This window comes from Ursus maritimus, unplaced genomic scaffold (assembly GCF_017311325.1).
Source record: "Ursus maritimus isolate PB19 unplaced genomic scaffold, ASM1731132v1 scaffold_4, whole genome shotgun sequence".
NCBI lineage: Eukaryota > Metazoa > Chordata > Mammalia > Carnivora > Ursidae > Ursus > Ursus maritimus.
In genome coordinates, this window is record NW_024426552.1 from 34,720,716 (window position 1) to 34,864,894 (window position 144,179).

At 34.1% G+C, this 144,179-nt stretch overlaps 1 pseudogene; it reads left to right on the plus strand.

The window, feature by feature from the left end:
• The first annotated feature begins 58,803 nt into the window (after positions 1 to 58,803).
• LOC121100477 lies at positions 58,804 to 59,231 on the plus strand (annotated as a pseudogene).
• The last annotated feature ends 84,948 nt before the right edge of the window (positions 59,232 to 144,179 follow it).

Genomic DNA, 144,179 nt, shown 5'->3' on the forward strand with positions numbered 1-144,179 from the left:
AATTAAGTTTAAATTTAAATCTAAATATCTGTGTTACCAGCTAGACCCCAAGCCCTAACCTTTACTGCTCACCTGCTTGCACCCACCAACCTGTCCCACATTTTTCCTTCAGCTCTTCTTTTCAGCTTATCTCCTTACTCAGGCAAAAGACTCAACAGATATAGCATCCTGTGATGGAAACCAAAACTACCCCTCAAATAATAAGGACTGCCCAAATTAAGAACTCTGGTGACCCAGACCACTCAAACCAGTTTGAGCTTAACCCGACTAACCCTTGCACAGATGGACCATGGAACAACTGACAGTTACCTTTACCTCATTATAATACTAAAATCTCTGCCCAAGAAGGAGCACAAGCCTCATTTACATAACATACAGAGTATGTACAGGCATGTTTCCTTAAGGCACATGTGCAACCTTATGCCCACCTCTATATATGATGAGAAGGCTCCCCTTCCTAACTATTCATCTTATAACCCTAAGTAAAAGGTGCTCATTCACCCTTGCTCAGGGAATCAGAGCTTTGGAAGTTATTCCCTGTGATTTCCTTATTTTCTACAAATAAAGTTTCCTTTGTGTGAAGACTCCATCTGGTGTAGTTTCTATCTATAACTCACCAAGGAGCAAATTCACATTAGTTCAGTTACATCTGCACTTTTCCCTTCTTATGTTGGGAGCAGCTAACCTTGGTGAATGAATATTGCTTTAGAAAAATTTTAAAATATATAAAAATTCTACAAGTTGACATGCAAATGGAAAAATATTGTATTAACAATACCTTATCATCATTACATTTAATATGACCAGAGAAAATGCCATACATCATCAGTCCAGTTTTCTAATGTAATCTCTCTTTGACAGTAGTCAAAGTGACATTTTGTGGAAAAGCATGATAGTCATCCTCCATGACTCCATGAAAATAACAAAAGATTTTAGATGTGACACTGGTAGTAAACTCCAACTCCATAAATGCCAATCTTCTTTTCTTTCTTTTTTTTTTTTCAAAGATTTTATTTATTTATTTGACAGAGATAGAGACAGCCAGCGAGAGAGGGAACACAAGCAGGGGGAGTGGGAGAGGAAGAAGCAGGCTCCTAGTGGAGGAGCCTGATGTGGGGCTCGATCCCAGAATGCCGGGATCACGCCCTGAGCCGAAGGCAGATGCTTAACCGCTGTGCCACCCAGGCGCCCCTCTTCTTTTCTTTCTTAAACTACTTTGTGCAGAGACATTAATGATACATATTTTCTCAATATAGTTAATGTATCTTACAGATCTACTTTAACTTTGCATGAAAAATGTCCTGAAATATGAGGGAAATTATAGACCATCAGAGAAAAATGAAAATCTATTTATTTTTAGTTAAAAGGTTACCAATTTTATTTTTGTGGTATCAGGGAAGAAGAGATTTTCCTCTATCCAAGGTTCCTCTAGCTGGACTAAGAATTAAACTGACATGAGACAGAAAAAAACCAAATTTAGTTTCCCATTGTAGGGGTTAAGGGCAGGCCATCTCAAGATAGACCCTTGGCATGAGCATTATTTTGAATTAAAAATAATCCAAACCCAGAAATCCGAAAAAGTGCCCTAATTGACTGCTTGTATAGGAAGAGAGCTATTAACAGAGAGTCCTCTTTATAGAAGGAACTTACCAGCATAATAGGGACACCTTTGTTTTCCAAACATCTCCTTTCATCTTCCTGCTAATGGCTTTTCTCCCTTTTGTATCCTCTGGCCCCTGCCCCCCTCCTTAGCTCATATAAGCATCGTGCTGTTTCACTGTGGAATTTCCATCTCTGTGTATTTCCCACATATATACTATTAAATCTGATTTTCTTCTGTTAATCTGTCTCATGTCAATTTGATTCTTCATCCAGCTAGAAGGACTTTGAAGGGCAGAAGAAATTCTTCTTCCCAACACTACATATGAAGAATCCACACAGACATGAAATTCCAAAGACAGTCAGGCAATAAGAGGCTTATATGACATCCTGAGCAAAGGAGAGAGGCAGGATCTGGGGATACCAACAGGAGGAAGACCATTATCCGGAAGGTGAGAGATACTTGGAAAGCAAAGGTTGCCCTGTTATTGAAGTTAAGTTTCCTAGGTAAAAAGGAATCTCTTATTAATAGCTCTCTTTGGTACAGGTTCTCCTTTCCAATGTAAATTTAGGTAATTGAGGGGGAACTAAAGAGTTTTTCCTGAAAATCCTGGGTTTTGATTGCTCTTACTCAAAAAAATATTCATGCCAAGTGGCCCATCTTGAGGTGCCTGCCCTTGGCCCCTACAGTGAGTTGGGTAGAGTGAGAAAAAACCTTTTTAATTAAACAGACAATACCTAGGGGCGCCTGGGTGGCTCAGTCAGTTGAGAGTCTGACTTGATTTCAGCTCAGGTCATGATCTCAGGGTTGTGGGACTGAGCCCCATGTTGGGTTTCATGTGTAGCAGGGAGTCTGCTCCAGATTCTCTCTCCCTCTCCTTTGTTCCCCCTCCGCTCTCTCTCTCTCTCTAAAATAAATAAATCTTTAAACAGATAATATATATTTTCATGAAAAATTAAAATACAATGTTTCATCTGTGATTGTCTATTGATTATTTGTAATTTTTTGAGAAATTGCATTTGTCTGCTAAAATCCCTGTATTATCATTAACAGCTATTTCTTAGGATACAGTTTTATTTTTGCCCTTAAATTATAGTGAAGGTGATCAAGAAATGCTCTCTACTATAGTTCATAATATAAAGATTTGAATATAAAATATGCAGTAGTAGAGAGTTAAACAAATTTAAACTTAAAAATATGAAGCAGAAATAAGCATTTTTAACAGTAATTTGGAAGAAGAATTAATACAATAGTCACATAGTTTAGCTTGATATCTTAGGTTTAAGGCATTATCACTATTTTTCAATTAAAAACTAAAATAAAATGGACTCTTCTCATGATATATCTATTCAAATATGAACATATACCTACATGTGTAAAATGTAACTACGAAAAACTATAATTTTAGGGACAGTAAAACCTGCTTTCACTGTTTCTGCATTGGTAAATAAATTGCCTTATTTCTCATTTTCTCTGACTTTGACTTTGTAGTCATGCCCTCATTACCATATTCAATTAATTAGTGCACAAAGGTAATATTCTAGTGCTCACAACTCATGGAGTTGCATTATTGACTCCAAACAAATAGGGCAGATTCTTAATGCAAGGTGAGCATTCAGAGATCAGAAGAAACAAAGCAAAGAACTTCATACCTTTGTGAAAATACTAATACTAAAAATTCATTACTTGACCAAGAGACCTCCTACAAGGACAAAGAAACAGAGAAAAGAAAAAAAAAATAGAAGAGTACACTGAAATTGAATGTAAAAATGAGGGTTGCATTCATTTTTATCTCACCTTGACCTGACCTGACTGAATGGAAGTAGAAAAAAAATATTTCTTTAGGAACTTGCCATCTCACATTCTGAGAGAAACCACAGCATTATTTTTACTTTTGTAATTTTTTTGTATTTATTATGTATTTGTACACCAGGGGCAAAAGCATTTCAATCTGTGGTATTTTCTGCATGTTCAAAATTTTCTTAATTCCTTGCTGAGTTAATGCAGGAGTATTTCACAGAGTGTTTTACATAGCTTTGTTGGGGAAAAAAATGCAAATACCAATGTGATGTAAGATTTTTGAATCATATTATCTGTTTTGCCTTGCCAATAGAGTCATGTTAGCCTGCAACCTGGGAATAAAGTCCTTCCTGACAAGTCTTAAAGCAATACCCTATGTTTGGTCTTCAAATATAGCCAAATGCCACTGCCTATAGCAGTACCCATAGTCCCTACAACACAGACAGCAGAATGTGATCAGCCACAGCCTTAGATTCAGTCATGCCCATTTCCTCCTTTTCCTCCAATGATGAACTCTTCAACACCTTTCCCACATAGCTACTAACTTAAGTGAACCTCTCAATTTTGAGTAAAATAACAGCAATATAGTAATACTGTAATATAGATACTTCAAAATGTCCCTTCACTGTACCCAATCACAGAATTTCTGGTTCACTCCTGATATTTTTACTCTAAAATGGAAAGCAAACTGGGAAGATTATGCAAATACCTCTCCTCTTTGTGTCTGCTGAGTTTTGTACTCTCCCTCTCAGTCCTCCCAGCCTCTCCTTTTGACTCCAGGGATGATATTACCAAAAGAACTTTTCTGCTTTCAAGTCCCTTACTTTCTCACAGGAAAGCCCCCCACCTTTTTTCATCTTTGGAAATTTATTGGTAAAATGGCCGAGAAGGCAGCACTTAAATTTGAGAGATTAATTATCAGGGAGAAAATTGTGGAGATTATATGCAAGTTTTAGAAGGCATCAATACCTGTCTCTTTTCCTTAAGAATTTGACTTTTTTTGCTATCTTATTCTCCCAAGCTTCAATCTTCAATCTCTGAGAACTTTGCCTAAAGTTTACTGTTAATACTTAAAAACAAAACAAAGCAAAACACCAAAACAGTAGGAGAGTCTTTAATTAACATGCAGATTTAGATGATTCATTATTCAATTACTATAAAAGTGTCCTACCTTTTCAACAGGTTGTTCTAAATATATAATTTTACATGAAAACAGTTTATGGCACAAAAATAAATTTCAATATATTCAAATTAGAATAAAATAAAGCAGATTAGGGTAGAATAATTCTTTAGTCAGAGATGATTATTGTCTAGACAATTTAATACTGAGAAAGCTATGAGTTTTAAATAGAAATTTAAATGTCAATAAATGAGCAATGCATATTTTAATTATTTAGTACTTAAAAGCTCAAAGGCATATAAGAAATCCTAGCATGTAAGTATAAGAATGCCACCTTGTATAGTAGCAATACTTATATTTCCAAGTACTTATTCTTATGGGCATGAGAAGAAATACGGTGGGTAGGTGGAATCATCCACTCACTGCTACTCTTTAATTTAAATATCTGGAGAAAAGCTTAAAAAGATTAGTTACAATTTTCCTTTTTTCCCCCTTTGAATATAAACTCGTGAAAGTGACATTGTGTTGTACTCAAGAACAGAACTTGTTTAAGAAATGTTTCACTGTTCTGTTCCCTCAGGCTGAGCGATCTCTTTCTCTCCTTGATTGGGCTGCATAAACAGAGCTTTCTAGCACACACATCCAACCAAAACAAATTAATAACTGCCCTCAATTGCACAGTAACATTGTTTTCGCACCATTCATTACTACATTAGTCCTTCAGTCATTTAGGATATCCCTCATGTGTAAGGATTTGAAAAAGTGGCCAAATGTTTCTTCCAGAGCTTCATTCTGTTGACAAAGGCAGTAGCTTTTATATTAGAAAACTGTCAACTGTTGCAAAAACTTCAATAGTATGATTTTGGCTAGAAAACACATATACACATACAGCATTCAGGCAAGTTTATTCTTTAATGATAGGATTATCTGGTTGAAAGTCCTAATAGGCATTTCTTTATGACACACTTTCTATCTGTGCTCATTCTATTCACATATATCATCTTTCAATTCAGTTCAATACCATTTTGGCTTTCCTTTCATGAAAGAAAAAGAAAGAAAGAAAGAAAAAGAAAGAAAAAAGAAAGAAAGAAAGAAAGAAAGAAAGAAAGAAAGAAAGAAAGAAAGAAAGAAAGAGAGAGAGAGACTAGGAGCGGAAAGGAAAGAAAGAAAGAGGGAAGGAGAGAGAAGTTCTTTTTCTTTCTGGCAAAGAAAATTTTGTGTTCCTTCACCTCATCTACAAGTCTAATATGAGATGTTTGAGCAAAATTGTTAGTGAAATTTCTGGGTAAGAAAAAATTATCTTAAAATCAACATATCATTTAAAAAAGGATACAATATCATAAGTCTCTCTTCCAGATAGCTTGAACAAAAATCTCTGAAAAATTCATCCTTTTCTTCTTACATTGAGCAGAGTCATAAGTCATATGGTTTTATAACCAGTGCCAGCCATAGGAAAAAAACTTCGAAAGAGCTACAGGTCTCCATGAGAGTTCCATAAATTTCAATGCCATCTTTCTGATTCTTGTTTCCATGCCACTTTCTCCCTGTTTCTCTTCCTGTTCTTTCCTTTCAAAGAAAACATGTCCCTCAACTTGGCTGAAGTCCTTTGTGTGGTACTGGTTCTGCTTGGCAGGTTTCTTGATTCTTACTCCTTGGTTTTCTTTAATATGATCATGATTGAATGTGATTTGATGTTAGTCAAATTCAATCAAGATTTTTCTAGAAGGTGACTAAGTTATGCACCCAAAGTGACATAAATGTTCTAAATTTCAAAACAGGCAAAATAAAGATATATTCTATTTCAACCTATGCTTATCATCTCCTGCTTCTGTTTTTACTAACTGCTCACAGCTGGGTCCAAAAAGGACATGGGAACCCTATGATTTTAACTCCCAGTCAGTGTGGAGCAAATTCAATTGAGGCAGAAAAAATATATTAAGTATTCTTGCCCTTCCCCTCCCATTCATTTAATGGGTTTCAAACACATGTTCATATCTCAAAACAAATTTGACATCTGAGAGGTCCTGTTTCACCAGCTAAAACTTTTGACAAAGAGAACCAGTAAACGGATAAAAGGACATAACATGATGAGGACAGTGTGATGCAAAGGGGTCTTTCAGGAGACTGTAGTAATGATCACAGCCTTATCCCAATTCAGCATTCCCAACCATCTGTGCATCTGTGTCCCCCGTCCTGCTTCCCTTTCTCTGTTTCTCTCTCTCCTCCACCTCTAATACGATGTACAAGATCAGTGATGATTGTATAGTTTGATCTTCTCCCTCTCTTCCCTTTGTTCTTTAAGCTCTCGCAGCATTCAATTAACTTGCTACTTCTTAAATGATTCTATGAATTTTATACCTTGTGGGTGCTTAACTAAATAACAGATCTTCAGAATAGGATACTATTCCTGGAACATGAAGCAGGGAGGGTGGTCTAAAATACAGATGTTAATTTGTGTGTGTGTGCTGTGGCAGGGTGACGTTGGGGGAAGGGAAGGAGGAGATTTTGGGATCAAGGGAGAGAAGACATGAAGTAAAAGAAGATGGAAAAGTTGTTATATACATGAAAACAGTCTTGGAAATCACAGTCAGGCTTATGATCCTGGGCATGATCAGAATTAAGAAAGACTAGAAATAATTCCTTGACCATTTATTCTGCTATTCATTCAATAAATATTTATTGAGTGTATATTAAGAAGGGGTAAATCAAGAAACAAAACAGCCACAAAAAAAAAAAATCCTTCCCCTTTTAGGGTTTATTTTCTAGGTGGCAGGAGACAGACAATCAACAAGAACAACAAAAATAGTGGTAACATCTTTAGCAATGAATGTTCTGAGGAATTTTGAAGTGACAATATGTGTTTTGAATACAAGATCATTTTGGAAACAGAGGAGCAGGTAAAGAATCATGAGACTAAACCAGAGACCATATGAAAATGAATTGCACTTAACTAAATGAGAGTCCATAATAAACTATATTAATGGACACAGAGATAGCTAAGAGAGAATGAGTATGGCAACAATCTGAAAGATATAATCAGTAGAAAGTGGACCGATCGATTGATTCATTGGGTAACCAAATGGTAAATCAAATGCCATCTCTTTTTAGAATCCCACCACCTGTCAGAAGCACAGCTCTGCATCTAGGCCACTTCCCCAGCATCTGTCTTGTTCCAAGGGTGTGAGAATAATCTCCCTCTCCCTGACTTGTTTTGTGTCTTTTACGTGCTAAGCTCTGCGCCTCAATGCCAAGTGCAGATTGTGACCAAAGTGTACTTTCAGTATTCCGAACATAAATTTCTATCAGAAGGAAGTCCTTAGAACACTATGAAGGTGAGAATTAGTTATAAATTTTGTCACTACACTGTAACTATAATGGTGATTTTTGTATTTTATCAAATGCTTACTTCTATACAAAGAATTTTTAATATCCATATTAATGTATTTATTCACACGTGTTTTGGGTTATGTTTTCAATTTCCTGTGTCTTGTTATTCAATAGTCTATGAATATTGTTGAGTGCATAATTGTGGCAAGTGTTGGGAGAGAAGAGTTAACAAAACCAAAGCCTCTGACTTCATAGATTTACATTCTTGTGAGAGAAATTGATAATAAGCAAACATACAACATCATCATCAACCAACAACAAAGCACATATTATGTCAGTTGATATAAGAATTACAACAAAAAATAAAACATGACTAGGGGAGAGAAACTGAAGGGGGACTAATCTGAACAGAGTATTCACAAAAAGTTTATCTGATAATGTTCCATTGAAGAACAGACTTGCATGAAGTGAGCCATACAGGTATCTGGGAGGAGTGCATTTCAGGACAAAAATTTGGTCAGTAATCTCTAGCAGCATGCTCCTGGTTCAATACATCATTAATGCGTCTAGAATGGGTGTATACTGGCCAAAATGCATGACTCGATGCATTCCGAATACTCTTATTTGCTTTCTCCTTTAGTTTGTACTAAATCTAGGACACCATATAAGTTATTTTTCTTAAAAATAAAATCCAGAAATTTTCATTTACAATGTGAGTTCATCAAAGACAAATATATTTTTACTGTTGCATAACTTTTAACCTTATACAACTCCTGCAAAGTGTATCTCCATCTCTAAGTACTTTGTATGGAATGCAGACACCATATAAAGAAAATGAATAAAACGTAGCATTAATAATGAGAGTAATTGGGATACTCTTACTTACCTTATAACTGTACACCTCCCCCCCACACAAGCTAAAAAATGAAAACCTGCTTTAAGATACATGAGTGTAAAATACTGAACAAATACTTATAATCTAAAAGCCTTTATTTTATTCTATGACTCTGGCCAATGATCTCTTTGCTCAGCATGTAGTTCTTCATTATCTAGCTTAATTAACTGATGACTCCAAAAGTTAATTAACTTAATTTTTATCTTATCAAATCTAACTGTGGAGAAGTATTTATAAGGTATGGATATAGCAGAGCATGAAATTTATAATAGCACAGTTTTTATTGTTAATTCTCATTAATGGATATAAAATAGGAAGCCAGTGTGACTTGTTTTATAATACCTAGTGCCATGTTATTATACATTATTATACATAAGCATCAATTTTTTATTAAGTATCAGATTTAGAAATTCAACTATTTCACACAAATGACTTTAAATCACTAGTGTCAACTCTATATTATCTTAGTTATTGTAGTATTAGTTGTATTTTCAGTAATTTATGTGCCTTGGGCATTATTCAGATTGCCATTTGTCATAAAAGCAGTTTTAAATGTGATTTGTGTATATTTCTGGCACAAATTTGGTAAAGTGATTAACAGCATATGAAAAAAAAAACAGTCTTGGACAAAGTTATATAGATCGTTTTGCCAGTAAACAATTACAGCACCAAATTAATTAACACTAATAGAATTAATCCCTCCTATAATAATGATATTAGAAAAATGACAACTATTGACTTACTTTAAAGAAGCTAATGTGACTACAAATTAATCATATCATACCTGATAAGATCTTGGAGTAAAATTTCCCACAATACAGACGTCTTAACATAACTCTGAATCCAAACACAATGTGACATCAGAGGCAGCCTTTCAATGGCACACCCAAGGGCTCTGGACACAGAGAGGTCTAGGTTTAAATGTTGGGTCAACTATTTTCTGAGTATAAAAATTGAACAGGACATCTAATCTTGGACCTTATGGGTTCCCATCTGTAAAATGGTCACCATTTTGATGACCTACTATGTACACAATGCCTAACACTGGATATGTGTGGAGCAGATAATTCATTAGTACCAGTTTCATTTCACAAAACTTTTTTCATTATAACACCCAGATCATTATCAGTTCCCTATGCACCAAATATAATAAACAGGATGCTCACTGAAGACTTCAGCCTACCCTTAATGATAAAAACAGAAACAACAACTTGTGCAAACATAGACCCAATTTGTTAAGCACTCTGATGAAGACTTTAAGTTATGTTCTGAAATATCGACAAAAATCTCATGATATTTCGCGCCTTAACTGAAGACCTTTTTCAAAGAACATACAGCCATGCATGTGTGAAGTGGCAGAAGCAGAATTCAAATCTACTTTTCTCTGATATCAAACCTGTGTCTGATGAAATACTAAATTTAGTTGTATTGTTTTTACTATTACGGTATGATACAATTTTTTAAAAGTTACAAGAACGCATAGTTTTAAATAAAATAATGAAAATAATTAAACATCTTTCAAATAAAAAAGGAAGTATAAATTATGTAGTGAGAAATAACTTTTGTTCATTGAGAACTGGTGATAGAACTCGTTTCCGACAAGCATCATCTTGCTATCTTTAATAAGGAAAGAATTCTGTCAAAACCAGCCAAGCTGTTCTAACAGACTTGATACCATTTTGACAAACAAAGCACAGCGCACCCAGAGGCATTAGGGAGCAAGACTTTCCAAAGATCATGTGTACTTTGGCCATCTGTGTATTTTAAATTTTTGAGAACAATAAATCTCACAAAATTGGATATTTTGCACAGACTTTTACGTGTTTGCACATTTTTGATAGAGTTGAACATTATTTTATGAAACTGATACATCTTTAAAATATTTTTGTAAAATCAATTTCAAAATATAGAATCTTGTTTTTCCTCTAGTTTTACTGTATCACTTGATATGTTTTGCTTGATATATATCTGAAATATTTTTGCAAAACCAATTTCTGAATACAGGATCTTATATCCCACTATGTTTTTCTGTCACTTGATCTGCATTTCCCTGAAAAACTAGTTAGAAATTTAAAAAATATAAAAACTCACATTTAAGAAATATGTTGGGTGTCAAAACAATAGTAGTGCTCAAAAGAATTCACAAATAGAAATATAAATGATGTGGAAGTGTTTTAACTTTTGTATCAATGGTAGTTTAACATTCTAATGGGATAGCAACAATTATGAGAATTAAAAATAATGCAATGGCCTCAAATTTGCATATATGAAAATCTTTTCTTCCACATGATGTTATAGCAAATAATATACTAAACCTAATATTAATAAGCATTAATTAGGTTCTAGTCACTGCTTTAAATTAATTATATCTTTTAATCTCCATAATAGGATTTTAGGTTCTTTAATCATTTTTTAACCAAAAAGCATTTTTGAAGAATTGAATTGAAATTGATTAGTCAGGTTAACTAACTTGTCCATGGTTATTCTGTTAATGCACTGCAAAAATCACATCATACCTAATCTACTTGAATTTAAAAATCATGGTATTCATGAGGTTTCTGGGTGGCACAGTCCACTGAGCATCCGGCTCTCAGTTTCCACTCAGGTCATGTGTGATCTCAGGGTATTGGGGCAGACCCCCTGTGGGGATCCCCACTGAACTTGGGATTCTCTTTCCTTTCTCAGTGCCCCTCCTTCTTGTGCTCTCTCTCAAATAAATAAATAAATCTTAAAAAAAAAAAACTCATGGTAATCATCACTTTGCACTAATAACTCAATATAATTCTTTGAGTTTGCTACATTCTGATTCCTGGAAAATTGGAGAGCTTCCTGGCTTTTAGAAATGAAATTTCAGAGTTGAGTAAGAAAAATTAAACTTTTAAGAAAATTTGAAAGGATAGGAAACAGAACTTCATAGTGCAACTAAACAAAAATAAAAGTCTTATTTGAACACAATTTTGTCAGGCGGATGATATGATAATTTAAAAAATATTATTTATGAAGTTTCAACCTCTTCAGATGTCATATAAGATGCTGTCTTCCAAGGATTCATTAACTCAGGTTCTTATGAACTTGCATAAAGAATGTGTAAGGAATAACTAAACTTTACATGTTCATTAACCTAAAAATATATATCTCAGAAGCACTTTTTCATTGTACAAATAGTCAATAATTAGGAGATTCTGATATAAAATTTCAGTTCTCACCAATAAGGTAGTAGGACAATTTATTTTAAAATAGATAAAGGAATGGAATCTTCCTGCCTTAAATAGTCTTTTCTCCAAGTTCTGAGCCAGAAGATACAGTTTATTTCAAAACAAAAACAAGGGGCACCTGAGTGGCTCAGTTAGTAAGCACCGAATTCTTGATTTCAGCTCAGGTCATGATCTCAGGGTAGTGAGATGGAGCCCTGTGTCAGACTCTAAGCTGGGTGTGCAGCCTATTTAAGATTCTCTCTCTCTCTCTCTCTCCCTTTGTCCTCCCCCCTCCCCCACACTCTCTATTATTCCCTCTCTTAAAATATATATATAGAGAGAGATAGACAGATAGACAGATATAACATAAAAAAAAACAGAAACAAGAAACAAAATATTTAAAAAATGAAACTTGTTTGTTGAAGCGCATCTTGGCTCCTTCCACAATTTAACTATTGTGGACAATGCTGCTATGAACATTTGGGTGCATATGGCCCTTCTCTTCACTATATCCATATCTTTGGGGTAAATACCCAGTAGTGCAATTGCTGGGTCATAGGGTAGCTCTATTTTTAACTTTTTGAGGGACCGCCATACTGTTTTCCAAAGTGGCTGTACCAGCTTGCAGATGAACGGATAAAGAAGATGTGATTCCTATATACAATGGAATATTACTCAGCCATCAGAAAGAACGATTACCCAACATTTGCAGCAACAGGGACGGGACTGGAGGAGATTATGCTAAGTGAAATAAGTCAAGCAGAGAAAGATAATTATCATATGGTTTCACTCATTGATGGAACATAAGAAATAGGGAGATCGGTAGGAGAAGGAAGGGAAGAATGAGGGAGGTAAACAGAAGGGGGAATGAACCCTGAGAAACTATGGACTCTGGGAAACAACCTGAGGGCTTCAGAGGGGAGGGGGGTGGGGGACTGGGATAGGCTGGTGATGGGTATTAAGGAGGGCACATATTGCATGGTGCACTGGGTGTCATACACAAATAATGAATCATGGAATACTATATCAAAAACTAAGGATGTACTGGTGACTAACATAACATAATACAAAATTTAAAAAAAATGAAACTTGTCTATGTCTTTCCTAGGATTTGATGAAGATGAACTTCTAAGTGAAAAAAAGGCTTTTTTTAAAAACACATACCATGTGCTATTTATTCATAATCCATCAGCATTTGGGCTGCCTCCTCAATTAGGTTTGTTTTATGATCTTTAGAAATAAGACACTAAAAATATAGTACAAGTTTTGCAAAAGTTATTAACACTTACAAGAACACTGGAATGATATAAACATAATAACACTTTCATAACACATTACCCATTCTTCCCATACCAGATGTGTATCGGGTTTGAGGAATTCAATAAGGAACAAAACAATTTCCATGCCCTCACCTTACTTACATTTTATAAAAATTAATTTTAAGGGCAATATAATTTCAGATAATAAATTCACTGTTTTTTTAAATTATTAATATTTTATGGAGCAAATAGGACATAAGAAAAACTTCGAAGTAGGGTCATGTTTGACTATTTGGAAGGATTATAGAGCATCCTGTTCACAAGCAAAGTTGGGAAAAGAGGAACAAGGCCATGGTATTATTGAGAGTGAGGAACTGGGTAACAAAAGAAGCCTCAACTTATTTTCTATATTTAAAGCATGACTCTTAACCTTAACTCACTTGTAGCATTGAGAATATTAAATTAATTGAAACAAATAAATATTCCTAAGAAACTACTTTGAAAAGGGTGGTATTTAACAGAAGCTGGTCTGTCTTCCATAGGATGACATACTGTGGAGAATGGTATAACAACAGGCTGACACTGTTAAGGGCATTTGGAAGACTGACCAAGAACTTCCTCTAAAAACAATATTGAAAAATAAATAAATAAAAGAAAATAAAATAAATTAAAAACAATATTAAAGCTGTGTAGGCTCTTGACATGTGATAATTTAGATGGTCTGACAGATGCCAAATGTGCTGAAGCAGAAAGTTCGGTTTATGAATATAGATCCTGGGATGATGGTAAAATATAGAGGGAGAGCTCTCTAGTAGAACTTGTAAATTACAAACAATTCAGACAGCAAGAGTTAACAATGCAAAAATATTTGAATTATATATTGAAATTGATTTACAGGTATGGATTGTATTTATTGTAATATATAACCTGTTTTAAAGATGTTGCAAAAACTTTGATATTTAAATATTTCTTTTTGACTAATGTCAGGTGAAGAGTGGGTACAATACATGCATGATAACTATATCCAGGCAGTTTTCTTAACCATCAAGCTCAAGGCAACTTCTTCCAGGATGGCTTTCCAACTTCAAAATATAAAATGAAAGCTGGAAAAGAAAATTTATTAAGAAATAGAATTTATAAGGCCAAAAATTATTTGAAGAAATTAGCAGTGACTCTGATCATTAGACATCACTACTGGCTTTTACAATTAGTGGTGACTCACAGTTATTCATGAACATTCATTTTCCTGGTTCCCTTTATGTGCCTTTGCAAGACTGTGTGCGAGTATTATGACTACAATCAGTGCTACTATAGAAAAGAAGCAAGCATAGAAATTTAGATTTGAATGTGGAACATTGTATTTGGTGTAAAAAAATACAGAGTTGGGTATTTATTACCTGTGTGAATTTTGGCAAACCACTTAAATTCTTTTAAGATGATTTAAAATGATCATGTGACACCTGTGAGAATGGCTAGAATCAAAATGGCAAAAAATAACAAGTGTTAGCAAGGATGTGGGAAAAAAGGAACCCTCGTGCACTGTTGGTAGGACTGTAAATTGGAGCAGACACTGTGGAAAACGGTACGGAGACTCCTCAAATAATTAAAAATAGAAATACCACATGATCCAGTAATTCTGCTACGTGGTCTCTACTCAAAGAAAACCAAAACACTAATTAGAAAAGATATATGCACCTCTGTGTTCATTGCAGCATTTTTTTTTTTTACACAACAGCCAAGATACTGAACCAACCCAAGTATCCATCCACAGATAAATGGAAAAAGATGTGGTTGTATACACAATGGAATATTACTCTGCCATAAAAAGAATGAGATCTTGCTATTTGCTACAACATCGATTGACCTAAAGGATATTAGTGCTAAATGAAATTAAGTCGGTCAGAAAAACAAATATCATATGATTTCACTTACATATGGTCTAAAAAACAAAACAAATGAGCAAACAGAGAAACAGACAAATAAAAAAACAGACTTTCAAATACAGAGAATAAACTGGTGGCTGCCAGAGTGCAAGCGGGTGGGTGATGAGTGAAATAAAGAGGATCAAGAGGTACAAACTTTCCGTTATAGAATAAGTCATAGAGATGAAAATATAGCATAGGGAACATAGTCAATAATACTGTAATATCATTGTATCATGACAGATGGTGACCACACTTAGCATGGTGAGCACTGAATAATGCATAGAATTGTTGAATCAATATGTTGTACACTTGAAACTAGTAAAATATCATATATTAATTATACTTTAATAAAAAGATAAATAAAATGATTTTCTAATTTTAAATTAGAATGAGATACCTCACAGTATTATTCATTAATGTCAATTGAAGCAATGGAATAATTTAAAACTTATTATTTGATAAAAAATATTGTTCTATTATCATTTCTATTTTAAGTAAGGTTACTTAACAGAGAAAACTGATATCCTTATAAATCCAATTACTGCTTAATGCATGATAGAAGCTAACCTGAACTTCTAACTATATACAGCTGAGGCACTGTGAACATAATCATTCCTTGATTTTAGACATTTCAGAGTTCAAATTTATCTTTCAATAAAAATTAAGCACCTTGAGAGTAAATACCACTTTCTCATGCTGATCTCAAAATTGTAGAAAGGTATACACATTGTTTATGCTAAAAAATAGAGAAAAATAAATGCATGGATGAGAGTTGTCTACAAAAGACAACTGCAAATATCTAATAACAATATTATATTAATTTTACATTGGAGCATATGGATGCCTAAAATATTTTTCCCAATATGTATATACAAACATAAAACTAAAAGTAATCTTTCACAAGTTTAATTTATTTATATCTTATTTTTCCAATTGTAGCATTATATTATTTAAGGCTAGCTTATTACATGGATGTTTATTCACTGTAACTTGGCTTATAGGGAGAACTACTTTATTTTTACTTACATTTTATATTTATATCTTTCCTAAAAAAGAATCCTTGGATCTGTTTGTGAGATTATTTCTAACAAGAGCAACTCTCAGCAAACAGTAAACCTAATCAGAAAAGAAACCCTTGCTATAGTTCCATAGCTATATTGAAACACTCTGGATCACTGCTTGCTATATAATCCTCTTTCACCTGCATATCAAGGATATATTCCTCACAGAAGTATACGGATTAATAAAAAAAAGTCATTAATAGTATCTTCTGTATGCTTCCTTGTTCCAAAAGACTTCAGTAAGAGATATTTTTTGTTATTACTTAGAACCTTTCCAAAAGGCATACAGGTAACAGCAATCTTAGAGATAAGAAAACTAATTCAAAAGGATTAAAACTTCACCAATATGATGTCAAATATTTGCTTGGAAAGTGAAAAGTCAAAATGTTCAATTGGTTGTTTTGTTGGGTCAGCAGTAAAAGTAGTGAACAAGCCAGTCTTCAATAAACTGTTATTGAGAAAAGAGCTTTTCTTGATGAACACTATTTTAAATCATGACATCACAGAAGGTCAACAGATCACAGAAACATAAAAGAATGAAGTGGCAGAGTCCTCCGAGGAGATCATCAGTCCTCAGAATAAATAAGAAGGCAACCATGGATGAGCAATGTCCACTTTGGATATACATTGTGATTTTTTTTTTATATTTTTTTTACATTGTGATTTCAATAACTTCACACCTAAAGAACTTTTAGCATTCATATATTCAAGTGAATGTTTCACTCAGCATGTGTTCTTTTACAACTGCTTAAAGTTTTGAATCAGTATGACAAATTTTTCTTAAAAGAAATTTTATTAATTCATTGTTGGCATTCTTAGACACAGGTTATTGTTTTCAGTGAAGCCATTTTTGGTCTTCTTTCCCCAGAGTTTAACTGCCTAGTTTATGATCCTGAGCTGAATCACCTAGCATCTTCTGGTCTTGCTTCACCAAGTTAGAACAGAGTCATAGACTTTTTTACTTTTTTAAGATTTATTTTTTTATTATTTGAGAGAGAGAGAGAGCGTGCACACAAGTGGGGAGGGGCAGAGGGAGAGGGAGACAGAATCTCAGACTCCATGCTAAGCTCGGAGCCAATGCAGGGCTGACCTGAGCTGAAACCAAGAGTCAGACGCTTAACTGACTGTACCACCTAGGTGCCCCAGAGTCATAGACTCTTTTTTTTTTTTTTTTTTGGTGGATCTGCAATATTTCATGCATTTAAAAAAATGATATTGAAGCAAATACAAAAGCTGTACCTTACTGGTGTGCCTTTTCCCATTACATTACTTCAATATGTTTATATCCTTGAAATATTTCACTTTGAAAAATCTAGTCATACTGCAGAAGAGCAGAGTCATAGACTCTTAAAACTAGAAGGGAAAAATGCAGATTATCTTCTCCCACAACCTTTCTATCTTCTCTAGTTAATGGCAGAATGGTTTTCCAAACTACTCTTGAATACCTTCCAAGTAGAAAATTCTCCAATTACACAACTGTATTAGAGAAATAATTTTTGATGCTGAGTTGAGATTTGTTTTTTAACTTCCTTTTATTGTTTCTATTCCTTATCCTTGTTAAAAAGGAGAAGTGTAACAATCTTGCTTGACATGCCTCAATATCTGAATATTGCTCTAATGGCTTTCCTTCCCAAAATCTTACCTTTAATCTATCTGTATTAATAAAGCATAATTTTGAGTTGCATCACCACCCTTGTTATTCGGTAAATAAGTTAGAATTTTCTACATTGTATTTAGAAATGCCCTGCCAAAAACTTAACATAATGATTCAGATAAGGTTTAATGGCATTCTAAGAAGGCAGACCTATCAGCTTCTTACTCTGGATATAACTGTCAGTGTCAAGAAAAAGTTTATTTAATGATTATATTTCACTTTTAGATCATATAAAATTTATGATTAATTAAAAGTTTAATAAACACTTTCCAGATAGCTCCTAGAGATGAACAACAGGATTTCCCCATCCATGAGGACTGAAAATGTAATTTCTCTTTGTGAAGTTTAATCTTGTTACATTTTGAACTTTGTTCCTAATAGTGATAAGCTTTTTGGCTAAGGCACTGATACATGTATTTCCTCCATTTTTTATTAATATAGTTAAAAAATGTATGAGTGTGCTTGGTGCCTTTAATGTGTTACTGGTAGAAATAGAATATGGTAGGGTTAAAGGCACAGATGTGAATGAAGTTATTAAAAATTTCCCTCCTAGTGGGAAGAGTTAAAACTATAGACCACTGTATCTGTCCCACACAGAAGGGTAGCGGTTAGAGTCCCCCTTTTTTTTTCTTCCTAAAGTCAGTTCTATGATTCCTTACTCCACCAGAATTTGGATTCTACCTCATGTTCAGTGTTTGGTCCCAAGAAAGCCCTATCATTTACTATGACACACTGGAACATTCGTGTGTCTTCAGTGGCTCATGGTCATTTTTTATTTGCTTTTTTCTCTGTCACAAACCTCAATTACCAATTTGCGGTTTTGATTCCCTTTGGCTATAGCCAACACTGATTTAAAGGATTTGAAATATTGCTGCATGCTTGTAATTATTGTAAAGCTTCAATATTTCATATTCTTTTTCTCTCTCTTTCTGATCTATAATGTACTCATAATTTCTCTAAAGATTTTATTTATTTGAGAGAGAGAGAGAGACAGCATGAGCAGGGGGAAGGTGCAGAGGAAGAGGGAGAGGGAGAAGCAGACTACCCGCTGAGGAGGGAGCCCGACATGGGGATTGATCCCAGGACCCTGAGATAATGACCTCAGCCAAAGGCAGATGCTTAACTGACTGAGCCACCCAGGTACCCCTATATTCATAATTTTTATAATTGTATATCTATTGATATATTACTCTTTGCAGTTAGATATCGTATGTTTTTTCATTCTATTTTGCAACATTTTAACTCTGGTAAAAGAGAGTTAAGAATGATGGGTCTCAAGCTTCCACTCATTCTGTGTGAACACAGAGGACACTTTAGTTTAGGCATCCATAATTTCTTATTTCTGTTTGGAGGACATGAATTACAAACACCATTTAGTCCCAAAGTGACCCCCATAGCTCATAGGTAGAGTACAGAAATGACATCAACAGCTGACTTCGTACTTCCCTTGACAACCTCCTCTTTTTAATAAATACCTCAGAAGCCATCCCAGATTTAGGTTGCTTTGATTCTAGAGAGATGCTATCAGGGTACCTTCTTCCCATTCCTAAGAATTATTTTTACTGTAGGTTGAGGCAAATTATATTACTTCTTATAAAATTTACCCAAGCCTCTGACTGCAAATAGCAAATGTGCAGAAGAACTCAAATATTTGAGAGGATCACTCATCTTTTCCAATTTTTTTGCTTTCTGGCCAAAGAGAGTCTTGAACACCTCTGCCTTCCTGTGAGCACAGAAAATTTTATATTGTTGACATTTTGCCACAACAAATTTTCTTTATGATAACTAATAAAATGTGTGCTTATCACGTGCTAGGCACTGTGCTAGGATTTTACCTCAACAATCTCATCTAAAATCCAGGTTAACTAATGACTTGATTTTATTTGTATTCTGATTTTACTGTTGAAACTTAGAGGTGTCAGGTAGTTATCCAATGGATACACAGCTATCAAGTTGTAGAGCTGGATTTTGGAGTTAGCCTTTCTCCTTCCAGTTTTCTAGCTTTTATTCACTTATTTCTGAGTGAAGTAATTTTCTAAATTATATTTATTCATTTATTTGCAAGAGAGAGAAAGAGCAGGAGAGGGGCAGAGGGATAAGGAGAGAGAGAGAATCTCAAGCAGACTCCCCACTGAGTGTAAAGCCCAACAGAGGACTCTCTCTCATGACCCTGAGGTCATGACCTGAGCCAAAATCGAGTCCAATGCTCAACTAACTGAGCCACCCAGGCGCCCCTGAATGAAGTACTTTTAAGAAGGTCACACATTTCCTGGGAATTGGGCATATTCATCTTTCTTACCTTCTAGAATAAGTGTTTGTGTCGATATTTGCAAATAAGTAATTTTGCTCTTTTTAGTATGTTTTGTTTTGTACTGTTCCATTTTCAATATCAGGCACTTTAGGAAAAGTGTTTTCATTCTTACAAAAGCAACGTATAAGTATTCATGTAAATTTCACAGTAGGTCTTGTCTCAAAGACCTTGTTGGACTTATTCCCTGGTATTTATTCAGTATTTTTAAAAATTAATTACCTATAAAGCCTGTAGACATACTTTGGTTTTGTGGGACATCCTAAGAAGGATTAAACACTGTCTCATATCAGCTTAGTAGATTAAAGATTTAAGAACATCATCATCTGGTTAAAAAGCAGAGCCCTATGTCCTTCTACTTCACTCCGGCAATATTTAGAGCAGCATGTTCCAAGGGGTGCTATGTACTTTAACAGGTATCTAAAAAGAAAGGTGGGAGGAATGTTGGAAAATAAATATGTTTAGTCAATTATGTACTAATCATGATTCAGTTTTTGCATTTTTATCATGACCTTTAACTTTGTTAACAGTGATCAAGAAAAAGAGTAAAAACACATGCAGTGTTTCCATAAGATATTTGACCATGGGGCTACTATTCTATTGAATACATTTGGGACATGCAGTTTTAAAGAAAAGGAGAGTCTAATTTCTTCTTTTCTAAAAGTGAATTTGGGATGAGACACCTTCAAAAGAAAACAGAAACAAATTAGAATTTGAAATGAAAAAAATCAGTCCTAGATTTACAAAAAGAATTTTAAAATTGAGAGCAAAAGTTTAAGACAGTATTGCCATAAAGGCCCATTTCTAGATTAGACTATGATACTTAATGGTTAGAAGTATACAATTTCTGTGCTTTGAGAAAGAAGACAGCTGACTCAACCATACTAACCAAACTGATAGGTTATTTGAAAAAATGCCTGTGTATTTTAAGCATTTAACATTGATTAAATTAGAAGAAACGAGAACACTGGTGATAAGCAAAGAGACATTCAACATAAAGGCAAATCTAAAATCTAAATGAAAGATCCCACACAACTGGTATAGACAAAATTTTGCCTCTCAGTTTTGTCAAAGGTTATCCTGATTTTCCAAATAAAATTAATATTGAATTAACTGTATACTGGTAAGTAAAAACTAATGTGATTTAAGAGAGTGTCATTTAAAAAATAGTTTTTATAATAATATTTTTTATTATATTATGTTAGTCACCATACAGTACATCCCTGGTTTTTGATGTAAAGCTCCATGATTCATTAGTTGCACATAACACCCAGTGCACCCTGCAACACGTGCCCTCCTTACTACCCATCACCAGCCTATCCCATTCCCCCACCCCCTCCCCTCTGAAGCCCTCAGTTTGTATTAATATCAAAAACTTCCTTTCATTGCTAACACCCTTGACTCTCAAATTTCACAATGGGCTCACCTAAAAGTAACCCTAAAGATTCTTTATGGTGTTAAATTTTGCAATATTTAATATTCTATTCTTACACACTTCTTCCTTGTTGAATGCCCATGGATTGTTTACTGAATATCATTTTGTAACTTAACTAGAATGTTCTTTACATACAAATCACAGGTCAAAGTTTTCTAGGAAAATATATGTTAGATTTCAATGTTTGAAAAGTAATGAGTGTCTCATACAGTTAGCTCATTTTTACTCAACAATTTTTTTTTTGTTATACAAAAGAAATGACAATTTTTCTCTTAGAATTTAAATAACAAGAAGGGGGAAATAGTGTGACCCAAATAGGTATAGTTTTCCAGCCAGCTGAACTAAAAAGGTACAGTAATTAAAAAGAAGTTTTATAACTAAAAATTTCCTATTATCTATAAAGGTATGCAGATTGAGCATAATTAACCATGAAGCTAAAATATTGGGAACTGGTAAGAAGAAAATGCATATCCATCAGTTTCCTTGTATCTACCCTGATCCAGACAGAGCCTGTATGCAAGACAAAAACAGAAATTCTATTCCAAATCGCCAAAGTAACTGTTTGCCAAACAGTTTCGATTAGTGTAAAATGACCCAATTAATGTACCCCACAAAGGACTAAGAACAGATACCAATATCAAATATAGCTACAGAAAGAAATCTTTGAAGTGGCTGTTTTGAACAGACTATTAACAACATGAAATTTAGCTGAAATGTAACCAGCCAGATGCTAGTGCTTGAATACAGCAAATAAAAAAGATTGCTTTGCTATTAGAAAGGTAGCATAAATATCCCCTCTATGTCACTTAGTGCTGCCTAAAGACTCAGGGAAGAAGATTTTCTTTGGGTCTTTTAAATTTTTCTTATTTTTTGTTAGATTAATTGGTTAATTAGTTAATTCTCATTTAATTTTAGTTAGTGGCACTCTGAGTGAATACTGGGAGATGAATAAAGTCCATATAACCCAGGCCTTTTAATTTTCGGAAAACAAAAAGGAAAAAAATTGCAAACACAAATGTACAACCATAGAAATTGCTTCTGTGGGAATAAGAATGAAAGATGTTTCTCTTCTTTTGTTCAAATAATTCCTTTTAGATATCTGCAGTAGAGATTTCACTTTGCAATCAATGAAAACATCTGGTTTAGAAATGAATCCTTTCTTCAGAAAGGAAAGACTGAAGAAAGAGAAATTAGGGAATCCATCCCATTTACAATAGCACCAAAAACCATACATTACCTTGGAATTAACTTAACCAGAGACGTAAAGGACCTATATTCTAGAAACTATAAATCACTCTTGAAAGACATTGAGGAAGACATAAAAAGATGGAAAAATATTCCATGCTCATGGATCGGTAGCATTAACATAGTTAAAATGTCCATGCTACCCAGAGCAATCTACACTTTCAATGCTATCCCGATCAAAATACCGATGACATTTTTCAAAGAACTGGAACAGAGAGTCCTTAAATTTGTATGGACCCAGAAAGGCCCGATTTTCCAAGGAACTGTTGAAAAGGAAAAACAATGCTGGGGGCATCACAATACCGGATTTTGAGCTGTAATACAAAGCTGTGATCACAAAGACAGCATGGTACTAGCACAAAAACAGACACATAGACCAATGGAACAGAATAGAGAGCCCAGAAATGGACCCTCGGCTCTTTGGGCATCTAATCTTTGATAAAGCAGGAGAAAACATCCGGTGGAAAAAAGACAGTCTCTTCAATAAATGGTGCTGGGAAAATTGGACAGCTACATGCAAAAGAATGAAACTTGACCACTCTCTCACACCATACACAAAAATAAACTCCAAAGGGATGAAAGACCTCGATGTGAGACAGGAATCCATCAAAATTTTAGAGGAGAACATAGGCAGCAACCTCTACGACATCGGCCAAAGCAACATTTTTCATGACACATCTCCAAAGGCAAGAGAAACAAAAGATAAAATGAACTTGTGGGACTTCATCAAGATAAAAAGCTTCTGCACAGCCAAGGAAACAATCATAAAAACTAAGAGACAGCCCACAGAATGGGAGAATATATTTGCAAAGGACACTACAGATAAAGGACTGGTATCCAAGATCTACAAAGAACTTCTCAAACTCAATACACGAGAAACAAATAAACAAATCAAAAAATGGGCAGAAGATATGAACAGACACTTTTCCAACGAACACATACAAATGGCTAACAGACACATGAAAAAATGTTCAAAATCATTAGCCATCAGGGAAATTCAAATCAAAACCACACTAAGATACCACCTTACGCCAGTTAGAATGGCAAAGATAGACAAGGCAAGAAACAACAATTGTTGGAGAGGATGTGGAGAAAGGGGATCCCTCCTACATTGTTGGTGGGAATGCAAGTTGGTACAGCCACTCTGGAAAACAGTGTGGAGGTCCCTTAAAAAGTTAAAAATTGACCTACCCTATGATCCAGCCATTGCACTACTGGGTGTTTACCCCAAAGATACAGACGTAGTGAAGAGAAGGGCCATATGCACCCCAATGTTCATAGCAGCAATGTCCACAATAGCTAAATCGTGGAAGGAGCCGAGATGCCCTGCAACAGATGACTGGATTAAGAAGTTGTGGTCCATATATACAATGGAATATTACTCAGCTATCAGAAAGAACGAATTCTCAACATTTGCTGCAACATGGACGGCACTGGAGGAGATAATGCTAAGTGAAATAAGTCAAGCAGAGAAAGACAATTATCATATGATTTCTCTCATCTATGGAACATAAGAACTAGGATGATCGGTAGGGGAAGAAAGGGATAAAGAAGGGGGGGTAATCAGAAGGGGGAATGAAACATGAGAGACTATGGACTATGAGAAACAAACTGAGGGCCTCAGAGGGGAGGGGGGTGGGGGACTGGGATAGACCGGTGATGGGTAGTAAGGAGGGCATGTATTGCATGGTGCACTGGGTGTTATACGCAACTAATGAAGCATCAAACTTTACATTGGAATCTGGGGATGTACTGTATGGTGACTAACACAATATAATAAAAAATCATTAAAAAAAAAAAGAAATGAATCCTTGAGCACAGGGGCGTTTAGAGCAATGAAGTTACTATGTGTGATACTGCAATAGTAGATATGTGGCATTACACATTTGCCAAAACCTACAGGATGTACAACACAAAGAGTTTTAGAGCAACATACAGATTAATAAAAGATGTTAATAATAAAAGAAATAGAAGATGAGTGAGGAGGTATATTGGAACTCTGTATTTTCTGCTAACCTAAAACTACTCAAAAGAATAAAGTCTATTACTTAAATAAAAATTGAATCCTTGCTAGTTAATATGCACTTTGGTGCATATTATACAATATGGGCACAATCAATACACACTCTGGATTATGTTGCTTCATGGACTGTTGCATTGCTTAGAACTTTATGAATTGGGTAGTTCAGACAAAAAACCCTTCAGAACTTTTCTCAGAAATACTAGACTTTATTAGGTATTTCAACATCTGTTTTCTTTGTATTAAATTTCAAAATATGTTTTTCAAGGCATTTTTTTAACATTTATTAGACATATAACCCTTGCTATGAACTGAATTGTGCCCCCCCAACTCATATGTTGAAGCCCTAACCCCAATGACATGGTATTTGAAGATGGGGTTTTTGGGAGATAATCAGGTATAGATGAGGTCACGAGGGACCCTAATGATGGGATTAGCACCCCTATAAGAAGAGACCTTAGAGAGCTGCTCTCCCTGCCTTATGAGAACACAGCAAGAAGGAGGCCTTCTGAAAGCCAGGAAGAAAGCTGTCACCAGAACAGGACTATGTTGGCACCCTGATCTCAGCTTTTCAGTCTCCAGAAATGTGCGAAAATAAATTTCTATTCTTTAAGCCACCTTCCCTAATGTATTTGGTAATGGCAGCACTAACAGACTAAGACAACATTCACTGAGTTCAGGGTATGTCAGGACGAAGTAGTAGAAAGAGCATGGGGCTAGAATTCAACATATTGGCACACAGACTATCTTTTGAAATAAATCAACTCTGGAACATGACCATTTATTCTATCTTCTTAAACCTGAGTATTTCTGTGTTTAAAATAAAAGGGTTACATTGACTAATCCATCTCTAGTCTTGTTCATTCAAGATGGAATTGCTAGATAGATAAAAGACACAATTAAATTTGAATTTCAGATAAACAACTAACAAACAATAACAAACAATGGACTATGTAAGGTATGATTATACTAAAAATTTGTTGCTGTTCTGAAAATCTAATTCAAGCGGTGATCCGGTTTTCATTGTTGTTATTGCTGTTAGTTTTGCTTATTTGGTTTCTTTCTGGCAATCCTAATTCAAGCATAATAGTAGTAGATTTGTGGTTCTGCAAATTTAGGTCCATAGAAGGACCTAGAGGGTTTGATAAAACATAGAGTGCTGAGATCCACCCCCAGAGTGTCTGATTCATTAAGTCTAAGAAGAGGCCCAAGAATTTTCATTTCTATTACGTTTCCAAGTGAGAAAACTTTCATTTCTATTACGTTTCCAAGCTGAGAAAACTTTGGATTAAGACTGGGCTCATGGGGCGCCTGGGTGGCACAGCGGTTAAGCGTCTGCCTTCAGCTCAGGGCGTGATCCCGGTGTTGTGGGATCGAGCCCCACATCAGGCTCCTCCGCTATGAGCCTGCTTCTTCCTCTCCCACTCCCCCTGCTTGTGTTCCCTCTCTCGCTGGCTGTCTCTATCTCTGTCGAATAAATAAATAAAATCTTTTAAAAAAAAAAAAAAAGACTGGGCTCATGAGCCTTAACATCCCTTTAAACTTTTAATCTCCATTAATCCATATTTTTCCACCTGCGAATAACAGTTTATTAAAATCATTAAATCACCATTTAAGATAATTTCAATTCTTTATCTGTAAAACTTTTTTCTCAAAACATTTCATAATGAAATAGAATATTTTAGAATATTTTAAAGTAATTATAATAACCCTTGCTTAAAAAGAGAACAATTAATATTCTGTACACATTTTTGCTAATATTTTCTCCAAGTTAGGCCCAGTATAATCTTAAATATGCTTTATAAATAAATACTGTGTTATCTGTAACCTTGACACAATCTTACTTTTTCTCCTTTCCTTTGAGAACAAACTCTCTAATGAACTTTGGAGTTATACACCTTCTGCAGTTCAAATAACTCCTGAAGAAACAAATAGCTTTGGTGATAAAATAGCCTTAAGCTATTTTGCCTTTTCAGTAGATTTGTATGTGGGAAACACTGTATCTCTATTGAAAAGTTTCTGTATTCCTTCCTGTTTCTCATGAAGCATATAATCTGGTTTTACCCCAACCGTTTACTTCACAGCCTTGTCTAGAATCTTCCACATGTCTTAGACATGCCCATAAGAAACACATCTTGTGCACTGTGGCTCCCTGTCAACTTCTAACCCATGATCTTTTGTCCCTGTAAAAATGTGAGTCAGAAAGAAGCTCCAATTTTATCCAGAAGGCGAACACACTAATATGCTTGTTTCTTTTCAGCTAAAATTAGTGTTTTTGTATCTGGAACTTCCCACCTTCGGTGGCCATCACAGATATAGGACATAGGCAAATACTTCAGTATTAGGATCTACGTTCTCAAACTTATGCAACAGCTATGTTTATGAACTTACTTTGTGTCTCTATTCAATATTTATATATGATTGGTATTTAAAATTCCCTCCATGAATCCTCAGATTTTGCTTATTAACCTTTCTGATTTTGATTTTGATTTTCAGTTCTCCTGACCCCATCTTCCTGTAGTTTCCAAATACATGTTTGTGCTTTTCCATGTTAATTTCCTCTCTAGTCATTTTTGAGCAGCGGCATCTGAACAGACTTCCCAGCCATAATTAGTCCCCCTACCTTGCAAGCTTTGCCTGGTTCTGTACTTTTCCAAATTCCCTGGTAATAGAAGTAGAGATCAATGATACCACCTATCATTGTCCTAGGATTCATAATGAAAAGTACTAACTTCCATTACTAAAATAAACAGTTCTTTTCAGAAAATTTACTTCTACCAATCCCTAAATGTAGCCATGGGTGTCCAATATGGGCTACTCAGAGTTGATTGTTTGAACTCTGAGTCTTGCCAGAACATTCATTCTACATTATTGTAGCATATAAATATATGCATATATGTGCATACATACATATATACACATACAAACTATGCATATACATGTATATGTGTTTATATATAGCTTTATCTAGTAGTCTTTGTAAGATATATGATTAAAATACATAATAGCTAATAATCCCATGTAAATGTTATGGCTGTGGTTTAACAATATTTGACCAATGAGAGGTAAGAATGTTTACATATCATTTCTCTGAAATTTCAGAGATTCCTAAGTTATACTATGTAGAAGCTACATTTCAAGAGCAAATAAACTAAACTACATAATGTGATGCTATACCTTATATAATGTTTCTTCTAAAATAGTTTCTATTTCTGAGTTTAAGCACAGAGTAAGGAGTCTCAATAGTACAACCATCCCAGGATGTCAGTAAAAAAGAAAAAAAATAGCAAAAATACTTCTTTGGGGATAAAGTGAGCTTCTAGAAACAAGGGAGAAATGGCAGGAATGATAGAAGTTTCTGAGAAGTTGCCTGCCCTCTGAACTGGAATGCAGAGATCAAGAGCTCAGCTTCTTATGAATAATCATGCTATGGGGGAAAAAAAGAAACCTATCAATAGGAGAACTGGGAAATCCATGTTGTTTGTAGCCATTAACTGAATTGTTTAATGGCAACGATTTTCAATATTATCGAAGTTATAACAGTTGTCTATAGTTGAGCATGAATCAGGCACCAAAATAATTGGCTTACAAACACTGTATTATTTTATACTCAACAAAACCCTCTAAGGAATGTGCAGTCTTGGTCTCATTTTCTAGATTAAAAAAGGAAGACTCAGAGAGGCTAATTAAAATTTCCAAGGCTACATGTTGGGAAAGAGGCCCATAGAGCCAAATGGGATGAGTTGAACCACTGCTCCTGAATATTGTACAACATAAATTTGTTATTGTGTCACTGGAAAATTCTTTCAATTTTTTGCTTAAATTAAGATGGGCATAGACAGAAAATTTTCTTCTGACCAGGTTTTCTTTTTCTTTTAATGCTATTTAACTATCACCATTTATTGGAACACAGAAGCATTTCTAAGGATATGTCAAGGAAAAAAAAAAAAAAAGTCCAACACCCAGCACCAGGATCAAACTACAATGAATCTAACAACAGACTTTACCACTTAGTTTTAAAGGTCATTTGTGTGCTCGCAAAATACAAGTTTAAAAGGTTAGATCCCATGAAGCTTTAAATAGCGAATCAAAGTTTTGTTTGCATTAGCTTTATTCAGTGTGACTTCTATTCATCCCTTTCACTATAAACCTCTTCAGGAAATTTCTGCTTAGTTTTCTTTCAGAAGAAAGCCCAGAGAAAAGTACCAGAGAAATATTTAAAAATTCATTCGTACTCCAAAAAAAAAAAAAAAATGTTATTTGTGTATAGCCTAACTTAACCCATTGAATGAAGTTTATTATAATCAACACTGCTTTAAAAACATGTTGGCTATCTAGAATAAATATTCAAAAGTTATCAATTCATGTTATTATTGTTTTTAGTCTAACGTTCCATGAAAACCAAGACATTTGCTAATTTAATTTTTTTTCTAATTGATAGCACTGATTTTTCTCTTTTCTTACAAAGTATTATTTGTTGAACTTATCAACACACAAGCCTACTGACTCCAAAGTGATTTTCCATTTCTTTGATTTGAAAATTATCCCATAATTAAGGCAAAATCTTCTTTAATTTCTATGATAGATCTGTGTGGTTTCAGAAAGCCAGAAGTATATCAGTTGTGAACCTGACAAGCCCAATTGTGTCTCAGTTGTCAAAATGTTGTCTATATTCATGGATTCATCCCAGTTAGGAAGGGGGTGAGATCCTCTAAAGAAAAAAGCTTAAAATATTGGTGGAAACCCAGACGATTTGCAGTTCAAGAGACAGAAGACTGGCAAGAACCATTTTTAATAATTCCATGGAATGTCTCTTTTTCCACTTTACCTGTTGCAAAAAATGTGATGAAAAATGGTCTGAAAGATCAAAGTAGGATTATAAGTCTTCAGGAAAGCAGAAACAACAGAAAATAATATGATATGTACCCAAGTGAATTTAAGAAAATCAGAGGGAATGGTTAGTTTCTTGTCATCTGCTGCACACTGGGAAAAATTAAAACTTTGCAATTTTTGATAAAGATCAGCATGAACAGCTCTACGAAGACATATGTGTGAACATCTCAGGGCTAGGCAACAGAAAATAGTCCTGGACATTTTCTTCAGTGAGTACATTTGAGAGTAAGTGCCTTTCTTTCACCTCTATAGATGTCAGAGAGATGATAATTTTAGTTTCTTTGTATCTTCAGGTCTTACAGCCATTAAACAAGATTAGCTCATAGGTACCCTTTTCTAAGATGTGATATAAACCAGGATTCAGTATGATGCAAAGTCTCACCGAATAAGGTAAATAAATTTAGTTTTAACAAGTACCCCCATCCCTTGAAACACCATGTAAAACTGGGTGGCACATATGAGGAGTGAAATTTCACAGTCCTTTCAGATTCAAAACTCTGAGCTGATGGTGACATGGGTAAACTATCCAGTATTGATTCCTATTGTTTTATTTTATTATCTGTGTAACTTCCTTTGGTAAAAGTGATTTGAAAAGCAAACTCAACGACAGTATCAGAGAACACAGTTAAATCAAAATGCATTTTATTCACTAATCTGCTCTTGAGTTATGTCTCATTTATAAGACAATAAAATACTACAAAGTAAATTACTAAATGAAAGTAAAATTGATTTGACCAAATCTGTGTAGTTTTTTCCAACAGATCTTTGGAGGAACAGGAAGTTGTAAACTAGGAAATCAGAGAACACACAGAAGGCTGCTTCTCTTGCAGACTTCTCTTACAGAATTACAAGAGTGCATTCTCTGCTTCCCTAAATCCTAAATTTAGCAAACTCTTTTGGTCCTGAGGAAAGCGTTTATAGTTTCTTCAACCAGGCGGATTTACCTTACTCCTGAGACAGGCTAGATCTGCCAGCTACTTTTTTTTTTTGTTTTTTAACTGTGAAAAGTAGTTTGAATTTTAAAAGTAACCATGCAAACTAATTTGAAATGTGATCATTTATATTAAAGGTCCGGCACATGTCACTTATACAACCATATATAGACAAGTAGAGGAGTGGCTGCTGCTAAAGTCAGAGTTACAGCAAAACTGAAGTAGAAATTTCTATTGTATTTTTCCACTTCATAAAACCTACACATTATATATCTTCTCCTTTCATATGTCACTCAACTATTCATTAAATTTCAAAGGAAATTAGCATCACTGAAATTATCAATGTCATTGTTTTATGTTTCTCCAAGATCAGTTAAAGAAGAATCTAGTGAACATTCTAGTTTAAATGACAACAATTTAAATTTGTAATATAATGAATATGTTAAAGGAACCAAAGAAAATGGAGACAATCTCAAAATATGTAAAACTGCAAATATACAGCAAACATATGAAACATGTAACAACCTAGTGACAGAATTGGGTCAGAATTCAGAGCGCCTTAAAATAAAAACTATCAAAGTCCACTGATGTTTTAAATAGCACCAGATATTCAGAATTGAAATAGATTTGCTTTCTTCAGGACTTCATTGCTCACAAGGCAAAAGGGATAGCTGAACTCTGCTATTAAATGCCATCAGATTCACTATAGGACAGAAAACATGCACAAAACCATAGGATTCATACTTATACATATAAAGCAGATACTAGCTCTTTTCCATACCTCCCTTTTGCCTATTGCTCTTTAGAATAAAAGGGCTCAACGATTTCTTATCTCTAGTCATTGTGCCCCTAACCCATCTTTGTGGGACAGGAATTTCTTGCTCACTAACTAGTCAGTCCCCAGGTTTTATATTTCACCTTTTGGGTGTAACAGATCACAGTGGTAGTTCCTAGGTGTACAGAGTGAGCAGCAGATGTCTGGACAACTGAAGACGTAGAAGCAGAACTGTGCGTGATGTCATGTAGAAGGGCTGTGTTGATAGTAACAAAAATTAGTCAAGAAAGGTGGTAGGCTAGAGTAAATCTAAATACTGAAAGAGTTTTAGGAGTGACACAGAGTAGAGGAAATGAATTAGTCTGCTTGCCACAAACTGGGTGGCTTAAACATATGAAATTTATTTTCTTACAGTTCTGGTATCTAGAAAGTGAAAGTTCAAGGTTCCAGCAGGGTTTGGATTCTGGTAAAGACTCTTTCTGGTTTGCAGATGGCTGATCTGTCCTCGCATTGTCTTTCCTAGGTGTGTAGGGACAGAGTTCTCTGTTGTTTCTCTATAAGGATGCTAATCCTATGAGATAGGTTCCCCCCATTATGCTCTTATTTAACCTAATTACTTCCTTAGAGATCCCATCTCCCAATACTGCCACAGTATTGGGCTTCAGCAGATAAATTTTGGGGAGGCACAAACCTTTAGTACCTAACATGGAGTGAAGCGGCATCAGCACATACTAGTGTAGGAAATACTCTGCCTACAAATACCCTGCAGCATGGCAAATACGGACCTTTATCTCATTATTATTTCCTGGAGATGGAGACTAAAGTAACAGTGTGATTCCAAGCTTCAGAATGAGTCTCAGAAGATTCTAAGTTTCAGAATGAGTCTTAGAATAATCCCTGAGAGGACGGATGTTACTTGCTTCTTGCTTATCTAATTTTTTTAAAAATTCTTTGGCTCTCTACACTGTTCAGTCACTTCTGTTGCTGATTTTATAAGAAAAACTGAGTTAGAGACTTCAGAGGAGAGAAGAACAAGAAGGAAAGCTGTCTGTTGAATTTACAATGCCTTTATGGGGAAATCAGGAAAATGACTATTAAGAAATATAAAAACAAAATACACTTTGTAACAAGGCACATTAGCAGTAATAAGAACTTGAGGCAGAAAACAAATCCCTCACCATTTTATCCAAAATTTTATTAACATTTTTATCTCCAGTCTTACGTTTACTGATGTTGTTAAAAGCCTTAATATATTTTGTGCCTCTTCTCTCACACGGTCACAAATGCAATAGGTTAGCAAGTATGCCATTCCTCTTGTACTCCCATCATGGACTGTGGTTCTAATTAACTAAGTTTTGGTTCTTGGATTGTCTGTGAGTATTCTCTGAAAGTATTCTGTCCTAGATTAAGGGATAGTCAAACCTTAATCGAACAATATGGATCATTTTAGAACGACATGAGCTCCTTGATGGTTTGGATCTCTATTTTATTAGAATATATTATACATTTTTCATGTTGCATATTCCTTGTATTCAATTTCTTTTGAAGATGTCTTGGCAAAGTTGTCTGTTAAGATTTAGTATTTCTCACTAAAAAAAGAATATCCATCTACAACATTAAATTCTTAGCATGACTCATCACTGTAATGCCTTGTGTCTTTGGGGTGTCTTAACAATTGATGATATTGGATAGAATTCATCTTGCCCTATAGTTGTGACATATTTTATTCAATCTGTCATAATTATATTTTTGTCTCATCAAGTAATATGATGAGAATATGGTGACCACCTTTGTATGTTTATTAAAAGTTACAAATTGGTCTACTTAAATTCTTCAAGAAAAGAAAAAGAAAGAAAAGAGGGGGAAAAAAGGAAGGAAGAAAAGGAGAGAGGGAGGAATAGCATTGTTTACTATTGAAGAGATTTGGTTTTATTCAAATCCTAGATTTCAAGAATTGGACTACAAGAGGTGCCACTGTCCTGTGTTGAAATGTTATATTCAATACCTGGAATGATTTAAATTACTACTGAGTCTTCTATATTTTCGTAGAAATTATGTAATTGTCAGCAATTTGCTGTCTCAAAACAAAACAAAACAAAAAACAAACAAAAAACATTCTCCAGAAAATCCAAGATGAATCAGTGAAAATTTTGAGGGGAACTTGACCTCTCCTAAAGAACAGAGTTAGGACTATGGACACTGGAAATGTCAGGGTGAATCTGAAGTATGTAAAAACTTTCACCAAATCAGAAAGAGTACTCAACTTGGCTAGATACCAAACTAGGGTGCCTTGTCTGAACATCAGTTCTTTCTTAAGCCCTGGAAAAAAAGGAAAAATATGCATCAAGACAAAACAAACTTTCTACATAACTTTAGGGAATTCAAATATTCTTGATGTTTATGTATGGGCCTCAACATGAGACTATTCTAGGTTTATCTAGAAATAGAAACTTTCAGAGAATAAAAAATGTATATCTCTCTTCACTATTTTTAAATTAAGATTTTTGTATTACCACAAATAAGTTTCTGCTGTTTCTGTTATTTTTATGCACTCAAACCCTAACATATACACATGCAAGTATGCCCACACATTTGCACATACACATACACACACACAGTCAATCTAAAGTATGAAACTATCAGAAAACATCCACATATTGGACCCACTAGATATATTCATAGCACCAATACAAAAAAAAATAGTAAAAGCTCTTTAAATAAGTCATTTTAATAAGCTCTCATGCCCTTCTCATTTTGTTTTTGTATGTTCCTATGTGTGTTTTGGATAACACCAATTTTTGCAGATTTAAACAATTTCTTGCTTCCAACTATCCATTCCCCATCTAAGATGCTGAAATGTAGAATAATATGTGTAGAGTTTAAAAAAAAGGAAAAAAGAAATGTCTTAGAGATTTATTAGCCAAAATTTCTGCTCTTTGTTACATGTGTGCACACTTCCCATTGAATGTAATGAGTTATGAAAATGCAATTGCCTTGTATTTGAAGCTTCTGTTGTGCTATTTTCTGTGTTTGGCTTACCAACATCAGCAATAACAGGGTAGATACTGCCTCAGTAAGAGCTAGCAATCGGAACTTTCATTATTTGTATGCTGTGCTACGAATAATAATGTCACAGCAATCAGAGCTATTTCTAACTAATAAACACTGAATACAAAGTTACTTGAACATTAAAACAATTGCTTTCATTCTTTAGATCATAAACATTTAGGATAAAATAAAATGCACTGCACATAAACTGTATCATGCCTCTGAAACAATTAAAAGTGCTTAAATATTTCACTCAGCTATGGATATAATAAAACCTTGTTAAAAGTAGGTACTAGATACTCTGCTCACATGTGTATAGGTGTAATGAAGGAAAAAGATCCTCATTTAAAATTTTGAACATCCTTTTTTAAGTTGCCTTTCTATATCTCTTTAAAATGAAAATGAATGCACAATGCTTGCAAAAGAAAAAGGAGACAGGAAGGAGAAAGGCAAGGATGGAAGAAGGGAAGAGGGAGGAAGGAAGGAGGAAAAAAAGCAGGGAAGGAAGGAAATAAGGGAGGAAATGAGGGAGGGAGGGAAAAGAAAGAAGAACATAGGGTATAAAAAAGAGTAGGCCTTAATTCTACCAGTTAGTAGATGTCCTAAGAAAGAACGATACACTTAAAGATTCAGAATGCTTGGACTTTTCCTTAAAATTAGTAGTTTATAGAAAAGACCTCAGTCTTTTCATGCAATAAGCTGAAAAGACTGAGGTCCCTTGAGGAAGAGGGAATTCTGCCTCCAAACAGCCTTTGGACTCAAGCTGCAAAATCAACTCTCTCCCAGGTCTCCAGTCTGTCAATTTATCCTGCAGATTTAGGGTTTGCCAGTCTCCATAATCACATGAGTCAATTCCTTAAAATAAATCTTTCTATGTACATACACACATTCTATTGATTCTGTTTCTCTAAAACTCCTGACTAATATACAAATACTTTTGCATCTTATGCCCAATAAATTCATCTGGTAAATTCATAACACAGCCAATTCTAAAATTCAAAAAATAGTAAAATAATAATCAGATGATTAAACAAGCATTTCAAATGATACATTCAAAATTTTTCCTATGATTATTCTTCATATCATTTATTTCTTAAATATCTTTTATTGTAGATTTTATTTTTTTCATTCATACCTTTGTATTTCTTAAATATTTTGAAACATTTTTCTGTATCAAATTGTGTATATTACTTACTTTGTTTTATGTGACAGAATACCCATATACTTCACTACATAAAATACACATAAAATGATGAATATTCAGCACAGGAATTCAGCAAAATAAATAACAAAGCTATTTTTTTCCCAGTTTTTTTCTTTTGAAGCAGAAAAATCTTAACAGATATATTCACAAATTCAGAACTAATAAAAAACTATATAAAGCTTTCCATCTTTATATTTCAAACAATATGAAATCATCGTTATTTATCTATGGTAAACTATAAAAACTGTAAGGCAGTATTAACTATCAATGAATGAAATTCATTTAATAAATATGAAAACTTTAAAAATTATATTTCACCTAGCCTCAATCACAATTTGATAGAGAGATGCATCTCTTTAATATTTAAGATGTTAAAATATTGGTATTAAAGAATAAACAAAAAATATTTTAAACATTGTATTTCTTAGCACTACTATGGAAATGAAACAGGAGTCACAATTTACATAAGCAAATACTTAAAGAGAAAAAATTTATTCCTTCAGAAGACATTCTTCAAAGAGCTGAATGAATGTACTTATAAACTTAGAGTGCTATAGCATTAATGGTGATTAATATAATAAGAATCATATTGTCTGAACAATATATCTGCTGTTTTTGAGATGCAATCATTTATAAAAGAAATTTGAAGATGTATTCTAGGTCCAGTAGAGAGAGAGACCAATAACTCCTGTAAGGAATTTCTTCTCTAATTTCCGTGTATTTTATAAATGTTCCCTTTTGCTCTAAGAAAGTTCAATTAAGATATTTAGTCATGTATTAAACCTTAAATTTAGAAACTAAATAAGTGATTGAATATTTTCAAAGCTACATTATCTCACTAACATCAATGGCCTCTAGCCAAAGACCACAAGGAACACACCTGCAGTTGCAATAATGAACTACCCACACACTAGAATGAACTGCCCAGCGTCCCAATTAGAGGGTATTCAAATAAACTTAAGTTTTGGACTTATGTTCTCTGACTTTCGGGAGAGTTTAGGAAGGGTTTCTCTGCGCTCTGATTGGATTGGTTTTACTGTCAGGAAGTGGGGGTAATTCTGTGATTGTGATCAAATCACAGAATTGTGTGACTCCAGTGAGGCTAAAACTGTCATCAGTAGAAGCAGGAGTCACTCATTTTAGTCAGGATAGGGAGAAGTCTGGTTATCTTCAGGGTGTGGACAATGTCCATTGTCTGTGTTGAGACAGGAGTACAGACTGGTCTTGTTTTTATCTTGAACCATTATGTTCAGAGTAACTTGACCAATGTTGATGTTCTGTGAAATTGTTTATGTGCCACAGATCACCGAGCCTAGTTATCATATCTCAGATATCAAGGGCTACTTTTCTATTTCTCACTAATCTGTGCAAGATTTCTCTTAATTTATATATCTCTATCCATTGTCAGGCTCTTGTTTTCTGCTTTTAATCTTACTCTTTTCTCATTCAGCCTTTACAGTGATTTTAAAAACACATTCAGGTCATTACCATTTCTCTTACAACCCTTCAATGGCATCTCTCTGCCTTCAGAACGTGGTCCAACCTCTTTAACAGGATTAGAAGGGTCCTCAGCATCTTGTCCCAGCCAATTTATCCCAAGGATTTGAGAAAACACAAGTTTGAGAGGTTTTACTGTATCAGCCTGACCTAGCCAACACTCTGATGGCATTTACTCATTTTATGAAAAAGGTGAAGCAAATAAATATATTCTTAAGCTGCTCTTTCTAAATAGATTGTTGCTCCTAAACCCTTCATGTGAGCCCTCCAGTACAAATGAGTGTGCATCGTGCATGTGTGTGTGTGCGTGTGTGTACACGCACACACAGGCACACAGACACACACACTATCACCCCATCCTCCTCCAACTGTTATAGAATTATTTTCTTTCTCCTAAAGTGACATTCTTTCTTTTGCCTCAGAGGATTAGCTCATGATTTACAATGGATTAGAATACTTCACTGCTGTTGCTCTTGTTCTATTGTCCCACCCCTCCTCCAAACTCTGGATAGTTTGACTCATCAGATATAGCTTAGTTTAGAAGTTACTTCCTTCTATTTGCGGAACGAACTACCATAACAGTTCTCTTTCCTCTATTAATTTGGAAGCTTACTGAGAGTCCATGACACCTATGTCTTTGTATTTTCAGTATCCAGAACTTCATTTGACCTGTAGGACAGGTGGTTAATAAAGTTAGCTTCATATTAGTAAGAATTTAGAACATTAAAAAAAAAATTTTTAAGATTTTATTTTTATTTATTTGCCAGAGAGAGAGAGAGAGAAGAGATCACAAGCAGGGGGAGCAGCAGGCAGAGGGAGAAGCAGGCTCCCTGCTGAGCAAGGAGCCAGATGGGGGACTCTATCCCAGGACCCTGGCAACATGACCTGAGCCGAAAGCAGATGCTTAACTGACTGAGCCACCCAGGCGTCCCTAGAGTCTTTTAAAGTGAAATTATTTTTACCTTTTTTCTAACCTATGGTTATTAACATACTTCATGGAGGGATGTACAATAACTATACTTTTAATTTCTTGATTTAACCTACCTGTTCAATATAACATTGAAATAGAAGATAATTAATGTATCCAAGTATTGTTCTGCCCTCGCACTCATCAATAATCATTAATCTTTGATATTTTCTGAGTTAATGATTATCAGGGATCATGGATATTTTATTTTGGCTAACATCAGTTTCCTTTCCTTTTGAAACATAAATACATAAGCCTGTATCATAAAAAAAAAAAAACAGGGAAATTTGAAATAAAAATATCAGAAAATTTCCCTACAAAGGTGTTGTCACTGGGGAGGGGGAAAACAAAGGTTGTCATGAAAATATAGGAGATTTTTTTTTTTAGGTCACTGCAAAAATCATCCAAAATCTGAAACATAAAAAAGATTTATTTTACAACCTTACTTTATCTGTTTTTTTAAAAAAAATTTTTTGCTAGTAAAATTAGTCTGCATTCCACAAAAGTAATCAATTGACAAAAGAAGTTATCTTCCTGACAAAAGTAGAGAACAATAGTATAATATTTAAGCCTCTGCTTTAGATTCCAGAAAAATGTATTAAAATTGTAATTATTAGAAGTATGACAGTAAATTTCAAAAACAATATAAGCTGTTAAAAAGATTATAGGAACTCCCTCCCCCAAGAAACAGCCAGGTTTTGTTCCAAACAATAAAAACATATTCTTTGCTATTTTAAATAAGTAAATAAACTGAAATAGAAATGAAGATAATATAGTCATTGATTACAAGTAAATATACTTTATGTGTGGAACAAAGGTCTTCAAGCAAAATCATAGTATGTACATATTTCAACAACTTTATTTCACTTTATGTATATGTATGTGCGTGTGTAATACTGAAATGTATATAACGATTTATATATATACATACGCACACACACATACATATGTGTGTAAATATATACATACACACATATGTGTATGTATGTGTGTGTACTCAAAAAGGCCCTTTTTAAGACAAGTTCTACACTGCCTAGTTTTCAATTATCTCATCCTAATGTATCATGCATATATTTTTGTCTGGGTACCTTGGAAGTGACAAAAGAGTTTAAAAAACTCCTTAAGAGTTTAAATGCAGAATCCTTCTAGGTTTGTATTATAATTTTCTTAATATTTCATAGTTAAAGTATTTACACCCACAACTTTTGTTAGTGACTCCCTTGGAGTCTCAGGTATTTCTATTAATATGGATCAACCATTTAACTTAATGCATACCACAGACTAGCAATTCCTTCTAAAGTTTGAAAATTTGCAAAAGTTTGGAAAGGAGAGATTAAGATCTATTTCCTTTGATAATGTTGCCATAATTATCTTCCTGTTTCAGATCAGACTTAGCAAACTGCTTGGCCTTCTCATTCAGTTTCTTTTATAAAATGATGTGTTGGACTAGATGATATTTACAAAAGTTTGTGTCTCCAACATACTATAATACAACATTTACAACACCTTTACCACAACATTCCCTACTTAGATTTAACTAATTTATGGAGGTTCATTTATTTATTGATTTTTACTGCAGTTTTGGTTTCCTCTTGTGACTATCTTCAGACATGGAATCCTCTCTGCTCTACTGGGTTTTCCCAGTCCTGCTGTTGAATGAACAATTCAGTAAGAAGAACCTACTTAAAAGCTAAAGGAATTGGATGTGCAATGTGGAATCTCAATATCCTAGGGAAAAAAAGAGAAGTTCTTAGCAGGAGAATCAATAAGGAGCAAAAAAGTGTAAAAAATTGTGAATACAGTCCCAGGGAGAGGAATCAAAGTGGCTCACACAAAGACACAGCACTGACCACATTAATCAACTGGAAAAGGTTCAGAGAAAAGACTTCACAATTCTCATAATAAAGGTAGAAGACGTTCAGAAAAGGCTTTAAGAAAATACTCTGAGGTTGGTTGATCTCCCAGAGGGCATAAGACAGCTAAATGTGGAAGTGTTCATAAAACAAAGAGATAAAAGAAAACACAGTCTGAAAGATCTCTCTACTGCACACTGACCCAACTTACCATCTCGGAAGTTTTGTTAGACCATTGATTTTAAATAGCTAAATAGAGGGAAAGGGACATTATATTAAGCTTAGTCTCCTAGAGAAACAAGACTACTGAGGCTGAAGAAAGCTATACCAAGATTTATTTTATACGTAAAGCTGTATGGTAATACTTCATAAAATTTTAAAATGTATACAACACTCTTGAAATTCCAAAATACTAAGAAGCTCTTTGTAAACTACTCTTTTCTCAAGCCTAACAATGCTTTGAAATTCATAGAACCTAAAAAAAAAAAAAAAAGGAAAACAAAAACAAAAAATCTGATTTAGCAATGCTAAAGGAACAAAAGCTAAAACATGATTGACATATCTAAATTGTATGATCCACTTATTTTAAAAATCCAGACTGGGAACCACCAGGGAATGTATAAACACAGACCTATTTTAATGTAGATGGTAAAGTCAGACATGCAGAGATAAGATTTGGTAAAACTCAAGGGAATGTTATTTCTGTCTCAACATTAAAAAATACACAAAATGTCCCTTTTCTAAATTTACAGAGTTTCCATTGTTTAAAGAGTTGAAAAAGATTCACACTTGGCATTGAAATGAATGTCCTATAACCTGACAGAAGAGGGTGAGGGAGAATGGGGAGAGGGAGGAGGAGAGCGAGGGGGAGAGGGAGGAGGAGAGCAAGGCGGAGAGAGAAAGAGAGACAGAGAGAGGGATATCTGAGATGAATATAGGTATCTAATGAGCAGAAAATAATGTGTCAGGATCCGCGATAAGTGAAAATCCATACTTCAGAAGGGATATTTACAGTTTAAAATTTAAAAGTGTTCTTATATTCTCCCAAAGTCGTCCTACAGGCATATTTTAATGTTTTAAGAGAGGCCAATTTAAGCCTCCAATTTATCCACTTCATAAATAACATTCATGAATATTCATTAAAATTTAAGGCATTATGTTTTTCAGGAAAAGTTAATGTTTATTTCGCAATGGAACCTTCAGTTTAGAGTGCTAACTTCTGTAAACCTTAAGAAACCACTTCAATTTTCCATAATAAAATAAATAATACAAAGATAAATGTTAAATAGCATTGAGTTCACCTTTTATACGGGATATGTTAGACAAAGTAAAATGGACTCAATCTTGATACATGACCCTAATTATAAACAGTTTGAACACTCTTTAAATTTGAAAAAGGTTAAAATTAAAGACATTTATTTACATTGTATACTGGATGAATAGCAGAATTAACTCATTGAGCTACAATTAAGTTGTCTTCAGAGAAAATGGCAGTAAGAATTATAAAAGGAATAATAAATTGGCCTATGGCTTTCACTCCACATGAATAGTTAGCTATGAGGTGTCATGAAGATGCCAAGAAATTCTCAAAATGCAATTCATTTTAATTGAAAGAAATAATACATTATTAAGCATTTTTTAGAAGGCTGTAAAGGACAGTTATCTAAACAAGAAAAGGATACTACAGTGTCTAATACTGAAAAAATAAGCAAACAATGTTTTAATTGAATTTGTACTTATTGCTTTAATTTGTTAAATAGGATCATATAAGTCTATAGTTATATACTTCATGGATATTTTTTTTAACTTGAAGCACATGCTAAGTAGCTTAAAAACGAAAATAGGAATAAAGAAAGGATTTATTCTTGAACCTTGTATCTTTTTTTGGAGCACATCACAATTCCTAAAAAAGAGTAATTTTTAATACAGCAAAGTAAGGCACACTCCTTTCGCTGTTGTTCATTAAATAATTTTCAGGTTTCATTTATTAAGTACCAATTTCTCTTGCATAATTCCTTTGCCAATAATTATATGATAACCAAGGCTAAATTTTCTGCCAGACTTAATATTTAGCTGTACAAAATGAACAAATAAATTATATCTTGCCTAAATCATTTGACTTAAGGAACTGTTTGAATTATGATGTTCCAAGGTAATGTAATACATATAATAAACCAAATACAGAATTAAATAATGATAATTCTAGTATATTTTTACACAGCAATGGAGTTAGGTTACCTCATTTAAAGATTCCAGAGAATCCCCTCAGAGCACATAACAGCTATGTTTTCTATAAATTAATTGCCTAGTCCTTATTGGTTTTGAATATATTTTATATAGGTAATATTATGCAACCATTCTTCATTATTCAATTATCAATATTCCATATAGAACAGGTTTTTTGGGGGATAGGCTGGTGATGGGTATTAAGGAGGGCGCATATTGCACGGTGCACTGAGTTATACGCAAATAATGAATCATGGAGCATTGCATCAAAAACTGGGGATGTACTGTATGGTGACTAATATAACAAAATAAAAATTATTAAAACAGTTTTTTAAATTTCTCTGTTAAATTGCATACAATTCATCTGTGTATGTTTTTCAACTTCAATAAAGATCATTCCCTTCGCCTATCAAGTACTTCAGTTAACTTTACACATAGTTACTTGATTATTTATAAGGCAACTGTGATCATTTAACCCAGATACTAATGCAAAACCAATTTTACTAAGAGATCGAAGTTTTTGCAATTTCCCCTTCGGCTTATATTCACAGAAATACTGGAAAGAAAGGGGTTGAGGGGAATTAAATCACTTAGTAAAATAGGAAAATACCTTGTGATGACAAACAAGTTCATGGAATGGTGTTTGTACCTTTGAATGCACATACATGCACAAGCTCTCTCCTTTCCCCACATTCCCTCCTCTCCTCTTCCTCTCTCTCCTCTTTCCTCCTTTACTTTCTCCTGCCCTACTCTCCTCCACCTTGTCGCTCTCTCTTTCCTAATCTATCCATCCATCACTATATTTATGAATGTATGTATGTATCCATCCATCCATCCTTCATCTAACTATCCATCTAGTCCATATACATATTTGAAAATCATTACTACAGTAAAGCACAATTCAAAATTTTGGTTAATAAACTTAAGCTGGAAATTTGCTTAAACATAAGGCTGACTCAGGAGGCCACTCGTATTATCCATCAGTTAGTGTTTATCTATATAGATCATTGCTTTTTTAAGACAGAAACTCTTTAATTAAAATATACACGTCCAAAACCATTGTTACACCTAAATTAACAATTATTCTAATAACAAATATCCTGTCAGTGTTTTCAATGCTCTTATATCTTATAATTGTTTTTACAATATGTTTTTATCAGGAACAATCACAACAAAAAGTCAATAAACTGCCATTTACATTGCTCTTGAATTTCTTTTAATTCATAATTTTCCCTACCTCTATACTGATTACTTCAGAAGTTTTTTTTTTTTTTAAGAAACTAGGCCATTTATCCTGCTGAGTTGTGATTTTGTTATTTTTGGTTTTTTTTAAGATTTTATTTATTCATTCGAGAGAAAGGACATGAGAAAGAACATGAGTTGGGGGGAAGAGGGCAGAAGGAGAGGGAGAAGCAGATTCCCTGCTGACAGGGGCTCTGATGATGATATGGGGCTCCATCCCAGGACACTGGGATCATGACCTGAGCTGAAGGCAGCCACTTAACTAACTGAGCCACCTAGGTGCCCCTGTTTTTTTACTTGTTAATATGAATCTTTTTTGGTGGTTTGAGCGACAGTCAATATTCATAAATACACCATTTGCAATTGAAATCCCAAACAAGAGAGAGAACACCATCGCCGCTACAGAAATTTCCTTCATGCTCCTTCTCTTTCAATTCCTGTACCCATTTACCCAGAGAAAACAATAAATCTGATTATTTTCTGGCACATACTCATCTGGCTTCTTCTAGAAACTCAGCTAGGTGGATCATACAATGAATAGTCTAACGTGAAATGCTATATATTTACTTCCAAATTTTTCCTAACATAAAATTTAAAACTATGAATTTAGCCAATTATTTTTATACCTGCATCCTACTGATTTTGTTATGTTATGCTTTCTAGTTCAAAATATTTTCATCTTGTGTATCTGTCTGTTTATGTGTGTGGATGAGAGATATTTGATCTCTGAATTATTTTTGTATATAGTTAAACTCAACAACATTTGTAGTTTTCAGAGATGTGTTGATTACTCTAATTGCATTTTATTCATAAAACTATGTAATGTTTAGCTTTTTAAATTATTTTACATTTATTTTCAGTTTCATCAAGTTATGTATCTTGCTGAATGTACCATGTCCAACTGAAATGACTGCATATTGTGAAATTGTTAGGTTCAATGTTCTATATATCACAATCAATTCCAGGTGATTGACTGAGAGTGTTTTTCAGATATTCTATGTTTCCCCTGCTTTTTTTTCCTAGTTGTTTTTATCAATTTCTGAAAGGCAAATTTAATATCACATAATCTGCTTATGATATACTGTATTTCTCTCTATCCAGCAATTCTTGTTTCATATACTTAGAAGCTCTATTATTTGAACATACATATTTTTAATTGTTTGAAATTTCTGAATAATTCATCTTTCATCATTATGAAATATAGCCCTTTATCTCTTGCAATTTATATTTGTGGTGAAATCTACTTTTGTCCCTTATTATTCTAGCACGCACAGTCTATTTAAACTTCTTATACTTTGGAGTAGTATATATTTTTCTACCCAATCACTTTCAACATATCTATATGACTTTATTTAAAATGTATCATTTGTAGAATTATTCTTCTCCATTCTGTCATCATTACATTTAATTGGTATGTTTCATTTATTACTACTTAGCACAATTATTGTTGAGGTTAGATTTAATTTTAGAATTTTATTTTAATTTATTGCTTATCATTCTCTTTTTTATTTCTGTCCCTCTTTTCTTGTCTTCTTTTGAACTACTGAAATACTTTTAGACTTTCATTTTAGTTTATCTAATGACATTTTAGATAAAACTATTTGCACAAATTTTTGGTGCCTGCTCTATGGATTAAAATATACCTCCATACATTTTCATAGTCCCCAAGACATAACATAATTACACCTAACAGAAAATGTGGAAACCTTGTGACCATATATAATAATTTACCTACCCTAAGTCCTTTATACTATAGTTCTTACATAGACATATGTTATGACTATGTATGTTTTAAATCCCACAAGACAATAATATAATTTTGCCTCAAAACAACTGTATATTGTTAAAAATATTAAGAGGAAAATATATTCTTTTATTCATTTTATCTGTCATTATTTCCTCCAGATTAAAGTTTCCATTGCATATCAGTATCTTTCATTCTTATTTTTTTTAATTACTATTTTTTTATCCTTCATTTTAAAAAACTTCTTTTAGCATTTCTTAAAAAGTACAGATTTTCTGGCAAAGAAATTCTCTTTGTTTTGTATACATGAAAACATCTTTATATCAATTTCATTTTTAAAAGACATTCTCAGTGGATGCAGAAATCAATTTCAATGGCACTTAAAAATACATTGTTCATTGTCTTCAGGCCTCCGTTGTTTCCGATAAGAAGTCAATGATTGTTCAAATCATAACCTTTTGTGCAAAACATGCTGTTTTTTTTCTGGCTACTCTTAAGAGTCATCTTGATTTTCTCTTTATCTTTGATTTTAGTGGTTTGACAATATGCCTAGGTCATTTTCTTTGTTTTTATTCTACTTGTGTTTTGCTCAACTTCTCAAATCTGTAAATTTATATCTATCAATACTTTTGCAAAAATTTCAGCCAGTATTCCTTCAAATATTATGTCTCTCTCTCTGAGACACTGCTTACAGATATATCAGAGTTTTTAATATTGTTCCACATGTCTCTAAAACACTGTTCACTTATTTTTCAATCTCTCCTCGTTGTTGAATTTGTACAGAAAAAATAAAAACAAAACAAAAACCAAAACACTTTATTAGTCTAGGTTTATATAATTGATATTAAAGAATCAAATGTTGTTTTTGATGGGATAACATTTTAGCATTAAAAATGCTATTACAGTGTGTTCTCACCCAGATAACTTCAATCTGTCTACTGATTTGTACATACATGTATATATTACTAATCTATAACAGAGGTTGGTAAACTATGGCCCATGGGCTGGCCATATGTTTTTTCTAAATAGAATTTTATTAGGTTACAGCCACATCCTTTTATTTTCATATCTTCCATGGCTACTTTTGTACTACAATGTCAGAATTAAGTAGTTGCAACAGAGACCATAAAAACCAGATGCCTATGGGGTGCCTGGGTGGCTCAGTAGGTTAAGCATCCAACTCTTCTTTTGGCTCAGATCATGATATCAGGGTCCTGGGATCAAGCCCCATGTTGGGCTCCAGTGCTCAGTGGGGAGTCTGCTTGAGATTCTTTCCCTCCCTCTCTGTTTCTCCCCCTGCACACATGCTCTCTCTCTCTAATAAATAAATAAATAAATCTTAAAAAAAAAAAAACAAAGGAAAAGTTTGACAACTCCTGATCTAGAATAAAGGTAACTGAAAAATATACCAAAATATTTATATAAATGAGCTTAAAAGATTCAGATTTATAGCTAGAAACAAACTACAATTTTTTGAGAATCATTTGCAGATAATTCATTAATAACACATCTAATGAATAAATACTTTCCCCCTAAGAAAACATTTCATCCATTATCTACCTTAGAATACAAAAGATATTAGAGACATTATTTTTTCAAATATGAAAAGAAAATTATCACCACTATTAAATGAAATAGTAATAATTGATAATTAGTCTAGTGAAATCCATTATGGCCTAATTGTTGTTTAAGGAAGAAAAAATACATTTTAAAATAACTTGGCAAGAAATCAGGAAACGTACTAATACTTGTCACTTGTCTAGTATCTGGATTAATTCACTTTAAAAATTGAAAATTAAAATTTTGGTGATGTGGTAAATATATATTAAGATTTATAAAAGCAATAAAAATATGTTTTCCTAAAGAAAAAGCTAATGAACATTATTAAAAGATAAAATTACGCAAATAATTTTTTTCAAAATAAATCAAAGTAAACAATGCATAAGACATTCCTATAAATAACAATCAGGAGGCATCATTAGATTTCTAAGTACTGAATTTAATCATCATGTAAAGATTATTAAGCATTTAAAGATATTAATAAATGGGACAGAAGATCCAGTGCACCCATTATACACAAACAGATTACAGATTAAATCAATATATCATTTTATATGAGTAAAAAATAAGTCTCTGAGAATGCTCAAAAGTTGGACAGAAAATAACTGTCCTAGTTGAAGAAACTAATGTTTGGCTCATTACCTCAGGAAGAGATCCAGAAAAGTAGATTAACTCAGATCTATGGCTGACAGGTTCTAGAATAGAAACTTTATCACATAAACAGGAAAGGAGATTCTAGAACAAACTACCTTGAACTGAAGATTCAATCCCTTCATTTAGAGTGAATGGAGGAGACTGATGAGTAGAGGCTCTATGGCAGTTGGCCAAACTCAATCAAAAATCACTTAAGATCTTAACAATGACTGACCGTATATACATTTTTTTAACTAGTACTTGCTACATTAAAGTCACACTTAAAGGATTTTATTTATGTTGAAGAATTAAGATAAGAGCTAACATTTATGTAGTGCTTAATCTGCTTTAAGAACTGTTCTAAGTGCGTTAAAACTTTGAATTATGTAACCTTCACAAGCTTTTGTCAGCTTCTCTATAAGCCCAGACCTACACTGTCCTAGAAACCTGTTCCTAACTCCTGCCCCACTCCAAAACCAAATTTTAAAGAGACAAATATTTAGTTCTGCAAAGTTGCAGAGTCTCCAAGCCATCTTCACTGCTCACACAAACTACAAGTCTGGGGGCCCCCGAAACCACCTTCCAGTTTGATAATTTACTCAGACTCACAGAACTCACTAAAAGCTGTTATATTCGCAGTTACTATTTAATAGAGTGAAAAGATACAGATTATAATCAGCTACAAGAAGAGGTTTATGAGATAGAGTCTATGAAATTTCCAAGTTTAAAATTTCAAGTAGTTACTTTTCCAGTAGAGTTGTGAATAACACTAACAGCTCCCAGGACTGAGGTGTAACAATATACATGGAGTATGACAACAAGGAAAGTCATCCAAGTCCTTGTATCCAGACTTTAATTGGGTTTTGGTCATATAGACATGCCTGGCTGCCCATGTGGCTGACCTAAGCCTCTAACCTCTCCAGAGGTCCAAAACTGCCACAATAAATGACTGTCAGCATACACTATCAGACATGTCCCAAGGCCCCACGCCAATAAAGACATTTTATCAAGAAAGATATCCCAAGCATTTAGAGATTACCTTCCACAAAATGAGGGCAAAGGCCAACCTCTCTTTGGGTAAGCTTAATTTTTTAACACTAGTCCACAGCTACAACTCATCTGAGTTGCGTTCCTTATCCTCCACATAAGATACAGAAGGAAAATATGTTTTCAGATTTTAATTAAAGGAAATAGTAGTAGAACTAAATGATAGACACACAAAAAATCATTTCAAGCTGCACATTCCACCTTAACCAAATAGGCTACTTCTTTAAGCTGCAAACTTAAAATCCCTTTCAAATTATTGTTATATGATTTCAAAAGTCTCCTGCGTATTTCTTGTGCTTGAAAATGGAAAATATCTTCAGTAAGGAAATACATGCTCAAAATGATTATTATAATTTGTTCCCCTCCTGTCATATATTCAAGAGACTTCTAAGAAAGATACAACCTAAAATATAATAACAAGTAAGTATGCTGCAATTTCATGTCTTGGGAAACTATCATTTCCCTTAATTATGAATAACACTCTTATTAACGAAACATTCAGTGAAGTTGTAAAGGACAAGTATACACCCTTGCTTTGTAGTCAACATAAGGTACAAGAATGACAAAGTAGAAAAAGCACAGTGCAAAGCAGCTAAATTATGTAGGCACAATTTGTAATACCTTGTACAAATATGTTACCTGGCTTTATGAGTTGAAATTAAAAAGTAAATATACCTTTAAATAAGATTACCATGCCAAACTAACCACAGTAAACTCCAGTGGAGAAATATGCTTATTGGATGGATTATATTATAAATGTGCATAAATCATGTATTTTGCTTGTTCTGGATACTGTACAGAATGTGGTTATGCGGAGTTTCCTTTCAATATTTGCAGTACAGCTATTAGGATATAGTAGCTGCTAGCATTCTGATGTCTAGCCTTAATGACTACTTGCGCTGAAAATAAACTGCATCATTTCGGACATTCATTTTCAATTTCATCTGCCAAGTGGAATGGTATCATGTATAAGATCAATAGAGTGATCTGACCAAACACACAAATCAGATTATACTCTTACCACCACTAAAATTTTAAACCATCAACAGCACATAATATATCATTCAAAGGCTTCCAATTTTTTGCAACATTTTTCTACTGAACACAAGAGAATTTCTTTTAGCAAGCTAATGAAATCCAACTAATTGGATATTTTATTTAATACTAGCTTCATTAAGGTCATGTTTATAATGTCATTAATCAACTTCCTCATTTTTTATGAACAGATTCATGATAAATAACACATTTTATAGTGTCTATTTTGTGCATTGAACCTCTACTAAAAATACATTATTTTTCAGAGGTGTCTCATATAAAGTCTCAAAAGGGCAATTATTACCTAGACTTCTTAATGTATCCCAATTCTTTGGCTAAATGCTAAAACTACAATTTCTGATTATGAAGCCCAAACCATATACTTTTAAAGATACTGTGTTGAAATTTATCTCTTAAACCACACTGGTTTGGGGGCGGGAAGAAGAGGATCACTCTTTTTCAAAGATATTTTCTGCTCCTGGTAAAAACTGGTCATACAAAAGGTGGTGAATGAATAGATTTTGAATAAAATTAATTTAGATATACGCCATAAGACTTCAATAAAAGATATCTATGAGCTGCCTCAGGCTTGTGCAAAGTGTTAAACATTTCTCATGATAACTAATCTAATAACTACCCAATAATAGAATGAAAGAAAAGAATGAAATCACAATCTATTAGTTCCCCTATTTTCACAACATTCATTCTGTTCACAGTTATCAAAGGGCAACTATCAGATATGTATATCGCTCAACATTTTCTTAAGATAACAGGAAGTACAATCTACAGGCCAAAGTAAAATGTAGGCCACAGTGGATGCTTCTAAATGTGTTTCACCGTAAATATCAGAAAAGTGCATAATTCTAAAACTATGAGAAGAAATTTGATTTCAGTGGAAATAGCATGTTTGTCACCTCAGAGATTGTTATTTTTATTTTTTAGATGGAAAGGTCACAGATGTATTCATTTGTGTAAAGTCTCTACAGGCAGAGTCAGGCAGACTTCAATAGCAGGGAAAATTCTTATTAGCAGCAAGTAATCGGTAAGACAGCCAGATGAAATGCTTTATTTTCTAATTTCAAATTCTAATTTTTATTTATTTTCCAATGTATTAATTTATCTGAATTATTATTTTTTACAAATGTGACTACTTACTACAGTAAATAGATTAAAATCTTTTTGTTTTTCTTGAAGACTGAAGGAATTCTCTTTTGTTGCAAGGTATTTTATTTTACTTTATTTTATTTTATTTTATTATTTTATTTTCCCCTCTCCACCAAAAAAAAAATATTTTTGGTAAAAGGCAGAAAAATTAGTTTTTCTACAAGGAAAATCTGTTTCTAAATGATAATATGACAGTCTTGATACATATTCCATATTTTAAAAAAAACAAAAATAATGGATAATTGGGAATAACAGATTAGATAACTGTAACTTTATGAAGGCATGATTAAATCAAGAAGCAGCACATACATACCTAAGTTATGCAAATTAAAAATGTATAATAAACAGCACAAATATTATGATACTGAATCATGATACATTACCTGTACACATAACTACTATTGCTACTAATAAACCTTTGGGACACTCAGTTTTATGCCCAAGACATCAGCAAGTCTTTAAAATCTTCTCTTCCTCCTGTATGGGAGGGTATTTCTAGAAACTAGTGTTCCCATTTAATATTCAAACACAGAAAACCTATTCTACAAGGTTCTTCAATTGATGAGACTTTAAGTGCTTTTTCCTTTGTAAGTTTTTGGACATAACACACATAACCCCATGGGGCTAAGACAAATACTACGACAAAAGAGTTACTACATTAAGCCTTTTTTTAAAACACTTCACATTTTCTTTTTTTTTTTTTTTTTTTTTAAGATTTTATTTATTTATTTGACAGAGATAGAGACAGCCAGCGAGAGAGGGAACACAAGCAGGGGGAGCAGGAGTGGAAGAAGCAGGCTCATAGTGGAAGAGCCTGATGTGGGGCTCGATCCCATAACACCGGGATCATGCCCTGAGCCGAAGGCAGATGCTTAACCGCTGTGCCACCCAGGCGCCCCTACATTAAGCCTTTTGATGGGGTTTGACTGATGAAACTTGATGACATGTTTGAGCAATACACAGAAGGGATCACATGTGAGCTAATACTTTGTCCAACCAGAATGTGGCAGTCCTTTTCAACGAGATACTTGAAGACAACCATCAAGAGACCTGGTTTGCTCAAAGAAGCTGTACAGGGCTGTCTTACCCCACTGATCTGTCATATTTGGTGTACTCAGACTCCAAATTTCAGAGCAGGTGCTTGGTATGGTAACACATTAAGTATTACAATTTTGAGTGGTGATGGCTTTCTCAAGCTCATCTAATTGACCTGTTTTCTTTAGTTGCTTCTCCAAACTTTTACCTGCTTTCTCATAACGCTTTTCTGCCTGTCCATTCTGCTCTCCTCAACCTGTTCTGTCAGGTCCACCAGATGATTTCTTCTACCCCAGCAGTATATTCACAACTGATGGAGTGAATGGCAAGATGGACAAGTTCTTACCAAAGGCAGCAATCCACACTAAGAAAACAGCCTCTTTATCTAACCTGAAGAACTGCTGACAACCTGTCCCTCAAGGCCTCAGCCGGGAGTCCCTTCTGTGGTCTCTCGTCTGCACCATAAGTTGAGGCCTGTTGAGGCCCACTGCCCTGGTCCACCTTCAGTAGTCAAGCCAGGAGTAGATACTTGCTCACCCCTTAGGGAGGCTTGGGGGCTGCCCCACGGAGTGCCCTGAGGACCAGGCAAACCCTGAGCAAAAGAAGGTTTCACCGAGGCCCTGGTGCAAAGTCTATTTTTAAAAATGTCGCACACCACACATTCATTTTTAAAGATTATAAAAAGCAGACTTTTTTTTAAAGTACACAATCAATAAGCCACCATTTAGTCACATAAGTCATAAGAACTTTTGTAAAATGTACTCTATAATACTTTGATTTGAATTCAGATTTTTTTTAAAAAATCTACTTTAATTAAAAATCTAATTATAGTATATTATTAATAGCAGAATTCAACTTGTCCCCATGCCATCACGTATACAAAATCTCCCACATTATGACTCAAAATGGTGTGTCCATATCTGAAGTCATTTATCCTCCAATCCAAATTTGCCAGTGCTGGTGCTTTTCACTTTTACTTTGTCTAAACTAATGATTATTGATAGCAACTACCCTAATGCCTAGCCCAGAAGCCCATGTGTCATTATTCAGTAGCCCTTTTCCTACCTCATGATGATATCTTACAAATCATATGTGGATTCTATTTTCTAAATGCTTCCTAATTTATCTCTTGCTACCTGCCACTAATTTCATCTTGCTATCATTAATTCTCCTCTGAATGTCTTCAAGTTATCACTGTTGCCTTACAAGCCATTCTCCACATTTTATTCAAATTCCCCTTCCTTGAAAATATTCAGCAATGCCATTCTTACCAAATTACCATGTCTCTTATTTGCTTCACTGACATCTCATGTAATTCACCACAAAACACCAAAAAACATTGTGATTGCATGTTTGTTGTCTCTGTGTTTAGGTATTTAAGAACACCATCCCTCAGGATAGACTACCTTCTTAAGGTAGATGACTTCAAAAGTATCCTGATATTTTCCTACGCTTAAAAATTGGAAAATATCTTTGGTAAAAATAAATAAATTACATTAACACTCCCTCTACATTTACTAATTGTGTAATCTTGGCCAAGTTATTTAAACACTGTACCTCAGTTTTCTCATTTATTAAACGGAGAGAGTAATACAATTTATCACATAGGATTGCTATGAAGATGTCATTATATTTATATGTTAAAGAACATAAACAGCGCTGGGAGCATGTGAAGCACTATATAAATACTAGCTCTATTTTCATAAGTAGTGTGTGAAAACACGAAATATTTCTTACTCATCATTATCTAGGAAAGCAGTTCTTAAAGTTTACACTAAATTACTATATGTTAACAGATATACACACAATAAGTGAATTCATAAATAAACTCAAAAGGATTATTAAATGAATCAACAGATGTTACTTTCTGTGCCGCAACCCCCCCAAGAAAAAAACAAGCTGGAGGATATGGTGAAATTCTACATGCAGAATCACTATCCAAAAAAATTAAATACTTAATGCAATGATATTTATATGCTATAAATATATTAAACTAAAGTTTTTATCTTTATCAATTTCATCATCTTGTTCAGAAAATAAACAGAAGCAGTTTTATTTCTACAATTTTTATAATTTGTTGTATTCTTATTCAAGATAACCAAACTACCATACTATTCTATAACTAAAGGCATTAGGTTTCAAGACATAAAGATTTTTATCAATTACCATTAAAATAATAGGGTTGAATTCTTTATTTTGCAAGGCATCACCTTATATTACTTTAGGATTAGAATGCCCCTTGTACATAACTAAGCTACATATATTAAAGGTACAATTTTTTTAGTGATTACTCACAAAAGTCCTTTTATAAGTATAAACTCCACCGTGAAATTATCATTCAGATACAGACTAAAGTGTGTGAAATACAAGATTATACTATTAGCCTTCAAATATTTTTGTGAATTTCTTTTACGACTCTCTTCTCAAAACATTATCCTAAAGCATCTTCTCTGGAAGAATGCCAGTTTTTATTATAGTAAATTGGAGTAAATATTTTGGAATGTGAGGCACTCTCTGTAAAAGGCTGACCCAACAGTGTGGTTCCAGGCAGCCAGAGAGCAGTAGGAGACGTCAATATAAAATAATATTTAAGAATTCTCATTTAGAGATTTTTTTTACAAGTATAACTAATAAATATGCTGTATAAACTTCCTATAACCCCAATACTCTGCTGTCCAATTTCTGTTCACCAAAAGATGTCACCTTGGGGAAGCTCATTCTGCAATCCTTTCCCTACTACCAAAGCAACCCAAGGAATTCCCATTCCCACTGCTTACTTGGGAAAAATAGACCTGCATTCTCTGATAGAATTCTGAATACACTTTCTATAGAAACCAGGTTATGAGCTGTGGTTAGTAACAATAGTAATGTTGCAGTCAATAATATTCTTCTATAACATCATAGTAAATAGTACTTGAGAACTTGCTTCAACAATTAATCACCTTTTATGGTGTTGTTTATAAGAGGAACTTAAAAAATCCGCATTTCAAAGTGCTGAACTTCTTTGCAGGCAGCTTTTAGAACATAACAAAAATGTAAGTGGGGGAATATTTCTAAATTAATATCCAACAAGAGAACCTTCTACTATAATGTTGACCACAATGTAATAAATTATTTGTTAGCTTTAACTTCACTGAATTCAACGACTGAGGAAATTATTGAGTCTGAGTGTTTACAGCTACTTTTAATTTCTGATTAGTCCCTGTTCTAAAAACACAGGAACAGTGAAATAACTCAAATATACTTGGCTAAAACCTTAAAGGGGGAAATGTGAAACATCGAAACAATTCAACTGCAAAAAATTTTAATTATGGATAGATTTAATTTACTGAAAATATCTCCAACAAATAACATAGATCATTAAAATTTAACTACTGGATGGTAGTAAGGGGGGAATGAGTCAATACTATTAAAGGATGAAGAAATTTAGCACTTTTCTTATCAGCAACATACACAAATTAAAAACACTATTTAAAAAATTTTGACAAGAAAACACACATATTAAAGGATGTTCACTAAAGCTCTTCCTGTCTTCCAAGAACCATACTACGATCACTTTACTACAACACCTCAGGTTTTGAAATTTTATTAACTGTGAAAGAAATATATTGGACTTATTGGCCAGAACTTGCCACAGTTATTTCTACATCACCAACTCCTCATCAATCAAGAAATTGTCATTTTTTTTCCCCATGGAGTATATTGAAGTTCAGACTGCCTAAATGTCAGTGTGAAAGAGACTGACTCTCTTTGAGATGGTGATCATGTACTTTCACTCTTGCTCATCATTTTCAACCATTTGACTAGATTTTGGCACTTTCCTTCTGGAAATGTGTGCACACATGAAGTAGCAATAGAGGATGAAAATGCCAAAGGCTTCTTTATATTCCAGAGATATGAAATCCCCCATGTGCTGCAAGCAGTATCAAACAAAATAAACTCCAGGATTGATTCATTGAAATAATTTAAAGAATTTTCTTGGATTGTCCTGATAGTTTCTGTGTAAATAATTCAGCCTTTCAAGAACATTACTCAGCATCTCTGTAGACAAAAGATGACTGCTTGTATTATACATAGCACATTCCTTGCTTTAAAGGTTTCTCAAATGATAAGCCTAAGAGGATCCTTATCACTTAACTGATATGTTATGTATTTGACACTTTTGTCCTAATTCTAGAATAATAAAAAGTATTTTTATATTTTATCATTAAGTTTCCTTGGGTTCACTGATTTTTTTTTTTTTTTAGTAAAGTGCTAGCATTTTTATATATTGCGTATGCTGCATCTATTCTTTGAAAATTCAAGGATGACTGACATTTTATTTTGTACATCACAGGAAACTTTACAGTATACAATAATTTTGAGGAAGATTTATTTGACTAATTACTTAACTACTATAAAACCCATATAAAATTTCATACAAGCCCATGAAATACCATGCTGATCATTTTATTAAAAATATAAACCTATACATGAAAGTATAAATATAGGTGTGCATATACTTGTATACACTTAAAATGTGGGACTTAATTTATTACATTGTATAAGAAGGTAGACCATAACTTAATACATTTCTACACATATGGAAAGTAGAAGGCATTTTTTCATATTCCGTGCAAGAGCACAGTGTGTTGTGTTTGTTTGGCACCTGATGTGCTGCCACATGCCAATCCATGCTCTCCTCACTTTTCACTTGTACAAACATCAAACAGAAGGGACATAGAGTAGGATTATTTTAACTGAAATATATTTCCTTTTTACTAAATACCACTGTAAGTCATTATGAAAACCTACTCATCTTTCCAGTTCTAGTTCATCTCCTGCTTTCTTAATGGAGCATTCCCAGATACTGATAATCCTTACTGTGGCTTCCTTTCTCAGAAATGCAATGCTTTTAAGAATCAGGAAGCCCTTCAAATGTGTCAGTCCTTAAATATCTTTTCTGGTTGTTCAATTCTAAAATGTTGACTGTGTGGTGGTGCTGTATCCCCAATCTATTCTTTTTACCTGGTATTCTAAAGAACTTACCTGAACTATTTCTTGAGTAGTTCATATATAAATTTCCCCAGCTTTATTTGAGATATAATTGACACATATTGTGAAATAATACAACCTGTGTTTTGTGGTAAGAACGTTTAAGATCTACTCTCTTGGCAAGTTTCAAGTATATAATCTAGTAACGTTAGCCATAATCACCATTCTGTGCATTAGATCCCCAGAACTTATTCTTTTATAACTGGAAGTCTGTACCCTTTGACCACAATGAGACATTACCTCACACCTACTGAGATGGCTATTATCAAAAAGATAAGAGATAACAAACATTAGTGAGGATGTGGAGAAGAGGGAACCCTTCATATATACTTTGGAAGGGACAGTGACCAAGTGGAAGACTCTCAGAAAAGGTGATCCCAATTGTAGGAAATCATGCTGGGTTAAGAAAATTTGAAGGAACAGGTCATATTTAGTCTGAAAAGAAGACCTAGAGGGCAATCTGATCACTGCATTGACATCATTTAAGATGTTCTACATGAATAGGAGTGTAGGTTTATTCTGTGTTGCTTCAGAGGATAACAGATGAACTATTATTATCAATATACAATTACATTTTAGAGGAAGGAGAAAATAGCCTATTATCTAAGATTTAATTAGGTCACTGGACAGCCTAGAAGCTGAACAGTGAAATCAAATGAGAAAATGTATCATGAAGGCATAAGGACTAAAGACATAAGAAAATATAGTCATTAGTCAATAAATTAGAGTCAATTAATCAATATTCCAGGAAATATCAAGCACCAATAATGCAAGAATATATGATTTTTTCTATTTTTACCCTCTGATTTACCACTGCTGCTTTCAGGCAGGCTTAATCCCTCTCCACAGTCCTTCAGAATAAATAAGATTTAAGAGCTCAGTGGGGAACAATAGGAAACCAAGTAAGTCCTGCTATCAACAAAGCACATGGCCCATCAGTTCCTCATCCTCTTCAAGTGGCTCAGAAGCACAGTTCAGATATGAAGCTGTATTTTATGAATTCCTGGGACTTACCTCACCTCCCCATGGAATGCAGTTGTCAGTGTTCCTGAGAAGGCCTGTTTTAAGGTAAAACTTGAAAAGTAGCTGGGCTGAAATCAATCTTGGCCTAGAGAAAAATAAATATCATAATTAACATTAATATCTTATAATATTAACATTAATATCTTGTAATATTAACAATATTAAAAATAATAACTACTGGTATCAAGTTACAAGCATCTGAAGTTTATTTCAGTTGCAGAAAATAGAATATTTTAGAAATAAATGAATTTACGGTTTTAGGGAAGTAGTTTATAAAGAAAAAGATGCACAAGAAACTATTTGGAAATGAAATTAAAAAAATAAATAACAGTGTCAGCATAGTCTCATTATAGTCAAGGTTTCACAGGTGAAATATTCCAAAAAGAAGATAAGAAATAGTAAATTAGTCACGCAAATGTATACAATTATTAATAAAATATATTTTAACATATACATACACAAATATATCAAGATAATTTAGGCAGCCTCCCTTTAGCACTTCAACAAAGCAATAAATTATTAATATATCCAATCTTTCTCTCTGTTTTTCTCTCCATCTCTCTTCTCTCTCCCTCTCTCTAAGTAATACAATTCACTGCTTCCGTTGTTGAGAATTTTTTTAAAAATATTATTTCTGTATTTAATATCTGTCCTCCCATTTTTTTGTAAATAATTTCTTCTAATTAAATCAACATGAATGTGTACTGCTACTATCTTCTCATTAAACATTACTTGCTGTTTTAAGATGTATGGACTGCAATCAAAAATACAAAAAATGTTCAATATAATTATTACCACTCACTAGTATGGATAAAATTAAAAAGATGGACCATACCAACTGTTGGAGGAAATGTAGAAGAATAAAATTCTGGTACTTTGAAAAGTTTAACAAAATCAAATTACCCCTTAGAGACTCGGCAAAAAAAGAAAGAAAAGAGAAAATCGGAAATGTAAGAGGGGATAGATATTACCATGGACCTTACAGACATTAAAAGGATAAAGTGAGCTCTTCCCTTTTGCGGCCATCACTGAAGTGCCAGCAGCCAAAATGAAGTTCAGTCCCTTTGTGACTTCTAACAGAGAGAAAGAACTGTAAAAGACATTTAAGTCTTCCCACATTCGCAGGAAGATTGTCTTCCTTTCTTTCCAAAGAGCTGAGATAGAAGTACAATGTTTGATCCATGCCCACACGAAAGGATGATGAAGTAGACTGTGTGAGGACACTACAAAGGTCAGCAAATTGGCAAAGAAGTCGAGGTTTACAGGAAGAAATACATCATCTACACTGAACAGGTGCAGCAAGAGAAGGTGGATGGCATGACTGTCCACGTGGACATTCACCCTAGCAAGGTGGTTATCACTAGACTAAAACCGGACAAAGACTTCAAAATGATCCTTGAACATGAAACATCTGGCAAAGTAGGAAAGGAAAAGGGAAAATGTAAGGAAGTAACAATTGAGGAGATGCAGGAATAAAGTAATCTTATATATGACTTTAAATAAAAACTGTAAAAATGAAAAAAAAGGATAAAATGAAAAATACCTTTTATGAACACCTTTTTGCAAGTAAGTTCAATAACTTGAATAGAACAGACAATTCCTAGTAAACACAGCTCACCAAACTTAAAGAAAATAGAATGTCTGAATAGCTATATATTAAAAAAAAGAAGTCATAATCAAGTTATTCCCACAAAGAAAATATCAGGCCCAGATGGTTATAAACTGTATCCAATTTTTAAGAAATGGAACAGATTATAAAAAACTCTTTCAGGAAATAGATGGGAAAGGAACAAAGTTTATTATAAGGAAATACAATTGTGTCCTTTTCATCCACAAAAAATAAGAATAAACATCTGAAATGATGAACATGTTTCTGCTTAAATTTTTTCTCATGGTTTCAGAAGTAGATATTTTTCTAATAATTATTCTAAGACATGTTTAGAAGCATCAACTGTGGCCTACCTTTTACTTTGTCCTGTATTTTGTAATTACTGTTAGGTTAAGAAAGTGTTAAGAGATACATCATCTGATAGTTGCCCTTTGATAAATGTGGGCAGAATGAATGTTGTGAAAAGGAAAAGGAATTAATAATTGGTTGTGATGAAATCTTTCATTCTATTGTTGGTGATTATTAGATTAATTATCATGAGAAGTTTAATACTTTCTAGAAACCTGAGGCAGCCCACAGATAATCTCTTCACTGAAGTCCTATAGCAAATAACTAAATTAATTTCATTCAAAATATATTCATTCAACTCTGTATGACCAATTCTTCCTGGCAACTGAAGGTATCAATAAAAAAGAGATTCTTCTCCCACTGCCAGTATCACGGATATTGTTTAAGAGAAGATTAAGAGAATTTAAAAAATTTCAATAAAAACTATAACATGCATCTATATGGAAAAAGCAATTCACCTCATCTGGAGAAAATCAAGTCTAGATTCAAGTCAAAAGCTAATCCTGATGAAAACACAATTTATTAATGGTTTTGACTTTTAATAATTGTTCTAAAAATATTTTTGACAGTTGAAAAAAACATTGAGGGCCTCTCATAAATATCATGCAAAAATTAACTATACTTTCTAAGTAAAGTTAATTAAAGTTAATATCTGCATAGCCTCAACACCACATTTCTATCTCAAGACATACACATTGAGCAGCTTCTAGGAGTGGGGAAGGCAAGCAGAACACACATCCCAAAGATAGGGAGCCTCCAAATGCAAGGGTCCAGTTTGTGTGTCAACTGGTGGTCACATTTTCTTTATGACCTCCTCCAAAAATCTCTATGACTGAGCAAGTTATTTAAGTAATCTTTGTTTCAGTTACCTCTTGTATAAAGAGGTGAATATAATAGTATCTGCCTCTTTGAATAGGGATTAAATTAAATGAGGATTAAATTAAATTTAAATAAGGATTAAATTTAAATGAGGATTAAAATTTTAATACATGTGAAGGGCTCAGAATAATGTCTGACAAATGTTATATATGGCCGGACATTATTATTATTACTGTCATCATCATCAACGTGATTATTACAAATAGATAATCAGTAAAAGTAAAATCAGAAGATATATTTTAATCTATATTTTAACCTAATGGAAGGCCTGGAATAACAAATTAATTAATTTAAATGATGTTCTACAGGTAATGGAAAGACATTAAAATGTCTTCAAGAGGAATATAATCAATTAAGAAATGGATGAGTGTAGCAGCAATGGAATAAAACAATGAGAAGAATGCAATGTCATTCTCATCCGTATTTTTCCTAGCATACACCTTTAGCATTAACTACATAGCAGATACTGTGCATGCAAAGGAGATGATTATCTCAGACAGTTCTTTTAGAAAAAATGGGCATCTAAAGGTCCGTTGAGTCTTCAGGTCATAGACCAGGAGAAAAATGGAACCAATACAATTGCTGTTTAAAATGTAAAAGTTCCAGGGGCACCTGGGTGGCAGAGTTTGCTGGCTGTCTGACTCTTGGTTTGGACTCAGGTCATGGTCTCAGGTTCGGGGGATTGAGCTCGGAGTTGGGCTCCATACTCAGCATGGAGTCTGCCTGGATTTTCTCTCCCTCTTCCTCTGCTCCTCCCCTCCAGCTCTCTCTCTCTAAAACAATAAATAAATCTCTAAAATGTAAAAGTTTGGGGCACCTGGGTGGCTCAGTCAGCTAAGCATCCCACTCTTAATTTCACCTCAGGTCATGATCTCAGGGTCATGAGACTGAGCCTTGAGTCCCGCTCCACGCTCAGTGGAGAATCTGCTGGAGATTCTCTTTCTTCCTCTGCCCTTCCCCCCTTCCATGCACACGTGTGGGCTCTCGCTCTCTCTTAAATAAATAAATAAATACTTAAAAATAGAATAAAGTAAAACATAAAAGTTTAAAGGGTGCCTGACTGGCTCAGTTGGTAGAGCAATTGCCTCTTGATCATGGGGTTGTGAGTTCAAGCCCCATGTTTGGCATAAAAATTACTTAAAGAAAAAAAACTTTAAAATTTCAAAGTTCAAACACTTTATAAGTGCTGTTGATTCAAGATGTAACTGCTAAAAGCTGAGTTCTCCAAAGTCTACACCTAGCTGTATAGCAGAGCTTTACAATCACTTTGATGTTCTTCAGGCACCCCCCCCCTTTATTTTCCTCTTTAAGCAGATCTTTTTTAATGGTATTTACATACTTCTTTTTTCTCTTTTTAAATAGAATATGGCTTCTAAAAGAGCCTTTACCCTTCCTGAAACTCGATCACTGGTAATATAAGTCCTGACTATGTTTCAACAAAATTTTGCTTTGAAAACCTTAGATTTTATGACAAAGTTGAGCACAGTAAGACAGTAAGTAAAATTTTCCTAGGTTAGTTCTTGGGTTTGGAAAATAAGTATAGATCAGTAGTAATCTTATTGTCACTGATATCCATACAGACAGTGAGTAGGCTTTGGTCTGTTCTTGTGGCCCTTGTCTTTATTATTTTACATGCTGCATATAAAAGCTAGAAGGTCTCTCATAAAAGAGAAAAACTAAAATTACATCATTAAAACATATATAGTTTCTTTTTTCTGGCAGACTGCACAGTTCTGAAAACCAAAATGGCCTAATAATTAACTCAAATATAAAATTAATTAAACTAAAAAAATGTTTAGTTGGTCCAATTATAACTAATAAAACAAACTAATGATATATTATTAAATTTTGAGTTTAATTACTCCCATTGTTAAGCTGGCTGCATTGGTGCAAATAAATATAAAATAATGTCATTTTATGAAAATCTACTTGTTAAAATGAGTTAAATTTAAGCATGTATATCATGATTTTGAAATATCTAATATTAATATTAGCAAATAAGGATTATCCCTTGTTAAAGAAAAACGGTATTATCTATATAACATATTACCACAAGGAAAATAAAGAAATTACAAAGAAATATTTATTATATACTTGAGGATGCCATTAAATGCAAAAGGTCAAACTGATTGGAGGACCTCCACTTCTGGAAAGATGAAGTAGACACTCTTTCCTCTTTTTTCCCACCAGTACAACTAAAAATCCTGAATATTACATACAAAACAAACATATATTCTGAAAAGTGTAGAGAATAAACCAATTAACTAGGGATCTTGATACAAGAAAGATAACACTATGGTGTGTTCCTTGGATATTCTTTTTGCCTCATATACCCCAGACATGGAGCTAAGAAAGCCAGCAACCTGGAAATGACAGTGGACATAGAAAAAAACAAAAATTTCCAACAAAAGCCTGATCTTTCTAACCACAGAGAAAAGGGCAATTTTGTAAGAAGAAAATTTTTAGACAATACACAATATACTCTGCTGAATACCATAAAAAACTGTTGCCCCACTACCATCCATGCCAACAAAGCCCAAATGAGTTTAGACTTCCATCCTCACAAGGATATAATGAGATACCTGAACACCCCCACCAGGATGGTGTCAGAGAAAGCTCAGTAAGAGTCTGGTCTTTTACCATCACTTAGAGATTACAAGGACAATCCCAATATGGTATCAGTGGAGAATACATACTAAGACAGAAATCCCATTCCTGCCAAGTGGCAATGAAAAGACCTACTGCCTTGAGTACAGCAGAGGCCAAGCAGTGAATCTAGACATTAATGTCTACCTGAAAGTATCAAAGTGGTGTTCCCCTTCCTCCTGGTGAACTGTCAAATAACTAGCTAAAATAAAAAAGTTTAGAAAAGATCCATCTTATGATATCCAAAATGTCCTGGTTTCAGTAAAAAATAACCTGTTATATCAAAAAACAGGAAGATCTCAAAATGAATGCAAACAGACAATAGATGCCTTCAAGATGACAGTAATGGCAGAATTATATGACCATTATTTTAAAGCAGTCACAATAAAAGTGCTTCAATGAGTAATTATGATCATCTTTGGAACAAATATAAAAACAGAAAGCTTCAGCAAAGAAATGAAAGGAAGTAATCAATAAACAGGAACACAGAAAAATAGAAAGCAACCAATGTGAGCAAGAGAGAAAACTGAATTTAAAAAAACAGACTAGAAACCCATGCAATTATAACAACAAAACACAGACATATATATATATACATATACATATATGTTATATATATGTGTGTGTGTATAATATATATAAAATGAATGTTACATATATATTTATATATATACACATATATGTGTATATATATGTGTAAATATATATGAGCACATATTTTTATATATATATAACATTCATGCCATTAGAGAAAAAGATGGTGGGGATAAAAAAATGAATGTATTTGAAGAAATAATGGCTAAGAATTTCCCATTTTGACAAGAGACATAAAGCTACAGGTTCAAGAAGCTGAACGGGTTGATTACATTGAACTGTTTCCATGATGGAAGGGGCAGCATTTTGTTTTTACTGAATATTTACTCTTGATACAGGTTTGCATTTCCTGCACACAAGGCTTCTGCAAAACCTACTATCTGTGGACTTCCAGAATTCCTTATCCATTATTATGGTATTTCATCCAGTGCTTCGGATCAAGAAACTGTTCAGAGCGAATGAAGTGCAGCAAAGGGCCCATGCTCATGAAATTAACTTGTTCCGGTCTTATCATGCTCTCCACCATCCTGAAGCAGCTGGCTCGATAAAACTGGAATGGCCTGTTGAAGGTTCAATTATAATGCCAGATATATGGCAAATATCTTGCAAGGGTGGGGCAATGTTCTCCAGGATATGGTAAATGTTCTGAATAAGCTGCTAATATATAGTACTGTTTCTCCAATATCCAAGAATTATAGGTCCAGGAAAAGGGGGTAGAAATGGAAGGGGCATACATGTCTTACCCTAGGAACCACCTAGGAAAAATGTTGCTTCCTGTTTTATTGACTTATGATCTGCTGGCCTAGCGGTCTTAGCTCCAAATGGAGGGCTATTTCTAGTAGCAAATACAATAATTCCATTGAACTGGAAGTTAAGACTGCTACCTGGTCACTTCAGGTTCCTCGTAACTCTGACTCAACAGGCAAAGAAGAGAGTTACTAATGCTGGCTGGGGTGTGTGATGTTGATTAACACTGGAAACATGGACTGCAACTCCACAATGGAGGTAAGGAAGAACACACAGACGTACAGGAGATCCCTTCGGCTCTCTCTTAGTATCACTATGCCCTGTGATTTAAGTAAATGGCAAAATAGAGCAACCCAATTCAAGCAGAACTACTAACGGCCTGTACCCTTCCAGAATGAAGGTTTAGGTCATATCACCAGGTAAAGAACACTTTATAGTATATAAATAAATAGTATATTTTTACTTCATAGCATTTAAATTACAGGACATTAAGGGAGAGTGAAAAATCACCCGAGCACTTCTCATTCACTTTTGGAGAAAGGCTTAGTGTGTTTTGGTTATACACAGGATTGCTGTTCCATGTTAGGTGAAAGTATGACCTTGTTATTGTCTTTATCTGGAAATTAGGTATTATTTAAAGAAATGTATAGGGGTGCCAAATTGGTAAGAGATGAACTTGTAATAGTTCATTTTTGTGTGTCAACATAGCTAGGCTATACTACCAAGATATTTGGTCAAACAACAGTTTAAATGTTTGTATGAAGGTATTTTTAAAATGAGATTAACATTTAAATTATTAGACTTTGAGTAAAGTAGATTACTCTTCCTAATATGAGTGGGTGTCTCATCCAATCAACCGAAAGCCTTAAGAGAAAAAAGACTGAGGTCCCAAAAGGGAGAGGGAATTCTACCTTTAGACTGCCTTGGGATTTGAGCTGTAATATCAATTCTTCCCTGACTCTCCAGCCTACTGGATATGCCATCGTCCTGTTTCTCTGGAGAACCCTGAGTAATACATCACACAAGTAAAATCATACAGAATTTGTCCTTTTATGATTGTCTTATTTCTCTCAACATAATCTCTTTGAGGTTTGTCCATTTGTAGTATGTGCCAAAAATTCTTCCTTTTTAAGCCTGAATGATATCCCACTGCATGTATATAACATATTTTGTTTATCCATTCCATCCATCAACGAATGAAAGCAACTTGGGTTGCTTCCACCTTTTTTTTGGCTAATGTGAATAAGGCGGCTATAAACATGGGTACACAAATATCTGTTTGAATCTCTGATTTCAATTCTTTGGGGTATACACAGATGTAGAATTGCTGAATCACATGGTAACTTCAACTTTAACTTTTTGAGAAATTGCCATATTGTTTTCCATAATAGCAGTACTATTTTACCTTCCTATCCAACGATACACAAAAGTTGCAATTTCTCCACATCCTAGTCAACACTTATTTTCTGTGTTTTGTTTTGTGTTTTAATAATAACCATCCTAATGGATGTTAAGTGGTATCTGTTCTTTTGATTTGTATTCCCCTAATGATTAGTGATTTTGAGCATCTTTTCATGTGCTTTTGGCCATTTATATATTTTCTTTGTGGAAACATCTATTCAAATCCTTTGCCCATTTAAAAAAAAAAAATGTTTATTTGACAGAGAGAGAAAGTGCACAAGCTGGGGGAGCAGCAGAAGGAGAAGGAGAAGCGGGCTCTCCCCTGAGCCAGGAGCCCCGATGCATGGCGCGATCCCAGGACCCTGGGATCGTGACCTGAGCCGAAGGCAGCTGCTTAACCAACTGAGCTACCCAGATGCCCGCTTTGCCCATTTTAAAATGAGATTTGTGGAGTTTTTTTGTTTTTGGAGGGGTTAGTTTTTTGTTTTGGGTTTGTTTTTGTGTGTGTTTGTTTTTAGTCATAGGAGTTCTTTTTATTTTCTGGGTATAAATCTTTATAAGATATATTATTTGCAGATATTTTTTTCCCTTCCATGGGCTTCCTTTTCACTTTGTTGATACTGTACTTTTATGCACAAAAGCTTTTACTTTTAACATAGTCCAATTTATCTATTTTTATTTTTGTTGCCTGTGCTTTTGGTGTCATTTCCAAGAAATCATCACCATATCTAATGTCATGAAGGTATCCCATGTGTTTTCTTCTAAGATTGTTACAGTATTAGTGTTTTCATTTAGGTCTTTGATCCATTTTGAATTAATTTTTGTATATCATATAAGGTAATGGTCCAACTTCATTCTCTTACATGTGAATATCCAGTTTTCACAAAATCATTTGTTGAAAATACTGTTCTTTCTTCACTGAATAATCTTAGCAACCTTGTCAAAATTGTTTAAACTCATATGTGAGGAATTATTTCTGGGATTTCTATTCTATTACATTGAGATATGCTTATATATCTGTCAGTCTATATATCTATATCTATATATATATCTGTCTTTATGTCAGTACTATGTACTATGATGCTACTGTAGTTTTGTAGGAGGTTTTGAAATCAGGAAATGTGAAACCTCTAACTTTGTTTTTCTTTTTCATTCAAGGTAATTTTAGCCACTTAGGTTCCCTTGAGATTTCAGATGAACTTTAGGATGGGTTTTTTTCTGCAAGAAATGCCATTGGGATTTTGATAGTAATTCAACTGAATCATGGATTTCTTTGGGTAGTATTGACATCTTAAGGAATTTGAGTCAACCAATCAATGAACATGGGATGCCTTTCCATTTGATGGTGTCTTCTTTAATTTCTTTCAGCAACAATTTATTTTCTGTACACAAGTTGTTTACTTCCTGGTAAATTCATTTCTGAGTATTTTATTCTTTTTTGATGTGACTGTAAATGGAATTGCTTTCTTAATGTCACTTTCATATTTTTCATAGTTCATGTAAAGAAATGTAACTGATTTTTTATAAGTTGATTTTGTATCCTGTAACTTTACTGAATTCTCTCTCTCTTTTTTTTTTTTTATTCTAACAGGTATGTATGTGTAGTCTGTATACTTTTCTACATAAAAGACCATATCATCTGCATAAAGAGATAGTGTTCATTTTTCCCTTTCCAATTTGAATTTTCTTTATTTTTCTAGACTAATCTCTCTGGTTAGGCCTTCCATTACTATGTTGAATATAAGTGGCAAAAGCAAGTAATCCTTGTCTTGTTGCTGATATTACAGGATTACAGGAAAATATTTCATTCCTTTGCCATTAACTAAGATTTTTGCTGAGGATTTTTCAAATATGACCTTTATAGTATTGATGTAATTTTTTTCTATTGTTAGTTTGTTAATTGTTTTTATCCTGAAAGAGTGTTGAATTTTGTCAAATGCTTTCCCAGAATCAATTCAGGTGATCAGATATTTCTGTTATTGTTTTTCATCATTCTGTTAATTTATTGTATTATACTGATTGATTTTAGTATGCTGAGGCATCCTTCCATTCCAGGAATAAATCCCATTTGGTTTATAATCCTTTTAATACACTGCAGAGTTCAATTCCTCCAAACCATGCCAAGCCATCATGGGGAATGGTGTAGGCAAGTCTGAGTAGAAATCTCAAAAAAGTTCCCACCATTTTGAATGGCTTTTTCTTGGTTGGGCATTTTTTTGTTGCTGTACGTCTTTGACAGACTTCCAGAGCTCCTACAAAGTTATTTCCACCAGTCTCTAGTTGTTTATTTAATGCTTTTGGGGGAGAATAAGGCCTGAGGCTTCCTCGTGTACTATCTTGCTGGTGTTTCCCAAATCTGTTAATTCTTTAAAAATCATATTAATATATGCTAGCAATGAACATACACATTGAAATGAAAAATCCAGTATCATTGAGAGGGAGTTAAGATGGCGGAGGAGTAGGGGACCCCTTTTTCAGCCGGTCCCCTGAGTCGAGCTGGATAGGTACCAGACCAGCCTAAATAACCACGGAATCAGCCTGAGACGCAGGATGATGCATCTGGATCTCTACAAATGAACATCTCCAGCGCTGAGTATTGAGGTACGGGGAGGCGAGAAACAAACCGTGCACGGATATCGGAAGATAAAAGGAAGGGGGAGGGAGCCGCCGCGTGGGCCCGGGGAAGCGGCAGCCACCTGCACGGGGGGAGCGGGCGATCTCGCGGTCGGCACCCGCGAGAGAGCGGACTGAGACCCTGAACGGGTGCGCGCGCCACCAGGCTTCACGGAACTCCGGAATCGAGGTGTGCTCACCGGGCATAGACTGAGACCGGGAGACCCGGGAGCGCGCAGGGCGGCCGGTGGCTGGCGGCATTAGAAACACAAAGGACAGAGACGCGCCGGCCCTGGAAGTGAGGGCTGGGACGCCGGGTGTGGGGCGCACATCCCGGGACGCTGCAGGGTTGAGCAGCACCAACAGTAATAGAGTTAAAGTGGCCAGAACATTAGTAGAGAACGGGCCGCAATCCTTCTGTTCCGTGACAGAGGCTGAAATTTGGCCGCTGCTGCTCTGACTCTCAGAAGAGGCACAGCAAACCGCCAGGGAAAGCCGCCAGAGAACAAAAGCCTGGAAAGACCGGCTCAGAGAGTGCCCATCCCCATCCCCCCACCCCCACCCCGCAGGGGACACGGAGACTCTAACCAAACAGGGTTGCCTGAGTATCGGCGCGGCAGGCCCCTCCCCCAGAACACAGAAGGCAGGCTGAAAAAATCAAGAAGCCCACAACCCAGGCGCCTGGGTGGCGCAGTCATTGAGCGCCTGCCTTCGGCTTAGGGCGTGATCCCGGCGTTCCGGAAAGGAGTCCCTCATCGGGCTCCTCCGCTGGGAGCCTGCTTCTTCCTCTCCCACTCCCCTGCTTCTGTTCCCTCTCTCGCTGGTTGGCTGCCACATAAATAAATAAATAAAATCTTTAAAGAAGAAGCCCACATCCCTAAGATCCCTATAAAACAAGGGGCACGGCCTGGGACCCAGTCAATAATTTGGGCTCTGGAAACCCCGCAACCTCTCTTCATCAGAATGACAAGAAGGAGAAGCCCCCCCCAGCAAAGAAAAGACAGTGATTCTGTGGCCTCTGCCACAGAAATAATGGATATGGATGTAACCAAATTATCAGAAATGGAATTCAGAGTAACGATGGTCAAAATGATGAGTAGAATTGAAAAAACTATTAACGAAAAGGTTACTGAGAATATAGAATCCCTAAGGACAGAAATGAGAGCGAATCTGACAGAAATTAAAAATTCTATGAGCCAAATGCAGGCAAAACTAGAGGCTCTGACGGCCAGGGTCGCAGAAGCAGAGGAACGGGTTAGTGAATTGGAGGATGGGTTAATAGAGGAAAAAATGAAAATAGAAGATGGTCTTAAAAAAATCCACGCCCACGAATGTAGGTTACGGGAGATTACTGACTCAATGAAACGATCCAATGTTAGAATCATCGGCATCCCCGAGGGGGTGGAGAAAAACAGAGGTCTAGAAGAGATATTTGAACAAATTGTAGCTGAAAACTTCCCTAATCTAGCAAGGGAAACAAACATTCGTGTCCAAGAGGCAGAGAGGACCCCTCCCAAGCTCAACCACGACAAACCTACGCCACGTCACGTCATAGTGCAATTCGCAAATATTAGATGCAAGGATACAGTATTGAAAGCGGCCAGGGCAAAGAAATTTCTCACGTACCAAGGCAAAAGCATCAGAATTACGTCAGACCTGTCTACACAGACCTGGAATGAGAGAAAGGGTTGGGGGAGCATATTTAAAGCTCTTTCAGAGAAAAACATGCAGCCAAGGATCCTTTATCCAGCAAGGCTGTCATTCAGAATTGATGGAGAAATAAAGACATTTCAGAATCGCCAGTCACTAACCAATTTTGTAACCACGAAACCAGCCCTACAGGAGATATTACGGGGGGTTCTATAAAAGTAAAAAGGCCCCAAGAGTGATACAGAACAGAAAGTCACAGCCAATACAAACAAAGACTTTACTGGCAACATGGCAACATTAAAATCATATCTCTCAGTAATCAGTCTTAATGTAAATGGTTTGAACCATCCCATAAAACGCCACAGGGTTGCAGATTGGATAAAAAGAAATGACCCATCCATTTGCTGTCTACAAGAGACTCATTTCGAACCCAAAGATGCATTCAGACTGAGAGTAAGGGGATGGAGTACCATCTTTCACGCAAATGGACCTCAAAAGAAAGCTGGGGTAGCAATTCTCATATCAGATAAATTGGATTTTAAACTACAGACTATAGTTAGAGATGCAGAAGGGCACTATATTATTCTTAAGGGAAGTATTCAACAAGTGGATATGACAATTATAAATATATATGCCCCCAACAGGGGAGCAGCAAGATACACAAGCCAACTCTTAACCAGAATAAAGAGACATATAAATAAAAATACATTAATAGTAGGGGACCTCAACACTCCACTCTCAGAAATAGACAGAACACCCTGGCAAAAACTAAGCAAAGAATCAAAGGCTTTGAATGCCATACTCGACGAGTTGGACCTCATAGATATATATAGAACACTACACCCCAGAACCAAAGAATACTCATTCTATTCTAATGCCCATGGAACATTCTCAAGAATAGACCATGTTCTGGGACACAAAACAGGTCTCAACCGATACCAAAAGATTGAAATTATCCCCTGCATATTCTCAGACCACAACGCTCTGAAATTGGAACTCAACCACAAGGAAAAATTTGGAAGAAACTCAAACACTTGGAGACTAAGAACCATCCTGCTCAGGAATGACTCGATAAACCAGGAAATCAAAAATCAAATTAAACAATTTATGGAGACCAATGAGAATGAAAATACAACAGTCCAAAACCTATGGGATACTGCAAAGGCAGTCCTAAGGGGGAAATACATAGCCATCCAAGCCTCACTCAAAAGAATAGAAAAATCTAAAATGCAGTTTTTATATTCTCACCTCAAGAAGCTGGAACAGCAACAGAGGGACAGGCCTAATCCACGCACGAGGAAGCAGTTGACCAAAATTAGAGCTGAAATCAATCAAGCAGAAACCAGAAGTACAGTAGAGCAGATCAACAGGACTAGAAGCTGGTTCTTTGAGAGAATCAATAAAATTGACAGACCACTGGCAAGACTTATCCAAAAGAAAAGAGAAAGGACCCAGATTATTAAAATTATGAATGAAAAAGGAGAGGTCACGACGAACACCATTGAAATTGGAAGGATTATTAGAAATTTTTATCAACAGCTATATGCCAATAAACTAAGCAATCTGGAAGAGATGGAATCCTTCCTGGAAACCTATAAACTACCAAGATTGAAACCGGAAGAAATTGATTCCTTAAACAGGCCAATTAATTATGAAGAAATTGAGTCAGTGATAAACAACCTTCCAAATAACAAAACTCCAGGCCCGGACGGTTTTCCTGGGGAATTCTACCAAACATTCAAAGAAGAAATAATACCTATTCTCCTAAAGCTATTTCAAAAAATAGAAACAGAAGGAAAGCTACCAAACTCATTCTATGAGGCCAATATTACCTTGATCCCCAAACCAGGCAAAGACCCCCTCAAAAAGGAGAATTACAGACCGATTTCCCTAATGAATATGGACGCCAAAATCCTCAACAAGATACTTGCTAATAGAATCCAACAGTACATTAAAAGGATTATCCATCACGATCAAGTGGGATTCATACCTGGGATGCAAGCGTGGTTCAATATTCGCAAATCAATCAGCGTGATACATCATATCAACAAGAAAAGACTCAGGAACCATATGATCCTCTCAATCGATGCCGAAAAAGCATTTGACAAAATACAGCATCCTTTCCTGATTAAAACCCTTCAGAGTGTAGGAATAGAAGGTACATTTCTCAATCTCATAAAAGCCATCTATGAAAAGCCTACTGCAAATATTATTCTCAATGGGGAAAAGCTGGAAGCCTTTCCCTTAAGATCAGGAACTCGACAAGGATGCCCACTCTCGCCACTATTATTCAACATAGTACTAGAAGTCCTTGCAACAGCAATCAGACGACAAAAAGGGATCAAAGGTATTCAAATTGGCAAAGAAGAAGTCAAAATGTCTCTCTTTGCAGATGACATGATACTCTATATGGAAAACCCAAAAGAAGCCACTCCCAAACTATTAGAAGTTATAGAGCAATTCAGTAACGTGGCGGGATACAAAATCAATGCTCAGAAATCAGTTGCATTTCTATACACGAATAACGAGACCGAAGAAAGAGAAATTAGGGAATCCATCCCATTTACAATAGCACCAAAAACCATACGTTACCTTGGAATTAACTTAACCAGAGACGTAAAGGACCTATATTCTAGAAACTATAAATCACTCTTGAAAGACATTGAGGAAGACATAAAAAGATGGAAAGATATTCCATGCTCATGGATTGGAAGAATTAACATAGTTAAAATGTCCATGCTACCCAGAGCAATCTACACTTTCAATGCTATCCCGATCAAAATACCGAGGACATTTTTCAAAGAACTGGAACAAATAGTCCTTAAATTTGTATGGAAACAGAAAAGGCCCCGAATCTCCAAGGAACTGTTGAAAAGGAAAAACAAAGCTGGGGGCATCACAATGCCGGATTTCGAGCTGTACTACAAAGCTGTGATCACAAAGACAGCATGGTACTGGCACAAAAACAGACACATAGACCAATGGAACAGAATAGAGAGCCCAGAAATGGACCCTCGGCTCTTTGGGCAACTAATATTTGATAAAGCAGGAAAAAACATCCGGTGGGAAAAAGACAGTCTCTTCAATAAATGGTGCTGGGAAAATTGGACAGCTACATGCAAAAGAATGAAACTTGACCACTCTCTCACACCATACACAAAAATAAACTCCAAATGGATGAAAGACCTCGATGTGAGACAGGAATCCATCAAAATTCTAGAGGAGAACATAGGCAGCAACCTCTACGACATCGGCCAAAGCAACCTTTTTCATGACACATCCCCAAAGGCAAGAGAAACAAAAGATAAAATGAATTTATGGGACTTCATCAAGATTAAAAGTTTCTGCACAGCCAAGGAAACAGTCAGAAAAACTAAGAGGCAGCCCACGGAATGGGAGAATATATTTGCAAATGACACTACAGATAAAGGACTGGTATCCAAGATCTACAAAGAACTTCTCAAACTCAATACACGAGAAACAAATAAACAAATCAAAAAATGGGCAGAAGATATGAACAGACACTTTTCCAATGAAGACATACAAATGGCTAACAGACACATGAAAAAATGTTCAAAATCATTAGCCATCAAGGAAATTCAAATCAAAACCACACTGAGATACCACCTTACGCCAGTTAGAATGGCAAAAATAGACAAGGCAAGAAACAACAATTGTTGGAGAGGATGTGGAGAAAGGGGATCCCTCCTACATTGTTGGTGGGAATGCAAGTTGGTACAGCCACTCTGGAAAACAGTGTGGAGGTCCCTTAAAAAGTTAAAAATTGAGCTACCCTATGATCCAGCCATTGCACTACTGGGTGTTTACCCCAAAGATACAGACGTAGTGAAGAGAAGGGCCATATGCACCCCAATGTTCATAGCAGCAATGTCCACAATAGCTAAATCGTGGAAGGAGCCGAGATGCCCTGCAACAGATGACTGGATTAAGAAGTTGTGGTCCATATATACAATGGAATATTACTCAGCAATCAGAAAGAATGAGTTCTCAACATTTGCTACAACATGGACGGTACTGGAGGAGATAATGCTTAGTGAAATAAGTCAAGCAGAGAAAGACAACTATCATATGATTTCTCTCATCTATGGAACATAAGAACTAGAATGATCAGTAGGGGAAGAAAGGGATAAAGAAAGGGGGGGTAATCAGAAGGGGGAATGAAACATGAGAGACTATGGACTATGAGAAACAAACTGAGGGCTACAGAGGGGAGGGGGGTGGGGGAATGGGATAGACCGGTGATGGGTAGTAAGGAGGGCACATATTGCATGGTGCACTGGGTGTTATACACAACTAATGAATCATCGAGCCTTACATCGAAAACCGGGGATGTACTGTATGGTGACTAACATAATATAATAAAAAATCATTATTAATAAAAAAAAAAAAGAAAAATCCAGTATCATTTACAATTACATAAATAAATGAGATACTTAAATGTAACTCTAACGACCCTTGTTTAGAACTTGTATGTGGCAAACTATATGAGGCTGATGTAAGAAATAAAGGATGTAAATAAATGGGGAGACATTCTGTGTTCATGGATTGGAACACTCAAAATAGTAAAGATGTTGATTCTCTCCAAATTGGTATGCAAATTTAACACAAGTTCTAGGATAAGTTTTAGGCAAGTTTATCATAAAATCTATATAACAAGGCAGAAAAATAAGTATAGCAAAATCATTTAAAAAATAAGTACAAAGGGGAAAAATCAATTTACTAAATTTAAAACATGTTCTACAGCTACAGTAATCAAGACCCTGTGGTATTGACAGAAGGAAAGAAACATAGATCAATGAAACAGAACAAAGAATTCAGACATGTCCCACCAATATTCTCAATCAATTTTTGACAAAGGTAAAAGGCAATTCAATGAGGAAGGATAATCTTTTCAATAAATGTGGTAATCAGACATCTGTATACCAAAAAAACACACAAAAACAAAACAAAACAAAAAAACCCAAAAACCAAAAACCACAACTCAGTCAAATATCACATCTTATATAAAATTAACCCAAAGTGAATCATAGATTTAAGCATAAAATGTAACATTATGAGAGTATGAGGCTAAAAAAATCTAGAAGACAGGTAACGAGTTCTTAGAATTAAGACCTAAAGCATAATTTATAAAAGGAAAAGACTGATAAATTAATATGCATTTAAAATTAAAAAATGTTTGTTATTTGAAATATTATGTTAATAGAATGAAAGACAATTTACAAAGTGGAAAAATATATTTGAAAACCACATATCCAAAAAAATACTAGATATCTAGTATATATATATATATACACATATATGGAACTCTCCAAACTCAATAGTGAAAGAAAAAAAACAATCTAATTAGAAAATGGGCAAAAGACGTGAAGAGATTTCTAAAAGAATACACAACAGAAAATAAGCACCTGGAAAGATGTGCAGCATTATTAGCTGTTAGGGCAATGCAAATTAAACCACAAAGAAATGTCACTGTATGCCTATCAGAATAGCAAAAATAAAAAATAGTGACAGCACCAAATGCAAGAGAGAATGTGGAAAACTGGATCACCCATAAACTTCTGATGGCAATGTAAAATAATATAACCATTCTGGAAAACAGTTTGGCAGTTTCTTTAAAAAACTAAACATGCAACTACCATACAGTCCCACAGTTATACTCCTGGGCATTTATCCCAGAGAAATGAAATTCGTGTTTCCATCAAAACCTGTACAAGAATATTTATTGCAGCATTATTCTTAATAGCCAAAAGCTGGAAGCAACCCAGATGTTCTCCAAGTGGTGAATGGCTAAGCAAACTTAGTTATATTCATAAGAGGCAATACTACGCAGAAATAAATAAAAACAGATTATTGATACGTTTATAAACTTGATGGATCTCCAGAGAATTTTGTTCAATGAAAGAAACCAATCCCTAAAGGTTTCATTTTATATGATTCCACTTATATAATGACATTCTTGGCCTGAAAAAATTACAGAAATGGAAAATTTATTAGTGGTTGCCAGAATTTAAGGAATGGGTGATGGTGGGAGAGAAGTGAGCGCAGTTATAAAGAGCACTCTGACAGAGATCCTTGAGATGATGGAAATATTTTCCATCTTAATTTATCCCAAAATTATTATTCTGGTTGTGATGCTGTACTATAATTTCATAAGATAATACTAGTGGGGGAAGACATTATCTCAAATAAACAGTTTAATTTAAAGAACAGGTTTTGTTTACAGTACGAGGTAAGATGTCATCTATTAAAAACTATAAAAGTAGAAATACTTTTTAAAACATGAAAATAAGATCAGTTGAGTATCCTTTTTCCTTGTTTTATATAAGAAGATGAAAAAATAAAATGCCATATGGTTAAAAAACTAAATTTCTTTGTTGTGGAAATGACCTATAATAAAGAACAAAATATCAGAATTTCAAATTAGTTACAAATGTCATTCCTTCATTTGATGACTACGACGTGAATATGCTGTTAAATTATATTAAAAGAATCTTGAAGTAGGAGGATTTAGAAACTACAATAAAACCAAACTGAATAAATTTGAAGATTAATCTATTTTTTCCTAAATTTAACAATAATTATAAGACATGAAATTATATTATATTTATGGCCATAAAACAATCTAAACTTTAACTTAAAATTTGTAGTTATACTCAGAAACTAATAAAATAATAAGCTTGAAACACTACTTTAAATATATGTATATTTCATAAAATGATACCATATATTAAATAATGGAGACAATTTTTTTGTTTAAGTGGTAGAATTGGAGATGTCTTTTTAAATCTCTATTTTGTAAATGTTCTCAAGCATCAACATGCTAATATAATTTTTTTTTTAATTCTTGGTATCTTCCCATCTAATATTTTATGAAGTGACATTAAAAGAAGTAGCTTGGCTATGAAAAGGGAAAAAGCTAATCCAGTCTTTACTCAGATGAAGATACCATTTATAATACATAGTGCATATTCATAAAGTATATTATTAACTCAGGAATAGTTGTCATTTAAAAGTTATTTTCTGAATTCTACATATGATCTCAATGATACTCAACACCTTAAGGGATGAGCAATGAAAGCTCAAGTTCCTGTTCTCTGGGAATCATCCAAGATAGAAGTTTACATTCCCCTCTTCCTTCCTCTGTAATAAACTATAACTGTTCAAAAAGACCCCCCCTTTCCAGAAAAATAAGACAAAACAAATCCAAACTATAATTTTTTCCCAACAATTCTAACTACACAGGCTCTTATATTTTCCTCCAACTTTTCTTCTGCAGCATTTTTTTCTTTTCTCTTTTTCTTTCTCTTTACATCCTTCCCTCCTTCCCTCCCCTCCTCCCTTTCTCTCTCTCTTTTTTTGTCATATTATTGCTTGCTAGCAGTTTTGGCAGATGTATTTAGTAAATATGAGGTCATAATGAATTAGGGTGAGCTTTCTTATTTTTTTAAATATTTTATTTATTTATTTTAGACTTAGAGTGCAAAGTGAGGGGAGGAGCAGAGGAAGAGGGAGAGAAAATCTCAAGCAGACTCCCTGTTGAACATGGAGCCCCTGGGAGCCCCATGTGGACTGATGAGGGGATGGATCCCACAACCCTGAGATCATGACCTGAGCAGAAATCAAGAGTCAGAGGCTTAACCAACTGAGCCACCCAGGCGTCCCCATTAGGGTGAGCTTTAAATCCAATATAACTATGTCCTTATGAGGAGAGACAGAAAGACACGCAAGGAGAAATGCCATGTGACAAGGCAGGCAGAGATTAGAGTGATGCGTCTCAAACCAAGAAATGCTATATTTCCAGAAATCATCAGATGCTGAGAAGAGGCAAGAAAAGAGTCTCCCCTAGAACCTTTAAAGAGCCCATGGCCCCCCAACACTTTAATTTCAGACTTACAGCCTCCTGAAAGGTAAGAGAATAAATTTGTGTTGTTTTATGCCAGTATGCGATAATTTTTAACAGCAGCCCTAGGAAAACTAATACACATACTTTCTGCATCTTTCAAGTTATTTTTTATCTCAAGTCCCCCACAACATACCTCAGTCTTTGCATAGATACACATTTTACTATCTATCTGAAATAAAAATTCAGGACCTAACCAGAGAAAGTTAAGTCCTGCTTGGACTGCTTGTGGAGAGAGGTAGGAAGTAAAAATGGAAACCTAATTTTCCAGGTCTGCCTCTTCATATGTCAGGGATACCCAATTCAGTAACTGACAAGGAAAAATTATAAGGTAAATAAGAGTGTGCAATAATGTACTAAGAAACAAACTTACAGAAATCACTGTCAACATGTATCATCGTTGAACCTACAGACATTTCAGCTAATATGTTCAACGTACTGTGCTAAATTTTCCTGGTCTAGAAATGGACCCAGGCTGAAACCTGGGCCTACTAAGGCTGGAAAGCCAATTAAATTACTTTTGATAGTCACTCAGTCTTTCAGTAATTAGTTACTCAGGACTGGAGGGATCTAGTGATCTGTTACTTGCACTTGGAAATGGGCAAGCATGTTGTCAGTTTTCAAAATAGTGAGGAGAAGGAGAGGACTGTGTAGTAATCCCTGAGAGAAGAAAAAGACAAATTTCTTAATGAACATAACAAGATCCTCTTTCTGCTCAGGGATTATCAGAAGCACTGGGCAAATTTATGGAGACTTGAAGGTCAGAGACACTGGTTCTTCTAACTGGTATACCCTGCTTTTTTGTAACAATGTCGCCCAGTAAATCTCATTTTTCACTTAGCCTTCTATCTTATTGTTTTTCTAGGTCTACAGATATCTTTCCAATAACATCTTAAATCTTTGGGCAAACTGTGTAAATGAAACCAAAAAATATAATAAGATATAATGTCTCCCTCAACTGGCTTGTATTCTATCTGGGACTCGGAAACACCAACCTTATCATACTTGCAAATTGACATAAAAAATTAAAAATGCCAAATGAGTTCTTACTTTAGAGTGCTCAATTCTAGCTGTCAAAAAAATTCTATAGAAGATGAGAATTCATCTGCTTTTAAGAGGAGGGACAGGGGAAATAGAAATTTGCCTGAAGAAATTTTTAGGGTAAAACATATATGTCAGAGAAAATATCAGTGTGGATGGAATAGGATTAGTGGGGATGGAAGGCTTAAGCTTTCTCTATCACACTAGTGATATTTGGTCTCTTAGTTGACTAGGAACTGATGGATTTTGTATGCTTAACTTTAAGTATAAACGAAATGCAAATATTTAACTAAAATATATATTTTTATTAGTATGGATCAAGGTTTGCTTCTTAAAACTTCTGAAATACCTACTTAACCAAGTGTCTAGTTATACACCTATTCAACAGTTTGTCTTTTACAGAACAAACATATGCCTTTTTAGAACTACCGAATTCTGTATTGGCACAAATACACTAAAAGCCACTAATTAACGTATTTTGCCAATAAACTGTTAATACTGAAGTTGGCATTTTTTTCTCAAAAAGTATTGATAAATATTCCTTTTGTTAACAGATAATATTATATATTAATATATGTTAACATAATATATATTTAGATAAATAGATATTTGTTTAGATACAAAAGTAAACAGATTTAGTTTATATATGGAGGTAAACCAATATGTCATAAAAATCACCTGGTTATCTGGCAACACAAAAGTTTATTATTAGGGGTATTGGAAAATCACAGAACCGAAGAACCAATGCTATGGGAAGCTTAAGGAGTGCTCCAAGCAGCTACTGAATGTAAACCAGAGTAAAGAGGAAAAATGGTTAGCATGCTATATAGTTGGTGGTGTATGAATTTGAATCCTACTGTCTCTATCTGCTGTTTCATGTATTGGAGCCCTTCAAGAACTTAAAGGGGACATCCAGTTGGCTGAGCCTAAATCATGTGACTACTCACTACTTCTACTTGGGTAGGAAGGGGGAGCATGCCAAGAGTATGCCAGCAAGGGATAGCCCCAAAATTAAATCTTCAGTTAATCACAAGGAGAAGTGAATGCTTAACAGTCAAAAAATAACTTTTTTTTTTCAAAAACAATGCCTATAAAACTGAAAAAAATATGCAACTTAGTCAATTGGTGACTAATTATAAGCACCAATGAGATACTAAGCACTGTGCTGTACTCTAGGAGCTATTTCAGCATTATAAAATTTGGCATCTTACCTAAGCAATCCTGCAATTTTACTGACCATAAAAAAGTGACGCAGATATACCTATTTGTATCTATCATCTATTCAGCTAGCTATCATCTATCATTATCATCTCTATCCATTATCCACATAACAGAAACAATAGGAATGCTTCAGCCTGACAGGTATATACACATAAGATCTAAATGTACTTGTAAGATTGTTTTGAAAAGTGTCAATATGCTTAAATTACCAAGATGCCTAGGGAACAAAATAGAAATCTATCCCTATGGAATATAATCCCTAATATGGTTGAACATCTTCCTACTTCTTCAACTTTCAAAACACACCCACTTTTTCACACCAAACCCATCTGCCCACCATTTCAGTGCTCAAATAGATAAAGCTTGTTTTTCTTCTGCCTTGAAATGCACTTCCTCTTACCCCTGCTATGTCTGGGTTCTTTTTTTAGCATTTAAGATTTTCTGCCCATGATCGTATTGCATTGATCTATGTAAAACTCATTTATCTCCTAGTTAGCTCTTCTCACAACATAAAATTAATTTGTTTCTGTTCTTACTTGTTTATTATCTGACTTTTGATAATGGCCTGAGTATTGTAGTGTCTGTAGATCCTGACCTAGATGGCACATGGCACACAACACATACTTCATAAATTATTTGTTGACTAGACAAATGAATGACGCTTCACTCTTTAGAAATCACGGGGTTAGATCACTTCTCTAAAACTTAAATGCATAAATTTTAAAGACTGGCTTCCATTCCAGAAAGAAAGGAGAATTATGGTAGATTTTCTAGGGCTTATAGGGGATAAGGGTAGCCCCCTGATGTGCAAATTTATGTTTTGCACAAGTTTAAAGAGTATGAAATACAGTCCATGCTAATACCGAAAATAAATTTTTGTGTGGTTATTTTCCCCAAATCAGTGGAGAAATATTTAAAAACTGGCTGAATTAATCCTTCACAAATATTACAGCTATCACAAATGTCAACACAGAGTGACAGAGGCAGCTGCTAGGTGTTCTAAAGGGCCAAACATTTAAAGTGTCTGTGGTTCAAGACGTGATAAGTCTCTGGCCTCAATACATGATGGCTTGAGGCTTTCATTCACTGTGTGGAGAGAGTGGAGAGTGTGGAAGTTCTCTTTATCAAATACCGAAATACTAATCCAAATGAAGGCGAAAAGGTCTCCAATAATGTCCACAGCTTGAGGGAAAAAAATTAGAGCAACAAAAGCAGTGACTAAAGGATAAATGCCTTTGGACCACATGGATTAGAAGATTTTATAAGGTGAACAATTACCGTGAACCTTCAGAGGTAATGAAAAAGGTGTGATTCTCAATTATTCAAAGTTGATAAAAATGCTCCATGAACACAGCAAGTTAGCTACAAAGAACTGTTAGCAGAAACAAATATAATCTGGTAAATTATTCTATGCCATAGGTTAGATATTCGGAATGAGACTGTGGAAGAGTCTGATGAACATTCATACAATTCAATGGGTTTCCAAGGGGTTGCCTTTTTAAAAAAAAAATCTTATTTAACCTTGGGAAATGAGAGGCATAGCATTAAAGATTTGAGAAAAGATCAACTGTCTTTTGTTATTCTGATGAATTAAATGGGTAATAACAAATTGTTCACATATGGAAAATTGAAACTTGGTTGAAATACTGCCCCAAAACCTTGAAAAAAATGAAACTAAGCAGTACCAGAAAGAGGGGGGGCGGGGAACAACTTCTGTCTCTTGCAATATTATTGTGACCATTTCGTCAATAGAATAGAGATTCTAACTGGAAAGATCTTAAAATATGAAGGAATTAGTTTTGGTTATCTACTTCTGAAAAGAAAGCAAATCAAATCCAGTGGCTAAAATAATAATTTGTTCTCTTTCATGATTCTCTGGGTTGACTGAACTCAACTATGTGGTTCTCTTTTGGGTTACACCAAGTGGTTGTAGTCAGATAATGCAGTCTGAAGTGTTCTCAGGAGTAGACGCTGAAAAGAACTTACTCATATGTGGCAGCTGATGTGTAGTATTGTCTGGAAACTCTTACAATGCTGTCTACTACAGCACCTAGATGACCTCTCCATAAGATTTTGATTTCTTATGATATGGAAGCTGGATTCTAAAGGGCAGTATCACAAAGTCAGTTATTCTAAGGGACACATAGCTGCTACTCTCATAAGGACTAGGCCCAGCTGCAGGCACATGGCCACCTCTTAGTATTCTGTTGCACTAAGTCATGAAATTTGCCTGATTTCATAGTGAAGTGGCATAATTCCTATATCTCAATAAGAGAAATGTCAGAAATTTTGTGGTAATATTAAATCTTTTATAGTACTAACACTATATGGTGACTTTTAAGAATCATTACTTTCAAATAAGCAATTAGAAACAAAAATCTTGCTGACTTTTGGAGGATTAAGTTCTCTTGAGCCACAGAGAAAATAACTTTGGTATCAGTAACATGTCATGTATCCATTTTCAAGCTTCATCTGTGATGGCATAGATCAATTACATTGGTGTGTCCAACCCACTGCACCATTGCTGGAATTTCTGCTCACATATAACAAAGCAAAATCTATTTATATTGATAGCAGAATATTGTAAACAGAAATGTAATACCAAAAGCATCCTGACTTGCCTTTCTGAAATTCAATTGTTAAGGAACACAGCCATATGTTTCTTCCATGTATGTATAACAAAAGACTTCAGTATGAGAAAACATTGTTTTCTGTATACCCTGAGAAATTTGATTTCAGTGACTCCACGGATTTATAGAATGGAAAACATGTCTGAGATCTAAACTTAATATTATGTCTTCATTGTCTCTGACTCAATAAGGGAACTTAGAATGTTTCCAGGAACATGAGTTCACTATTCAACTATATTCCTGTGTTCTCTGAGAGAAAGCTCCATGGGGGCTTTCAAGAAATACACACTAATATAAATCCAGGACAAGGAGGAAAACTTTTTGTTTTGTTTTGTTTTGTTTTGTCCAGAACATTCTACCAAAGATATGCCACAAAGTATTTCTCAAGCCATCTTGCAAAATAATGGAAAATTAGATTGATTACTCAATTGCTAGATTCCATTGGTCTGAAAGCAATGACATCAGTGAATTTTTGAAACCTAGAAGAGTATGAATTAGAAACACTGATAGCATCAGATCAGATGAAAATGCTGGGTTGAGACATGTATTTTGAGAAGCAATTATTATTGTTTTATATGGATTGTTGTTTGTGTGAGCTATTTTGAATTTCAAAAGGACTTCAGTTAATTTCAGAACTTGAAGGGCATAGGACAAAAAAAAAAAAGAAATGACTGAAAGACAGTCTTAAGTACATATTAATTCAAAGAAGATATTGAAAAGATGACCAATTATGGTGAGAATTTTGGAGTTTAAGAGTGAATTGGGTTCTCAATTACACAGTTGATAAAAACTTAATTGTAAGGGTAAATGTAGCAATTTACATTTACATTACAGAAAAGAAAGGTACAACCTATATCCATTTAGTGGCTTCATTCAGAATCTGTGAAAACCTATATAATCTTTGGAAAAAAACACACAAGTATGTTGTCTATCATCTGAATGTAAACTCCATGAAGGCAGAATAGAATGAAGGGGAGGTAAACAGAAGGGGGAATGAACCACAAGAGACTATGGACTCTGGGAAACAAACAGAGCTTCAGAGGAGAGGTAGGAGGGGGATTGGGATAGGCTGGTGATGGGTAGTAAGGAGGGCACGTATTGCATGGAGCACTGGGTGTTATACACAAATAATGAATCATGGAACACTACATCAAAAACTAATGATGTACTGTATGGTGACTAACATAACAATAAAAAATTTTAAAAAAAGAATATTTTTTCTGTTGCTTATATCTCAATCTCTGATTTTTGTCTGCCATATACTAGGTTTTCAAAAAATACCTGTTGGAAAATTTTTTGAATGAACCTATGATTACAAAAAAAAAAAATGTACTGCAAACCTCACTACTGAAAACAATCCATTTTAATCTACTATTATCAGTAGCAGTAGTGATTATTATTATTTGGAAGCCACTGGAAAGAACTTCTAAAAGGAAACAAAATATCCAACCATCTATCAGAGTTGATGTTTGCTACTGTAAAATATGTATATATTTATCTAACTATCTTCCTATCCATCTCTCTACACCCATGTGTACACACACACACACAAAAGGAAGAAAGTCTTACGCAATAAGATTTTAGTTGTTAAAAACCAAATGCACAGCCTCAAAATCATACAGAGTTTTATTAGATGAGGACTGTCTGTTAAAGACCTTTTCATTGTATATATTCTTATTGTCCCTACTTCAATATTGCTGAATATCAGGTTTTACTCCTTTCACATCTAGACTGGCCTGAGAGGTCTGCCTCCCAATGTGAGCCAGGTAACCTCCCACAGGTCTTGACAAATAGGAAGTCCCTAGAAGGAAACAAAGGTCCGTTGAAACCAAGGACCTTTGTACATTTTTTCCCTCTTTGTCTCTCCCTCTTCTCATAATCTTCCTCTTCAATGTTATTACATACTGTCTCTTTCTCTCTCTGTGTCTCGCTCTGTATGTTCCTTCTCACAGCATAAACTGCACTGTATAAGGAGATCTTTCAGGGTTCCTAAAAAAATTGAAGCTCTCTGAAGAGAGGAAGCATTGTTTTCTGCCTAATGTATTGAAAAACTCAACCATAAGTATCCTATCAAATTAAGATAAATAAAATTAAATATAATTTATAATTAAATATAAACCCAAAATTCATTCCATGGACTTACATAGGTGCTATACTGGGGCCCCAAATTTGTCTCTATGAATTCTACTTATGTAATAGAATACAGGAACATTACTTTTTATAATATTTATTTATACAGTTCAAAAGAAAATTTTAAAAGGTATGCAAAAGATAAATGAAATTTTGTGTTTGAGGAAGAAATAATTATCTATTACATGTTAACTCTTTCTAAAATAATATTAAACATTTAAATTTCATAGTGAAGCTTGCGTATAGCCAAGCCCTTAGAGAAGAGGAAGTAGCTGAGCTGAGCCTGCTTGACAACTGAGGCAAAATAGGTGAGATGGAAATGGCATAATGACAAGCACTATTCCCAGCCTTGGTGCCAGGTACTATAGTCTCTAATCCTTATGATGGTCTTTCTATAGTCTCAAGTACTGGCTTAAAAACTTCTCAAGGCAGTAAGCTACAGCAATTCTATGTTTCACTTAAATTGTTCTCGGTCTCTCAGGGCTCACTTTCCTACATTGCCTGATACTCGGTATCTTAAAAAAGTTTCATATATTTTGTATCATTTTTGTTTGCTTTGTTTTGGTCTTTGTTCTGTTTTGAGCAAGATAGTAACTTTGATCCTATTGCTCCAGGTTGGATGAGAGCAGATGTTTCTCTTATCTAAGTTCTGTATACTTCAAGATAAAGTAAGTACACTATTACTTCTACCTACTGGGAATGCTGAACTCTCAAATTATATAATTATAATTTATCATTTTTACTTTATTTATAATTTGTTATTTAATTTATAATTAATTATTAAATAATAAAAAATAAGATACTCTTAATAGTATCTGAAACAGATTAAACATCCAATAAAGATGATCTGTTATTAAATTACTCATTCTAGGCCTTACTCTCAAGTACCCTCTACCCACTGACAAAGACTTTTTTTCTTGACCAAACTTCAGGTAGGCTTCTTGGAAACCCGCTTCTCAAGCAAGCCTTTACAATTGTCTCCTATGTCCCTCCTGGTCAAGTCCAGTGTTAGCAAAAGTCTTGCTAAGTCAGTATGGTGAGAATGCACCCATCCTTAATATGTGATCACCCCCGATACCTGATCAAATTCCTCATCTCCACCCTTGATACCTGATCACCTTGGGCTACTTTCATCAAGAATCCTGCTAAGTTGTATTAGCAAGAATTCCCCTACCCTTGATGATCTCCTCTTTAGTAATTTTCTATCCACTGACCCCTCACTCTTCTATTAGCCATAAATCTCCAGCTATCTTTGCTGTATTTGGAGTTGACTCTGGTCGGTCTCCCCCATTATAACATTCCTATTGTGATAATCTGGATAAAGTCTTTCTTACTTTTTAACAAGTTTCAGAATATTTTTTAATTTAACATCATCATTTTTTTCCCCCTCTCAATCTAGTAATTCAATTCTCACTTAATATTATGGTCCAGTCAATGTGCCTTCTACTTTGGTTTCTATTTCCTGTTTTTACTGAAAACATTTCTACCTAATCACTTGGTAAATTTAGGTGCTTCCTTGTCCCTGACAGTCTCCCATGCCTAAGAAGGAAACTTTGAATCTGTATATGATAGGCTCAGTATTTTGTCCAATGGTGGAATGTCTCTTTTCCCACATCCATTCAACTTCAACTCTAATGAAAATCTGATCCCACTACCACTCCACTATACATGTACAGCTCAAACAGAAGGTTTTGCCACTGAAGTGTGGTCCTTCCTTTACATATATTCTTGTTGGCTAAAATTCAACTGTTATTTCTCATCAATATACTTCAAGATCTGCCATGAATTTCACCTATATATCATCTAGATTTTCAAATAGGTATTTAAGTCCTTTATAACTCTGAGACTATCTACAAAAGGGAAAAAATCACTAAAATTAAGCTTATCATATATTTAATTTTCAATTTTACCATTCCATGAAGCACATATTATTAACAATGACTCCCTATTTATTTTTTAAATCCAAGATGCAATCATAATCAAATATAGCCTATAGACATATTCCTATAAATAGAATCAAATTATAAGAGTGGAATAAAATTATAAAATTGCTTATTTTATGACAATGACCCACTTCCTTTATTTCTTGGTACATATTAGTATCTTTGTCCTGGGTCTTTTTTTATTTTTATTTTTTAGTCTGTATAATGCTTCAAAGTGTACCAAGAAAATACTTAAGGTTTGAAATATTACCTTGGACTTATGAAAGAAAAAATATACCAATTATTTGTAGCTCAAGTTCTATTTGTAAATTCTGATACTAAATATACTGCATTCTTAGGAAAAATGTTACAAGCCAGTTGGAGACTACTTGTCTCCACAAAATGTTCTCCTTTTGTCCTTTAAATACTACTATAACTTATACAAGCATCATTTAGATCCTGCCTTTTAATCAGTATATATTCAGTATCAACATTTGCTTTGTGGTATGTCAGTGCAAATTTTGTTGGACCCTAGAGGAAGAAATATAAGCGTAGACAACCACACTCCAACTGAACGTTCTCATATTTGTAGGCTGAATTTGAACCTTATAATTATTGAAGAGTAGATTCATGTGTTTGATATTCTTTTTTTTAGGTATTATTGTATAAAACAAGAAAACAGCCTTTCATTGACCTTGTATTGAGTTATAATTTACATGCATTTGTGTGCTGAATTGAGACTACCTTGATTAACACGTTCTTTGTACCGAGCAATTCCAAGATCCACAGGCAGCCACTTTTGTGCAATATTCAATGGCTCAGAAATGTACAGGATATGTTCCAAGGGTACATTCTGCTTTGTAATAATCAGTCATTCATCATAATCCAAGAACAGATTTTTTTCTCTGTATGAAGTTTACCATATGTTGAATATTAGAAATAAAATCAAATCACACCTCATTTCTGAGAAGACCAGAGTATTGTTTAGACAACATGACCACAATTTCCAAGTCTCCCTGATAAACCACCATACTACATCAAGCAAATTAAAATATTAATTGTCTGATTTAGAATGCTGTGATTATAAATTTTATGGCCAATTTTCTTCTACACTCATATCCTAATGCTCTAAGGATGAAATAAAACATCTACTAAATGGAAATTGCTTTTACAGATAAGAGGAAATAATACTGACTTCTTTCCATCAGTATCTCTCATACAATATGACTTTGGAGACTGTACTTTGTACTACATACTTTCAAGGCAAAAGATGGGTAGGAATCCTGATGTCATTCTGCGAAAAGAAAAAAAAAAAAAAAACCTGTAAGTGGTGTTTTAGTTTCTAGGCTTAAAAGAGAAATGTATTTCTCACAGTGCTGTAGGGTAGAAGACTAAAGAGAAAGTGTTGGCAAGGTTGGTTCCTTTTGAGGGTTGTGAGGGAAAAAATCTGCTTCATGCCTCTTTCCTAACTTCTGATATTTTCAGTCATTCCTTGGCTTGCAGAAAGCATTATCCCTGTGTCTTCAGATCATCTTCCCTCTGCTCCCAAATTTGCACCAACTTTCATAAGGGCATAACACTGGATCAGGGTCCACTCTAACGAGCTCATTTTAACTTGGTTACCTTTACAGAAACACTATTTGCTTTTTTTTTTTTTTTTTAAGATTTTATTTATTTGACAGAGAGAGAGACCGAGAACACAAGCTGGGGGAGGGACAGGCAGAGGGAGAAGGGAGAAGCAGGCTCCCCACTGAGCAGAGATCCTGATGTGGGGCTAGATCCCAGGACACTAGGATCACGACCTATGCCAAAGGCAGACACTTAACTGACTGAGCCACCCAGGTGCCCCTATAAAGACACTATTTCTAAGTAAGGTCACATCATAGCTATTGGGGTTAAAACTTCAACATCTTTTTGGATGACACAATTCAACCCACAATAGGTAGTAAAAGAAAAAAGAAAGACCTGCTCAGCAATACACTCTGGGATTATAGCTGTCAACACCTTCTGGGAAAGATCCATTGGCTTCACGAAATATTCAGGCCAATATTTAGCAGATTTATGTTCATTACATTCCTAAATAATGAGGAATTGTGCTAGATAATTTTGAAAATTAATTTATCATTTGGCTTAAAGTATAAGAAAAAATTGTCATAGTTTCAAAAAAAAAAAAAAAAACAGAAAAGATTATCAAGTTTCCCCCTCATCTATCACCTGAAAGAAAATAAACCCCACCATCCACCGAAAAGTGGTAACTGAATGGTCACCAGAGGAAGAAAGGAACAAAAGATCTACAAAGTAGCCAGAAAACAATTACCAAAATAGTGACAATAAGCCCTTACCCATCAATAATTACTTTAAAGGTGAATGGACTAAATTCCTCAATCAAAAGACATATAATGGCTGAATGGATTAAAAAAACAAGGCGAACTATATGCTACCTACAAGAGATTCACTTCAGGTTTAAGTGAAGGAATAGAACAAGATATCCATGCAAATGGAAACCAAAAGAGAGCAGGGTAGCTATTCTCCTATCAAACTAAGTAGACTTTAAGTAAAAAACTGTAATAAGAAACAAAGAAGGCCATTACCTAATGATAGAGAGGTCACTTCATCAAAAGCATATAAAAATTGTAAATATTTATGTACCCAAAACTGGAGCTGAAAACATAAAACTCCTAGAAGAAAACAGGAAAAGCTCTTTGACATTAGTCTTGCAATGAGTTTCTGGATTTGACATCAGAAGCAAAGGCAACAAAAGCAAAACCACAAGTGTGAGCTAATATCTCATTGTGGTTTTGATTTGCCTTTTCCCTGATAATTCACTGATGTTGAACACCTTTTCATGTACTTTTTGACCATTTGTATGTCTTCTTTGGAAAAAAACTTTATTCAGGTCCTTGCAGATTTTGTAACTGAGCTGTTGGGTTTGTTGCTATGGAGTTGTATGAGTTCCTTTATATTTTGTATATTAACCACTTCTAGGATATATGGCTTGCAAATATTTTCTCTTATTTCATAGGTTGCCTTTTCATTTTGTTGATTATTTCTTTTGCTATACAGAAGCTTTTTAGTTTGATGAAGTTCTATTTCCTGAGGTTTGTGTTTGTTGCCTTTGCTTTTGGTGTCAAATCTAAAAAATCATTGCCAAGGCCAACATCGAAGATCTGCTTCCCAGTATTTTCTTTGTTTAAATGGATGGCCAGTAGTTGTTTCTCAGACAACCTTCATTAAACTGTAAACCCGTTTTTTTAATATATTGTAAACAAGTGAAATGTTCATATTGACTGCTCTCAAAAAAATTAACCAGAATTGTATGCTATGATATATTAACAGTTAATATTTAACAGCATACTTAAATACAGATATTATAATCTATATTTGCATAGATAAAGAAGAAAAAAAACTGGTAGGAAATCTACTAAAACTTCAATGTAATTATTTTGGTGACAGGAAAAACACAGATCTTCTCTCAGCTCCATGTCATTCAACCTCTAATGAAGATATATGTGAATGTCATTTGGTGATTTCAAGGAATTTAAGTGATAGGATATTAATCAAATTATGTATAATGCATACTGTGGCATACTCTCTGTCTTGTGCATCCTCTATACTATAGGGACTCATTCCTCTTGGTCATCAACCAAGAATTTTGATTGGTTTACAGAAAAGGGAACACAACGAGTTAGTCTCCATCGTATACTACAGTCCATTATTTCTCCATGTTATTGATATGAGCTAGTAGGCAACTTTACTACAAATCACAATCACGCATATGTTTTTCTTTATACTATGGTTACTCTTTAGCATATTATATATAGATATTGGCCAAGATGAAAGTTGTATACAATGAGAATTTGTTATCCTATTCTCAAATATATACTGATTTTATTAGCAAAAAAATTGATGATTTAACTTTCTTCTAGACAGTATACCGCAAATTGTATCCTGCATAAGAATCAATTCATATACTTTATGTAATTACTAAAAAGAGAAATTGCAATGATCCGTAACAAATAAATTAAATCAGTATGTATGGGAGTTAGGCAATGGTTCTGTATATTAAGCAAACTACCACAGTAGTTTGAGAATTAGAGAGTTACAAGAATAACTGAAATATCCCTTACTAATATATTTTAAATGAAAGTTCACGGCCAGTCCTTAAATTCCCTCTTAAAATTAATCTAAAGGGCTCTGTAAAAGAGACAGATGCTCAGGCCATACGTTCAGAGGCTCATATAGTGTATCTGCATTCTAACCAGCAGTCTGTATATTTTAAAAGTTTTGTAGTGACCACTTTGTAGAAGCACAATTAAGAATCATTTACTTTTTTAATAAAATTTAAGGGAATTATTTGGAATCGATGGTTTACTCAAGCACAGGAAATGTAAAATAAAAAATAAATTTATCAATCTGGCTGACTAGGGCCAATTTTGATACACTTCAGATAGGAATAATTAAATGTGTTCTTTAAATTAGTATACATGTAATAACTGTTCACTTTAATATCATATTTGAAAGAGTAAACCAAATGGTATTATAGGAAAGGTTAAACTCCTCTTTCAAATCCCCACTTTCCATTTCTACACATCAAAGATGAGTTAAAATGTCTCAAGCATTTGTTTTCAATGTTCTATAGTTAAATACAATAAACAAACAATAACAACAAATAATAAGAAGAGCATATATACATTGAAGTAAATCCTTTTTCTGTATCAGATACCTCAACCCCTCACCAGAAACATTCAAAGTACCTATGCATATGATTTTTTTCTTTTCTTTTTCACAGAAAGAGATCATAATATTTCTGCTGTTTTGTATATTATCAACCGTCCATATATCCTGGCAATCTTCCCATACTGGAACATATGAGTCTAATTGTTATAATGGTCACATATTAATACATTTTACCATTATAAAACAATGTATTTAATCATCCCTTCATTTATAAATATTTACATTGTTTCCACTTTTGATATCAACATTTCAATAATGTAAAAATAAACATTTTTACTTATATACATTTGAGCATATATCTGAAAATTAAATTTCAACTACTGCTAAAACTGAAGGTTTTTTTTACTCTAACTATGGGAAGCTAGTGACAAACCACCCTCCAAAGTATTCCACAGATATTAATCCCTTCCCCATAAAGAAAAAAGTTCATTTTCTATATGCTTTCACCAATAATGATGATTATAAAAAGGATTTAAGTTTTGGCATTCCAATTTAAAAGGTATATTGTAGCTTCAACTTTCATTGCTATAATTAAAATTAAGCCTTTCTGCCTGTTTATTGATAGTATGACTTTTTTCTGTGAATTGCCTGTTTGTGTTATTTTGTCATTTATAAGTGCTCCTATTGTATGTGCATATATACACATCGCAGTAAAAAAAATAAAAAAATACTAGTCAGTGCTCTATTACACATAATAACTGAGCACTTCATAAAATTATATGCTTCATATATTAGAAAAAGAAGTATTACATAATTTTATTACTTTTTGTCAAAATTCTTCCCCCCTCATATATGCCTACATAAAACTTCCACTTCCAGAAGCATGCCCTATTTTTAATAAAATCTAGGCTTGGAGATGTTTGACTTTGCTCTTATAGCTGTTTGTGCTGATTTAGTGAAGTGTACTCAATGTGCTTAGATAAAATGTTTTCTGACAGAAAAAATAATATTGTTCCCATCTAAAATGCTTTGTCTCAAGGTAAAAATAGCCAATTTCAGTCTTTCTTTAGAAAAAAAATCATAGCATTTTATATAATAACAATGTGAGAGTCAGAGGGGTGGCTTACCAGGCTGTATTTCTAGGAGACTTCCTAAAGCCAGAGTTTCCAATCACACAGAGCCAGTTAAGCCCTTCATCTTCTTCTAGGTAGATAAATTGAGTGCCATGCACTTTGCTGTGCAGGGAACTTTTGAATGAAACCTTTTAAAACAAAGGTCTTGTTTGCTGTAAGTGAAAATCAAACGAGAGCCTTGCGATTTTTATTAATAAAATAGGTTTACATGGGAGCTGATCCTGTCTTGATATTATTGACTATTTACATAATTTTGTAATATGATGAAAATCTACACAGCAATCCCTAATCAAATGTCCACTAGATGGAATTTGATTTTTATCTGTATGTTATTCAAAGCCATCTTTACTGGTAGTAATAGAAATACAAATAAAAATGCTTTTAGGGTTAATTATTCTGGTATGCTGATAAACAATGAATGAAATCACTTTTCTAGTGGTATCCACAAAGGTAAAGTTATTTTTAGAAAAACTAACACCGTGACTAAGAGAGAATAAAAGGAAGAGTAAATATGAAGAACTAAAAAATGTAGAACATAACAGGCATATTACACGTCATGCATTTGTAAAAATGACTCATGTTAAATAAAAAATACCATGAAATTGTCTTATTGTTCTAATTTCACTTGCCAAAAAAAAGTGACTCTGACTGGAATTTTCTCCATTAAAAAATATACTTATTTTTTATGCATATTTAAGTATTCTATTCCAGAATCAGTAGAACTGAACTCTTTCTCATCTAATTATTATGCGAATTATTTAAATGACTAAACTTTAACCTCATAAGGTTGTTGTAAGAATTAAATCAGATTTGTACATATAAAATCATTTAGCATACCACTTACCACATTACTAAGAGCTCAAGAAATGTTAACCGTTATTATCAATGTGATAAAGAGCTGCCACTTTCTATATGAGAAGTCTAAATTTTCTGGGAAAAGAGAATGTTGGTAGGTGTATCATGCATTTATGGGGTGTGTGTGTGTGTGTGTGTGTGTGTGTGCGTGTGTGCATGCTTTGTTTCTTCAAGAAATGGAGAGACAAATATGAAGGTACGTTCTAGTTTAAGATAAAAGATGAAAGACTACAAAGCAATGCAAAACAGAAAAGAATAAAAGGGTGAGCAAATGAATTAAGATGAGGCTAACAAGAAGCATAAATAAAGGGGAGATTAAATATCAGGAGAAAATAAAAATGAATTTCACTTTAATATGTATAATTTTGAAATTATATTAAAAGAATTAAAAGAAAAAAACAAAACAAAAAACATAAATAGAATACACAATACTTCTAAAATTGTACAATGTTTTATTGTTTGTAAATCATTTTAATCATCCTTTTCTACAGTAATCTTACATTAAGTATTTAAGTTTGTGAGAATAGGTGTTATGCTTTCTATTTAACAGATGAGCAATTAAACCTTGGAAATTGTGATATGTCCAAAGTTATCATCTCGAATAAGAAATTAAATCCAATTTTTCCTTAGTGTTTTTTCATGATGTCAAACTGTCTCTGTAAACAAATCTTAATGAGATGGATTATTCCAAAACTTTGTTGAACACCTATCATATCCTAAGAGTTTTGTCACACATTGCAGACCTCTTATCATTTAAGACTTCTAATAATCCTGTGAATATGTTACAGATTTGAGAACATAGAAATGTTTGGTAATTTACCCTAAATTATAAATATCAGCTTGTAAATTGCAGATCTGCAACCTGAATACCAATATAACTGACTCTAAACTCTCATCTTTCTCACTGGGTCTCATAAAGGAATGGTTTCCTGCTGATGAAGTCTCACTGGCATGTAGTAGTCACTCCATAAATACTCGTTGAAAGACCGAATAAGCTAATAAACAAAGGAGTGAATGAATACATTCCAATGTAAAATCTCTGCATCTCTACCACAGATGGTCTGGGAACCAGAAGTTAGAGAAGAATGTAAGAAATGGGTATAAATTTCCTACACAATCACGTATTCCAAGTTACTACACTCAAGGAAAGTGTTTAATATTGTTACACAGAAATCTGTTTATCATTCATTTTTGCTCCAAAAAAGATTTACTCTATATGCTGACCTCAATTAGACATAATCTTTTTTTGTCAAATTAGGTGGGACTACAGCCTTCCTATTTGCTGTGGCAAGGCAAAAAGCTGTCTAATTAAATTACATAAATAAAAAAATGTAAGCTCATTAAGATTGTGAGCTCATTAAGAACAAGAATGTCTGTCTTACTCACTTCTACATCCCTCAAAACTAGAATATTTACTTATACATACACAGAACCTAGAGTACAAATATATATGTTGCATGCATATCCATTCATTCTACCAAGCTTAATATAATACAAGACCTTTCCCTATGTTTTATTTCCCTACTATACTTTGCTTGGCTACAAAATGAAAGAAAAAAAAATCTCTAGAAGCTTTGCTTAGAATTGAACTGAAATGTCTTAGAATATACCAAAACCTTTTACATTCAACAGCTCTTTTGTTTTTGTTTTTGTTTTTTTCTGTTTTGCTTAACTATTTATTAAAACCTATTCTTTCCTCTCTTAACTATAGTAAACAAACTGATGGTTACCAGAGGAGAGGTTGGTGGGGGATGGATGAAATACGTGAAAGGGGATTAAGGAGTATACTTGTTACGATGAGCACTGGGTGATGTATGGAATTGTTGAATCACTACATTGTACACCTGAAATTAATGTAACACTGTACGTTAACTATACTGGTTTTAAAATACAAAACAAACAAACAAACAAAAACCTACTCTCCTTATTGATTCAAATTCTGTCTTTAAGTAATCATTCCTTCTATCTTTACTTATTCAGAGTTAAGATGAAAACATGAGTGTCAGAAAAAAAGAATTGTTTTTTGTTCTGTTTTATAACTATAATTATGAAGTTTCTGAAATTTGGAATCATTAGAATTATCTATTTTACAATTAGCAATAGGGAAAATAGGCTTCTGATTTTTTAAAGCATTAAGGGATTCAGTTTATTCAGAATCAGCACTGAATGGATGCACTCAATTAAAAGACTATTTAAGTATAAGCATATGAGATATTCTCTCTACCTGATACATTAACATTATAATTTGAATTATGATCACTATGAAATTTCTTTCCAATTGTCGGATAAAGTAACATATTTTCTCCTTGTTTTTATACCCTGTTCTTCAACTGCCTCTGATAGCATATTTTCTCCTTAATTATTTTTAAAATTTTTTTTAAAAGATCATTCATTTATTTTGAGAGAAAACACAGGGTGAGGGGCAGAGACAAAGGGATAGAGAGAATCTCAAGCAGCCTCCACATGAGCACAGAGCCCTTTGCGGGCTTGATTCCATGACCCATGAGATCATGACCAGAGCTGAAACCAAGAGTCCAACACTCAACCAACCTAGCCACCCAGGCGCCCCTTTCTTTGTTTTCATATCCTGCTCTCCAACAGCCTCTGAAATATTCAATAAGAATATTGAAAACAAGATTATTTATCTTAGGAAAAGTAGTTTAAACTATTGAAAGGCCATGCACAATTTCAAAACCTTTGACACATTTTATCACATTATAAAAAAGATCATATGAATCTCCTTTAAAAAAAATAAACAAGGTAATACTGACATTGGCCTGTTCTCGGACCTCATTTTCCACAAGTGCAGTCATATTAGATTGAGATGAAAGTTTTCACTTACTTGCTTTCCAGTTATATGTGTGGGAAATACAGTTTCCCTTGGTACTGCAAAAGGCTACCAAGGTAATCCTTACAGCCTTGTATGTGATACAAAGACAAGCCTCAGAAAGCTAAATAGTGGAAATAATTATAGACTTAAGTATGGCGTCTTGTAGCATTGGTATTTTAACTTGACATACAGTATTTGAAAAATACCTACTGTATTATTATTTTTCTTTCAAAAAATTGAAATTAAAGTCACGCTATACTTCTGTAACAAAAAAAAAGAAAATATGCTTTTGTTTTGAATTTGAACTTTTTGGTCCATAAAAGAGGCTTACACATGACTCTAATTTTCAAAGCCAAATTAAACATTTACTGAATTGTTTTATGTTGTCTTCTTTGTAACTATACCCTGAAAAACATACAGTTAAACAATGTGTTTTAAACAGTTTCTTTTATTTCTGAATTTAAAAAGAAACAATAGATATTCAGAAAGATTATTTTGACTTTTCAAATACCTTTGTAAGAATATCCAGGCAAGTGTCATTTCAGTGTACTATTAAAAATTCATATTGACACAGTGACATTTGTCGTTTGGAAGAAAGTAACATTTTATTTATTTTCTCATAGTATAGTCTTACTAGGTGAGGTGGCCATTTCTAATTTTGTTTTTAGAAAGCTATTGCTTTTTTGCACTTTGTGCTCTATACAATTATTTTTTTGAGAAATAATCATAAACTAATAAAACTTTTACACTTCTTGAAAAAAACTGTAGCATAATATGAATGAATTTTTTTTCTTGGCTAGACAGTCAATTTTCATTTTTCAGAGTTGAAAAGATGAGAATAAAATCTATGTTCTAGTACTTTGATTTTGGAAAACTGAGCATTAATTCTTAATAGCCTTGACTGGCTATCATCTGATTTTAAAAGTACAGGCATTTTGATTATATTATTAGACATCTTAAAATAAAAATAATGTTTTATAGGATCCATTATAGATGTATATATTTTTCTGTCTGTTTGGTAACATTTAAAATGGGATAAATGAACCCAGAGGGAAAGGATTTACTATCTTTAGGAAACTATTAGGACCATGTGTTAATGAAATTTTAAGTTCCAAATCAATTATGAATGCTGAAAAATAAGCAAAGAAAATTAGAACAGTTTCATCAGAAACAACAAACCAACATTATCAACTGATTGTGTGATCTGATGTAGTTAAGTTTGCTGATCTTTAGGCTTAGTTTACTATATCATACCCAATTGAATTACAACAAAAAGTATCAACGACCTAAGTGTCTAACTAAGGATGAACGGATAAACAAACTGTTGTATGTGACACACACACACACACACACAATGGACTATTATTACTCAGCCATAATTAAGAATGAAATCTTGTCATTTGTGACAATATGGATGGACCTCGAGGACACTAAACTAAATGAAATGAATCAGACAGATAAAGACAAATACCATACAATCTCTATTATTTGAACAATTAAAGAAAAAAAAGCTTATAGATACAGAGAACAGATGGGTAGTGGCAAAGCACGGGTGTGGAAGAAATAGGTTAAAGGGAGAAATAGGTTAAATAAATAAGTAAATAAATAAATTTTAAAAATGTAAAAAAAAAAAAAAAAAAACAAAGATAAAGGCAAGAAAACTAAGAAAGATCCAAAGAGATTAGATAACAAATCTCAGGATTAGATAACTGAAGGGAGCTAGAAGTTGAAATAGGACAAGTCCAGGGTTCTTTCCACTAAGTAACATTACCTCACTTGTTTGATTCTTAGTTCTCTACTTGCTGAATGGTAATAAAAAGCAGTATTTCCACATTTCATGATATCATGATAATCCATGAAATTATGAAAAGTCTGTGATCCACTAACAAAAACAAAAAAAGAAATCAATGTTCCAAAATTTTATATGGACTTCTCACCATTTTAATAGCTGACAATGGAGTGCTTAGCTCTTTAAAATGCCTTAAAATTTCATCTCCTTCCCAGCATTCAGATTTGTTTAGAAGGTGAAATAACACAAGAAAATGTTTGAGAAAGATAAGCCCTACTCCTCTCCATTCTGGTACATGCTATGAAGAAGGGAAGGGAAAGTTTCAGTCTATATTATTTTTATTCATTCATTCATTCATTCATATTTTACAAAGCAAATCATACTGTAGTCATCTTTACATTGTAAATTTTTTTCACCTTCCATGATCTCATGGCATTTTCGCATGTTGCATTTTCAAGGTTATTTTGGCAAAGTAACCTTTGCAAACATTATTTCTTTATTGCTGTTTGATACTTTATTACATGGATAAACCATCATTTATGTAACAGGGATTAAAAAGTGGTGTTGGGAAAAGTGGTTATCCACATACAAAAGAGTGAATTGGACTCTTACCTTACACAATACACAAAATCCAACTCAAAATGGATGAAAGACTTAAATTTAAGACCTGAACCTATAAAACTCCAAGAAAAAAAGCATAGGAGGAAAGCTTCACAACATTGGTCTTGGCAATAATTTTTTGGATATATCAACAAAAGAATAGGCAACAAAAGCAAAAATAAACAAGCTCAATTACATCAAACTAGAATGTGTCTGCACAGCAAAGGGAACAACTGACAGAGTGAAAAGGCAACCTATGGGATGGAAAAAAATATTTGCTAAATACATATTTATAAGGGGTTATAATCCAAAATATATAAGGAATTCCTATAACTCAATAATAAAAAAACAAACAAAACTGATTTTAAAAAATGGCAAAGGACTCGAATAGGTATTTGCCCACAGAAAACATACAAATGGCCAGCAGGTAGATCAAAAAATGCTCAATAGCATCAAGGAAATGCATATTAAAATCACAATAGATATTACTTTACACCTGTTAAGATGGCTAATAGTAAAAAATTTTTTTTAAAAATTTAGTGTTGGTAAGGATGTGGAGAAACTGGAATGCTGCACTCTGTTGAAAACGTAAAATGTGCAGCCACTATGGAAAACAGTGTAAAGATTCCTCACAAAATTAAAAATAGAATTACCATTTGATCCAGCAATCTCACTTCTGGGTATTAATGTGAAAGAACTGGAAATAAGATCTTGAAGAGATATTTGCATTACAATGTTCATTGCTGCATTATTCACAACAGTCACAATGTGGAAGCAATCTAAATGTCCTTTGATGAATAGATGAAGAAAATGTGGTTCCATTCAGCCTTAAAAAAGAAGGAAATTTTATCATATGCAACAACATGGTTAAACCTTGAGCATATTATGCTAAGTGAAATTAGCCAGTGACAGAATACTGCAGAATTCCATGTACATAAGGTATTTAAAGTAGTTAAACATATAGAAGCAGAGAGTAAAATGGTGGTTGCCAGGGGCTGGAGGAAGGAAAAAATGGGGAGTTGCTGTTCAATAGGTAAAAATTTCAGTTATGCATGATGAAAAAGTTTGAGAATTGATGTACAATACTGTGATTAAATTAATAATGTGCTGTACACATCAAAATTTGCTAGACAGTAAATCTCATGTGTTTTTTTCACTATAAAAATTTTAGAAAGTACATATACCAAGTGCGGAAATGCCAAATTATTTAGAGAGAAGGCCATTTAAATTATCAGAATTGCTTTTTGAAGGAAGTTTGTTTATGACTATGTCATAGTGACTGGGCTTTGAGATGCAATGGAAGAGTTTAAGAATTTTATGTTGCGGCAATATGGACTTTCAAAATATCCACTATTTTTTATTTTTAGTTTTATTTGCTCCTGTTAAGCACAAATTAGTATAAAACTTATGGAGCACTGTTACAGAAAAGTAATTTTAGCATTTATATCAGTTTTAAAATCCAAATTAATATTTTAAAATATACAGAAAAATAGAAAGTTGTTGTTGTTGTTGTTGTTGTTGTTGTTCGTGACCAGAGAAAGAACTGTTTGACATAGGTACCAAACACACGCATACACACAAACATATACAAAAGCTCCAGATAAATGGCCTACAAATAGGTTTTGCCAGATCAGAAAGCTTTGTTTGACACTATCATTATATAATGAATACTAAAGAATAAACTTTATATCTCACTGAAATAATGCCAATCTTCTATCAGTTCCCAAGGATTGTTTTATTTATCACTCAAAATGAATGATGCCACCTCACGATTTCCTATAAAATCTCAATTTTATGTGAAGAACTTTTATATAAATGCTGACAGATTTGATGCTGCCATTTTATGAGATGACTAAATCAGAACTCATATTGGCATGTTTGCATGCTAAAAAATATTGCTATAATATTGTATGCCTTGATCTACTCTTATATTTCATTCCTCATTTTGTATCATTTTATAATATACATTTGAACATAACAAATTCAGGGCAAGGCTGACTCTGATGTGTCTTGGCACTATTGAATATATCCCCAAACTACTGTATAATATATAATTGAATGATGTTTTGGTGTTTTCAAGCATTGCTCATGTTTACTTCCTACACCATTTATTCTATCTATAGGAAAACAAAATGGCTTTTGTGTATCACATTGCATCTTAAAGTAAATAATTTCATAACATTGGTCTTTTTCTCTAATACATAAGCATTATGTATTAGGTATATTGACAATTCATAATTGCTTGCCAATTCTTAAACTCAAAAAATATATCAGTTTTAAAAAGCACACATTTAGACACTAATTGAACCTAGAGTGTCTATTGATTTTTTGGGTAATATTTCTAATATATTACTACTTAAGAACCTTTTAATAAAATATATTATGCCAGGTATAAGGGAATCTAAATATAAGATAAGCTGTTCTCCATAAATGTACTATTTCAATGGCTATCAATAATTTTTCTACATCACCATAATTTATCTGACCAGTGCCATTTCGTGAGTAATGCTTAAACATTACTGTACATTAACAATTGTCATATTCAATGGGGTGGTGGGAGAGACCGGCTAGGTTTCTCTATTATCTCCACTGAAGAAAATATAACTCCCAAAAGAAGATAATAGTATGAAAGTCATCCATTCCACCCACCCACTGGAAATTTCTGGCCTGAGTGATGACACACAATCCCACACCTTGTCTGGAGAAACTGCATTTAAATGGATTTTGAAGAGAAAGAGCTGTGACATTCTAAACCATGCAGCCAGGAGAGAGCAGTCTTCAAGGCCTAAGGAAAATTGTGAGGAATCATTCAAAGAATAAATAGCTTGCTCAAAATGAGGGTTTCATACCACAAAGAAATAGAAAACCTGCTTGTAAATGTAGAGGAAGTAGAATATTCTTTCTTAGATTTCTTGGGAATCTGTATATCATAGGATCATGGGAAGTAAAGAAATGGTCTTTCTTAAATTTTTGGTTAAGGATTGGAATATTTCCCTATCTAAATATGTTCAGTGATAATCTGAGAAATTATTGTAGTTTTCCTTCATGTAGTTCTAGGCCATGATGATGATAAAGTGAATAGAGAAGAAAGAGTGCTCATAAAAGATAGTTAAAGAAAAAATAAATTTATAAAGAAGACTGAATTTAGGGATGAAGAAATAAAAACTCAGAAATGGCTAGAGATTTAATTTAAGATCATCATGAATAAATACAAATATATAATTATAAAGCATTATATCCATGTAAGTGGCTAACAGATTTCCAAGCCAAAAACTGAAATTTGGAAGCTATAGAATTGCTCAACACTCATTGGCAATGTATATTTGTTATATATTTGCATGTATTATTTATATGGGACCTGAGAAGTCTGACTGAAGGGCAGAAGAGTAATAACATCCTCAAAATGTGTTCACAGGGGCACTTTCACAGACAGAGTTATAGGTACTCATCCGGATGTGATCTGTATGTCATAACCAATCAACCCAGCTTTTGGAGGATCATATGTAGCTATTTATCAGGCATTTTCTTTCAATCTCTCTCTCTCTCAACCTCTCTCTCTCTTTCTTTCCCTCCCTTCCACCCTCCCTCCTTCTTGGTCTCTTACACTAACCCTATGATGTGTGGATAACAAGTCCCAAACCCATTAAGACTGGTAATTAAATTTTTATTTAACTTCCAGTTGAAGTTCTGACTGAAGACAAAGAAAAGTAGGATGGACAGAAGAACAGGAGAATTGGAAATATCACCTTGTAAATAGTACAAAGCAATAACAAATGAAATGCCTATTTTGTTCATCCTCTCTTTAAAAGAATAATAAATGAGCTAGCATTTATGAGTTCATTTACTAGGAAAAAATGCTGAAATGTTAATGTTTCTAAAATAGATGTATTATTTCTCCTCAATTGTCTAATTGTGTGTGTGCATATGTGTGTGAGTGTATGTATCTCTCTGTCTTTATGAATTAAAGATTGATGAGTATTAAGTTGTCCACTTAAATATATAATATGCACAAATTCTATATTATTAGCATATTCTATACTGTTAGAAGCATTAACTAGATAAAAAGATCATTGAAGCTAAAAGTGCTTTTAATATGTACCTTTGGATCTCTCAGAAAATCTAGCACAGTGCAACTGATAAACTCATTGGAAATATAAGAAATGAATGAATGCATATTATTTCTCTGTGACTAAAAGGATAAACCTTCAAGATAACTATCTAAGATGCAAAGTGAACTCTTCTTTAGATTAAAAATAGTTTTTCTTTGTGTAGTGGCAGATTAAATATATGACCTTAACTTAACCAAGATTACTATCTCAGGAATGGCGAAAGTTTCATCTTTGTATACATGGTGGATTAGGATGCTCTCTTTTCATCCATTAAAATTTACTCTTTTTGTTCCATACTGAATCTTCAGTGTCTTCCCAAATTCATTATCTTCTTTTTTATTTCTTTAACACTATTTATTGATGTACATATTTGCCAAGATCCTTATAAGAATGGAACATTAATTGTCCTCAGTGAACCCACACTCCAAGTGGGTTGTTAGGAATACAGAGAATTACAGAACATATAAGTGAAAGAATATAAACACACATGTGTAAGGTCACAAAAGACACTTTCTACAGTTGAAAAAGCTTCAGAATTAAGTTACTACATGAAACAGAAGATTATGATTGTTCCTTGTAGCACTTTCTCTCACTTGTCCACTTCGGGCACCATCTCAGGAAGCATTATCATACGTACAAAGTACTAATTACCACTTACAGAGAATCTATGCTTATAAAATTAACCAAAGGTAGGTGTCCCTAAAATTTTCTAACCTATATATAGACTTACAATCGATACATAGACTTTTATGTACTTTTCAGAGTAATTTTAAACAAACTATATGCCTGGATCATTTAAATATAAAAAATAAAGAAAGTAAGTCAAAATTTCAGAAATTCAGCAAATAAAGTAATATGTCTTAATGACTTCTCTAGTTTTCAAGTAGTCTAAGAAGTTTTCTCAAGGATGACTTAATGAGGTCAAGTGGACTGAATCGTGGAATGAATAATAACCTATATACATAAACTGATCTATGATTTACAAATCATGATCAGTTAAAAACCTGTGCAGGAAATTTTTTAAAAGCATATTCTGCATTTTTTTAGGAAAAGTAGAAGAGCTTCATTAAGTTTGAGGGATGTGTACAAAGTACATAATCATCAAGTGAAAGAAAAGAGTAAAATAAGCATGTCCCTTTTTATTGTTGTGCGTTCTTGCCATTATTCTGTGCTACTCTCACTGATGACAGTGTTCTTCTAAAAAATAAAAATATCAAAAATTATTTTTTTCTGGTGAATGTAAGCCTTTCTTTGATCAGACCAAATGGGTTGCAGTTATAAAGAAAATTTCACATTGATAAACCTGAAATAGAACTATTTCAAATAGTACGTAGTTCTCTTTAAATGTGAATCCAAAGTCAGAGGGTAATAACTAGTCCTTAACTTTTTTGAAATGACATTGAACTTTGGAGGCTTGTGAGCATATTATAGCAGTTATTTAAATCATATGGTTTACACTGATGTCAATTACAAAAACAAAACAAAACAAAATCCTCAGCAGTAATTATTTTAATTATAGTGAAGAAAATCATTGGTAAAGATGAGCAATGTACTGCCTGCCGTATGGGAAGGTATAGTTTCACAGATCCAAATATCATTTAAAGAAGTTAGAAAAATACATAGAACTTTTTTCATAACATGTGGAAATTACATTGGAATATTAATCATAATAGTAATAATTAGATGTTAGTTGAGAAAAAAATGAATTTGAATGATAACCATTAAGTCTTTAAAAACATGTACTATTTAACTAAGAACTTGATACAACTAAGAAATAAACTAGCTAATGACCAAATTTTAATGGCATTCCAGAAATTTTTGAAATATATTTTTAAAAAAATAAAATGGAAATAAATAAGCACAGTAGCACTGAGACAAATAATCATTTAGCACAATGGCATTTCAATTGTTTGTAATGAAAAACCTCAATAAACAAAAAGCTTTTGAGACCATGGCCCCAATAGCTACAATTATTTATTAATATAGTATATCCAGGTATTATTTAAATGTTGTACTTTGTACATTATAAAATAAACACAAGGTAGAAATGAGTAAGATTTGCTTGACATCATCAGGTTATAATGTCCTGCCTTAGAGATTACTACTCTGACATCATAAACAACAATATCTGATGATGAAAACCAGTTTATTATAAGCTATTTCCTAAATCATCCAAAGGGACCTAAAGCTCTTTATTGCTATATCCAAGAAACTAAAGGCTATTTAAACAATATGAGGGAGACTCTTTCAAATGTAGCCCATCTGTGAACAATTTCATCCCCAAATAGATGAATGGATGTTTTTCCAACGGTATTTTATAGCTACTCAGCTCATGTAAGGTAGCACTGGAGATGACTCTTACAAGATAATAACATAAGATGGATATTCTCAGGGATAGTGTCAAGGAGTTCCATCAACTCAGCAAAGAACATCTCATATAATCTGTAATGAGAACAGTTAAAATATTTCATCATTCTCATTTTGCAGATGGAACAGTCAAAGCCTGAGAAAGTTAATGGCGATATCTACAAGTTTTGTTCTGTTCTTTAAAGTAGGCTGCACACCCAGCATGGACCCCGATACAGGGCTTGAACTCACAGCCCTGAGATCAAGACCTAAGCTGAGATCAAGAGTTAGACGCTTAACCTACTAAGCCACCCAGATGCCCCTAAAAGTTGGTTTAACATAAAGGTGCATGACTATTTTAAAAATGGTGAAATGGAAATTAGAACAAGGATTCCATTCATTCAGAACAATGAGTACTCTTTTCTTCCTTCCTATACAAGCTTCCTATACAAGCGAATGAGTCAATTTTTAAAAATCATTGATAAAGCAAAAGGTAAAAACTTCTTTATATGTTGGTAATGTACCCGGAAGAAATGTAAACTTCCAAGTCAACATTTCTGTATTAATTGAGGTCACTTTGTAATTCACCCCTCATTGTGTAGTTATTTCAAAGGGAACCCACCCACCTAAATGAAAACTGTGTAACACTTTATTTTCTTGGCAATATATATATGAGAAGGCAGAGTTAGACTCATTCTGCTGCTGCTGATTTTGTGTTTTCTGATCCACTTTCTGCAACCTTGTTTACATTCTGATATTGGGGGAATACACGCTTTACCTGTGTGTATGAGACAGAGTTAAAAACAAGAAGAAAGATAATGATGTTGCCTGCTGCAAACTGTTTAACAAAACACCCTTCCAACAGGCAGCGATCCACATCGGCATCAGGAAGAAATGTAGAAATAGATTTCAACATTGTCCTTGAAGCAAAGATTGAGTAATAATTTCATATTTTTGGCAAAAGTAAGATTATAAAAGGAAAAAAACACACACACACAAAGGACTGACATTGTCCACAGGAACAATGTAGTCAATTTGTTAACTGAAGAGATTCTGCATGGAAGCTATGTTTATTTTAATCTTGAATTGTTCTCCATTTTATCCCTTTGCATACCTTCTTTCAAAAGGGATCCTGTTCTCTGTGTGGCAAATTCTTTAAAATACAAACACACACACACATACACACATGTACACACACAAAATACTTAGAACTTCACAGAAAGGTTTCATAAGAGTTGATCACTCAAACATATTTAAATTAAAAATGAAGCAAGTTTATTAGTATAGACATTTGACACATGCCCTATGTTGATTTTCTGTATTATGAGACTTTCATGTTGGTGCATAAGTTTATTTAATTAGAAGTATATTTAATACAGGAAAATGTTATTACCCATAGATATCCCTGATCTATCACCATAGCTGCACTGTTTAGATATAATCTACTTTCTGGATTACTAAATTTAATCACATATTACACAATCAAGATTTTCAATATGTGGTTGTGCTCAAACTAGATTTATTTGCAGTTCTGCTTGCAAACTTAGTATCAGGCACAAACTATATTAAAAAAGAAAATGATCCATTAGGTAGCAACATTTCTTCTGAGCACTCCAAGATCAAACTCACCTTAGGGATTATATTTCATTTGCTTTTGAGTACAGGTTAGGAAGATCATTTTCATTTTAAACATTGTCAGTTTTACTTTAAAAGCACAGAAACATTTCCAGGTAATAAAACATGTTTACCAAGTTACATTGCCTCAAGGCTACACCACCTACACCATATAGAGATGGTCAAATGAAACCATCATTCTTTACAACAGTCCTGTCGTAAATGTTTACTGGAGTGGTGCTGTCAAGCTATCTTAAATAAAGTACGCCAGAATCATTGCACACATTTTAGACTTCTGTTCTGTGGTTACCATGTGTCATCCCCAAACTCTTGTCCCTGATGGTACTTTAACAAAAACTGGGATCAGAGCAGAGCCTTAGTCAGAAGATCAGCAATATCTTGGCCTCATTTATTTGAGAAAACGAAATTTAGGCTACATCTTTACACCAGAGTAACAAGAATTTGAGAATAAACCTTCCCAATGGAAGACATAATTCATTATCAATGATTTTAACTGAAGCACTACACACTGTATTTTCATCTTACACTTTTGAACTTCTTTTTTTTGTCTAAGGCAGATATTCACATAATAATGAACAGAATTTTAATATATGGAATAATTGTTTTAAAAATTGAGACAAGTGTGATATGATGAGATCGGGTGTTATATGCAACTAATGAATCATTGAACATTATATCAAAAATTAATGATGTACTCTATGTTGGCTAATTGAATTCAAATTAAAAAAAAATTGAGACAAGCTATTTTTTAAATATAGTATAGAGGGGTGCCTGGGTGGCGCAGTCGCTGAGCGTCTGCCTTCGGCTCAGGGCGTGATCCCAGCGTTCTGGGATCGAGCCCCACATCGGGCTCCTCCACTGGGAGCCTGCTTCTTCCTCTCCCACTCCCCCTGCCTGTGTTCCCTCTCTCGCTGGCTGTCTCTCTCTGTCAAATAAATAAATAAAATCTTAAAAAAATATATAGTATAGAGAAACAATTCCTATATGAACAGTTTTTCCTCCTATAGTTTACATAGAAGGAACTAGAATTATGTCATGATCTTAGAGCTTCATTTTCTCTTTGCTTCTCTTCACATTTTGTTTTTACTTCCTCTTCTTTTTTTTCACCCTTTCTTCTTTTCTGCAAAGTTATGTTTAGACTTTGCTCATAAAAATCTTCCATTGAATTAATAACAATGTATTTATTAAAAAAACTATATCATAAAAATCAGATTATCAAGCATTACAGGGGTGCACTGCTGACACAACCATACATCCTTTCTTTGCTAGCTTAAATTTTAGTTGGAAAGATGACAGGTTGGCCAGATAAAACCATTTGAAATGCAGTACTGTGTCTTACATTTTTATTTTATCTGAAATTCTATGAAAATAAAAGATATTAAAATATGTCAAACTGAAATGAAAAGGAATTATTTTCCTTCTAGATAAGAATAGGTAAGCATATGCTTTAGCTATTAGCTATTTAAAGTATACAGACCAAATCAAAAGGAGAGTCCATAGAGTTCTCCATCTAATAAATAGTCTATTTTGTAGGAAGGTCAGCATACATGGGAAATGATAAGCCATAAAAATAAAATCCTTCCTTGCTCTCTGTTGTGGTTAAGCTAAAACTGTCCTAGGATGCCATATTTCTATACAGTTGTTGATTCAGAAGCATTAAAAAACCTAGTAATTTTTCAAATGTGGGAAGAGGATCTCATTACCCTGTCTTGAATGTAAAAGCTTATAAACCATAAAATTGAATGAGTCAATAAATCAATCCTTGAAGAAGCCTGCCGAGAGGATATATTGGTGATTTATGCATCTTTAAGCATATATAAAGGACTACCCCAGGGATCTTGTTATGTAAAGGAATTTTCTAGTATACTCATCAATCCAACTACTATTTTTGCTCATTCTAGACATTTTCTACTATACACTCAGGACTTGGATATATGATGATTAGTGATTGATGCTGGTAGGTAATCTCCTCCCCTCTGGACCCACATATCACCATATTAAAATTCTCTAAATTGCACATTTGGGGGAACATTCCAAGAGAGAATTTGCATTATGTTAATCTCATTTTATGTGTTTGATTCTCTGGTACTGCATTATTCATCAGATAAAATTTGATCCAGGGAAACACATACCAATCTGTAAAGTGGGCAGCATGTATTAAAAACAAAACAAATAAAAAAGCATGAGAAATATACCAAGAGTACATACTCATTTTAGAACAGAATTTAAGAGGTTCCAAATTATCACTTGTTTTCATTTAACATTGTCAGTTACTGGGTACTTTATAGGGAGATTTCAGTGTTCACAGTTTGATACATTGCCCAGTTTTCTTTTCTGAACTTGCGTACTGAGGCTAATTGAGGTTTCTGTAGACAAAATGTTGGTATTTTGAAACACTCTTTAAATAAAATATAGGAACCTTCTTTAAAGTGACATAAAATCAACTTTAAGGAGTCAAAATTTTAAAAACTTTATTGTCCCCCTCATCTCTCAGTGTTACTGAAAATCACAGGAAACAAAACAATAAATTTTTCATTTACCAGACAAAATAAGTAATGGGATTTTTTTGTTCAAGGTTAATTCTATTGTTTTCTTTCCCCACTCAGGTTTTATGATTTTAACCACTCCCAATCTGATTGAAAAGTTGTTTTCCGGTCATTGTTCAAATAATATTCTCACCAATAAAAATGAAAATTGTTCAAATAAAATGAAAGTTTTAATAGGGTGAAGGAATAAAATCATAGTTATGTGATGAGGTAACGCAATTCCATTATTTACTTTTTCTCCTCTGACAGAATAGGGAAAAATTCTGTTTTTGAAAAGGACAATCTTGTAATAACTTACGGAAATCTCTTGTTCATAAATATTCAAGGACCAGAGTGTATTACAATGATACGTGGCTTCCTGAGCTGCTTATTTTTATTTTTGTGTCTGAAATTATGATATTATTATATTATAATTACTAATTCTCCTGGTGGAATATGTTTTTGCACAAAACCAAAAATTTTGAGTCCATTAGAAAATAGATTAAATGGTCCTCTAATTTGTCTTTTACTTTTGAACATATTTTTCCTTCAGTTGTAGTTTTGCCAGTGTTCTTACTAAAATATTAAATACACCACATGAAAACTATATTTTAGTGACAAACTTCTAAAAACTCTAAGTAATTGATATATACTGAATACATACTATGTACTTGACATTCTGCTATATGATCTACGAGATCTATTTATGCTCAGGTTAGACTGATCAAATAGCATACAAAAATTTAACATGTAATCAGAACGGTACTGATCACAGGGCTCCATACTTGTATTCAAAACTAGCAATATCAAAATTAGTAATATCAAGACTGGTAGACTAGAGAAGTCTTCATGGAGAAGTTAAGCACTGCTGTCATAAAAACATAAACACTTGCTAAATATTTACTAACATAAAATGAGGCACATTCTTATAATCCTCTCTTACCTAGATCATTGAAGCAACTTTGAAATTGCCTCCTTGACAATTTTTCCTTCCTATTCATCCTCTGCACTACTTCTGGAGATATTAAAGATCAAACTAACCATGCCAGGTCATTTTAAGTACTGTGTTGTCTGTCTGCTGAGTAGTTGATAAAATCCAAACTCTAAAGTGAAAAATATAAAGGTTATTTCCATCTTACTCCAACCTAAATTTTTATTTCTGTTATATGTAATTATCCCACTGACTCCTCAACATTCAGCTCAAATGGTACTTCCACTGATGAACCTTGCTTGGCTCCACAAGTTAGAATCAGTGACTCCGGTCTTAACACACACATGCCTCCCATATTTCAAGGACCATCAGTAGTACAGTGAGACTAGGAATATATTTACCTCGCTATTAGTCCTGGACTACTTGTTACTATCTAATATCTTAATAAGTATCTTCTGGCAATGGTCAATTTTTTTTTAAAGATTTTATTTATTTATTTGACAGAGAGAGAGACAGCCAGCGAGAGAGGGAACACAGGCAGAGGGAGTGGGAGAGGAAGAAGCAGGTTCCCAGTGGAGGAGCCTGATGTGGGGCTCGATCCCAGAATGTCGGGATCATGCCCTGAGCCAAAGGCAGACGCTTAACGACTGAGCCAACCAGGCGCCCCCTGGCAATGGCCTATTGGTTGAAAAAGTTGGCTCAGGTCAAGGCTGAGAGGAATAAAGATTGAGATGTAAGGAAGAGGAAAGTACTACACTTTAATAAAGTCTACTTTTAATTTTGCTTGCTATCATATAGAAACATATATGGAGTCTGCAGAACTGTAAGAAGTAATCTAAATATTAAAAATGTCCATAAAACAGGTATTTATGCAAAAAATTTCTATTTAAAATTTCAGTTGGGTATGATATTCTGTTACTATTTTAAAGACTTTCAAATAGCCCTCAAATCGTCAAAGCAGAGCTTATAAATAATAGGAATATGGAACATGAGATTTTAAAGGTTTTATATATATATATGTATATATATACATATATATATATAATTTTTTAAAAAATATCTCTTTGTAAGACAGCTCCCCATAAATAACTGAAAGAGCCTGACCTTAACTCAGGAAGGTATATTTTCTATTATCAAGGTCTATTCAACTAACTTCTCTTCCAGAAATAAAATAGGAAACAGCCAACTAAATAATCAATTCATCACATACGAGTTTGCCAGTTTCAAAATAAGCAAGAGCAGACATAATATGATTATGAGGACTCAGAGCATCCAGGACATACAGCTGAATCCCACATAAATTGCCAGCCAAAGGGAAATGTTGTTGGATGGCCTACTAACAGGGATTTATGAGAATCAAGATTTTCGATATGTGTTTCCGTGGTGAGGGGGATCCCATGCCCAAAAAATTAGACTTTCACAATCCCAAATTCTGCCAACACTTTAGCTCATCACCTCTAAACAAGTCTTCAATAATTATAACATTAATACTATTGGGCATTTAGTACATTAAAGCATTTGCCACTGTTGTGAAGATTTTCCTGGAAAAAAATGCCTAAAGTCATCCCTATTTAGATAAAATTAAGACATAAAATGCTTTTCATAATGTGATGTAATGCATTAGTGCAAGAAGATATGCAACAGAATTAACTTAATAGTGTGTATGGTAGTATTCAACAATAAACAAAAAATAAGAACAAAAGAATTGAAAAGTAATTTCCCCTGATTTATGAATATTTCCATATATGTGTACATATATACATATATACACCTGACATATATATCTTTTATAAGTATGTATATACTAAAGTCGCAGTTTATATACCACACACATGCACACATATACACATATATTTAATACAGATACACCTAGAATTCTTTTATTGTAGAAAAATATCATTTTGTTAAGTCAGAAACATGAAGGTTATACTCTACATATGGACAACACAGCTAAACCTTTTAGATTGGAATCTACTTATGCAATTTCTGTGTCTGGGAGAACATGGTTTTATAATCTGTACCTCAGCTAAAAGGGACACCACTAAGTCCTAAGTCAAGAGAAATAGGACAAAAATGATTTTAGTAGCAGATGCCAGAAGGATGCACAGGAATAGGACTATTCCTCAGCAGATATAAACTGGAACACCACTTGCTCACAACTGAGAATACACAAGGAGCAGGATGAAACCATTAATCCAGCAGCTCTACATCTAATGCCAAAGGGTCAGAAAACTTTCCCTGACATAGGGACTTGAAAAGGGAACAGGTCAAATAATTATCCAAAATGGTATTTTTATACAACAAAAAAAAATGAGGTACAACCTAGCAAGTTTTTTAGGCATGCAAAGAATGGCTGAAATTCTTAGTATACAGTATTTTCTACTAAAATAGGAAACAGTCTATTGATATGTAATCATTTTCATAATTTATATTCCTATGCTTCTAAATATCTTCTCATTTTTAGTATGCAATGCTACTTTTTACATAGAAAACTGTCAGCCACTTGTTTTGTCTCAAAGATGAATCTGCTACTTTTTTCAAAGATTCACCTCAAAGATGAATCTCAAAGATGAATCTGCTACTTTTTTTTCATATTTCCTATGCTATAAAGGTATAGCAGTTTTATCCCTCTTTGGTTTTTAGCAGGAAAAAAGAAAACTTTTTTTTTTTTCCTGATTGTGAGTCCACTGAGAAAAATGTCCTTTTATTTTGCAAACATCACTAAACATTTTGGCACTTCTTATGAACTACTGCTCCTCCATATTTTCTTTGGGGAAGCCACTATATTTTCCTTCGTGCTATTAAATCACTTACTCCCACTATGACACAGGATACAATTTGACTCATAGTATTTCCCAGCCATACAATAGTGAAGCATGTTAATAAAAACAATGCCATGTGTCACAATTCATAATTTCTTAGATTCTATGTTGACGTTAGCCTAAGCTACAATTACCTCTGGACAAGTCCCACCTTGATGCACCTTTACATTGTTTTCTGAAAGAAAACTAGCAAGGAATTGACCCAGACCATTATAATCTGTGACCATGAGAAACTTTAATTGTTGCTTTCAGACTCATAATTTTCCTATTACAAAAAAGAAGTTGATTACACACTTTATATGTGTAAATATATGTTTAAAAGTATGTGAAAATAGATTTTATTCCTTCTGCATAGAGGGATGGAGTGATAAAAGGTCTCCAACTGTTCAGCTTTCTAAGGTAGATGAAAGACACTGCATCTTCCCTAACCATGTAAGCATGAGGATAAAGCATACTTTATGTTCTCCCCAAACATTTTCGCAGGAGATAAATTATAAATATAAACATAAGAAACAGAGAGGGAATATATAGATGGAAACATATAGAAAAGAAACACTTACAATATGCTGTATCAACTTTGGTATTCATAATTGTGTATCCAAGGTCTATAATTCTAACACATGCTACTTACTATGTCTACTTTCAGGAGCAAATGGAGCACAAATCAGATTATTAGCATATTTTTTCATAAAGTGGAGACAGGCTGAACAGGAAAGAAAAAAAAATTCTGATTTGGAAGAGTTAAATATTTTGTAAAGAATTAAGTTTTAAAAATCAGATTATAGAAAGGAACCAGAAAAAGAAGGACAAAGCCCATGGTGAGCAAAAGGAAGAAAATAATAAAGATCAGAGCAAAAATAAATGACATGGAGACTAAAACAGACACACACACACACACACACACAAATCAAGAGTTGGTTCTTTGAAAAGACAAACAAAATTGATAAACCCTTAGCCAAACTCATCAAGGAAAAAAAAAGACCCAAATAAACAAAATCAGAAACAGAAGAGAAGTAACAACTGACACCACCAAAATACAAAGAATTATAAGAGAATACTACAGGCAATTATATACCAACAAATTGGACAACCTGGAAGAAATGGGTAAATTCCCTAAAATATACACTGCTCCAAAACTAAATCAGGAAGAAATAGAAAATCTGAACAGACCAATTACTAGTAATGAAATTGAATCAGTAATCAAAAAACGACCAAAAATGAAGTTCACAACCAGATGGATTCACCAGTGAATTCTACCAAACATTTAGAGAAGAGCTAGTACCTATACTCCTGAAACTATTCGAAAAAACAGAAAAATAAAAAAAGAAGAAAGTTTCTAAGGCCAGCATTATCCTGAAAACAAAGCCAAAGACATCACACACACACACACACACACACACACACACACAAGAACAGAACTACAGATAAACACAAATGCAAAAATCCTTAACAAAATATTAGCAAAGTGCATTCAACAATACATTAAAAGGATTATTCACTATGATCAAATGGGATTTATTCTAGAATGGCTCGATGTTCACAAATCACCATGGTATATATCACATCAAGAAAACAAAAGCTAAAAATCACATCATCATTTTAACAGATGCAGAAAAAAGCATCTGACAAAATTCAACATCCATTCATGATAAAAGGCTCTCAACAAAGTAGGTGTAGAGGGAGCATACCTCAAGATAATGAAGACCATATATGACAAGCTTACAGCTAATATCATACTCAATGGTAAAAAACCAAGAGCTTTTCCTCTAAAACAAAAATTAAGAAAAATATAAACAATAAAACTTACCAATCTAGTATATAGCTGTGACAAATACCTACAATTAATTATATCACATCACTCAAAATTAAGATAAAAAAAATCCCACCACCACCACAAAAAAAAAAAAAAAAAAAGGCCACCCTTATCTGCCTCATAGTCTTTGCTGCTGACAACCATCAATCCATTTTCTGTCCATATAGTTTTATCTATTCCTGAATATCATATAAGTATGCGGACGATTCTGAGTCTTGTTTCTTTTTCTTAGCGTAATGCATTTGGGATGCATCCATGTTGTTTCATATACCAGTTGTTTGTTCCTTTTTATTGCTAAGTAATTAAAAGTATTTACGGATGCATCATTGTTTGTTTATTCATCAGTTGAAAGGTGTTTAGGTTGTCCCATTTGGATGATTATGAATAAATTTGCTATAAACACATACAGGTTTTTATGCAACACGTGCATTTTTCCCCTCAGTTAATTACTTACAGTTGAATTGCTGAGTCATATGTTAAGTGTGTATTTAACTTAAATACTTTCAAACTGTTTCCCAAAATTCTGTATCATGTTTCAGTCCCACCAGCAATGTATGAGAGTTAAAGTTGCTCCAAATTTTTGCCAGTATTGGTACTGTGAGTTTTTCTATTTTATTTTAGCATCCTACCTTAAATGAGTAGTGTTATCTCACTGTTTTCTTTTTCAATTACATGATTGATGGTAATTTACTTTTATATGCTTATTTGCAATCTCTCTCTCTCTCTCTCTCTCTATATATATATATATATAATATGTGTGTGTGTGTATATATATATTTAATGTGGTGAAGAATCTATTCAAAGAGTTTACCCACTTATTCACTGAATTATTTGTTTTATTGTTATTGATTTTAAGAGCTCTTTATACATTCTGGACGTTAAGTCCTCTATGAGATATATGTTTTGCCAAGTTTTTTCTCCTAACTCACGTCTTTTTCACAAGAGTATTTTTTAAAGAATGGAAATTTTTAATTTTGATAAAGAAAATTTACCATTTTTTTCTGTAACTGATCATGCTTATAGCATCAGGATTAAGTGTTTTTCAATTCAAATGTGAATACATTCTATAAAAAGGGGGTACCTTGTAAATCTGTGAATGTCCCAGTTTATTTCTTTGATATAATCTTTGGTGTAACAACCCTGACTCTTCCATGAAGTTTCTGGCAGGATTATAGTAGAAAATAAGTGAAAAGGGGCCTAACTCAGTGTTTTAAATAAATAAAAGGGTGCTAACCATTGCTGCCTCCTACTACTTTACCACAAGTGTAGAAAAATAAAGAACTCACTATTCATTCATACATTCATTTCATTAAAAATACTACTTGAGGACCTTCTGTGTGTTGCTATAACTATGTGCTGATAATGTGCTACTTGCTGAAAATTCAATGACCAACAAAAAAGACTTGAAAAACTGATAAGGTTATAAAGAAAAGGACAGCATGTCAAGAGAAAATAACAGGGCCTCCAAATTTAGATTTGAAGGTTAGAGAACAGCTTCATTGAATATGAATATCTGACCTAGCAGTTAGTGAATTATTAAGAGTTAACAATTCATAATGTGGTAGAATGATAATGAAACAATAATTTCAAATACAGGAAATATCATGTATGATGCCGCTTCCTGGGAAAGACTAACACATGGGAAATTGACGGGAGACCAGTAGGACTTAAGTATAGAGCATGGGAGAAGTAAAGGAGAACCAGACTCTGCAAAAACCTTATAGGTCTAAGGACTTGATTCTGTGATAGAATATGATGTTTGAAACTTTCTTGTGGACAATATTTTCAAGAAAGGTAAAGCCTACTCTATGAGATTTTGCTTGGAGGATAATGACAGAACCCAAATCCAAGGCTAGGAGTATCATTAAGCTCTTTAACTTCTACCATTAGTGCATGATAACTCATGCTAACTATAGTGTCAACTGGACATGGAAGTGCTATACTGGATCATATGAAAGGACATCACTTTGGATGCAGCTGCCCAGGGAAGCAGAGAACGGATGAGAATAACTGAGTTACTGGTCCAGGGTCATGTAGAGAACCACAAGTGCCTTTAAATATTCACAATATGTAACCATGGAGTTTCATGGTTCAACCAGCTCATGGAGTGGCATCCATTTGCTAAGCCAAAAATCACAAAGTATCGTTTAAGAGGAATTGTTTCTTGCTGACACCACAAAGTCATAGAACAGCATCTAGACTTTAAGGATATGATGGTTCTGAATCTGCTGATGCATCAATAAGCTAACTAATGCTTCCACACCTTGCCAACTGGCTCTCCACCCTTACCATAATGTCCTGGTCATGAAAATGATGAGTGGGACAGTGGAGTAAGGGTAAAGTGGGCCTTTTACCTTTTCCAAATGTGAGGCTGAGGAGTAGTATATTATTTAATTCCAATCTTCATTTTAACTAGTCAATCTTAATAAATCTGTGTTACCTTAACCTCTTCCCTCCTTCAACATACTCTACACACAAAGAATGAATAGATATTCTGGATGAAGACTGAAGACTCTATGTATATAAGAAAAATAAAAATCTGTCAGGAAAAACTGCTATGAGAGTGAGTGGGAAATTCAAAAAAATAAAACAATAAAGAGATAAAGGATGAAGAGAGGCTTGTAAATGGGAAATAGAGAAACTTCAGTTGATTCAGTTGTAAGGGATATCTTGAAGATGTAGGAAAAAGGGGCAAAAACTGAAGGTGTGGATTTATTAAAACCAGAGAGCATGCGGTATTAAGCAAATGTGAAGGAATTGGCCTCCGCTAAGAAGAGGGATTCTTTGTCCTTCTTAAAAGTAGAGGGAAAAAATAAAGCCTGGGGCATATGGCTATAAATTCTAGAGTAGCTATTAGAGAAATTAGGGGATTCCCATATGCTGGCCTCTATTTTTTACAACGAATTCTGTGGCAATATCATCGGCTGAACATGTGTGTTGGAGGCATTAGAACTAAGACATTTGAGAACAGAAAAAAAAAAAAAAAAAACCATAATGGCAGAGTCTTTAGGGAATGTAGGAAAGTAAGTTACAGCAGACTGAATTCTCTTTTAATCTGTTTTGAAAAAATAATTAGCACTGGATCTTTTTTTTAAGGGAGGTTCAACAATACAAACTTATGTTATGGGTCTACTCCAAGAGAAGTAAAACATAGGTATCAGATACAGCATGGTAGTCTGGGTAAGAAGAGAGAATACAGCCACTTACTGGCTGCACAAGTTGGACAAGTAACTTAACTTCTAAGTTTAATATTACCTAAGTGAAATTTTTAGAGTTGATGTATTAAGGGACTTAATGAGTGTAAAACATCTAGCACAAAAGCTGGTACATATTGAGACTTCAACAATGGTACTGGTGAGAATGGCAGTAGAATTACTAGTAAATGATTTCAGACTCACTTGAGGACAGCAGAATTCCTACTGTGTTGGTCTGCTTTAAATCCCTTCTTTCTAGGGGCGCCTGGGTGGCACAGTAGTTAAGCGTCTGCCTTTGGCTCAGGGCGTGATCCCAGTGTTCTGGGATTGAGCCCCACAGCAGACTTCTCTGCTAGGAGCCTGCTTCTTCCTCTCCTACTCCCCCTGTTTGTGTTCCCTCTCTCTCGCTGGCTGTCTCTGTCAAATAAATAAATAAAATCTTTCTAAAAATTAAAAAAAAATAATTCCCTTCTTTCTAGATATGCCTCTGCATTTCAATCTTGTCTTTTTATACTCGAGGTAGGCTAAACTATGTACACTATTCCAGTACTATAAAAAAATACCATGGTACCTTACACATATGCACTTTTGCAAAGGTTTTCTTTCTGCCTAGACATATAAGCAGGAACACTAGCACCCCCACTAAAACACACATACAACACCACTCTTCTTTTGTCAAAGAAGTACTTATTCTTTAAAATGCAATTCAGCCATATTTTAGTGGCCATTCCTCTGTTCATTCTTCTGACATAAAGTGAATCATATAATATTCTATGTGTCATTCCAATCTATTGTGAGCTGAGAAAAGGGGCAGCTTCTCTGTATTAAGTACTTTACACACTTAATGACAAAAAAAGGGCTCCAGACATAGTAACCCAATTAATTTCTGGAACTTCTGAAAGCAGAGATAATTCCATGCACGCTTTAAGCAAGGCTTCAGAGAGAGGACATTTTGTATAAGAACAGTCTAGGGATGAAATGATTGGGACATTTCCCAGTAACTAAAACCCCACCAGGTACATACATCAGCAATAATGGTGGCAGTTGCAGAACCCCAAGGTGGTGTCAAGTTTATTAAGAGGAAAGATCAGCAGCAATTCTGAAGGAGAGTAAAACCACATGGAATAGATAAAGTCAGTGCACAGGTGAAGGCAGATAACAGTGGAGTTTTCCAGGAATAAAAACTTCAGATCCCAGAATTCTTAACATCTAAATAAAATGAATAAAGCAACAAACCAAAATTTCCTTTGGAGAGAGAGTGACGGGATATCAACTTTTCCTTCCATTATAGGAAATGTCCTAAGAAAGGCACATAAAAACTAACCTGGCATTCTGTGCCATTTCTTATTTGGGGTAATTTTGCATAATATTTGAAAATTCTATTTTCTGACTAGCATTTCATCTATGTTCTGTTTGGGATTTGAGAGGTTTCCTCTCATGTGTTTAACTGTTTTGTGCTAGACTTCAGTGATAAATGTTGGGTGTACAGCTACCCTGCAGGTGGTTAATAGAGTTCCCCATACTTACAAAGAATTTTGCCTAAGCCCACTCTATAATTTTGCCTCCCCTTTTAACAAAATGCATTATCATTTCAATGATCCAGTGCAGTGTTACTTCTTACAAGCAAAAACATGGAATTAGAGATAAAGAGAAACAAGAAAGATTAAGTAGATAAAAAATTTTAAAAACCGTTGTTCATCATCTACTGTAATTTTTATCAAGAATACAGCAGAAATACATAGTCTGGAGAAAAGAGAGGTCCTTATCATCAAAATTACTATTTAAAACACAGTAGTGATAAGCAACAACCTCCTTTTCACTGCCAATGCATAGTAGTTACCCTTCTTTTAAATTTGTTTAATATGACTTGCTAGAACTAGTTTTCAGTGTTTTTAAGCTTTTATCATGACTCACCAACAATACTATCTCACCTTTAATCTCAAGTAAGACTTCACTGACCTAAGGTTGCTTAGACAGACAAGAGGCATTGCAGACACACACTGGTGAATTAACTGATTTACAGATAAAATTTGTGTTGAACAAGGTCAATACTTCCAGATTGCCAGATGGTATTTTGAGTGACCCGTTTGTTACATCAGTGGTATTACAGAACTGCCTGTCAGTAGGGGAAGACACAAGGCATGATGCCCTTTTAGAGGGAGGGACTGTTGTTAGTCCTTAAATACTACTAAAAGAAGAAAACAGGAATATTTCAAATAACCATTGCTTAAAAAATTAATTGCACATAGCTAAGGTGGACCAGATTGTTCATCCATGAGAATCATAAACTGATTTATTTCCAACACCATCTGAAAAATATGATATTGCATATATTCGAGAGCCTTTCAGAAACATCAAGCTTAGAGAGTACAATGCTAAGCAAAATAAGTCAGAAAAAGACAAATACCATATGATTTCACTTATGTGTGGTATTTAAGAAACAAAACAAATAAGCAAATAAGGTGAGTGGGTGGACAGGTGAAATAGGTGATGGGGATTAAGGAGCACTGGGTGAAGTATAGAAGTATTGAATCATTAATATTGTACACCTGAAATTAATATAACACTGCATGTTAACTATATTGGAATTAAAATAAAAACTTATTAAATAAAAAAAAGTCAAGCCTCTTATCATTTAAATGTTCTCATGTGCCAAGAACAATGCTTTCAAGAGAGAGAAGTCAGTCCTATTGCTCAAAGAAAATTATGAGTTTTCTCAAATCTGCCTTCCACAGTTGGTTGATAAGTCATGGTAAATAATTAAATGATTTCACACCTTCGGTCTCAAAATTGCTTAATCCATTAGGTATGTATTGTTTCATAGCCCTGAATCTGTATAGATTATAAATCAAACCAAAGTAATATCTTCAGGAGTGGTATCAAATGTAACTGTAAATATTAAATAACATATTGGAGCGAAATCCTTTTGATAAATTTCAGATAGTGTTTTTCTTTCTGATGGGTGAGAAAATGATTCTGTTCAGTCACACACACACACAAACACACAGTGTCTTCACATTATATTAGTGAATTTAAGTTGAGAGGGTTAACTTTCTTAGGAAGAGATAGCTAACATTTAATATCTTCTATATATCAGGTTCCTCGTGAGTATTATCTCTTTCATCTTCAGAATAAAGTGCTCATTAGATCTCAGTTTTATAGATGAGGAAGCTAAAGGTTTCAGGAGAATAAGTGATTTGCTTAAAGTCACAAGTAATATGTTTTATTGCAGTACTGAATATTATCAGAATCCCACTTCTATACACAGTTCTTAATTTAACTCATAGGTTTAGTTACTCCTTGAATACATATTCTCAGTTCCTTTGTGGGTTGTCTGTTCAGGTTCTATCATGTTCTCCAGGGCACTGTCTTGGTTTTCTGAATTGTCATACGTGAGTTAACTGGTTAATATTGTAGATTCCTGATGTTACAGAGGCCTAACATGAATTACAAGCAAGGTAAAATATGACTGAATTGGGATTAATTTGGTAGATAGGCATATCTGAATCTTCTCTTGAGTCCTACACAGATATTTGGTTTCAATTTCTTATGAACAATAGAATTGTATGGCATAGCATTTGTGTACAGAAACATTTTAATACTGTTTACCCTGTCATTCCACTACTTAATTTAGAATGTTATTTGTTTATTATATTTTTATAGATTTCTGACTGGAACATATTTTACCAAATAGGTAAAATTTATTTTATATGATCACGTGTAAAATGTTGAACTTAAACTTTTCAATTTGGAGTTGCATTCCATGACATATAATACATTGCACAGTATGTCAAGGATTGATCGGTGAAGGCTTCTGCTCTGGCTTCCCCTATTAATTGATGGTACATTAGCATACAGTAATGAGAGTGAATGTACGCTAATTTGTGACTGTATCCCACTCTCATTTTAGTCTGGAGTAGCATATTGCCCAACTTCCCTGGTGTGATGGACTCCATGCATTAATAAAATCTCCTAATTTTCTCCTATTAAACTTTCTCTCTCTTTTAATTACCCAGAGGAACTATTTCTACTAGAATTATGGTTCCTGATAACATTAGTTTCCTCCACCTTCACATTTTCTAAGTAATCTCATTCAAACCCATGATTTAAACTCTTCTAGTTTCCAAAAGAGGTCTACTTACTAATTTTTAGAAACATACAACCATCATTTATAGGCCCAATTTTATATGCATGTTCTCTTAAATCTTTAAGAAAACTCTTATTTTGCTTTCTTTAACTTCTATGAAGGATTTTTTTTAAATGTAGAACAGAAAGCAAAATAGTTCTTTTGAATGAGTGTCCCTTTAAAAAGTTATGACAAATAATGACACAGATGATTAGCATACAATTTGCCTCACAGGATTACTATTGTTAGTAATCTGATTCTCCTGTGAAAAGGTGAAACTGTTAGGCAGGAAGCTAGGCACAGGAGGATGGACCTTAGACATCCTGACGGAGAGCCCCAAACAAGGACTGCCCAGGGACCACCCCATTTCACCCATTTAACAGTCAGTCTGCAGTTACAGGATCTTGGCAGGGGAAGAGTTAAGTTCGTTGTGCTTGTTACATTTGTGCAGAAAGCAGTGGCTTGGGGTGCCTGGGTGGCAGAGCGGTTAAGCATCTGCCTTCGGCTCAGGGCGTGATCCCAGCGTTACGGGATCGAGCCCCACATCAGGCTCCTCTGCTATGAGCCTGCTTCCTCTCCCACTCCCCCTGCTTGTGTTCCCTCTCTCGCTGGCTGTCTCTATCTCTGTCAAATAAATAAATAAAATCTTTAAAAAAAAAAAAAAAAAGAAAGCAGTGGCTTGTCCTTATATGACCTGTGTCTCCAGAATAGAAGGAATATTGCAGTTTCCTACCCCCATGCAGGCATTTCTAATACATCTTAGGAAAAGACATGTATAGTTGGCTAATTATATAATCCAGGCCTGTCACTCAAATGTTGGGACCCACCCAAAAGAAAAAATTGATATAAATCCACACCCTGGAGTCTCTGGGCCATTGTCTTTCTTGACTGGCCTGCTCTTCCCTTGGAGTGTACTTTGATAAAACTTGGTTCTGTGGCTGGGAAAAGAACCAAGACTTCTTTCCTTTTCCATCTCCGTCTCAGTAACAAAGCCATTATTTTGTTGTTGTTTTTTAAAGATGTTATTTATTTATTTATTTATTTATTTGAGAAAGAGAGTGAGTGAGCAGGCAGAAGGTCAGAGGAGGATGGAGAGGGACAAGCAGACTCTGCACGAAGCCAGTGGAGCCCCATGTGGTGCTCAATCTCATGACCCTGAAATCATGACCTCAGCCAAAACCAAGAGTCCCACGTTCAACTGACTGGATGCCCCTAAAGCCACTGTTTTAAAAGAAATTATTCAAGGGGCTCCTGGGTGGCTCAGGTGGTTAATAGGCCAACTCTTGGTTTTGGTTCAGGTCATGATCTCAGGATCTTGGGATTGAGACCCTTGTGGGGCCCCACACTCAGTGCGGAGTCTGTTGGTACCTCTCCCTGCCCCCCAACCCCCTTCATGCACACCTGCTGTCTCTCTAATAAATAAATAAAATCTTAAAAAAGAAAGAAAGAAAAGAAATTATTCAAGCTTGTTACTCTTTGTGACAAAGGAACCAGCTGGAAAAACTCCCTTTCATTTAAGAAAAAGCAGTAATTATTTTTTTAATTAACTCTCTGAGGAAATCCAAATACTAGAACAGCTAATATTGATTTGAAGAAGCAATGCCTTCTTTTGGTAATTAAATTTATTAAAAAGTAAGGGTCGATTATTTGATAGGTATAAAGTTTGAGTTATGCTAGATGAGTAAGTTCTAGACATCTGTTAAGCACCATAGTGCCAATGGTTACCAACACAGTATTGCACACTTCAAAATCTGTTAAGAGAATACATCCTATGATAAGTGTCTTTAACATACACAGAAAGGGGACACAAGGAAACTCTGGAGGGTGTTGCATATGTCTATTACCTTAATTATAGTCATGGTATCACAGGTGTTTGCATATGCCCAAACTCATCAACTGAACATAATCAATATGTGCAGTTCTTTGTTTCTCAACTATAAAAGTAAAGGTAAAGAAGTAAAAGTAAAGGTGAAAGTAAAGTAAAGGTAAAAGAAATATAGGGGAAGATGGTCGAGTAGGAGGCACTAGGAATCTGTCTCTTTACCCATGCAAATATTGAATTGGCAGATCTAGACGATATAACTATTTTGAAACTCTGGAGTCTACAGAAGCATTGCAACTCCCATGTCAGGCAACCATGCATGCATCCTGAAGCTGTTTGCATCAACTAGTAAGAGCCAGGGTGAGCAAAGAGAACCTTATCCTCCAAAAATCAGGGATCTTTGCTCTGATCACTAATTGCTGCTTCTGATCTCAAAGGCGTAGGCAAAAGAGGAAGGGAGGCATTGTTGTTGCACTTCCCACCACTGTTGCAAGCCCCTCCCTCTCTGGCTGAACTGATTACTATGGGACTTAAAAAGCTAACACTTTTAGTACTCTTGATTTTTTTCTTTTTCCCCTCATGGGAGCCAGACATTAAAGATTAGAACATTCAAAAGCCAGTGTATATATGGGAAAAATTTTTAAAGTCATAACACATGCCCAAGGAAAGGCATAATCTCAAAACTTGAGCAGACCTTAAGTCTATATCTCAGGATGATCCTTGCAACTGAAAGGGCCTACAACAACTCCCCACACATACACAAATAAATAAAAACAATAAGCAATAAACAAAATGAAAAAGAGCAGACCCTGGGAGAGAGGGAGAATCTGATTTCCATAGTTAACACATCATTAGGTTCAAATGTCCAGTTTTCAACAACAACCACAACAAAATCAAGGCATACAAAGAAACAGGAATATGGCACATCTGAAGGAAAAAAATAAAAATCAACAAAACCTGCCCTGAAAAAGACCTAATGATGGATTTACTAGACAAGGACTTTAAAACAACTATCTTAAAAATGTGCAAAGAATGGGATGGTATGGAAAAGTTAAGACTGTATGAAAAAATGGAAATACCAATAAAAAGATAAAAAACCTAAAAATGTACCAAAATTTAACTCTGATGCTGAAAAGTATGAATAAAATAAAAAATTTACTAAAGGGAGCCAAAGACAGATTTGAGCAGGCAGAGTAAACAATAAGTAAACTTGGAGATAGGACAATGTAAATCATCGAGTCTGAAAATCAGAAAGAAAAAAGATTGAAGAAAAGTGAACAGAGCCTTAGGGATTTATGGGACACCACCAAGCAGTCAACATATAGAAGAGACAGAGAAAGGGGCAGAGATAATATTTGAAGAAATAATGTCTGAAAACTTCCTAAATTTGATAAAGTACATAAACGTAAACATCAAAGAAACTAAGAAAACTCCAAATATGATGAACCCAAAGAGATCCACACCAAAAATCATTATAATAAATTTTCAAAACACAAAGAGAATTTTGAAAGCAGCAAGAGAGAAGTGACTAACCACATACAAAGGATGCTCAACAAGATTATAAGCAGATTTATCATGAGAAACTTTGGAGGCCAGAAGACAGTGGACCAATTGATATCAAAGTGCTAAAAACAAACAAACAAATAAAAATTAAAAAAAAAAAAAAACAAAAAAAAAAACAAAAAACCACTGCCACCACCAACAATAACAAACAAATCTGTCAAACAAAAATCCTGTATCTGGCAAAACTTCCTTTTAAAAGTAAAGAAGAAATTTAGACATTCCTAGATAAACAGAAGCTGAGGAAGTTTGTTACCATTAGAGCTACCTTGTAAGAAATCCTGTAGGTTGAAATAAAAGGACACTAGAGAATAACCTGAAGCCATATGAAGAAATAACATTCTCAGTGAAGGTAAATACATGAGCAATTACAAAAGCTAATATTATTGCAACAATGGTCTGTAACTCCACTTTTTGTGTCCTACATGATTCAAGAGAACAATATATTTAAAAAATTGTTAGTAAAATAGCTAGCATTATATGCCTTTGGTTTGTAACTCCACATTTTTTCTACATCGTCTAAGATACTAATGCATTTAAAAGACTTATTAGTTATGTTTTTGAGCACAAAAGGTACAAAGACATAATTTTGTGATACCAACAACTGAAAGGGTGAGGCTAGAGCTACAAAGGAGCAGTTTTTATATGTTATTGAAGTTAAGCTGGTATAAATTCAAATTAGAGTGTTATAACTTCAGAATGTTAAATGTAAACTCCATGGTAATCACAATGAAAATAGCTTTAGAATATACATAAATGGAAATGAGAAAGGAATTTAAACTTTTCAGTACAAAAAACTGAACAAAATACGAAAGAAGACCGTAATGCAAGAAAATAACAGAAAAAGCCGTAAGGCATATGGGAAATAAATAGCAAAATGATGGCAGTATGTCCTCCTTATCAGTGATTACTAAATGTGAATTAATTAAAATCTCCAACCAAAAGACACAGACTAACAGAATGGCTATAAACACATGATATTACTATATGTTGTCTACAAGAGACTCATTTTAGATCCAAAAACACAAAGGCATTGTGAGTGAAATAATGGAAAAAAATATATTCCATGCAATTAAAATCCCTAAGGGAGCAAGAATGGCTGCATTAGTAACAGATACAATAGACTTAAAATCAAATAGCTACAAGACACAAAAACATTATATATTAACAAAAGGTATAATCAACAAGCAGCTACAGTTATAAACATTTATGCACCTAATAACAGACCATCAAAATATATGAAGCAAAAACTGATGGAATTGAGGGGGGAAAGGCAGTTCCACAATAACAGTTAAAGACTTTAATAATCCACTCTCAAAAATGGATAGAACAACCAGACAGAAGGTAAGTAAAAAAATAGAGGACTTGAATAACACAATAAACCAATGAGATCTTACAAATAAAAAACACTCTACCCAACAACGAAATACATATCTTCTCTGGGTCACAAGACATTTTCCAGGACAGACACTCCAATTAAGACTCAATAGATTTAAAATGTATTTTCTCCAAACACAATGTGATGAAATTAGAAACCAATAAATAAAGAAAAATTGGATTTTTTAATTATGGAAATTAAGTGACACTCTTAAACACATAATAGATCAAAGAAGAAATCACAAACAATAAGAAAATATTTAAAGGCAGATAAAAATGAAAATACACTGGGGCACCTGGGTGGCGCAGTCGTTAAGCGTCTGCCTTCGGCTCAGGGCATGATCCTTATGCTCTGGGATTGAGCCCCGTATCAGGCTCCTCCGCTAAGAGCCTGCTTCTTCCTCTCCCACTCCCCCTGCTTGTGTTCCCTCTCTCACTGGCTGTCTCTCTCTGTCAAATAAATAAATAAAATCTTTTTTAAAAAAATGAAAACACAACATGTCAAAACTTATGAGACACAGAGAAAGCAGTGATAAAGAAATCTGTAGCCAAAATGCTTACATTAAAAAACAAGAAAAATCTCAAATCAACAACCTAACTGTATAAATTAAGGAACTAGAAAAAGAAGAATAAATAAACTCAAATATATCAAAGGGGGGGATATAATAAAGATTAAAACACAGATAAATGAAATAGAAAATAGAAAATCCATAGAGAAAATCAATGGAATCAAAAGCTGGTTCCTTGGAAAGATCATCAAAATCGACAAATCTTTAGCTAGATGGACTAAGGACAAAAAAACAAAAACAAGAACAAAGAAGACTCAAAATCAGAAATAAAAGTGGAGGGGTGCCTGGGTGGCTCAGTCGTTAAGCATCTGCCTTCGGTTCAGGGCGTGATCCCAGAGTCCTGGGATCGAGCCCTGCATCGGGCTCCCTGCCCCACTGGGAGCCTGCTTCTTCCTCTCCCACTCCCCACTTGTGTTCCCTCTCTCTCTGGATCTCTCTCTTTCTGTTAAATAAACAAATAAAATCTTTAAAAAAAAAAAAAAAAGAAAAGTGGAGGCATTATTACCAATTCTACAGAAATAAAAAAACATAAAAGAATACTATAAACAACTGCACACCAACAAATTGGATAGCCTAGATGAAATAGACAAATTCTAGAAAGATAGAAACCTAACAATCATATAGAAGTAGAAAATGAGAATAGACTTATAACTTGTAAGGAGATTAAGTCAGTAAATTAAAATAGCATGACAAAGAAAAGTCCTGGACATTATGGTTTCACTGGTGAATTCTACCTTTTTAAGAAGAACTAACATCAATCCTTCTCAAACTTTCAAAAAAGTTGAAGAGGAGAGAACAGTTCCTGACTAATTCTCTGAGGCCAGCATTACCCTGATACCAAAGTCAGACAAAGACACTACAAGGAAAGAAAATTACAAACCACAATCGTTTTTAAAAAATTTTCTAAATTCAATGTAGTTAACATATGCTCTATTAGTTATCAGGGTAGAATTTAGTGATTCATCAGTTGCATATAACACCCAGTGCTCATTACATTAAGTGCCCTCCTTAATGCCCATCACCCAAGTATGGCTTCCCCCTCCCACCTCCCCTCCAGCAACCCTCAGTTTGTTTCCTAGAGTTCAGTGTCTCTTGTGGTTTGCCTCCCTCTGTTTTCATCTTATTTTATTTTTCCTTCCTTTCCCCTATGTTCATCTGTTTTGTTTCTTAAATTCCACATGAATGAAATCATATGGTATTTGTCTTTGACTGACTCCTTTTGCTGAACATGATACGCCCTAGTTCCATCCACACGATTGCAAATGTCAAGATTCATTCTTTTTGATGGCTGAGTAATATTCCATTATATATAATATTTTATAAATTTCATTATATATGTAATATTCCATTATATATGGATTTATAAATATATATAATATTCCATATATATAATATATATAATATTCCATATATATATCACATCTTTATCCATTCACATCTGGGCTTTTCCATATTTTGCCTATTGTGGACATTGCTGCTATAAACATTGAGGAGCATGTGGCCCTTCGAATCACTGTTTTTGTATCCTTTGGATAAATACCTAGTAGTGCAATTGCTGGGTCATAGGGTAGTTCTATTTTTAACTTTTTAAGGAATCTCCATACTGTTTTCCAGAATGGCTTCACCAGTTTGCATGCCCACCAACAGTGTAGGAGGGTTCCCCTTTCTCCGCATCCTTGCCAACACCTGTTGTGTCCTGAGTTGTTAATTTTAGACATTTTGACCGATGTGAGGTGGTGTCTCATGGTGGTTTTGATTTGGATTTCCTTGATGCTGAGTGATGTTGAACATTTTTTCATGTGTCTGTTGGCTATTTGTATGTCTTCTTTGGAGAAATATCTGTTTATATCTTCTGCCCATTTCTTGATTGAATTTTTTGTTTATGAACACTGATGCAAAAATTGTGAAGAAAATACTAGCAAACTGAATTCAACAGCATGTGAAAATGATTATACACCATGCCAAATTGGAACTTCTTTGTGAAATGCAAGGATGGTTACACATACAAAAATCAATCAATGTAATAATACACCACATTAACAGAATGAATGAAATAGAAAACACATGATGACTTAAGTGACGCAGAAAAAGTGAAAGCACATGACAAAATTCAACACCTTTTCATGATAAAAAACCCTCAATAAACTAGGAATAGAAGGAAACTACTTCAGGGTGCCTGTGTGGCTCAGTTGTTTAAGCATCCCCCTCTTGATTTCAGCCCAAGTCATTATCTCAGGGTCCTGAGATCGGGCCCGAGTCAGGCTCCAAACTCCAAATGCCAGAGAGAGTCTGGCATTCTTTCTCTCTCTCTCTCTCTCCCTCTGCCTCTCCCCACCCCTGTCCCACTTCCCCCCAATAGCTCACACTCTCTCTCTAAGAAAAAATTACCTCAACATAATAAAAGTCAGATATGAAGAGTTCTAAAGATGGATGGTGGTGATGGTAGCACATTATGAATTGATTTAATACCACTGAACAGTTAAAAAATGGTTAAGATGATAAATTTTAGTTTATATACACATTTCCAAAATAAAAAATGTATAAGATAAAGTAAAGGTCATTATTTGTGTATAATTGGGAAACACTGTAATTAGTAGAAGATTTTTAAAATAATTCTTTAATGTATGATATTGCATATTCAGGAAGGACTTAATTATTCTGTTTAGATATCACATTTCATATTTCATGTTTAGATACTACATTTTTAGTATGTATGTGGGATCACTTATCCTATGTTATTAAAAATCAGTGGGGTTTTTGATGTTTGTCTCAATCATAATAAACTAGATTATGCTGCAATAAAAAACACCATATCTATGTGGCTTAAGACAACTAAAGTTTATTTCCACTCATGTTCCAGGTCCACAGTGGGTTAGCTGGCAGCTCTCTTAAAATTGTCCTCACTCTGAGACACTGCTGACAGAGCTTTCATAACACTTCTCATACTTTAATGTGCAAGCAAATCACTTGTTAATAAAATGCAAACATTTATTCACCTCTAGGGAGGTGCCTGACAGTCTGCATTTCTAGAAGGTTCACAGAAAATCTTTATGGTGTTCATCTGTAAACTGCATTAATTAAAAAGGTTCAAGAACATAGATTCTTCATGCAGAAGGAAGAGAATTTGGCAAATTGCTCACAGATTATTAATGGCTTTGACAAAGAAGTAAAATGTGTCACTTCTGTTGATATTCCATTTATTGAAACAAGTTAGACAGCCATTTTCCACTTAAGAACACAGAAAAATGCAAACCTAACAAATTTCCAGAAGAGGAAGAACTGGAGTATCAAAGAATAGCTTTGATAACTATCAGAGAGCGTAAAATGTCTTCAGTGCTTAAGGATGTTCTTCTACTGGAATAGGTCCATCAACAATGGCTATTTCTGAGCAGTACAGCCTACAGTAGCTGAGAATGGCCCCAAAACTCAGACTGTGCCAGTGTAGGTTGGACCCCTTGATAACAATTTTGGCTTCTAAAGCCAGGTAATCCAAACCAACATGTAGACTCCCATCTCTTGTAAGAAATCTTATGAAAGGGACAAAAAGTTTGCTTAACTCTAAAAATAATGTCTGATCTACACAATTATCATTATCCTGTTCCCACAAAAATTAGCTGAAGCAACAGCCAGATGATTCTGTGCAGATGTTGTTGACTGAGACTGAAGAGCTCACCAGAGTCCTAGGAAGCTCAGAGCTCAGATGATCCTACTTCATCATAAAGGCCATTTGGATGGATTGAGCAGAAAGATCTACACTAATTTTCTACAGGTTTATTCTTATATTTATCTAATAATTTACCATGACCCATTCATAACATAACCGTAGAGACTTTTGGTAGCCATTTATCTGAAATAGTAACCTTAAGTATATAAAAATGAATGACGCATGGGCCTAGAACAAGGACAGAAGGGAAGTATAAGAGATTGCTGAAAACCCTCCAACTTCTAAGAACACTTGAATTTCTGCCCCAATGAACTTAATTTCAGATTCATGCCATTCCACAGATTTCCCACCATCTCAAAAGGTAGTCTACTCACAATAGTACATTACAACTCTATCCGCCACCCATTCACTTCAGCAACTAATGCTCTATTCAATAACAAAAGTTTCCTTTGTCATAAAAATCCTCAATCAGGGCTCCTAGTTTACATACTGTTTCAACACATTGCTGCTCAAAATCCTCCATATCTATATTCAATATCCTCCATCTTCAGACTAAAAGTTATAAAGAAATCTAAAGTGTTTTAATCCCACCAAATGAATCTGGGACCCCCATATTGCAGATAACAACAGTGACATAAAAATGCATAGAGGATATTTATACATTAGCTCACAAATTATTCAAGTTAAACATGCTGGCTTTCTCTCCTTGAATATAAGGCCTCATCTACTACCCATTTGAGTTCAGCTCATTACATGGTAATCACGCAGTCCCTCTGTTTGTTGTTGTTGTTGTTGTTGTTGTTGTTGTTGTTGTTGTTTAAGTAGGCTCCATGCCCAGCATAGAGCCCATTGTGGGGCTTGAGCTCATGACCCTGAGATCAAGGCCTGAGCTGAGATCAAGAATTGGACACAATCAACTGAGCCACTCAGGTGCCCCTCATCCACTCCCTCTGAACTGTCAATCTCTCTGATTTTTTTTTTTTTTCAGCTGAGATGGTATTTCTCAAGATGCAGTTTTCAATGTATGCCTAATAGTGCCATACCACAAGGCAATGGTAGCCCTAACAAGAACATTGTTCTGGCCATCAACTTGCACAAACCCTCAGAAAGAAGAGTGTTTTTTATCCTCTGATTTCCTTGCACTTCCCAGTATTACCAAACTCACTAGAAGCTAGAGAACAATAGATTGTTTTCAGATTCTTGATAAAATTCCTTGGTGAATTTCTAAGAATAGCACATCATATGTCACATGGAATAGTTGTGAGACCAAGAAAAATCATACAGAAAAAATAAATCCACTATTTCTATGAATGGCATGCATCTCCCATTCATCTGAAAGCTGATCATAGAATCTGAGATCCATCAGTATTACAGAGATCATCAAACTGACTAAAACAAGTTTCCAAATTTTGTACCCTTCAGTATAGCATCCTATTCACTGAATATGACTTGGATTAGGAAAAAAATGAATACACTGTAAAATAATTAACTGGAGAAGATGATAAAAACTATGGTTAAGTTCAGGATTTGGTTTCAAGGAAGGAACAAAGCTAACTAAAACAGTCATAGAAACCTTATCATCTAAGAAATGTCCCAAATATAGGATGTGTTGTCTCAAAAGCTTAAAAACCCATGTTCCACATACAAATTCCAGTTATTTTTCTACTTAATAAAGTGGCTTTTTGTTCCACTTTTTTCCTATTATATATATATATAAAATTTTATTTTATATATTTTATTAATATATATTTTTCTATATATATTTTTCTATTTTATATATATAATTTTTTTTCTATTTTATATATATATACGTGCATATATATATATATATACATGCACACGCGTGCACACACACACACACACACACACACATATATCATATCTCAGGATGAAGCTCAGGTCAGAATTTATAAAACTGGGAGTTAGCTCCATAGAGATGACAGTTGAAAAGACATAACAGTGTAATGGGAGAGACTGTTGAAACAGCAGACGGTCATGGAGCTATCCATTGGGTAACATCGCACTGGTGGAGTGAAAAGGGGATAAAATTCAGCAGTGGAGACACTGGAAAAAGAAGGTAGGAAATTAATAAGACAACTGACAAACTGCAATATCAGATGCCAAAGGAAGAGAAAAACGAATTAATAATGTGGCAGTCAGTACTGACAAATGATAGAGAAAATGCAAGATATCAGCTAAAAAATTCTAATAACCTGTTTGTTTTGAAATTTGGTTTCTAATAAGAAAAGGTCAGTTAGTATATAAGCTTTGGAATTAGAAAACCTGGGTTCAAACCTAAGTTTTGCTATTTGATAGACTGTTGTGCCCTTCAGTGATTTTCTAAGTTTTCTATACTTCCTTTTTTTTTTTTTTTTTTTTTTTTAATCTGTAAGTAGGTTGAATTAAGTAACCCATGTAAAGGTTTTAGGTTATGTCTGGCATAGAAAGCCTCCAATTAGTGTTAGTTTAAGAATAACGATTTGATTATATTTATAAGAGCAGTTATGAAGACTGATGAGAATCAAGCCAATCTGCAAAAGATTCAGGATTTAGGTGTAATTACAATAGAGGCAGTAAATGTGCACTAACCTTTCCAATAATTAGGCGGTAGAGAGGTAAGTCTTTCAACCTTGACAGGTACATGGTTTGAGGTTTGATATCTTTATTTTATTATTATTATTAATTTTTGGAATGAAGTTCCCTTGAACATATTTTCGGTAGATTGGAAGGATACAGTGAATAGAGATTCTTTTTTTTTTTTTTTTAAAGATTTTATTTATTTATTTGACAGAGATAGAGACAGCCAGCGAGAGAGGAAACACAAGCAGGGGGAGTGGGAGAGGAAGAAGCAGGCTCATAGCGGAGGAGCCTGATGTGGGGCTCGATCCCATAACACCGGGATCACGCCCTGAGCTGAAGGCAGACGCTTAACCGCTGTGCCACCCAGGCCCCGTGAATAGAGATTCTAAAAGAGAAAAGTCATACGTGATAAGAGGAAAGAATCATAGCTTCAGTAGGCAGGTTAGCTTTGTTAAATAAGACTAAAAGATATACCTCTGAATTCAGAGGGGAGTAAAAACCAGGTATGTTGAGATTAGTAGTCTTTTGTGGGGTTTTTTTGTTGTTTTTGGTTTTGGGGTTTTTTTTTTCCCCAGAAGCCCTTAGTGTAAAAATACACTAAGAAAAGTCAATTAAAGAGAGTGAGAGTAGCACAAATGGGGTTTGATACTGAGAAAGCAGAAAAGTTTGGAGTAAGAACAAATAGAATATTATATACTGTCACTTAAAGCTGATTAAAAATATTTCCCAAAGATGACTAAAATACTTCCCAAAATTAGAGAATAAAGATAGGGGAGAGATCTATGGTATGCCTTTATTCAAAATACAGGAAATGGATGTAATTTGGCAACCAACTGGATAACCAAGAAAAATGAAGTTAATCATACAAAGATTGTAATTGAGGGTGATAAATGTCAGAGAACACCATAGAAAATGTATTAGAAGAGTGATCTTGGATGAAGAAAGACTTGTCAACTAGCCATCTTTATAAAAGAACTCAAGTGTGCCGGCAATGAAAATGAAAAAATGAAGGCAGGGAGAATGAAATGAATGGCAGATGCATTTTTTTTTTCAGTTCAATTTATCCATTTATTTCACATTTACAAAACATGTACTATACAGACAATTACATGATTATTTGGTATTTTCTATTATCCCAACACAAATTCCATTATAAATTATATAATTTATTTCAAACAGTTCATTTCCAAATCAAATTAAAATATTATGGCTAAAGTTTCTTTATTCAAGGAAATGATTCTTGGCAGTGTGAAAAACAATGAATTGCCTGGACTGAAAATGTAATTAATTAGTATGATTTGAGGCTATGGAATTGGAAATTTGGCTTACTAAGGAGGGTTGTAGTCTACTACATTTTCACATTAAATCAACTCAACTGTTAACTTTCTTAAATACAAAGTTAAAAAAAAAAAGAAAAGAAAAAAAGATTCCTGAAAAAAAGCCTCCTATGTGACTTGGTGTCTGTAAAATTCTCATGAAGTGACCACTTTTTATGTCTGAGTGCTTTTTTTGTTTTGCTTTGTTTTTAAGTTTGGGGCTAGTCCTTGGAATCAAAGCAAACTCACAGGACCAATACAGTCATTTGAACTTTGCTCTAAAAATGAATGAAATGAAAGTTCTGTTTGTAGAGAAAAATCATGTTTTGTTTACATAGAGGCAAAGGCAGCAGAAAATTCTTCCCCAGGGAACGACATTCCCTGTTGATTTATGTTTGTGACAGAATAACATAGAGAATAACGTAACAGATGTATATTGCCTGGAATAAAGTACAGACTGCATACAAACTTAAATCATGTACAACTTATGTTTTATGGTACAGTTGTGAATTACACTTTTTTGTTTCCATGTGTAATTAGAAAGTAGAACAGATGTGAAAGTTAACTTTAATATTCCCATTACAAAGAAAAATATATGTGCTGCCCAGGGAAAGGAATTTTGACTTTCCTTGTACACACCTTTTGCTTTAGTAAGACACACCAAAACTAGGGAAGTGGACTTTAGGACCCCCTATTTGGGAACATACACATTAAGAAGTGGCACAAACGTCAACACTAATTTATGAAGCATACTCTGTGTTACAAAGTTGGAGCTCTCTGCCTTGAAACTTAGGTAAAGTACTGGTTAAACTAATACATTATTGCACAAGATATTCCTACTTCTAGCTGGTTTACTGTATGCACTTGTTCTTTGGAAAAACATTGTTTTCCTCCCCCATCCCCAATAACAGGATTAGAGTACAAGGCAAGCTCACAGATAGGCATTCACTCCTTCCAGCTGTGTATGACTAGGGCTATCTTCAAGCATGTGGTACCTGTAGGTTGGCTATGTCTTTCAGACTAGAAAAAGTAGATGAAATAAATCAACCCACGGTAAAAGGGCCCCAGAGTAGACTCTGGTAGTAATTGTCAACTTTATGTTTGCATCTCACAGTATAAAATAGGCTTGTGTGTTTTTCCTACCATTAATTTAATTCATACCCACCAAATTTTATGTTTTCAATTTGCATTGGGAGGCAAAAACAGGATTGATGATGATCTGCCAGTTTTACCCTAAGGTATAGAAAAATGCTCTGCACTAGGTGGGAAATTGCCAACTAAAAATATTTTGTGTAAGATCATTCTGTCTTCAGCTTTTTGAAAGCAGGATTTAGGCAAGCTCTGTCTTAAAGGCCAAATTTATCTGCACTTGCCATTTGATCTTTTGGACTTACTTTCCATACTAAAGAAGTTATTAATTTCAGAAAGGAAATCTCCAAAATGGACTCTTTATATCCTGAAAACTAAAAGACAAAATTAGAAAAGCATTTGCTTCAGAGCATTTAAGAAAGCAAGTGTTTAGCATTAATTTAATATTTAAATAATAAAAGAAAGCCTTACAAATGGTTCTAATCATAGTCAAAATACGTAATGATATTTTAATTTAAATGTTTCCTAATGTTAAAGATCTGTAATAAGACTAGTAAATAAAATTTTGTACAATATACATGATAGTGCTACTAATTCAATGAGAACTGGTCATTAGTTCTATGGCGATAAAACAAATTATTTCCAAAATACTGTATTCAAATGGATCACACTGCCAGGATGAAGATAAAATTTGTAATTCTTGACGTGCTTTTTAATACCATTACAAAAGGGTATTTTCAAAGATTATCAGTAATTGTCTAAATCCGTGAAATTCACAATAGCATATCATTTCCTCATCTATTATCTGTATAATATGGATAGTAATACCAATTTCACCACCTTATTATTTGAGCTTAATAAAAATATTGCATTAAATGAGACCAACAAGGCTGCTTATAGAAGGGGCACTCATCTAGGCTTGTACCCTTACCACATGACTCCTTTCTCCACATTGACATTTACTGTGTTTCAAATTCACATCTCAGCAATAGGAACTACTATTACTTGTAATGAATTGGCAGGATCATTAAATCTACAAATGTTTAAACTTGCTATCAAAGATTCACCCTCAACTTTGTCCTTTAGGTCTCCCTCATTGCCCAGTTTTTCTAAAGGCAAAGAAAGCTATCCAATATCTCCTATAATTATCTCTGCTTCCAGCTGCAAAGTGAATTACAGTTTTATTGTTATTTGTTCTAAACTCTTGGGCCTAAATAATCTTCATTCTTACATTTGTTGTTTGATTTTCAATTACCAGAGTGTAGATTATATGAAGACAGAATTAGATAAGTACAGGTACAGTTTCTTATTTAAAGCTCTGTGGGGTTTTTCCTTAGTGAAACCACAGCAAATCCTAATAGTTCCAAATAGATGTTATTTGCTAACCTGCAAGAGAACAAAGTGAGTCATAACAGCAGGCGATGGCCACAGTATTCCAAGGAGGACCACATGAGCTATGGATGAGGGATTGAGCCTAGATAATCTTGCCTTTGTGATGCTGTCCAATTCTGTAAATTACTTCCTCACTTCATTCAAACCCCTCCATCCAGCCATTGGCCAGACTATTCTATTTAAATTACCCTGTCTCAGCTTCTGGTCTAATCAGAATGGTAGTCAGCACTGCTCAACTCATTGCTCCTGCAGTGCTCAGCTCCATAGGAGCCAAAACATAATGGACCTACATAATGGATGACTGAATTGGAAATAAAAATAAGCTATTTGTTTGAAATTTACCTCCCATTTATTATATACTTGCATAGGCGGTCTCCTAGGAATCTGTAGGAGAGCCTTGTCTAGAAAAGTTATATAATATATGTTTATGTGCTGAGAGTGGAATACACATGTGATTACCATACTGTTTCACAGTACTGATTTTTTTTTTTAAAGTAATACAGCCTTGAGAAAATTGGAATGCAAGTCCTGTCACCAAACACATGCCTAAATAACATACTAGTTATAGGAGAGTTATGCAGCTATACATACACATAGACATAAATCAGAGATGATAATTGTAGTTCTAATCATGAGGGGGTTTGAAATGTTCTTCAGCTGTGCAGTGTGCATAAGATGATCTTATCAAAATAAGCGATTTCTCTATGCATACCATGAGCTCTGTCAAGATTGAGAGCCCATCATCATCTAATGATTTAGAATTAAACATTATAAAGATCCATTCTCCATACTCTGAAAGAGCTATTACTTCAAGCGTAAGTGCTGTTATTGGTAGGAGGAATTTTACTCATATTTCACCCTGTGTATCATTGAAAACGCACTCCTATACATTTTACATCATTATTATTATTATTACCCGATGGCCATTCAGCATGCGGCCCTCAAAGTGCAAGATATATGGCTCTCCAGTTGAATACCAGAAAGCAATGAGGTAGTGTAATTTGCCAGCTCTGGAGAGGAGTGTCACTTGAAATTTATGATTCTTAAATGGAAATTAAGGATGATATACAAAGGCTCATAGGAATAGTTCTCTCTATGGGAAAAGGGTTAATAGTGGTAGTCTGACAGGTTTCAGGTATTTCCTTAAAGCCTTCTAATAACAAAATCCCTATTATTGATCCTCCGTATGATAACTTACAAATGAATCCATCTAAACTGTGTATTTTTTGTGCAAACTTTTAAACAAGAGAGAAGTTTTATTTATTACAAGGGTTTCAGATATTAGTGTAAATCATCTCCACACATATTAAAGGATACATTAGGTTATTCCACAATTTAAAAACAAACAAGCAAAAACTATTAAATGTGTGTGGAGGAGGACTAGGTTAGGAAAGTCCACTGCTTCTAGCAATGCAAAGCAAAACAGAAAAATGAATCAATCATCCTGGTTTTCCTGGGATTTTTCCTGGGATTTCCTTTTTTTCCCGGTTTTAAAATCGAAAGTTCTGCCTCCTGAACTCCCTATAGTGAAAAAACGACAACCATTGGTCACTAGACCAGAAAATGATAATAGTTCTTTATTGCAAGCTTCTGATATCTAACAATGTGCATAGAAAGTTAATGTCTTTTGGCTCCATACTACAGATGTACATAAACATATATATGCAATGGCTGAATAGGATCAAAACTGGGAATCAGAAATTAGAAAATAAGTGACACACCCAAGAAATTCTGAAGGCAAAACAAATAAAAGAAATCAACAGTGCTCACCTCATCTGATGCTTACAAATTATGAAGTTGAATTCTCATAGAAACATCAATATCTTTAGCATACTTTGGTGGTTATGAGCATGATCTTTGTGGGGTGCTTGGGTGGCTCAGTCGGTTAAGTGTCTCCCTTCAGCTCAGGTCATGATCCTGGAGTCCCAGGATCAAGCCCCACATCGGGCTCCCTGCTCAACGGGGAGTCTGCTTCTCTCTCTGCCTCACACCCCACTCGTGCTGTCTCTCTCAAATAAATAAATAAAATCTTAAAAAAAAAAGGGCATCATCTTTGGAGTTGGACTGATTATAAAATACAGATGATGATGTATGGATTTTGATTTATATTTTAGATAATATACATATACATTCAATACATATAGAACACCCAGAATATAATAAATGTTGGTATTATCCCTTCATCTTCTGTCATAAGAGTATCCTTGCCATTTGGCCTTCTCTACAATTATAACATTTGTCTCTTGGAATTGGGATGGCACTGAGCAATAGGAAATATAAACATGAGGTAATATATAATCAGATATTAATATTTAAAACCTTCCTTGCACAATGTTTTGATATTACTTCACTCTTGGTCTACTCTAAGACACATAAAACCAGATTCTCTATACCCAGATAGTTCACTTTGAGTTGACAGTTATGTGGGTGAGCCACTGTTCTAATGACCACAAATTCAACATCATCAGTGGTTTTTACAATACATGATTAAATTATTTATAAACATTTTAAGGAGGGCACGTGTTGGAATGAGCACTGGGTGTTATACACAACTAATGAATCATTGAACAAACAAAAACTTATGATGTACTATATGCTGGCTAACTGAACATAATAAAAAAATAAATAAAACATTTTAAATGTTCATTTTGCCATTTTTTGCATAAATCACTATTTGATCACAGGTAGAGGTACTAAAGTACCATGTTAGGATAGAAAAAGAAAGAAAAACAAATCAAATGAACAAAATTGGTCTAATCTTTAATTATAGCTTTGATAAGTGCTTATATGAAATTTTGTCTCTTGAATAAAACTCACTGATAATATTGTGAAAGTTGATGTTTGTTATTTTAATATACAGGTAAGATGAAAGATATAAAAAGTATAGCATGGTAAGGAAACGGTTTGGCTTGGAATGAACTGATGAACCGTAGTGCATTTGTAAAGTATATATTCCTTCCTGTTTAATTTGTGTAAAATGGTGAATGAACCATTTAAGAATCAAGACCCATTCACTACATCAACAAGGATAAAATTTTAAACTATATAAAGGCCATAAACTGCAAATATATGAAGATCCATTGTATTTACCTTTTATAAGAGCTATCATTTCAATCAATATTGTGGTTTATTAAGAAAAGAAAAATGCTACAAAGGAAAAATAACTTGGATTTATAGATATAATTGAGATTAAAGCTGACTAGGTATCAGTTGCCCTTTGAACAACACCGGGGGTTGGGGTGTCCATCACCACACAGTGGAAAATTTGCATATAGCTTTTGACTCCCCCAAAATTTGCCTACTGTTGACTAGAAGCCTTATCAATAATATACACATTCAATTAACATTTTGTATATGTATTCTATACTATATTCTTACAATAAAGTAAGCTAGAGAAAAGAGCATGTTATTAAGAAAATCATAAGGAAGAAAAAATACATTTATAGTACTGCGCTGTAAAAAAATCCATGTATAAGTGAACCCATGTAATTCGAAACTGTTATTCAAGGGTTGACTGTATTTGAAGAGACACTGTTTTCCTTCCTACTTCATCAGATATTTACAAGAATCAATTCTGATTTCTTAGGGAATGCTTTACCAGATTAACACCACAGAGTAGGATTTTTTAAAAAATAAAAATTTCATAACTTATTATTAGTGCATAATTCAGTTGGTGTTATGCTTGTATTCAAAAGTTACTGTAAGTTTTATAGATACATGTGCATACACATTTATTTAGGATAATGTTAATTATTTATGTCTTCAAAGATGGTTGTTTCCTGAATTAACATATAAGTTACAATTGACATTTAAAGTTAGGACTGCTAATACTTTTTAAAAATACATTTTATATAACTAAAGGAACTATCTCTCCCATATGTACGCACACACAAAAATAAATCTACAAAGGATACTGAAAAAGAAACAATTCTGAAATTAAATTTAGAGTGGTACTCTCAGGTCCTAGAGAGATGGTGAGCTGGCATTAACTGATGTCTCTTTCCACCATAATTTACTCTGCCGAAACTATAGAAAAGGTAGCTCAGCGTGAACCCAGGGGACCACAAATAACTGTGGGAAGTATTTGTAAAGACTAAGGTTCTTTGAACTGGCATAAAAGGAGAGGTACATACCAACAGCTAGGGATGTTTGGTGATAGGCTTATCAGGAGGATATAGTAGATGAGAGATTAAATTTTTGCTCTTGGAAAGGACATTGTCTTTCCCACTTCCAAAATAAGATGGAAATAGGCACCACAGCTCACATCATGAGAAATAAGGTGTATGATATCCAACAGTGCTAAGGCTATTCTGGAGGAAGTAGCTGATGAAAGCAGGTGTGGACAATCAACTGTGCCCTAGCCTCTGTTCTTCTGAATATTCAAATTTTGAGGATTATAAACTAAGGAGTCTACCTTTTTTCCAGTGACACTTATTTCAGAAAGTTTAAGTGAGTTTATCCGATTAAAAGAGTTACATGAGGGGGGCGCCTGGGTGGCACAGCGGTTAAGCGTCTGCCTTCGGCTCAGGGCGTGATCCTGGCGTTATGGGATCGAGCCCCACATCAGGCTACTCCGCTATGAGCCTGCTTCTTCCTCTCCCACTCCCCCTGCTTGTGTTCCCACTCCCCCTGCTTGTGTTCCCTCTCTCACTGGCTGTCTCTATCTCTGTCAAATAAATAAATAAATAATCTTTTTTTAAAAAAAAAAAAAGAGTTACATGAGGGATGTAATTGTAAACTGTGTTGGTCAACAGTTAATCTGTGATAATCTAGAATTATCTAACCATAGTCCCTACCATCTTAATATCGCCAGGAGGGACAAAACTGGGGCCTGAGATCCAGCTCTATTCCATTACCCTACCAGAGATAAGATAGCTAAAACCGTTGGGGAACATGAGTTCAGAGATCAAATATAATTAAATATCTGAAATGACATATGATCACAATAAAAATAAGCAGCAAACAAAGCAATATATAAGCAACAAGCAGTGGAACAGAGATGCTAAGGGAAACATATATGATATAATGACAATATAAATGGGGTGCGTGTGTGTGTATCCATATCTGTATGCATACACATACATACATAAGTTAGGGGAACACATTTATTTTATAAAATAAATGAATTAAAGTCCAAAATTGGGAAAGGGAGGATATATAGGATGAATGGAGCCAAAGGAAAAATTAAACACATAATCTGAAATAGCACATATCTGAAATAATAACTGTTCCAAAAGATATCAAATTAGAATAAAAAGACAGAAAATAGAACAGCTAAGAATCATGACAACAGTAGAAATATCATCATATAAATAATAGAAGTTGTAGTGGAAAGGGAAAAAATGAGGATAGAAAATGTTTGAAGATACAATTAAAAGAATTGTCTAGAATCAGATCAAGATGACAATATAAGATTAAAAGTGCTCAAAAATGCCAAACAGGATAGAAAATAAAAGTGTACAGCAAGACATATTACACTGAAATTTAAGAAATTGAGAGGCAAAGAATTCTAAAACCTTTCAGAGAGAAAATTCAGATCACCACAAGTAACAAAAATTAAGAATGATGACATAGGCCTTCCCAGCAATCCTAGAACTAACATAAAAATAATGTCTTCAACGTATAAGAAGAAATAACATTTCAATACGTATCCTGCAAAACTGTATCCTACAAAATTGTGATTTATCTATGTACGTGCAATAGAAATAGTCTTTAAGCATTCAAGGCCTCAGAAGTGTTGCCACAGGGAAGGCCATAATAAAAACACTCCTGGAGGAAGAACTGAAACAAGAATAGAAATAAATCCCTCAAATGAAGCAAAGCACCATCTGAAGTAACATATCTATCTTAGACTCACTAAATGAGAAAATGAGATACCATCTCCTTATAATAATATGCAATATAACATGTAATTTATGAAATATCCTTACCTAAAACAAAATTAACTTGACTATAACCAGCACTCTATATCAAAATAACAATTCCTAGGAAATGCAAGGACTAGAAAGACAAGTTAAATTACACCATTAAGAAGCAATCAACCTATAGAACACGGCTATTTGAGAGCAATGATAACATGATTCCCACTACAAAGCAATGGATAAAAATGGATGAAATTTTTAAAATGAAAAAAAAGTATCACATATGAATATGAGCTAAAAAAAAACAAACAAAGAGCATAGCATATTTAGTATTTAACAAAATAGAATTCAACTAAAAATGGAAAGTTTTATACTTCTAAAAGAACAAATTATGAATTATTTTTTTAAATATTTAAAATAAATAACAGAAGACTCAAAAGAAATGAACATATTAGTA